The following is a 141583-nucleotide window of genomic DNA, read 5'->3' as shown; positions in this document are numbered from 1 at the left end:
TTGATGTGCAACTAAAATCAATATCATATCATCATAAACCTCCTGCATGTCATGCTGATGTGATGGGAATATCTTCATAACAAAATGGTAATTTGCAAGCATTTAACGTTTAGGCCTACGCCTACACAATTATTGAACTGAAATGTAAACTATCATGGTAAAGATAAGAAAAAGTAAATAAAGAACAATAAAAAAAAGTATTTCATTTGATTGTTTTTGAATTTATTAAAATCGTCTCAATGAGACACTGTGCAAAGTGATTATACATCACAAACAGAAACTTGGAAAAATCTCCAAGACATACTCTAACAGAGTATGGGCTGCCAGGTGGAGTATGGGGATATTGCCTACATTTACTGTCTTTACAATAGACATACCGTATTGTTGAAAATTAACAAGAGTTTTGAGAAAGTTTTTCTTCAGTATAGACATATTCAGGTAATGTATTATGATCTTAAAACAGATACGTTTTTGCTTATCACAGAGAGTGATGATTACAGGTATAATAGGCTACCCAGTTTAGGTAAATCATCCTCACATGAATAATGATGCTGTGGTTTAGGTCCATTATTATCAAATGGATAACTGATAAATGCTTCATATAAGATGCTCAATATTATGTAAATCTTTATCAATACACAAATGTAGTGGAAACATTTGCTTATTCTCTAAGCTTTGACCTTAAAACAGATCATTAGACAATCACAAAAATATTGGTAATTTTAGGTAAAAGTCCTCAAAGAGGACTGTTAAAGTTGAATAAACACATAATCAACGTATTCAACACATATTTCACAAAACATAAAGGTTATGATGTCAATTATATAATACCATCACTCAACAAAAATCTAATTTTCATGGACAATTGTCTTAGAATAATATAATAATAGTATAGGCCATTTAGCAGTACAACTTCTTGAGTACAACTGAAATTAACAGTCTCAATCACAGCAAGACTTTAAAAAACTCCTGAATAAGGAGATAGAGAATATATCTTCCTATTGTCATTATTGTCCATGAAAAATATGACATTAATATAGACCAACATGGTCCATTGTGTTTGTCTCAGAGTGGAACTCCAGTCTGTAAGACTCTACCAGGGCCTCCAGAGGGCGATGTTAACTGGACCCTTCTCTTTACTGATGTTGGCTGGAAGTGGAAGTGGCTCAGCAGTCTTCTCTGGGACAGTGTCTTCAACTCATCCTTGGACAGGACATGCACAATCTGAAGTGCACATCTGGAGTAACCAAGATTGACAGGTGCTGAGTATGAGTAGGAGCTCACTGGCTGGTACTGTTGCCGTCATCTCAGTAAGCATCATCTCCAGGATGTCACTTTTCCAGCTTGGAGTCAGGCTGCTGATTGAGGATCTCTGGACCCAGGAGAGACATGAGCTGCTCAACACTGCTGTTGATACTATCTCCACCACTGGCTTTCTTAGCTGTAAGAAGAGGAGAGTCATTAATAACATTGCTCAGCAATATGGCATTATTGAAATAAATAATAATCAAATCAAATTGAATAATGGTCCTTGAATTTGAATCTTTAGAGTGGATCATAGCGAATGGAGGATCATAGAGAAGACTGCTGAGCCACTTCCAGAGCCTGCAGCCATCCTCTGATAAGAACCGGAGAGTGACCTACCTAAATTGAGCTCCCCAACCTAGCACAACATCAGTAAAGAGAAGAGTCCAGTTAACATCGCCCTCTGGAGGCCCTGGTAGAGTCTTACAGACTGGAGATCCACTCTGAGACAAACACAATGGACCATGTTGGTCTATAGTGGATCATAGTGATTGAAGGTGCCATGGCTTGATCTCTGTGTTGTATAGGTCTCTGTGTAGAGAGAATTTGATTTCTACTGGCTTCATCTCTCCTATCTATAGTCCCAAGTCTGCATATGAATGTTTGGGTTTTGAGATTGTTGGAGTTTTTCATAGTCTGTAGCACTGTGTGAATCTGGGAAAGTGGTGACCCCCACTCAAAGTCAATCTTAAATGAATAATTGTTTATTTGTCAGAGCGCTGGAGAGGTTTTGACTCTATTGACATGTGTACTATGGTGCATTGAGTTGGTTGGAACCTCTCCAGCGCGCTGATAATAAACGATGATTCATTTAAGATTGACTTTGAGTGTCACTATGTAAAAATGTCCACAACAATTTGGCGTCAACAAACATGATGATGGATTCTGCCTGTGGAGCTTTCCAGTGTGGGTCTGCGAGGAAAACCGGTGGCGCATTTTATGAAGCATGAGGGAAATTCCTGTCTGAACATATCACAACGAGGAGCCGCCCAGAACAGACCCTTACTGTGAACTTCCCAGGAGGAGGCTTATCATCCACCAACAATTGAGGGACAGCAACGGATTTCAGTAAGTCAATTTAAATTAATCTGTATTAAAAAAAAAGATTTAAAAAATAAACAAACTATTTAAAAAAACAACAATGCCTGTTAAATCAAAAATAAACTAATTACAATAAATCAAATTGGGAATAGTAAACATTGGGTTTTTCAGTACATTTCTTCTAATCAAGAGAATTTACAGTGCCTTGCGAAAGTATTCGGCCCCCTTGAACTTTGCGACCTTTTGCCACATTTCAGGCTTCAAACATAAAGATATAAAACTGTATTTTTTTGTGAAGAATCAACAACAAGTGGGACACAATCATGAAGTGGAACGACATTTATTGGATATTTCAAACTTTTTTAACAAATCAAAAACTGAAAAACTGGGCGTGCAAAATTATTCAGCCCCCTTAAGTTAATACTTTGTAGCGCCACCTTTTGCTGCGATTACAGCTGTAAGTCGCTTGGGGTATGTCTCTATCAGTTTTGCACATCGAGAGACTGACATTTTTTCCCATTCCTCCTTGCAAAACAGCTCGAGCTCAGTGAGGTTGGATGGAGAGCATTTGTGAACAGCAGTTTTCAGTTCTTTCCACAGATTCTCGATTGGATTCAGGTCTGGACTTTGACTTGGCCATTCTAACACCTGGATATGTTTATTTTTGAACCATTCCATTGCAGATTTTGCTTTATGTTTTGGATCATTGTCTTGTTGGAAGACAAATCTCCGTCCCAGTCTCAGGTCTTTTGCAGACTCCATCAGGTTTTCTTCCAGAATGGTCCTGTATTTTGCTCCATCCATCTTCCAATCAATTTTAACCATCTTCCCTGTCCCTGCAGAAGAAAAGCAGGCCCAAACCATGATGCTGCCGCCACCATGTTTGACAGTGGGGATGGTGTGTTCAGCTGTGTTGCTTTTACGCCAAACATAATGTTTTGCATTGTTGTCAAAAAGTTCAATTTTGGTTTAATCTGACCAGAGCACCTTCTTCCACATGTTTGGTGTGTCTCCCAGGTGGCTTGTGGCAAACTTTAAACAACACTTTTTATGGATATCTTTAAGAAATGGCTTTCTTCTTGCCACTCTTCCATAAAGGCCAGATTTGTGCAATATACGACTGATTGTTGTCCTATGGACAGAGTCTCCCACCTCAGCTGTAGATCTCTGCAGTTCATCCAGAGTGATCATGGGCCTCTTGGCTGCATCTCTGATCAGTCTTCTCCTTGTATGAGCTGAAAGTTTAGAGGGACGGCCAGGTCTTGGTAGATTTGCAGTGGTCTGATACTCCTTCCATTTCAATATTATTGCTTGCACAGTGCTCCTTGGGATGTTTAAAGCTTGGGAAATCTTTTTGTATCCAAATCCGGCTTTAAACTTCTTCACAACAGTATCTCGGACCTGCCTGGTGTGTTCCTTGTTCTTCATGATGCTCTCTGCGCTTTTAACGGACCTCTGAGACTATCACAGTGCAGGTGCATTTATACGGAGACTTGATTGCACACAGGTGGATTGTATTTATCATCATTAGTCATTTAGGTCAACATTGGATCATTCAGAGATCCTCACTGAACTTCTGGAGAGAGTTTGCTGCACTGAAAGTAAAGGGGCTGAATAATTTTGCACGCCCAATTTTTCAGTTTTTGATTTGTTAAAAAAGTTTGAAATATCCAATAAATGTCGTTCCACTTCATGATTGTGTCCCACTTGTTGTTGATTCTTCACAAAAAAATACAGTTTTATATCTTTATGTTTGAAGCCTGAAATGTGGCAAAAGGTCGCAAAGTTCAAGGGGGCCGAATACTTTCGCAAGGCACTGTACATGTGTGCAACCAAATCTCTGACAATAGAAATTTCATTTTTGTACGGCATCCTTTCCAACCTGTGAAAACCCCCACTAAACCCAAATAAACAGAACCCACACCATAAATCAGTATTAACACCACTAACAAATATTAATTAACAGGTGGGTTGTGTGTGGGTTCTGGCGTGTGTTCTCAAAAATCGTAGGGTTAACACAAACAAAATGGCCAGGCCTTGCTTAATTTGGGAGATCCCTTAACAGCTGGATCCGGGTACTTTAACTGCTCTCCCAAGGCACCTGCCTCAGGAAGCCTTTCAAAGGGAGAGATACAGAATCACTGATAAACATGAAATAAAAACTTGGTAGTGGACATTCCATCAGTCCTGGAAGAAAGAAAATAAACACAATCGAGTTTACTGCATCTTGGGCAGGAAATCTTAATAAACCCATGCATGCGTATATAGAATTATACTTCAGACACCTTAATACTTCCGACATATCAGATGACATGGGTTTACTATTCCCAAACACACTCTGTAATCTCCTCATTACCACATGTGCATCGTCAACTGTGCATCTCTTGTCGTTACTTGCTATGCACTATATCTATAGTCATGGTTCTCTTACAGCTACTTGCTACACGTATAAATAACACCCCGTATTAATTTTTTTTTGTTATTTTGTAGTGGCTGCAGACCACATTGACATTTTTTCTATATACCTACAGACAACTGTCAGTGGGGCTTTCCATGGTACCGTTACGCCTCGCTCTAGTTCTCTCATAAATCTAGTGAATAGTCTTCTCTCTTTTATTTATTTATTTATTTAACCTTTATTTAACATGGTAGGCTAGTTGAGAACAGGTTCTCATTTACCTGGCCAAGATAAAGCAAAGCAGTTGGACACAAACAGCAACACAGAGTTACACGTGGAATAAAACAAACATACAGTCAATAATACAGTAGAAAAGGTGTGTGCAAATGAGGTAGGATAAGGGAGATAAGGCAATAAATAGGCCATAGTGGCCAAATAATTACAATATAGCAACTAAACACTGGAGTGATATTTGCACAGAAGATGAGTGTGCAAGTAGACTATGGGTACCTTTCTAAGCGTTACTTTTATTTTTTATGTATTTTTTATTTTTATACAGATTCATTTAAATTGACTTGCTGAAATCAGTTGCCGTCCCTCAATTGTTGGTGGATGATGTGTCTCCTCCTGGGCAGCTCACAGTAAGGGTCTGTTCTGGGCGGGTCTCTTCGTATTTTGGTCAGACGGGGAATTTCCCTCATGTTTCATAAAATGCGCCACCGGTTTTCCTCACAGACCCACACTGGAAAGCTCAGCAGGCAGAATCAATCATGCTGTTCATTGATGCCAAATTGTTGTGGAAATTCTTACACAGTGACACTCAAAGTCAATCTTAAATGAATCATCGTTTATTATCAGCACGCTGGAGAGGTTCCAACCAACTCAATGCACATGTTAATCAGGAGCTCTGCTTGGGCAGTCCCAACAGTTGTCTTATATACGGCTATACACAGACAAGTTATATTTGCATGATTTAGCATAATTAATAAATCATTACTGTTTTGTTTCATTCATGTGACAACCAATAATGGTTCATAACATGTGACAGACGTGTGACATCAACTGGTAGGCCACACTAGCTCACAGAATGGGACCATCAGTCCTGAAGCGCATATTGCATAAAAATTGTCTGTCCTCAGTTGCAACACTCACTACCAAGTATGTACATTCATGTACAGGTATATAGTATAGTTTTATCTAAAAAGGATCACTTTTTTAATGTTTCAACATTTTTATTTTCATGAAATTCACTGAGGTGGATTGTCCTCCCCTTCTTCCTCTGAGGACCCTCCACTGGTATGATGTCCTATTGACTGATGCTTGACTTGATGGCTGACTGTCCAATTGCAGTATGATAAATTGTCATTGTCCATATTTTATATTGCAAATGGACAGTGTCCATTTCCAATATATTTAAGCAGGGATTTCCCATCACCAAATGGACAGGTTGAAATCAACACTGAAAGGCAAACGAACAGCATCACTATGCTAGGCACTATGCACTACTACTGGGCTGTTCCGAGTTAAATGTGGTGCTCCACTTGATCTTAGCTCGCTCAATCTGACTGCTGTGACTGTGCAAACAAGTAGGCCGGAATGAAGCCTGGCTAGTAGCAGCTTCTGGGTCATAAAGATACATGTCATTTTTGACAGGGGTTATCGGGGGGAGGGGGCTATTCTAGCTGCGTGCGGCGGTTCATGTAGTTTGACACATCCACATTTTTCCCATAGGATAACATTGGTTTACAGGTTATTGTCTAACTATGTGCATGCGATTTGCAAAAATGATTTTTGCCACACTTTCAGGGCCACTGATACTCCTCCAGATGTCAATATGATGAGAGTACACGGTCCATTTCATATCTTAACATGGAAGTGTGAACTTGCAATATATCATATGGCCAATGCCAATGTACCACATTGCAATTGGACAGCCATCAAGTCAGCCATCTCATTGCTTAAATCATCATAAACAGTCAAAGGACAGCACATTTGAATGCTATTTGTACAGTACAGTTTCCCAATTGTGGACTTTATTAGTCTAAGCCCTTTAAAACTTCTTATGGAGGTGGTCCCTGCACAGGGATAGCTCAGCGGAAATTTCAGAGCGCCACCTATAGTACTTGAGTAAAGTACTCGATAAAGCTCAAACTTTCATAAAAATACACATGCAAGGTACTGAATTAAAGCTACACTCGTTGTGAATCTAGCCACCAAGTCAGATTTGTAAAATGCTTTTCGGCGAAAGCATGAGAAGCTATTATCTGATAGCATGCACCCCCCAAAATACCAGCACGACACGTAAACAACAGATTTTGCGGTAGCCGGCGCTACCCAAAACGCAGAAATAAAATATAAAACATTCATTACCTTGGACGAGCTTCTTTGTTGGCACTCCTATATGTCCCATAAACATCACAATTGGGTCTTTTTCCCGATTAAATCCGTCATTGTATACCCAAAATGTAATTTGCTGAAGACCAGTCTGATGCTGAGAAAAGACCATTTACAAGACGCAACGTCACTTTTTAAAATTACAAAAGTCGCCTATAAACTTTTACAAATCACTTCAAACGACTTTTCTAAACCAACTTTAGGTATTAATAAACGTTAATGATGTATCAAATTGATCACGGGGCGATCTGTATTCGATAGCAGCAAGTCTGGAAATCATCGTCCATTTTTTCAGGTTCACAACATACTGTGATGCGCTGCAAGAAAGGAGGGGTCTATTCGTGTTGTAACCAAGGATAAATGATTCTGATATTGATAGCAATTGACACCGTGTGGAAGCTGTAGGCGTTTACAGGGGGTTCGCATATATTTTCTCTCGTCTTAAACAATTCATTGAATGGCGGACAAATTTTTTTGTTTTTGGTTTTTGGTAAACAGTTTTACCAGGGATTTTTACTCCTAAACACGTTCTGTTATAGCCACAGACCCGATTTAACCAGTTTTAGAAACTTCAGAGTGTTTTCTATCCACACATACTTATCATATGCATATACTATATTCCTGGCATGAGTAGCAGGACTTTGAAATGTTGCGCGATTTTTAACAAAAAGCTGCGAAAATTCGCATCATCCATAACAGGTTTTAACCGCGTGTTCAATTTGTGATGGCAAATGCCCATTGTAATATATGGACAGTGTACATTAGACATATGATATATTGCCAAAATCTGCAGTGTGAAATGTTGGCACTGACAATATATAATTTGTCTAATGTACACTGTCTGTATCCAACATATTTAAGAAGTGATTTACCATCATATTTCCCTTATCAGTCTACACACAAGACCAAGAGTGTGTAACCAAGGCAAAGAGTGTCATCAAGGCAAAGGGTGCCTACTTTGAAGAATCTCAAATATAACATATATTTTGATTTGTTTAACACTTTTTTGGTTACTACATGATTCCATATGTGTTATTACATAGTGTTGATGTCTTCCCTATTATTCTACAATGTAGAAAATAGTCAAATAAAGAAAAACCCTTGAACGAGTAGGTGTGTCCAAACTTTTGACTGGTACTGCATGTTCCATCCACATTCATCTCTAGTAAAAAGCTTTGTGTGTAACGATGTGCGCTGAGAGTCGCGAAGCAAGTTCAGGGAGTGAGTGTTTTAATAAATTATTGAAACATAATACAAACAAGATACACAAACAACACACAGACAGGAAACGGGGAAGGAACCAAAGGGAGTGACATATATAGGGCACGTAATTAAGGAAGTGATGGAGTCCAGGTGAGGGATGACGTGCAGGTGCATGTAACAATGGTGACAGGTGTGCGCTATAACGAGCAGCCTGGTGACCTAGAGGCCGGAGAGGGAGCACACTTAACATTGTGTTAGTCTATTTCTTTATTGATAAATATTGTACTCATGAGTTTTTTTCCCAAGTGTTGTTGGGAGCTGCTTGTGTAGATATCAATAAGCATTTAACAAGGCACACCTTTGTTTATTGTTTATTTGAAGCTCTCTCAATGTGAAAAGTGTGAGAAGGCTCTGGAGAGCAGTCACAATACATTGTCATTAGCGTCATCAGTCCCACCAGAACTCTTGAGTCTCAGTGGGGGAAGAGGCATACTTCAGGAAGTGATTAAAGCAACAGTTTACAAGCCTGAAAACTGAAAGCCAAGATGGCGTAGCAGTCGGACGTCTGTTTGTCTTGTCCTGTCCCATGTATATATTTTTTTCTTCTTATATATTTTCGTATATATTTTCAATATTTTTTAAAATCTCAATTTACATCTACGGACTGAACATACTCTCGTGCAACCTGCCTCACCCAATCTGGTACGAATCTGCTATTTTTTACACTTTAGAACCGGAACCCCCATCAGAAGCTAGCCAGCTAACTAGCTACTAGCTAATAGTCAGTTAGCCACTGCTAGCGGTCATCACCGTTAAATCGGACATCAGCCAGCCTCAGCCCGGTCAATTCCTGCCAGTCTGCCCAGCACGATATCAATCCAGAGCATATCGGACAGCTTTTCTCTACCACAGCTCTGGAGTCCTACCATAAGTTCCAAACCTTTACACCGGATCATTGCAGCTAGCTAGCTGCTATCCGAGTGGATACTCCTGGCTAACGTCGCTGTCCTGAGGCTAACACCAGTTAGCCTGGAGCTAGCCTCGAGCTAGGCCCATCTCCCGGCTAGCTGAAGAGGTCCATCAGCCAATTCTTGGGCTACAATACCTATTTTTCCAATTGGCTTGGACCCTTTTACTGCTGACACGGAGCCCAGCCGATCCATCACGACTGGTCTGCCGACGTAACCGTCCGAGGGGGTTTCAACAGGATCTTCTGTTGCGACATCCCCCAAAGGCCCATCTGCTAGCCTGCTATCCCCGGCCCGCTATCTATCTGAATCGCCGTGTCTCCAGCTCGCCTGGCTACTCACTGGACCCTATGATCACTCGACTACACATGCCTCTTCCCTAATTTCGATATGCCTTGTCTACTGCTGTTTTGGTTAGTGATAATTGTCTTATTTCACTGTACAGCCTCCAGCCCTGCTCAATATGCTTTAGCTAGCCCTTTTGTTCCACCCCCAACACATGCAGTGACCTCACCTGGCTTAAATGGTGCCCTCTAGAGACAAAACCTCTCTCATCGTCACTCAATGCCTAGGTTTACCTCCACTGTATTCACATCCTACCATACCCTTGTCTGTATATTATGCCTTGAATATATTATGCCAGAAATCTGCTCCTTTTACACTCTGTTCCGAACGCACAAGATGACCAATTCTTATAGCCTTTAACCGTACCCTTATCCTACTCATCCTCTGTTCCTCTGGTAATGTACAGGTTAACCCAGGCCCTGCAGCCCCTAGATCCACTCCCATTCCCCAGGCGCTCTCATTTGTTGACTTCTGTAACCGTAAAAGCCTTGGTTTCATGCATGTTAACATTAGAAGCCTCCTCCCTAAGTTTGTTTTATTAACTGCTTTAGCCAACCCGGATGTCCTAACTTTGTCTGAATCCTGGCTTAGGAAGGCCACCAAAAATCCTGAAATTTCCATCCCTAACTATAACATTTTCCCGACAAGATAGAACTGCCAAAGGGGGCGGAGTTGCAATCTACTGCAGAGATAGCCTGCAGTGTTCTGTCATACTATCCAGGTCTGTGCCCAAACAATTCGAGCTTCTACTTATACTAAAAATTCACCTTTCCAGAAACACGTCTCTCACCACTGTCACTTTTTATAGACCCCTTCAGCCCCAAGCTGTGCCCTGGACACCGTATGTGAATTGATCGCCCCCCATCTATCTTCAGAGTTCGTACTGTTAGGTGACCTAAACTGGGACATGCTTAACTCCACGGCCATCCTACAATCTAAGATAGATGCCCTCAATCTCACACAAATTATCAAGGAACCTACCGGGTACAATCCTAAATCCGTAACCATGGGCACCCTCTTAGATATCATCCTGACCAACTTGCCCTCTAAATACACCTCTGCTGTCTTCAACCAGGATCTCAGCGATCATTGCTTCATTGCCTTTGTGCGTAATGGGTCCACGGTCAAACGACCACCCCTCATCACTGTCAAACGCTCCCTAAAACACTGCAGCGAGCAGGCCTTTCTAATCGACCTGGCCTGGGTATCCTGGAAGGATATTGTTCTCATCCCGTCAGTAGAGGATGCCTGGTTGCTCTTTAAAAGTGCTTTCCTCACCATCTTAAATATCAAATCAAATCAAAGATTATTTGTCACGTGCGCAGAATACAACAGGTATCCTTACAGTGAAATGCTTACTTACAGTCTCAAATCAATAGTGCAAAAAAGGTGTTAGGTGAACAATAGGTAAGTAAAGAAATAAAACAGCGTACTATATACAGTAAGACAGGCTATATAGAGTAAGCATGCCCAATTCAAAAAATGTAGAACTAAGAACAGATATAGCCCTTGGTTCACCCCAGACTTGACTGCCCTTGACCAGCACAAAAACATCCTGTGGTGTTCTGCATTAGCATCGATTAGCCCCCGCTATTTGCAACTTTTCAGGGAACTGAGAAGTCAGGAACCAATATACTCAGTCAGTTAGGAAAGCTAAGGCTAGCATTTTCAAACAGAAATTTGTATCCTGTAGCACCAACTCCAAAAGGTTTTGGGACACTGTAAAGTCCATGGAGAATAAGAGCACCTCCTCCCAGCTGCCCACTGCACTGAGGATAGGAAACATTGTCACCACCGATAAATCTACGATAATCGCTCATTTCAATAAGAATTTTTCTACGACTGGCCATGCTTTCCACCTAGCTACCCCTTCCCCGGCCAACATCTCAGCACCCCTGCAGCAACTTGCCCAAGCCCCCTTCTCCTTCACCCAAATCCAGACAGCTTATGTTCTGAAAGAGCTGCAAATCTGGATCCCTACAAGTCAGCTGGGCTAGACAATCTGGACCCTCTCTTTCTAAAATGATCCGCTGAAATTGTTGCAACCCCTATTACCAGCCTATTCAACCTCTCTTTCGTATCGCCAAAGATTGGAAAGCTACCGCGGTCATCCGCGGTCATCCCCCTCTTCAAAGGGGGAGACACTCTACACCCAAACTGTTATAGATCTACGTATATCCATCCTGCCCTGCCTTTCTAAAATCTTTGAAAGCCAAGTTAACAAACAGATCATAGACCATTTCAAATCCCACCGTACCTTCTCCACTATGCAATCTGGTTTCCGAGCTGGTCATGGGTGCACCTCAGCTACGCTCAAGGTCCTAAACGATATCATAACCGCCATCAATAAAAGACAGTACTGTGCAGCCATCTTCATCGACCTGGCCAAGGCTTTTGACTCTTGTCAATCACCGTATTCTTATTGGCAGACTCAACAGCCTTGGTTTCTCAAATAACTACCTCACCTGGTTCACCAACTACTTCTCAGATAGAGTTCAGTGTGACAAATCGGAGGGCCTGTTGTCCGGACCTCTGGCAGTCTCTATGGGGGTGCCACAGGGTTCAAATCTCGGGCCGACTCTTTTCTCTGTATATATCAATGATGTCGCTCTTGCTGCTGGTGATTCTCTGATCCACCTCTACGCAGATGACACCATTCTGTATACATCTGGCCCTTCTTTGGGCACTGTGCTAACAAACCTCCAAACGAGCTTCAAATCCATACACCACTCCTTTCGAGGCCTCCAACTGCTTTTAAATGCAAGTAAAACTAAGTGCATGCTCTTCAACCGATTGCTGCCCGCACCTTCCTGCCCGACTAGCGTCACTACTCTGGACGGTTCTGACTTAGAAAATGTGGACAACTACAAATACCAAAGTATCTGGTTGGACTGTAAACTCTCCTTCCAGACTCACATTAAGCATCTCCAATCCAAAATTAAATCTAGAATCGGCTTCCTATTTCGCAACAAAGCATCCTTCACTCATGCTGCCACATACCCTCGTAAAACTGACTATCCTACCGATCCTTGACTTCGGCGATGTCATTTACAAAATAGCCTCCAACACTCTACTCAGCAAACTGTATGTAGTCTATCACAGTGCCATCCGTTTTCTCAACAAAGCCACATATACTACCCACCCCTGCGACCTGTATGCTCTCGTTGGCTGGCCCTCACTACATATTCGTGGCCAAACTGGCTCCAAGTCATCTATAAGTCTATGCTAAGTAAAGCCCCGCCTTATCTCAGCTCACTGGTCACCATAGCAACACCCACCCGTAGCACGCACTCCAGCAGGTATATTTCACTGGTCACCCCCAAAGCCAACACTTGGTTTTGCTGCCTTTCCATCCAGTTCTCTGCTGCCAATGACTGGAACGAATTGCCAAAATCACTGAAGCTGGAGTCTTAAATCTCCCTCTCTAACTTTAAGAATCAGCTGTCAGAGCAGTTTACCGATCACTGTACCTGTACACAAACAATCTGTAAATAGCACACCCGACTACCTCATCGCCATATTGTTACTTATCCTCTTGCTCTTTTGCACCCCAGTATCTCTACTTGCACATCATCATCTGCACATCTATCACTCCAGTGGTAATGCTAAATTGTAAATATTTCGCCTCCATGGCCTATTTATTGCCTTACCTCCCTACTCTTCTACATTTGCACACACTGTACATAGATTTTTCTATTGTGTTATTGACTGTACATTTGTTTATGTGTAACTCTGTTGATGTTTTTGTCGCACTGCTTCGCTTTATCTTGGCCAGGTCGCAGTTGAAAATGAGAACTTGTCCTCAACTGGCCTACCTGGTTAAATAAAGGTGAAAATAAATAAATAAATAAAGTTACACTAAAACGGCATGGTTGGTTAGGGTTAGCGGCTCGTAAGTAAGTGTTTCACCGTAAGGTCTACTACACCTGTTGTATTCGGAGCATGTGACTAATAAAATGTGATTTTATTTGATTTGTAGTTATGTTTTGGACATGATAGATACATTTATAAAGCAGTAAAATTATTGAAAAAGAAAATGAATATTCTCTGAATCATTTGAACAGCTCGACATCTAAAATATTTTAAAGTGTTGGCAGTTATAATAGGGGAAATCAAGAAATCGGTTAAAGAGTTATTAAATTCGACTAATTAGGCAATACGAGCAAAATTATTAGGATTTTTTTTATTAGGAAACATTTATGTGTTATTGGAAAGTATTTGAGTCATTCACACATGTGTAAATTGTGATGATGAGTGTGTGCTCTGTCAATGTCATTGATCCCAACATCAGGCAGCAGATCTGGGGGTCACCACTTTCCCAGATTCACACAGCGCTCTGTGAGACACTCTCCATCTCCCCCACCCCTCCACCTGTTCCCCTGAGATGTGATCATTGTCCCCCAGTAATAAGAACACTGAGAATGTGGCAGCTCCAAATTCCTCATTGTCCTCCCAAGCTCACCCATTGGCTACAGACTGTGAGATTCTCCTACAAGCCCAAGACACACACATTCATATGCAGATTTGGGAGTATATATAGGAGAGATGAAACCAGTAGAAATCTGATTATCTCTACACAAAGACCTCTACAACACATAGATCCAGCCACGACACCTTCAATCACTTCAGCAATGATCTACTCTAAGGAGCACCTGACTCTGACCAACAAGGTAAAGTGAGATTCAAATTCAAGGAAATTAAGTTCATTAGACTGATTTTTATGTGTTTCATTAATGTTATATATCAGAATACGATTATTAATGACCCTCCTTCTCTTCTTGCAGCTAAGAAAGCCAGTGCTGATATTACAGAGATCATAACAACAGCAGCATTGAGCAGCTCAAGTCTTCCCTGTTTCCAGAGATCCCCAACCAGCAGCCTGACTCCAAGCTGGAGAAAGCTGACATCCTGGAGATGACAGTTTGCTTCCTGAGAAAACAGCAACAGTATCAACCAGTGAGTTCCTCCTCCTGCTCAGCACCTGTCAATCAGGGTTACTCCAGCTGTGTCCAAGAGATTGTGCACTTCCTGTCCAAGGATGAGGTGACGACAGAGTCCCAGAGAAGACTGCTGAGCCACTTCCAGAGCCTGCAGCCATCCTCTGATAAGAACCGCAGGGAGAGTGACCTGCCTCAGCTCAGCTCTCTAACCCAGCACAGTATCAGCAAAGAAAAGAGTCCAGTGGACAGCGCACTCTGGAGGTCCTGGTAGAGTTCTACAGATTTAAAAGCTCCACTCAGACAAACACAATGGACCATGTTGGTCAAACATTAATGGACAGTAATGTGAATAGGATGAGACAATATTCTCCTGCAGAAAATGTCAGTTTTAATTTGATTGTGTTCATTATTTTTTCAGGAATATGTGAAAAAGCCTTCCTAATGAAAGTTCATATTGATATCATCACTTTTCATTTAACTTGAGTATTATGTCAAGTTATTTTTACTTTGTAAGAGGAAATTCCTCCATCTGCTAAGGATGGTTTATATTGTTGACTGTTCATTATAATCTATTTATTACCCACATTGGGTGAGATAGCAAAGAATGTTTAAATTCTTTAATTGTGCAACATAATCCTCCTGTTAATGAATTTCAGAAAATATATTCTTGTTGATGACTTAAAAATCTTTCATTGATTTGCTGTATATCCAAGCCTGGTTTTTGTGATGAACTACCAATTTGTGTTGGTTTGTATTACAATTTTTTAATTCTCGTATATTGAGATATCTAACATATGTCTGCTTTGTTTTTAAAGCTGCATTTGTCTATGTTTCTTCTATGAATATTTAATATAACCCACACTCTATGATGAGTGCCTGTGTGACTTGAAGCTGTTTTCTCGCAATTGTAGTGATGCTTAATCACAAAGTTTAAGTTCTTAACAATTAAAAAATGTATTCTCTATATGAAAATAAAAACAATCTTGAAATGTGGCTGATTGTCTGTGGTTTATTAAAATCCTATACTTTGCGTTAGAGTCTGAGTACTGGTCATTTGACACCCTAAAGTCTTAGATCCTAGGAAATAAAGATTTGATGGTTTATGTCATGAATGTAAGATTGTCCAATATGTATTTCATATCCCGTGTGAATGAATTTAGATGAGCGTTAAGAGGTATGAGACATGTATCACTAATACCTCTGAAATTATTATCAATTTATGATTATCAATTTTTACAATCAAATACAGTAAAGGCGCCTGCGTACTAGGTAGGTTCAGTTTGCTCCTACCAGAATTCAGCTCGGCGAAGCGAACATCTGTGGCTCACACTCTCTTAAAAGACCTTTGTTTGAACAACGAGAAAAAAGTGGCAATACTACTCTTTGTCTCTCTTGAAATGCCGAAGCAATCACTATACATTCCCTCAAAATAGTCCAAATTAATTTAAGACAAATCAGGAAATCTGTAATTGATTTTGACGTTTTTGTCAAGGTCTTAGTCGAGCAATTTTACATTTAATTAAGATGTTTGGTGCAGTACTTCGGAGATGAAAAAATGTGCATGAAAACTAGTCGCCTCTCAAGTGAAAATATATGCATGAAAACTAGTCGCCTCTCAAGTGAAAATATGTGCATGAAAACTAGTTGTCTATAGTTGAATGACAACAAACACTATTGAATAATTCAGTCCATAGTTCCGGCTCCAACTAGAAGGACTGTTGACCAATCACTGACGAAGGGGCGTAGACTTCAGCTACCGAACTTTAACTTGCTTCAACAAACATTTTATTGATACGCTAACAGACGAAAAAAGCCCATGCGGAAGAGAAGTTCCTGGAAATCGAAATTGCTTCAGTTTTAAGTCTTTTGTAAGAACAATATTTTCCAAAACAAACAGAAACGGCACAACATGTTGGCAAAATATTTGTGCAAAATGTTGCAACTGGGAAGCATGCGACACTCTTAATGCCGTGTTGACGTGCTAGTCGCAACTACAAAACGCGGAAATGTATGACTCGCTAATTGGTTGTAGCATAGCCGTGGGAAGTAGTTTGGGGGGGGGGGGGGCTGGACTAATCTTTTTTCCAGCGCTGATGTATATATCAGTACACTTATACAGGACTATTAAAGGCCCAGTGCACTACTTTTGTAAAATCAATGTTTAAAAAACAGAACAATTATTAATATTTTTTTTTTTTATTATGAATTTTCTGGGGATTTTTTCAGCACCCCTACTTCCCGTGGCTATGGGTTATAGTTAAACACATGCCGCGTTCGACCTGTAAGCATGTCGTACGAGTTCCTACCAGCAAGTGAACAACGGCATTAGTGTGACAGAGCATTTGTCTACGTTGGTGATTGTCAGCAAGCACAGAAGAGTGACTTTAGTTTACAAAAGCAGGAGACACTCATATTACTGAAACTCATACTACGCTCCTATTCAAACAGCGGTGGTGCGCACTAATAGCGTTTCAATCGGTAACGTAACTCGCTCTGAGAGCTTGAAGTAATTGTTCCCTTTGCTCTGCAAGGGCCTCGGCGAGGGGACGGACTAAAGTTATACTGTTACACATGCTTTACACATTTTATATTGAAAAATCTGTTCTGCATTGTTCCATAGATTACAGGTGTTCTGTATCTTGAGTTGGCCAGTATGTTGATGCTAGGTAGATTTTTGGGGTGTCTTGTAAAAATAAAGCTTCTTGATAATCTCGTTTTATCATAGTCAGGTGGGCAGACAGACACAGAGTAGCCTTCTTTGTCTGGGATTGGACTCAACTGCATAGCTAATGGTATGAATAATAAGACACACTTATATTGTTCTTCCATTGAAAGCAAATCATTGAATGGAGAAAGTGTGGGAAACCCAGGAAAACTCACTCACAGAGCCTCTTTGGGACAATAGACTCAGACCCCTACCTACTAGTGTCAAGGGATAGGGAGAGGAATTTTGTTCACATAATTTCCCAAACCAAAGACATTAATAAAAAGTGTCTGGCAAAAATAACTGCATGTCATAGTCTTATTTTTAAATATAGCCTTTTGTTAAAGTTCTTATTCTAATAAATACATCAATAATAATTTCCCATATGGGAAATGCAGGATTTTGAATGAAACTTGTTTATTCTTGTATAGGCTACCAAGAGTATTTCCAAATCATCTATTAGTCCAAATATTTGTATTACCACCTCCTTGATTGAAAAACAAACTTTACCACTAAGGGAATGATGGGCAATGAATTAGCATTTAACAATGCACACTCTATTGGTTCATGGAATCTCTCTCAATGGGCAGAGTGTGGGAAAGCTCTGGAGAGCAGAATCACAGTTCAGTGTCATTAGTGTCATCACCATCATCAGTCCCACCAGCACCTGACTGTCTGGGGAACACTCAGAGACAGTGAGGAATAGGCACACTTATTGTAACGGCAGATTTCCTCTGAGGAGGTGTAGCAAGGATCAGACCAATAAGCAGCGTGGTAGGTGTCCATGTTTTAATAGGGAAAACTGAACATTAACACAAAATAACACCGTAAAATAACACCGTGAACTGTCACCGAAACAGTCCCGTGTTGCACAGAGGCAGGAAACAATCACCCACAAAATACCCAAAGAACATGGCTGCCTAAATATGGTTCCCAATCAGAGACAACGATAAGCACCTGCCTCTAATTGAGAACCAATCTAGGCAACCATAGACTTACATAAACACCTAGAAAGGAACAGCCCCATAAACATACAAAACCCCTAGACAAGACAACATATCACCCATGTCACACCCTGACCTAACCAAAATAACAAGGAAAACAAAGAACACTAAGGTCAGGGTGTGACACAGAGAGGGGAATTAAAAATGATTTGCCTATTTGGTTGAGTATGTTTTTGGAACTATCCTTATGGAAGAAAATCTAACATATAATGTAATATAATTATTTTAAATCCTAATTTGGAATGACATGACATTTTCACTTTAATAAAACCTAGCTATTGCCTAGGAGAAAAAAATCTATATAATCTTAAATGCCTTTTAGAAAACAGAAAGAATTGCAGACATTGACTTGGACTAACTTGGATGCAGAAAGATAAATACGTTCATATATATAAACAGTTGAAGTCGGAAGTTTACATACACTTAGGTTGGAGTCATTAAAACTCATTTTTCAACCACTCCACACATTTCTTGTTAACAAATTATAGTTTGGCAAGTCAGTTAGGACATCTACTTTGTGCACGACACAAGTCATTTTTCCAACAATTGTTTACAGACAGATTATTTTACTGATAATTCACTGTATTACAATTCCAGTGGGTCAGAAGTTTACATACACTAAGTTGACTGTGCCTTTAAACAGCTTGGAAAATTCCAGAAAATTATGTCATGGCTTTAGAAGTTTCTGCTATGCTAATTGACATCATTTGAGTCAATTGGAGGTGTAGCTGTGGATGTATTTCAAGGCCTAACTTCAAACTCAGTGCTTCTTTGCTTGACATCTAGGTAAAATCAAAAGAAATCAGTCAAGACCTCAGAAAACTAATTGCAGACCTCTACAAGTCTAGTTCAATTTCCAAACACCTGAAGGTACCACGTTCATCTGTACAAACAATAGTACGCATGTATAAACACCATCGGACCACGCAGCCGTCATATCGCTCAGGAAGGAGACGCGTTCTGTCTCCTAGAGATGAACGTACTCCGGTGCGAAAAGTGCAAATCAATCCCAGAACAACAGCAAAGGACCTTGAGAAGATTGTGGAGGAAACAGGTACAAAAGTATGAATATCCACAGTAAAACAAGTCCTATATCGACATAACCTGAAAGGCCGCTCAGCAAGGAAGAAGCCACTGCTCCAAAACGGCCATAAAAAAGTCAGACTACGGTTTGCAACTGCACATGTGGACAAAGATCGTACTTTTTGGAGAAATGTCCTCTGGTCTGATGAAACAAAAATATAACTGTTTGGCCATACTGACCATCGTTATGTTTGGAATAAAAAGGGGGAGACTTGCAAGCTGAAGAACACCATCCCAACCGTGAAGAACGGGGATGGCAACATCATGTTGTGGGGGGGGTTGCTGCAGGAGGGACTGGTGCACTTCACAAAATAGATGGCATCATGAGGATGGACATTTTTGTGGATATATTGAAGCAACATCTCAAGACATCAGTCAGGAAGTTAAAGCTTGGTCGCAAATGGGTCTTCCAAATGGACAATGACCCCAAGCATACTTCCAAAGTTGTAGCAAAATGGCTTAAGGACAACAGAGTCAAGGTATTGGAGTGGCCATCACAGAGCCCTGACCTCAATCCTCTAGAAAAATTTGTGGGCAGAACTGAAAAAGCGTGTGTGAGCAAAAAGTACCTACAAACCTGACTCAGTTACACCAGCTCTGTGAGGAGGAATGGGCCAAAATTCACCCAACTTATTGTGGGAAGCTTATGGAAGGCTACCCAAAACGTTTGACCCAAGTTAAACAGTTTAAAGGCAATGCTATCAAATACTAATTGAGTGTATGTTAACTTCTGACCCACTGGGAATGTGATGAAAGAAATAAAAGCTGAAATAAATCATTCTCTCTACTATTATTCTGACATTTTACATTCTTAAAATAAAGTGGTGATCCTAACTGACCTAAAACGGGTCATTTTTACTAGGATTAAATGTCAGGAATTGAGAAAAACTGAGTTTAAATGTATTTGGTAAAGGTATATACAGTATATATATATATTTGTATATATACCTGTACCTATAAGAGTATGTGTTGAATCAGCCAGTATAGGAGTTTCCCTCCAGATTCCAGATGGTCTGTGACGTCAGGCTGTGTCTATAGTACAACACAGAGCCAATAGCCGTCACTAATGGTCCACTGAGCAGATTTTGTAGTGCATTGATCACAGCACACTGGACTCACTGTGGCAAACTCAGCTCTCTACTCACACTGACCAGTAGCTCCAAGACAGAGGACACATCTGCAGCATCTGGACTTTCAAAGCTGGAAGTGTATTCCCTCCAATCTGAATAATAGGAACAGTATTTCAACATAACCTCTCAAATAGTTATGAGAAATGATGCTGAAGTCACACCAATATTTATCTATGTGTTGCTCATATTGCTATTTTCTCTGTCTTCTATAAGAATGTATCTCATTACGCTGATTATGTTGATTTCATAATAATTTGGAAAAAATGTAGCATGAACAATTATGAATTCATCTCAAAAGTGAAGCAAACAATCTAAAATACTATATTTGCACAGAAGTTTGAAACAGCACTTATTTTATTCAAAAAAAACTAATCAAGAGGTCACATTCATAATGCAGTCATCAAATATTTCATTTATTTAACTAGGCTAGTCATTAAGAACAAATTCTTATTAACAATGACAGCCTACCGGGGAACAGTGTGTTAACTGCCTTGTTCAGCTGCAGAACGACAGATTTTTACCTTGTCAGCTCGGGGATTTGATTCAGCAACCTTTCAGTTACAGGCCCAACGCTCTAACCACTAGGCTACCTGCCACCCCCCTATTTAAATATGATATGGTAGGCTAGGAATCCTCCAATGAAATGCATTATTGGAGATGATCGTGGACTTCAGGAAACAGCAGAGGGAGCACCCCCCTATCCACATCGATGGGACCGCAGTGGAGAAGGTGGAAAGCTTCAAGTTCCTCGGCGTACACATCACTGACAAACTGAAATGGTCCACCCACATAGAATGTGTGGTGAAGAACCTCTTCAACCTCAACAGGCTAAAGAAATGTGGCTTAATACCTAAAACCTTCACAAACTTTTACAGATGCACAATTGAGAGCATCCTGTCGGGCTGTATCACCACCTGGTACGGAAACTGCACCGCCCACAACCGCAAAGCTTTCCAGAGGGTGGTGCGGTCTGCCCAACGCATTACCAGGAGAAAACTTCCCGCCCTCCTGGACACCTACAGCACCCGATGCCATAGGAAGGCCTAAAAGATCATCAAGGACATCAACCACCCGAGCAACTGCCTGTTCACCCCGCTATCATCCAGAAGGTGAGGTCAGTACAGGTGTATCAAAGCTGGGACCGAGAGACTGAAAAACAGCTATTGCATCACCCATCTCATATGTATATACTGCATTGTATTCTACACTACACCACTGACTGTTAAAAAGACATCTCCAGCACATCAGAGGCTGCTGCCTATAGACATAGATTAGGAATCACTGGCCACTTTAAGGAAATGAAACATTGGACACTTTAAGGAAATGAAACACTGGACACTTTAAGGAAATGAAACACTGGAAACTTTAATAGTGTCTCTGTATCTTGCATTACTCATCTCATATGTATAAACTGTACTCTATACTATTCTACGGTATCTTAGTCACTTTAATAGTGTGTAAATATTGCATAATCCATCTCATATGTATATACTGTATTCTATACTATGCCACTGTATCTCAGTCCAATGCCACTCTGACATACATATATATATTCTTAATCCATTCCTTACTTAGATGTACATGTATTTTGGGTATATTTTGTGAAACTGTTAGATATTACTTGTTAGATATTACTGCACTGTCGGAGTTTAAAGCATAAGCATTTCGCTACACCCACAATAACATCTGTTAAACATGTGTATGTGACCAATACATTTGATTTGATTAGAAAGCACTGTGCATTTTTATGCAGAATATGTTTGTCAGTCCCAATGTGTACGTTGTGATGATGAGTGTGTGCTCTGTCTGTGTCATTTATCCCAACGTTAAGCAGTAGATCTGGAGGTCACCAGTTTCCCAGATTCCCACAGGGCTCTGTGAGTCACTCTCCATCACCCCCCACATGTTCCCCTGAGACGTGACCATTGTCCACCAGCATTAAGAACCCAAGCACCCCCATTGGCTACAGACTGAGAAACTCCAACAAGCCCAGTACCCACACATTCATATGCAGATTTGGGACTATATATAGGAGAGAAGAAGCCAGTAGAAATCAGATGTTTTCTGCCTTTACAGCACAGAGATCCAGCCATGGCACCTACAATCACTTCAGCTATGATCTACTCTAAGAACCACCTGACTCTGACCAACAAGGTAAACTGAGATTACAATTTTCTTTATGACTTGTTTCTTGAAAATAGATGTCATAATTTTATCTCACCTCTAATACATTCTAGAATAATGTTATTAAAGACTCTCCTTCTTGCAGCTAAGAAAGCCAGTGGTGGAGAAGTTACGCAGAGATCGTATCAACAGCTGCCTTGAGAAGCTCAAGTCTCTCCTGGGTCCAGAGATCCTCAATCAGCAGCTCGACTCCAAGCTGGAGAAAGCAACCATCCTGGAGTTGACAGTTAGCTTCCTGAAACGACAGCAACAGTATCAACCATTGAGCTCCTCCTCCTGCTCAGCACCTGACAATCAGGGTTACTCCAGGTGTGTCCAAGAGATTGTGCACTTCCTGTCCAAGGATGAGGTGACGACAGAGTCCCAGAGAAGACTGCTGAGCCACTTCCAGAGCCTGCAGCCATCCTCTGATAAGAACAGGAGTGAGAGTGACCTGCTTCAGTTGAGCACCCCAGCCCAGCACATCATGAGCAAAGAGAAGGGTCCAGTCAACAGCGCCCTCTGGAGGCCCTGGTAGAGTCCTACAGACTGGAGCTTCATTCTCATGCAGGACATTTCCCAGTCCTTATTACAGAGGAGTTCATCCACATTTTCTGCATTTGCAGGAGTTTATGTTAATTTGTAATGACAAAAGGTATTGAACAATATCAGTATTTGAATCTTCCTCTCTTGATTACAAGAGGATCAATAGCATATTCTGTTTTATATTTCATTTTTATGAAGTGAATATACTGTGTATTGTTCCCTGTGGGAACGTTTTAATAATTTATGAAATAGTGTTCACTGTCTTTCTAGCGGAAAGATTGTGAGTGAACAATGTTCAATCCTATTTGTACTGTTTTGATATCGAAATTGAATATCTTAATGGCAAAACATGCAAACAGTATCAGACGTCATTACATTTATGTAGACGCTGTTATCCAGAGCGACTTACAGTAGTGATTGCATACATTTTCTTCTTTATACTTGTCCCCCGTGGGAATCGAACCCACAATACTGGCGTTGCAAGCACCATGCTACACCAACTAAGCTACACGGAACATTATCGCTTTCCCCTAAAAAAATATATCAGCATTTTAGACAGAATAATACTTCCTCTCGATGGTGAGAGGAGTTAAAACGTGTAGACCTACTGGTTTGTATCGCTATGTGAGTGTATCACAATCCTCGCCTTCTGAGAAGGTATTGTAAAGATTGAAAACATGTTTTCTAAATTAATGTAAATCTTCAAATCAAGTCGATGCGAATAAAAACAATCATCGAAAACAATTAATGTTTGTTTGATTCATTACACTCCGTTGAAATGTGAAATGTCTAAATCTTTCTAATTAAACTGGTTTCCAGATATAGTACAGTAGCCTACGTATATCTAGCTAAACGGCTTTCATATTTCATAACAAAAAAAAATCATACCATACCAACTGCCAAAATGTCAACATGCAAAGGCCTATTTATTTTTCTGCAACAACACGCACACTCATGACACATTGTAGCCTATGTAAGTAAGTGTCCGTGACTTCTAGGCCTTTTAAATTAAGACGACTTGAGACAAAACCAACTCGGTTTAACTTAATGTGTTCTGCTGCTGAACCTGCCTCTCACCAGTGAGAGACAAACATGACAGACACAACTCAAAGTTGCCAACTAACTAGGACTGCCTAAGTATTCAAATGGACTGAGTTCAAGAGATGACGAAATTAGGTAGTTTGATGTGCAATTCATTTCAAATTAAAACATTGATAAGAGACTCAAAATAGAATGTAAAAGTTTTTAAACTTTTTTTTAAAAGTTTTTAAACTAATGACTTTTTCGTCATTAGTCACGTAGGAAACAAATTCATATGCTGCCTTCTCGTGAGTGATTATTAATTAATTAATTTAGCAGTGTATACGTTTTCGTGGAAGTACATTCAAATAATCAGAAGATGTACTTCTGAATCTTGTGAGTTTCAATATGCTGGTAAATGAAACCAGTAAAATTCAGTATTCATTTCAGACAATAATCACCAGTGGTGGAAAAAGCACCCAATTGTCATACTTGAGTAAAAGTAAAGATACCTTAATAGAAAATGACTCAAGTAAATGTGAAAGTCACCAAGTAAAATCCTACTTGAGGAAAAGTCTAAAAGTATTTAGTTTTAAAAATACTTAAGTATTAAACGTAAATGAAATTGCTAAAATATACGTATCGTAAAATAATAAGTATCAAAAGTAAAAGTATAAATAATTTCAAATTCCTTACATAAAGAAAACCAGAAGGCATCATTTTCGAATAAAAAAGGGAAAATGTATGGAGTAAAAAGTACATACTTTTCTTTAGGAATGTACTGAAGTAAAAGTAAAAGTTGTTAAAAATATAAATAGTAAATTACAGATACCCCCAAAAACTACTTCAGTAGTACTTTCAAGTATTTTTACTTAAGTACTTTAGACGATTGCAAATCAAAGATAGGAGGAATAGACAAAGAAAAGTATGTTGGATTTTGTCTGCAGTTTAATTAGCTGACAAAGTTAGACAACAATATTAACAAGAATATAACTCCTCTTTGGATAAGATAAAGATCAAATAAACATTTACCTTTTGTATTTTCATGCACAACAATGCACTGTTCCTTTACAGAAATAAAGGTATGCATGTGAATTTATTTTCTACCGTTATTTGAGGCAGTGTTTCACCTTGAACCAGATCTCAGGGTATTTAGTTAATAATTTCACAGAAAGAGTAAGGCAGTAAACCTCTGCTTATATAAATACATACAATGCATTTCAAATGATTCTGCAACTTTACATTTCATGTAAAACAACAGAATAGGTTCCAGACCAATGTCTAACAGTCTGGTCCAAATGGGACAACTAGCCAATCACCATGGTGGGAATATTTTCCCATTGTAGATATGGCGCTCTGATATATCCAAGCTGAATTTGCACATGAACAGTATATTGTGCTCTGTTCATCATAGGCTCAGTTCATGCCCGCTCCACAGGTTTGTATCTCACGCTGCAGTGGTCATTTGGTCTCAGACCCTAGTCTCAGCCCAATATGTAACCCCTGACCTATAATCTCCCCATCCATGCATCTCTCTCAGTTCATTGTTCGAAGCAGAGTGGTACAATGTCCTCTGGAGTGGGAAAGAGATGCAGCATGTCCCTGGAACATTTGGAATAACTGGTGGGTGACAGCAAGGCCTTCTTCGAAGTGAAAAAATACACAGTCTTTGCCAAAATAGGAGATATAGGAGATGTAGGGATCCTATTCTGGAGATGTTCTATAATAGCTATCTTCAGTTTCTCCACACCACTGCTGCATTTCCTCTCCAACAGAGAGTTTACACCTGAAAAACAAGACAAGACAGTCATGAACACCTCTTCTCTCACACACCGTTTCTATTCATTTTAATACTTCATGACCTAAAGTATTTCAGTGTAATTTAACCTGATCTTAACTAATATGCTGATCCTTCACGTTCATGATGTCCTGAAGAGCGATGTCCATGTAAGCTGGCATTTTCAAATATTGGTCTTGTGTTAGCAACTCGTCAATAAAGTAGAGATGATGGTCTTGGTAGGTCTTGCCCGAGACTTTGTGTTGTTGTAGCTCCTCTGCTGTGTAGTGTTGCTGCGGGTCTTGGGCCAGCTGATGCTCAGTGAGTCGTTGTTAGTGAGCTCTGCATCTCCACTCTCTATTTATGTGCCTACTTCTACACTGTCTCACACTATGCAGCCAATCAGATGGTGGGACAATATTCAGTGGGAATAATAGCTGATTCCTCACAGGACAGGTGGGATGTTGTTCTTTATGCCAAAGAGGTCGGCCACGTTAGTCGCTGGGAAAGTGTCTGTGCCCATGTGTAATCAGAAATATCATTTCCCCATGTTGAGTAGTGATGTACAGTGCCTTGCGAAAGTATTCGGCCCCCTTGAACTTTGCGACCTTTTGCCACATTTCAGGCTTCAAACAAAGATATAAAACTGTATTTTTTTTGTGAAGAATCAACAACAAGTGGGACACAATCATGAAGTGGAACGACATGTATTGGATATTTCAAACTTTTTTAACAAATCAAAAACTGAAAAATTGGGCGTGCAAAATTATTCAGCCCCCTTAAGTTAATACTTTGTAGCGCCACCTTTTGCTGCGATTACAGCTGTAAGTCGCTTGGGGTATGTCTCTATCAGTTTTGCACATTGAGAGACTGAAATTGTTTCCCATTCCTCCTTGCAAAACAGCTCGAGCTCAGTGAGGTTGGATGGAGAGCATTTGTGAACAGCAGTTTTCAGTTCTTTCCACAGATTCTCAATTGGATTCAGGTCTGGACTTTGACTTGGCCATTCTAACACCTGGATATGTTTATTTTTGAACCATTCCATTGTAGATTTTGCTTTATGTTTTGGATCATTGTCTTGTTGGAAGACAAATCTCCGTCCCAGTCTCAGGTCTTTTGCAGACTCCATCAGGTTTTCTTCCAGAATGGTCCTGTATTTGGCTCCATCCATCTTCCAATCAATTTTAACCATCTTCCCTGTCCCTGCTGAAGAAAAGCAGGCCCAAACCATGATGCTGCCACCACCATGTTTGACAGTGGGGATGGTGTGTTCAGCTGTGTTGCTTTTACGCCAAACATAACGTTTTGCATTGTTGCCAAAAAGTTTCATCTGACCAGAGCACCTTCTTCCACATGTTTGGTGTGTCTCCCAGGTGGCTTGTGGCAAACTTTAAACAACACTTTTTATGGATATCTTTAAGAAATGCTTTTCTTCTTGCCACTCTTCCATAAAGGCCAGATTTGTGCAATATACGACTGATTGTTGTCCTATGGACAGAGTCTCCCACCTCAGCTGTAGATCTCTGCAGTTCATCCAGAGTGATCATGAGCCTCTTGGCTGCATCTCTGATCAGTCTTCTCCTTGTATGAGCTGAAAGTTTAGAGGGACGGCCAGGTCTTGGTAGATTTGCAGTGGTCTGATACTCCTTCCATTTCAATATTATCGCTTGCACAGTGCTCCTTGGGATGTTTAAAGCTTGGGAAATCTTTTTGTATCCAAACCCGGCTTTAAACTTCTTCACAACAGTATCTCGGACCTGCCTGGTGTGTTCCTTGTTCTTCATGATGCTCTCTGCGCTTTTAACGGACCTCTGAGACTATCACAGTGCAGGTGCATTTATACGGAGACTTGATTACACACAGGTGGATTGTATTTATCATCATTAGTCATTTAGGTCAACATTGGATCATTCAGAGATCCTCACTGAACTACTGGAGAGAGTTTGCTGCACTGAAAGTAAAGGGGATGAATAATTTTGCACGCCCAATTTTTCAGTTTTTGATTTGTTAAAAAAGTTTGAAATATCCAATAAATGTCGTTCCACTTCATGATTGTGTCCCACTTGTTGTTGATTCTTCACAAAAAAATACAGATGTATATCTTTATGTTTGACGCCTGAAATGTGGCAAAAGGTCGCAAAGTTCAAGGGGGCCGAATACTTTCGCAAGGCACTGTAAATCATTATATTGCAAATATAACAAATATGTTAGGATCACAAGTCTTCCTGTTCATTGCAACACATAGACGCATCAAACAAAACACAACACACGTCTTTATTTATAATATGGCCATTTTACGGGAGAAAAGTTATGATAAAGACAGTGTGCAGCACATAGGTGCTTGGATTACCTGTCTTTAGACTGATAGCCAACCATTAAGTCAAAATCATGACTTTAACCAAGATGCACAGACATTTTGCTACGTGAAGGTTTTGACTACGTAAATAGGCAAAATTATTCCAATATCCTAATGTGTCAATTATATCAAATTTGAACATTTATATAAGATAAATTGAAATACATATTCATCAGCAACGTTGTTTGTTTGTTATTAAAGAAAAAAAGCACATTTCGAAAATGTTGTATTTGTACAAATAGAAATGACTGATCTGTTTGTATTTGGAAGAGTCTCTTTCTGAAGTGATTTATAACTGATCCAGATGGTTTGCCCTGTAAGCCACTCTGTGTCCCTGCATGGGAACAGCCAGTGTGTCTTTGTGAGAGCAGACACACTTCTACAGTGTCTCAGGGCTAGCAGGCTGCAAACAGAAGTCGGAGAAGCCGTGTGTCCCTGTGGCTCCCAACTCCAGAGAAAGGAGAGCGTGTGACTGGGGCATACTCAGCGTTGTGCAGAGAGCCAGCTGTGCTTTGGAGCTCACAGGAGGGAAGTGTGCTGCCTGGGGCTTCTGGGAAACCTGAGTTCTGAATGGCCTCCAATCTGATCAGTTCAATGTCACTGCGTCAAACATCTTTCAGTGAAAGCTACAATATTATGAGTACCAGTATTTTATAATGTGGTGTTTTAATATTTTTTTGTAAGTTGTGATGCTGAGCGTGTGCTCTATCAGTGTTATTGATCCCAACATCAGGCAGCAGATCTGGGGGTCACCACTCTGTGAGTCACTCTCCATCACCGTCCACCCCTCCACCTGTTCCCCTGAGATGTGACCATTGTCCCCCAGTAATAAGAACACTGAGCATGTGCAAGCTCCACATTCCTCATTGTCTTCCCAAGCTCACCCATTGGCTACAGACTGTGAGAATCTCAAACAAGCCCAAAACCCAAACATTCATATGCAGATTTGGGACTATATATAGGAGAGATGAAGCCAGTTGAAATCAGATTATCTCTACACAAAGACCTCTACAACACAGCGATCCAGCCACGACACCTTAAATCACTTCAGCAATGATCTACTCTAAGGAGCACCTGACTCTGACCAACAAGGTAAATTGAGATTCAAATTCAAGGAATTGAATTTTATTAGATTTTTAAAAATGTGTTTCATTAATGTAATATACCAGAATAAGGTTATTAATCACCTTCCTTCTCTTCTTGTAGCTAAGAAAGCCTGTGGTGGAGAAGTTGCGCAGAGATCGTATCAACAGCAGCATTGAGCACCTCAAGTCTCTCCTGGGACCAGAGATCCTCAATCAGCAGTCCAATCCAAGCTGGAAAAAGCAACAGCAATAGTACCAGCCAGTGAACTCCACCTCCTGCTCAGGACCTGTCAATCGAGGTTACTCCACATGTGTCCAAGAGATTGTGCACTTCCTGTCCAAGGATGAGGTGAAGGCACAGTCCCAGAGAAGACTGCTGAGCCACTTCCAGAGCCTGCAGCCATCCTCTAATAAGATCCAGAGGGAGAGTGACCAGCCACAGCTGAGCTCCCTAGCCCAGCGTAGCATCATGTGCATCAGCATGATTACCACCTCTGAGGGTTTAGAGCTTGAGGTAGTCACCTCATACAAGTACTTGGGAGTATGGCTAGACAGTACACTGTCCTTCTCTCAGGACATATCAAAGCTGCAGGCTAAAGTTAAATCTAGACTTGGTCTCCTCTATCGTAATCGCTCCTCTTTCACCCCAGCTGCCAAACTAAATCTGATTCAGATGACCATCCTACCCATGCTAGATTACAAATACATAATTTATAGATCGGCAGGTAAGGGTGCTCTCGAGCGGTTGGATGTTATTTACCATTCGGACAGATTTGCCACCAATGCTCCTTATAGGACACATCACTGCACTCTATAATCCTCTGTAAACTGGTCATCTCTGTATACACGTCACAAGACCCACAGGTTGATGCTTATTTATAAAACCCTCTTAGGCCTCACTCCCCCTATCTGAGATGTCTATCTCCTGCAGCCCTCATCCTCCACATACTACACCCGTTCTGCCAGTCACATTCAGTTAAATGTCCCCAAAGCACACACATCCCTGAGTCACTCGTTTTTTTCAGTTCACTGCAGCTAGCGACTGCAACAAGCTGCAAAAAACACTCATACTGGACAGTTTTATCTAAATCTCTTCATTCTTAGACTCAATCATGGACACTCTTACTGACAGTTGTGGCTGCTTTGCGTGATGTATTGTCTCTACCTTCTTGCCCTTTGTGCTGTTGTCCGTGCCCAATAATGTTTGTATCATGTTTTGTGCTGCTACCATGTTGTGTTGCTACCATGTTGTGTCTACCATGTTGTGTTGCTACCATGTTGTGTGTCTACCATGTTGTGTTGCTACCATGTTGTGTGTCTACCATGTTGTGTGTCTACCATGTTGTGTTGCTACCATGTTGTGTGTCTACCATGTTGTGTTGCTACCATGTTGTGTGTCTACCATGTTGTGTGTCTACCATGTTGTGTTGCTACCATGCTGTGTGTCTACCATGTTGTGTTTTAGTTGACATGCGAAATTGACTATAGAGAGATAATTAATCATAAATGTGAATTCCCCAGGAAGCAAGATAGATCTTTTTTTTTTTTTACTGATGCACCTGTTTTATTTAAATGTATTATTTTTGGGGATAATCAGAATGTGTTACAATTGCATATCAGTTTGTTTAGTTTGGTTATCAGTGATCCCAGGTGTTGGGCCCAAACTGCAGCTGTCATCTTAGTTCTCTGAAAATGTAGGGCATCTATGCCACTCAAACTCAAAAGCTAATGTTATGTGTAATAAGACACACTTCTATTGTTCCTCCATTGAAAGCACTGAATGGAGAAAGTGTGGGAAACCCAGGAAAACTCACTCACAGAGCTCCTTAGGGACAATAGACTGGGACTTTCAGAGGTTAGGGGGGAGACTGGGTCTCTATGGGGAAATCATTGGATCTATTGCTAATGATCCCATAAATGTTCAGTATTTGGGTCTTGGGTATAGGCAGAAGACACCTACAATAAGGCCTAAGTACATAAGTAATGGCATGAAGCCATTTGTATGTGGGACATGGTTGAAATGTGCAATTTTGTTTCTGTACAATACACAAACACACACTCAACTTGAATTGATTCTCTGTAACAGTGAGTCTGTTTCCTACGATCAATATTTAAATAATGAGCTTTACCCCCAGGGGCTCGACGGGAACTGTTTGTTTAAAGCCTCCTTACGTTTATCACCACCCTGATCAACAAGTCCCTCCTGACCATAGAGGTGCCATCGATCTTCAAAACAGCTGCTGTCACCCCTTTACTGAAGAAAACCAACCTCAACCAGGACATCCTATCCAACTACAGGCCTATCTCCAACCTCCCCTTCCAAATCCTCAGAGATTATAACATCAACTGCTAGGCTACCAATACCCAGGTCTACATTAACACCAAACCTGACACCATCTCTGCCTTAGCAATACTCAGCAACTGCCTAGAGGGCGTCAGGCCATGGATGGAAGAGAACTTCCTCCAGTTGAACAGTAGCAAGTCTGAGGCTATGCTTATTGGGACACGCAAGCAGGTCACCAGTGCTGGAAACATCTGCCCTACAATCAATGACCAACCCATCTACCTGTCCTCTGTCATCTCCAACCTAGGAGTCTAGTTTGATCCTTCTCTGTCCTTCGATGCCCACATAAAACAAATATGTAAAACATCATTCCTGGGTTTTACCATCACTCTCCCAGCCAGATGCAGAGAAACTCATCCACGACTTTATCTTCTCTCGGATCGACTACAGCAATGTACCATTTGGGGACCTCCTAGCCAAATTACTACAGAGGCGCCAACTTATCCAGAACAGTGCTGCCAGGGTCCTGACCAGGACCAAGAAGTCAGACCACATCACACCTATCCTGGCCTCCACTGGCTACCGGGCAACTACAGGATCGACTTCAAAAATCTCATGCTTTTATTTAAGGCCCTGAATGGATTGAGCCGCACCTACAACAGTGACCTCATCTCAATCAGTGAGCCAACTTGCAGTCTCCGGTCGAGCCACTTCCTACTGCTTCAAGTCACAACTCCGAACTGTAGAGGACAGAGTCTTCTGCTCCCTTGCCCCTCGCCTATGGAATGCTCTCCCTGATTATCTGAGAGCCGCTCTCTCACTCAGAACTTTTAAAACCTACTTCTACAGACTGTCTTTTTCATAATCATAGGCCCAATCTAAAATATATTTAGCAACTAGCCCACTTTTGCTATTTTACCTGCCTTGATTCTAAATATATGTTGTTTATATTGTATATATAGTGAACAATAATATCAACGCAACATGCAACAATTTTAAAGATGTTACTGAGTTACAACATCCTGATCAATTCCTATAAGGAAATCAGTCAATTGGAATAAATCAATTAAGCTCTAATCTATGGATTTCACATGACTGAGAATACAGATATGCATCTGTTGGTCACAGATACCTTTAAAAAAAGGTAGGGGTGTGGATCAGAAACCAGTCCCTATCTGGTGTGCAGCATGACACATCTCCATCACATAGAGTTGATCAAGATGTTGATTGTGGCCTGTGGAATGTTGTCCCACTCCTCTTCGATGGCTGTGAGAAGTTACTGAATATTGTCGGGAGCTGGAACATGATGTCATACACATCGAACACGTACACGCATCCCAAACATGCTCAATAGGTCTGGTGAGTATGCAGGCCATGAAAAGAACTGGTACATTTTCAGCTTCTATGAATTGTGTACAGATCCTTGTAACATGGGGTAGTGTATTATAATGCTGAAACATGAGGTGATCGCGGAGGATGAATGGCACGACAATAGGGCTCAGGATCTCATCACGGTATCTCTGTGCATTCAATTTGACATTGATAAAATGCGATTGTGTTCATTGTCCATTTGGACACACCTACTCATTCCAAGGTCTTTATTTATTTTTACTATTGTCCACATTGTAGAATAATAGTGAAGACATCAAACTATAAAATAACATATATGGAATCATGTAGTAACCAAACAAGTGTTAAACAAATCTAAATGTATTTTATATTCGAGATTCTTCAAAGCAGGCACCATTTGCCTTTGTTTAACTCTTTCTTGGTTATTACATGATTCCATGTGTTATTTCATAGTTTTAATGTCTTCACTACTATTATACAATGCAGAAAATAGTACAAATGAAGAAAGACCCCTGAATGAGTAGGTGTTCTAAAACTTTTGACCTGTAGTGTGGGTCAAGGACTAGTTAAAGTGTATATTTACCTGGATTTTTTCCTTATTGCAGGCTACAACTTCAACCAGTTTTAGTCTTGAAATCTTTGGTTGTTTACTACACTACTTATTCTGTTTAGCACATGTCCTGACATGTGAATCCTTAAAGAACTATGCTGAATGTGTGTAGACAAAGAAGAGCTCTCCAGTAGGGGTACCAAAACATTCAAGGAACCTTTTCTCAAAAGTGGTGTTACAAGTTTATCAACTTCCAAAGCAGAGATGCTTTCCCATTGTTCCTCAACTGTAGTGTATGATATACCATTTTCTAGTCGCTACTTTTATCCAATTTAAAAAACTACATTTAAAATGTTCCTACATACATCCAGGTGGTTAGTCACATTTATGAATGTGATATTCAATGCTATGGGATATAGGTGTTAAAGCCAAATGCAATATTTTATCAAATATTTTGTAAATCTTTTTTTAGGGTACCTAAAGAGGTCCTAGAATTCAAAATGAAATAGCTAAATGATCCATGGTATGACCATCTTAAAACAATTCCATATGTTAGCATAGTCCCCCCAGACTATGTTTCCCTCCAGAATCTAGATGGTCTGTGACGTCAGGCTCTGTCTATAGTACAACACAGAGCCAATAGCCGTCACTAATTGTCCACTGAGCAGGTTTTGTAGTGCATTGATCACAGCACACAGGAGTCAGTGTGGGAAACTCAGATCAGCTCTCTACTCACACTGGCCAGTACCTCCAAGACCGAGGACACATCTGCAGCTGCTGGACTCCCAATACAGGAAATGTATTCCCTTCCAAAAACGTTATATCCTACTTTGACCTAATATTGTCTAATTGTTTTATTTTTCAGGTTTAAAAGAGGTGAAATACTGAAATCACAAGGAATTACCAAATGGATATTGTTTAGAAATAAAGTAAAATAATGCAAATCATTCATCAAATCAAATTAACAGGTCATAGTTCAAAATCATTTGAAAAAACTGCACTGTATCAAGGAAATAGTAGGCTGTTCTAAAAAATGTAACAATCAAAAGGATTTGGGTAGCACCAAGAGTTTTAATGTACAGGATTTGTGTTCGAGTCATTATTTTATAATGTGGTGTTTTAATGAATTTTTGTCAATTGTGATGATGATCCCAACATCAGGCAGCAGATCTGGGAGTCACCACTTTCCCAGATTCACACAGCGCTCTGTGAGTGACTCTCCATCACCCCCCACCTGTTCCCCTGAGATGTGACCATTGTCCCCTAGCAATAAGAACACTGAGCATGTGGCAGCTCCACATTCCTCGTTGTCCTCCCAAACTCACCCATTGGCTACAGTCTGTGAGATTCTCCTACAAGCCCAAGACACACACATTCATATGCAGATTTGGGAGTGTATATATAGGAGATGAAGCCAGTAGAAATCAGATTATCTCTACAGAGGCCTCTACAGCACAGACATCCATCCATGGCACCTACAATAACGTCAGCTATGATCCTCTCTGAGGAGCACCCGACTCTGACCAATAAGGTAAATTGAAGATTCAAATTCAAGGAAATTAATTTAATTTGATTGATTGTTTGTGTTTAAATAATGTCATATTCCAGAATAAGGTTATTAACTTGCCTCTTATCTTCTTGCAGTGAAGAAAGCCATTGGTGGAGAAGCATAGATCATATCAATAGCAGCCTTTCCTGGGTCCAGAGATCCTCAATCAGCAGCCCGACTCCAAGCTAGAGAAAGCCGGAGATGACAGTTTGCTTCCTGAAACGACAGCAACAGTACCAGCCAGTGAGCTCCTCCTCCTGTTCAGCACTGTCAATCAGGGTTACTCCAGATGTGTCCAAGAGATAGTGCACTTCCTGTCCAAGGATGAGGTGAAGACACAGTCCCAGAGAAGACTGCTGAGCCACTTCCAGAGCCTGCAGACATCCTCTGATAAGAACAGAATGGAAAGTGACCTGCCTCAGCTCAGCTCCCCAACCCAGCACAGCATGAGCAAAGACTAGAGTCCAGTCAACACCGCCCTCTGGAGGCCCTGGTAGAGTCCTACAGAATGGAGCTCAACTTGCAGACAATCACAATGGACCATGTTGGTCTAAAATGTGTCATGGGCAGTAGTGTGGGAAGATATATTCCTCATATTCTGTTTATGCATGAGGTTTTAAACATCTTGTGACTAAGAATTTTTTTTAAATGAAAATTTAATTGAACAATCCATTTTTGTTGTTTTATTTGAAAAATAACCTTTATGTTTTATGAAACGTGTCATGTTGATCATGAAAAAGAATAACTTGAATGGTCCTCCATGAGGATTTTTAACCAAAAATAGGTTTTATATCAACAAACAGTTTGCGATTGTCAATTTGACTCATGTTTTAAGCTCAAACCATATAGGAAAACATTTAGTTACCACTACATTTTTCTCATGATAAGGTAATATTGAAAGGTTATTGAGTATGTATCAGTCTGAGTATTTATCCATCATGAGTATTTACCCCAAAATGCTAGAATTTGCTTTATGTGAATGTTATTCCGATCATTTCAGTGAAGATATTGCAGAGAAATGTGTATTCTCTCAATGCAAAACCTCTTGTTTATTTTAAACAATTATCTTGTCTTTCATAAAGACAGTAAATGTGTTTCCTGTACTCTGTTGGAGTATCATAAGAACTTGGGACAATTATCCAAGACTTGTTGTGATGTTTAATCACGAGTCTATTCACCTTGAGGTGATGTCTCATTGAGTCAATTTGAATAAACAAAAAAAGTTATGAATTGATTGATATCTTGTTCTTCACTTTTTTCCCCCAGTCTGTGCTAGTTACTCATCTCCTCATGCAAGAACAAATTGGCATTTGTGAGTGAAACCTCCTCGTGTGCTCTTAGAGTTGTCCATGGTGCTAAACTAGAATTGCCCACCACTGAACAATGTAGCACAGGAAGCAGTCTTTCTAAACTAAGCTACTAATGCCATTGCCAGCTCAGGCTGATCAATGTTAGCCTCCCTACATAATTATGTTGAAAGTCATTCCACCATTGACAGTGTGTAACTTGAGTCACTGTGATAACAGTGAATGACATTCTACACGATATTACAAATATAATTAAGAAAATAATCAGGAATGTTTAAGTGGTATCAATTACAACATGTAAAAATAATCATTGCTGAACTTGAAATGGAAAATAATATCATGCAACAAAACAGAGTAAAGCCTTCATAAAATGTCAAATAATTTGAGAAGCTTAATCCCTATAAGAATAAAATTGCTTTGAAGTGTATTGGTCATACACTGTAGACAATTTCATGGGTACATTAAAACAAGATATACTTTTGTATACGTAGTGTTATTGGATTCAGCTATTTCAGCCACACTTGTTGCTGAAAGGTGTATTTTAAAATATATATATTTAAAATTTAATTTTAAAAAGCACACAGCCAAGCAATCTCCAATGACAAACACTGAAGAGCTCAATGACTTTCAACATGGCACCATCATAGGATGCCACATTTCCAACAAGTCAGTTTGTCAAATTAAAGCCTTGCTAGAGCTGCCCCGGTCAACTGTAAGTACTGTTATTGTGAGGTGGAAAGGTCTATGAGCAACAACGGCTCAGCCGCAAAGTAGTAGGCCACACAAGCTCACAGAACAGGACCACCAAGTGCTGAAGCTCGTGGTGCATAAAAATCATCTGTCCTCGGTTGCAACACTCACTACCAAGTTCCAAACTGCCTCCGGAAGCAACTTCACCACAATAACTGTTCTTAGGGAGCTTTAGCAAATGGGTTTCCATGGCTGAGCTGAAGAACACAGGCTTAAAATTGCCATGCGCAAAGCCGAGCATCGGCTGAAGTGGTATAAAGCTTGCTGCTATTGGGGACTGGAGCAGTGATGAATCATGCTTCACCATCTGGCAGCCTGACGGACGAATCTGGGTTTGGTGGATGCTAGGAAAAAGCTACCTGCTGAAATCCATAGTGCCAACTGTAAAGTCTGGTGGAGGAGGAATAATGGTCTGGGGATGTTTCTCATGGTTCAGAATAGGCCCCTTAGTTCCAGTGACGCTACAGCATACAATTACATTATAGACAATTCTGTGCTTCCAACTTCGTGGCAACCGTTTGGGGAAGACCCTTTCCTGTTTCAGAATGACAATGCCCTTGTGCACAAAGCGAGATCCATACAGAAATGGTCTGTCAAGATCTGTGTGGAAGTACTTGACTGGACTGCACAGAGCCCTGACCTCAACCCCATCGAACAACTTTGAATTGGAACGCAGACCGCAAGCCAGGCCTAATTGCCCAACATTAGTGCCCGACCTCACTAACGCTCATGGCTGAATGGAGGCTGTTATTGCAGCAAAGGGGGAATTAATGTTCATGATTTTGGAATGATGCTTCAACAAGTAGATGTCCACATACTTTTGGTCATGTAGTGTATGCGCAAATGTTGCACAACTGGCGATAACAATCATGCCACAAAGATAAAATGCATTGGTTGTTAGCCTGAGGCGCAAATCTGATCCAAAATGTTGAGATACTTTCTCCAGTCTTGTGGTTATTGTCAGTATTACAACGGTCTCTACAGAGAGCCTTCGGATCGCGGTGATGATGATCTCGATGTTGACCGCTTGGCAGGGCTTTGCTTGGACGGTGGTGTTCTCTGGAGCACTTAAAACCGTTTGATCTCCCCTCGTTCTGCCGCCTGCAGGGACACGTGAAGGGACAGCTGCCGGAGGGTCTCCTGCAGACACTGGGAGAATCCCTGCGAGTAGCTGGGTGAAACACTCGCAGTGGTTGTCTCCTATAGGAAACTCACTGCCATCTCTAAAATATCGGCTTTCTCCAGTTTGGATGCGGGCTGCCAATATTGCTGGCAGCCGATATTTCTGGCCACACATCTGTCCACTGTGGAAGTGTCCTCAGCTGCTATAGATTAAATTCTCCGCAATTACTTTCCGTATCTAAAGGAAGGAAACAGAACAAGATTAGGCTATTACTCGTGATAAACTTCGATTAGCACAAACGTTCTGAAATTGAGTATTAGCCTATACTTACCTAATTGTTGGATGAACAGAACGAGTTCAACAGAAGTATTACTTTTAGCTAAAGTAGCCATGGCAGTTACCTGGGAGCTGTAGAGTGGCTGTTCTTTAATGAGCTCTTACAAAGCGTATCCGCACAGCTCTTCAGCAACTCAACCTAGATAAGTCTGTTGAGTCTGAGGACTCGGTATTTATATCATGCGCTGCCTACTTAATTGCGGTGACTTTCAACACCTGAGACTTTCCCCCACACTCGACAGGCAACGGTTGAGCCAACGATTTGCAATACAATTTTGGCGACGTATATTTCATGACATCTGCCATGTGAGTCACGCCTTTGGAAAGAACATACGCGTGTGGGTTAATCACACCTTACAGTACATTGGCGCCTTACTATTGAGAAGAAAAAAAATATGTCTTGTTTGACTGGTCTTTGATGTCCACCACATGGTGAAATAGAGGGGAAACATGAGGAGCCAGGCACACTTAACATCAAAAATACATTTTGTATTCATATAACTAATATATCCATGCGTTGCTCCACAGAAGATCGAATGTGTGTTTGCCTCCCACTTCCCGTTCGCCTACCATTGTGTTTCCTGCACCATCTCAGGTAAATCAGTTAAACAGGGAGTCACATTGAGATTAAAAATCTATTTAACAAGAGAATATAATTCAACACACAATAACAAAATAAAAAATGTAATAAAAGCAATCACATTCAGTTACGTAGAGGTCCTCAAATCAATATTTTAAACTGACTGAGTGGCACCAGCACATGTAACTGCAGTGATCTCTGCAAATTGTTCTGGGCAAAAAAACAAAACGCAGATTTTCCCAAATCTGTGTAGACTGAAGGGATCCCTAGTGTTATCCATTAACTTATTAGTATTAACTTAATTAATGAAGTTACATATGAAGACATTTTCTGTAAGATTGCTTAGTAAATAAAGTGAATGCAGCTGTCACGTTCTGACCTTAGTTCCTTTGTTATGTCTTTGTTTTAGTATGGTTGGGTTGGTTGGGTGGGTTTGTCTATGTTCCGTTTTCTGTTTTGTGTATGGTATGGTTCTCAATCAGAGGCAGGTGTCGTTAGTTGTTTCTGATTGAGAATCATACTTAGGTAGCCTTTTCCCACTTGTGTTTCGTGGGTGTTTATTTTCTGTGTCTGTGTGTTCCACATGGAACTGTTTCGGTTGGTTATTTCACGTGTCGTTTATTGTTTTGTTGCATTGTTTTAATAAAGAGCATGAACACGTACCACGCTGCGCATTGGTCCTCCGATCCTTCCTACTCCACAGCTGTTACATCAGCTCTCTTCTTACAGAGAGGCCCATCCCACATTTTTATACAGACTACAATGATGAGCGCTAAAATTGTCCCCTGTGATAAAACGTATTGCGGAATGGTAGACTGCGTCCAATGGTTTTAAAGGTTGCCGCATGCTGGTAAACAATATCACCAAAAATCCAATACAAGGAGAGGCGTTGTTTGAACAATCTCTCTCCTATTTTTAATACTGAGTCATGATTTATTTTGAATTAATTTTTTTTTTTAAATAAACTCTTGTATCTTAGCCAGATTTTCTCTATGCATAAGGTCATCCCCCTCTTCAAAGGGGGGGACACTCTTGACCCAAACTGCTACAGACCTATATCTATCCTACCATGCCTTTCTAAGGTCTTCGAAAGCCAAGTCAACAAACAGATTACCGACCATTTTGAATCTCACCATACCTTCTCTGCTATGCAATCTGGTTTCAGAGCTGGTCATGGGTGCACCTCAGCCACGCTCAAGGTCCTAAACGATATCTTAACCGCCATCGATAAGAAACATTACTGTGCAGCCGTATTCATTGATCTGGCCAAGGCTTTCGACTCTGTCAATCACCACATCCTCATCGGCAGACTCAACAGCCTTGGTTTCTCAAATGATTGCCTCGCCTGGTTCACCAACTACTTCTCTGATAGAGTTCAGTGTGTCAAATCTGAGGGTCTGTTGTCCGGACCTCTGGCAGTCTCTATGGGGGTGCCACAGGGTTCAATTCTTGGACCGACTCTCTTCTCTGTATACATCAATGAGGTCGCTCTTGCTGCTGGTGAGTCTCTGATCCACCTCTACGCAGACGACACCATTCTGTATACTTCCGGCCCTTCTTTGGACACTGTGTTAACAACCCTCCAGGCAAGCTTCAATGCCATACAACTCTCCTTCCGTGGCCTCCAACTGCTCTTAAATACAATTAAAACTAAATGCATGCTCTTCAACCGATCACTACCTGCACCTACCCGCCTGTCCAACATCACTACTCTGGACGGCTCTGACTTAGAATACGTGGACAACTACAAATACTTAGGTGTCTGGTTAGACTGTAAACTCTCCTTCCAGACCCATATCAAACATCTCCAATCCAAAGTTAAATCTAGAATTGGCTTCCTATTTCGCAACAAAGCATCCTTCACTCATGCTGCCAAACATACCCTTGTAAAACTGACCATCCTACCAATCCTCGACTTTGGCGATGTAATTTACAAAATAGCCTCCAATACCCTACTCAACAAACTGGATGCAGTCTATCACAGTGCAATCCGTTTTGTCACCAAAGCCCCATACACTACCCACCATTGCGACCTGTACGCTCTCGTTGGCTGGCCCTCGCTTCATACTCGTCGCCAAACCCACTGGCTCCATGTCATCTACAAGACCCTGCTAGGTAAAGTCCCCCCTTATCTCAGCTCGCTGGTCACCATAGCATCTCCCACCTGTAGCACACGCTCCAGCAGGTATATCTCTCTAGTCACCCCCAAAACCAATTCTTTCTTTGGCCGCCTCTCTTTCCAGTTCTCTGCTGCCAATGACTGGAACGAACTACAAAAATCTCTGAAACTGGAAACACTTATCTCCCTCACTAGCTTTAAGCACCAACTGTCAGAGCAGCTCACAGATTACTGCACCTGTACATAGCCCACATATAATTTAGCCCTATCAACTACCTCTTTCCCAACTGTATTTAATTTATTTATTTATTTTGCTCCTTTGCACCCCATTATTTTTATTTCTACTTTGCACATTCTTCCATTGCAAAACTACCATTCCAGTGTTTTACTTGCTATATTGTATTTACCTTGCCACCAAGGCCTTTTTTTGCCTTTACCTCCCTTCTCACCTCATTTGCTCACATTGTATATAGACTTGTTTATACTTTATTATTGACTGTATGTTTGTTTTACTCCATGTGTAACTCTGTGTTGTTGTATCTGTCGAACTGCTTTGCTTTATCTTGGCCAGGTCGCAATTGTAAATGAGAACTTGTTCTCAACTTGCCTACCTGGTTAAATAAAGGTAAAATAAATAAAAAATAAGGACAACTTGTCATCACTCAAGACATCCAGGAACTTATATTGGGTTCCATTTTTATCACAAATATGCAGGTCATCAGGGTCAACATTTCATGACCTAGAGAACAGCATGAGCTTGGTTTTAGGTGATTTCTGAATTGAATCAAAGTCATGCTGAAGTTCACGAATGTTTCCTATGTCATTAATATACAAGGTGAACAATAAATGGACCAAAAATCAAACTCTGAGGAGCACCATTTTGAATCTCAAGAAATTCAGATTTAACCCCATCTGTCAAGATGGCCTGAGTTCTGTTGCAAAGATATCTGAAACCATAAACAGGCTGTATATCCCAGACCTATCCTTGATAACTTCTTCAGCAAAACAGAATGATCAGCATCATACGTCTTTGACAGGTCAATAAACAACATAGCACAGCTCTTTTTAGAAACCAAGGCTTGGACAAGATCATTAACTAACGTGGTTGCTGTGGTAGTACTATGCCCAGACCTAAACCCTGATTGATAATTGTATTTTTAATGTAAACCAGATAAAGAGGAACAAAGTTGTAAATTAACCAATGATTCAAGAATCTTAGCTAAACAATGTCTTGAAATGAGGCGATTATCAGGTAGGAAGGTAAGACCAAATCAAATCAAATTGTATTTGTCACATACACATGGTTAGCAGATGTTAATGTGAGTGTAGCAAAATGCTTGTGCTTCTAGTTCCGACAATGCAGTAATAACCAACGAGAAATCTAACTAACAATTCCGAAACTACTACCTTATACACACAAGTGTAAAGGGATAAAGAATATGTACATAAAGAAATATGAATGAGTGATGGTACAGTCCGGCATAGGCAAGATTTTATTTAAAAAAAAAAAAATGTATTTTACCTTTATTTAACCAGGTAGGCAAGTTGAGAACAAGTTCTCATTTACAATTGCGACCTGGCCAAGATAAAGCAAAGCAGTTCGACAGATACAACAACGCAGAGTTACACATGGAGTAAAACAAACATACAGTCAATAATAAAGTATAAACAAGTCTATATACAATGTGAGCAAATTAGGTGAGAAGGGAGGTAAAGGCAAAAAAGGCCTTGGTGGCAAGGTAAATACAATATAGCAAGTAAAACACTGGAATGGTAGTTTTGCAATGGAAGAATGTGCAAAGTAGAAATACAAATAATGGGGTGCAAAGGAGCAAAATAAATAAATAAATTAAATACAGTTGGGAAAGAGGTAGTTGATAGGGCTAAATTATAGGTGGGCTATGTACAGGTGCAGTAATCTGTGAGCTGCTCTGACAGTTGGTGCTTAAAGCTAGTGAGGGAGATAAGTGTTTCCAGTTTCAGAGATTTTTGTAGTTCGTTCCAGTCATTGGCAGCAGAGAACTGGAAAGAGAGGCGGCCAAAGAAAGAATTGGTTTTGGGGGTGACTAGAGAGATATACCTGCTGGAGCGTGTGCTACAGGTGGGAGATGCTATGGTGACCAGCGAGCTGAGATAAGGGGGGACTTTACCTAGCAGGGTCTTGTAGATGACATGGAGCCAGTGGGTTTGGCGACGAGTATGAAGCGAGGGCCAGCCAACGAGAGCGTACAGGTCGCAATGGTGGGTAGTATATGGGGCTTTGGTGACAAAACGGATTGCACTGTGATAGACTGCATCCAATTTGTTGAGTAGGGTATTGGAGGCTATTTTGTAAATTACATCGCCAAAGTCGAGGATTGGTAGGATGGTCAGTTTTACAAGGGTATGCTTGGCAGCATGAGTGAAGGATGCTTTGTTGCGAAATAGGAAGCCAATTCTAGATTTAACTTTGTATTGGAGATGTTTGATATGGGTCTGGAAGGAGAGTTTACAGTCTAACCAGACATCTAAGTATTTGTAGTTGTCCACGTATTCTAAGTCAGAGCCGCCAGAGTAGTGATGTTGGACAGGCGGGTAGGTGCAGGTAGCGATCGGTTGAAGAGCATGCATTTAGTTTTACTTGTATTTAAGAGCAATTGGAGGCCACGGAAGGAGAGTTGAATGGCATTGAAGCTTGCCTGGAGGGTTGTTAACACAGTGTCCAAAGAAGGGCCGGAAGTATACAGAATGGTGTCGTCTGCGTAGAGGTGGATCAGAGACTCACCAGCAGCAAGAGCGACCTCATTGATGTATACAGAGAAGAGAGTCGGTCCAAGAATTGAACCCTGTGGCACCCCCATAGAGACTGCCAGAGGTCCGGACAACAGACCCTCCGATTTGACACACTGAACTCTATCAGAGAAGTAGTTGGTGAACCAGGCGAGGCAATCATTTGAGAAACCAAGGCTGTTGAGTCTGCCGATGAGGATGTGGTGATTGACAGAGTCGAAAGCCTTGGCCAGATCAATGAATACGGCTGCACAGTAATGTTTCTTATCGATGGCGGTTAAGATATCGTTTAGGACCTTGAGCGTGGCTGAGGTGCACCCATGAACAGCTCTGAAACCAGATTGCATAGCAGAGAAGGTATGGTGAGATTCAAAATGGTCGGTAATCTGTTTGTTGACTTGGCTTTCGAAGACCTTAGAAAGGCATGGTAGGATAGATATAGGTCTGTAGCAGTTTGGGTCAAGAGTGTCCCCCCCTTTGAAGAGGGGGATGACCGCAGCTGCTTTCCAATCTTTGGGAATCTCAGACGACACGAAAGAGAGGTTGAACAGGCTAGTAATAGGGGTGGCAACAATTTCGGCAGATAATTTTAGAAAGAAAGGGTCCAGATTGTCTAGCCCGGCTGATTTGTAGGGGTCCAGATTTTGCAGCTCTTTCAGAACATCAGCTGAATGGATTTGGGAGAAGGAGAAATGGGGAAGGCTTGGGCGAGTTGCTGTTGGGGGTGCAGTGCTGTTGACAGGGGTAGGAGTAGCCAGGTGGAAAGCATGGCCAGCAGTAGAAAATTGCTTATTGAAATTTTCAATTATGGTGGATTTATCAGTGGTGACAGTGTTTCCTATCTTCAGTGCAGTGGGCAGCTGGGAGGAGGTGTTCTTATTCTCCATGGACTTTACAGTGTCCCAGAACTTTTTTGAGTTAGTGTTGCAAGAAGCAAATTTCTGCTTGAAAAAGCTAGCCTTGGCTTTTCTAACTGCCTGTGTATAATGGTTTCTAGCTTCCCTGAACAGCTGCATATCACGGGGGCTGTTCGATGCTAATGCAGAACGCCATAGGATGTTTTTGTGTTAGTTAAGGGCAGTCAGGTCTGGAGAGAACCAAGTGCTATATCTGTTCCTGGTTCTATATTTCTTGAATGGGGCATGTTTATTTAAGATGATTAGGAAGGCATTTTAAAAAAATATCCAGGCATCCTCTAATGACGGGATGAGGTCAATATCCTTCCAGGATACCCCGGCCAGGTCGATTAGAAAGGCCTGCTCGCTGAAGTGTTTCAGGGAGCGTTTTACAGTGATGAGAGGAGGTCGTTTGACCGCTGACCCATTACGGATGCAGGCAATGAGGCAGTGATCGCTGAGATCTTGGTTGAAGACAGCAGAGGTGTATTTAGAGGGGAAGTTGGTTAGGATGATATCTATGAGGGTGCCCGTGTTTAAGGCTTTGGGGAGGTACCTGGTAGGTTCATTGATAATTTGTGTGAGATTGAGGGCATCAAGTTTAGATTGTAGGATGGCTGGGGTGTTAAGCATGTTCCAGTTTAGGTCGCCTAGCAGCACGAGCTCTGAAGATAGATGGGGGGCAATCAGTTCACATATGGTGTCCAGAGCACAGCTGGGGGCAGAGGGTGGTCTATAGCAGGCGGCAACGGTGAGAGACTTGTTTTTAGAGAGGTGGATTTTTAAAAGTAGAAGTTCAAATTGTTTGGGTACAGACCTGGATAGTAGGACAGAACTCTGCAGGCTATCTTTGCAGTAGATTGCAACACCGCCCCCTTTGGCAGTTCTATCTTGTCTGAAAATGTTGTAGTTTGGAATTAAAATGTCAGAATTTTTGGTGGTCTTCCTAAGCCAGGATTCAGACACAGCTAGAACATCCGGGTTGGCAGAGTGTGCTAAAGCAGTGAATAGAACAAACTTAGGGAGGAGGCTTCTAATGTTAACATGCATGAAACCAAGGCTATTACGGTTACAGAAGTCGTCAAAAGAGAGCGCCTGGGGAATAGGAGTGGAGCTAGGCACTGCAGGGCCTGGATTCACCTCTACATCGCCAGAGGAACATAGGAGGAGTAGAATAAGGGTGCGACTAAAAGCAATAAGAATTGGTCGTCTAGAACGTCTGGAACAGAGAGTAAAAGGAGGTTTCTGGGGGCGATAAAATAGCATCAAGGTATAATGTACAGACAAAGGTAAGGTAGGATGTGAATACAGTGGAGGTAAACCTAGGTATTGAGTGATGAAGAGAGAGATATTGTCTCTAGAAACATCATTGAAACCAGGAGATGTCATTGCATGTGTGGGTGGTGGAACTAATAGGTTGGATAAGGTATAGTGAGCAGGACTAGAGGCTCTACAGTGAAATAAGCCAATAAACACTAACCAGAACAGCAATGGACAAGACATATTGACATTAAGGAGAGGCATGCTTAGTCGAGTGATCAAAAGGGTCCAGTGAGTGGAGAGGTTGGTTGAGGGTCACGGCGATTTAGACAGCTAGCCAAGCCAACCAGTAGCAAGCTAGCATAGGATGGAGTCTGTTGTTAGCCACCTCTTGCGTTCGGTCAGTAGATTAGTGAGGTTCCGTGAGGTAGAGGGGATTAATCCAAATCACACAACAACAACAAAAATAAGAACAATAGATATAGTTATAGAGGCCCGAGAAGAAAACATAATAATAATAAAAATAAATAAATTGTCCGATTGTCTATTCAGATAGCAGCCGGTAAGACAGCTAACGGTTAGCGGGCCGCAGATGGGCGTTCAGGTAACGTCGCGACAGAGGAGCCAGCCGGATCTCCTTCAGGTAGATAACGTCGGCAGTCCAGTTGTGAAGGCCCGGTGGGGCTCCGCGTAGGCAGTGAAACGGGTCCGGATAGGTGACTGCAGCCCAGGAGTGAATGATGGAACTCAGGAGTGATTGACGGAGCTGGCTAGCACCGGAACAATCGATGTTTGCTCCGGAATCGACGAAAGCCGACTGTCACACGGATAGCAGCTAGCTAGCTGTGAGATCCGGGTATGAATGTCCAGAGAGCAGTTGAAATCCAGGGACATGGAGAGAAAAATTGGTCCGGTATGTTCCGTTCCGAGCCGCGCTGCGCCGTACAAACTGGCGATAGATTTTCGAGCTAAAGGATAGCTGATGACCACAAACCGTGGTTAGCTGAATACTAACGATTTGCCAGTAAAGAAGCTAACTAGCTTCTGATTAGCTTCTGGATTAGCTTCTGGGCTAGCTCCTGGCTAGCTTCTGGCTAGTTTCTGGCTAGCTTCTTGGTGTTTCTGGCTAGCTTCTTGGAGGATTACAGATCTGAGGTAAATAATATTTTTTTATAAATATAAATTGGTGAGGCTGGTTGCAGGAGAGTGTTTAGAAGATGAGTTGATGGAAAATAAAAATAAAATGTATGTGAAAAAAGTTGTAAATATATATATATACAGGACACGACAAGACGAGGACAAAAGACGTCTGAACTGCTATGCGATCTTGGAGAAGAGCCAGTAGAAGAGATACAGTAGATGGTATCGAGTACAGTATATACATATGAGATGAGTATGTAAACAAAGTGGCATAGTTTAAAGTGGCTAGTGATACATGTATTACATAAAGATGCAGTAGATGATATAGAGTACAGTATATATGTATACATATGAGATAAATAATGTAGGGTATGTAAGCATTATATTAAGTAGCATTGTTTAAAGTGGCTAGTGATATATTTTACATCAATTCCCATTATTAAAGTGGCTGGAGTTGAGTTAGTGTGTTGGCAGCAGCCACTCAATGTTAGTGGTGGCTGTTTAACAGTCTGATGGCCTTGAGATAGAAGCTGTTTTTCAGTCTCTCGGTTCCAGCTTTGATGCACCTGTACTGACCTCACCTTCTGGATGATAGCGGGGTGAACAGGCAGTGGCTCGGTTGGTTGTTGTCCTTGATGATCTTTATGGCCTTCCTGTGACATCGGGTGGTGTAGGTGTCCTGGAGGGCAGGTAGTTTGCCCCCGGTGATGCGTTTTGCAGACCTCACTACCCTCTGGAGAGCCTTATGGTTGTGGGCGGAGCAGTTGCCGTACCAGGCGGTGATACAGCCCGACAGGATGCTCTCAATTGTGCATCTGTAGAAGTTTGTGAGTGCTTTTGGTGACAAGCCAAATTTCTTCAGCCTCCTGAGGTTGAAGAGGCGCTGCTGCGCCTTCTTCACAATGCTGTCTGTGTGGGTGGACCAATTCAGTTTGTCTGTGATGTGTACGCCGAGGAACTTAAAACTTACTACCCTCTCCACTACTGTCCCGTCGATGTGGATAGGGGGGTGTTCCCTCTGCTGTTTCCTGAAGTCCACAATCATCTCCTTAGTTTTGTTGACGTTGAGTGTGAGGTTATTTTCCTGACACCACACTCCGAGGGCCCTCACCTCCTCCCTGTAGGCCGTCTCGTCGTTGTTGGTAATTAAGCCTACCACTGTTGTGTCGTCCGCAAACTTGATGATTGAGTTGGAGGCGTGCGTGGCCACGCATTCGTGGGTGAACAGGGAGTACAGGAGAGGGCTCAGAACGCACCCTTGTGGGGCCCCAGTGTTGAGGATCAGCGGGGTGGAGATGTTGTTACCTACCCTCACCACCTGGGGGCGGCCCGTCAGGTAGTCCAGTACCCAGTTGCACAGGGCGGGGTCGAGACCCAGGGTCTCGAGCTTGATGATGAGTTTGGAGGGTACTATGGTGTTAAATGCTGACCCAGATGCAGACCACGTCAAAATAACGATAGTTTTAATGATCCAAATGACAGGCAGAGGTCAGTAAACCAGAGGTGAGGCAACCGTACCGGACGTGCATGTTCATGAATTGTTTATGGTTCATTGAACAAGCATGGGAAACAGTGTTTAAACCCTTTACAATGAAGATCTGTGAAGTTATTTGGATTTTTACTAATTATCTTTGAAAGACAAAGTCCTGAAAAAGGGACGTATCTTTTTTTATGAGTTTATATATATTCCGAATGGTGACATATGTGCGATCGGTTTTCTATCGCTCATTTGCATGTCATGTCAATGATATTATGTCACTGTGTGGGACTGTGGGTCAATTAACCTTGTCGGAGTGGGAGCCCTGATTCAAGTTTGTGAGCTAGGCGGGCTAGGCCTGGGAAGGCCTCCCACTCAGAAGTATGAGATGGGGAGGGGGCGGGTGTAGGTTGACCTCAAGTCTCCCCACTGGAAGCCAGAGGTAGGGGGAGCGAGGGAATCTATATAATATATAATTGCACAGTACTAATGCAATGCAATTAGTTGTGCAATTCAGTTTGTGTGTTTCTTGTTTGAAGTGCAATAGTGTAATAATCAGGTTCTCTTCTTTATAAGTGTGTCATTATATTTGTGTATTTGTGTGATATCTGGTGCAATTTAGTTTTATTTGTGTGTTTTTTGTTAGCAATGGTAATAGTGTAATAATTGTATCTTTTTCATTTGTATTTACATACTACAATTTCTTTCTATTTGTCTTTGTTACTTCTTTTTGATATTTATGAGTCTTATTTTTGTATAGTTTTTATATTTATATAAATTTAAATGTTCCAAATGTCTGAATAAAATGTACAGTTATTGCAGAATGGGTATTTTGGGGGTTTTGTCGGGGGGAGGGCTGAAGGGGGGGGTTCACCCTGTGAGCCATACAAGCTAGAACCGCCACTGCTTTCAGATACAACATGTGGAACTCTCACAGTGACCAAAGAGGAGATGGTAAAAACGGACTTACATGTAATGCTATTATTGTCCTCACATCAATTTAGTTGACCAAGAGCCTTTCCAATGTTTGATGACAACAGCCGGGAGCCATTTTCACCCAGGTTAATTGCGCCTTCCACAAAGTAGCCAGGCCTATTCCAGAAGGACTCAAAGTTGTTGACAAAGGACACACCCAAGTCCTTGGTCAGACGCATTAACGACTGGTGAAGAGACCAAAGACGACTAAAACACTCAGGATAACTGGGATTATAGAGATGATGAAACATAATACATGACAGCCATCTGGATTTCTTTATCCAACATTATTTTCCAGTTTGTTTATGCGTTAATTAAAAAAAAGAAGAATATATATATATAATTTAATTTAAAAAATCATAATCATCTCTGTAGTGTTATTATTCTGTGCATATCTGCCTTGTGAAGTGTGCTGTGTCTTATCTTTTTTTAAATGTATTTGATTTCATCTTTATTTAGGCAGGTAGACTAGTTGAGAACAAGTTCTCATTTACAACTGCGACCTGGCAAAGATAAAGCAAAGCACTGCAACAACAACAAAAACAACACAGTTAGTGCAGAATGGGATAAACAAAGGTACAGTCAATAACACAATATAAAAATATATATACAGTGTGTGCAAATGGAGTAAGGAGGTAAGGCAATAAATAGGCCATGGTAGCGAAGTAATTACAATTTAGCAAATTATCACTGGAGCGATAGATGTGCAGATGATGATGTGCAAGTAGAGATACTGGTGCGCAAAAGAGCAAAAAAGTAAATAAAAACAATATGCGGATGAGGTAGGAAGTTGGATGGGCTATTAACAGATGGGCTACGTACAGCTGCAACAATCGGTAAACTGCTCAGATAGCTGATGCTTAAAGTTAGTGAGGGAGATATAAGTCTACAACTTCAGCAATTTTTGCTATTCGTTCCAATCATTGGCAGCACAGAACTGGAAGGAAAGAAAGGGTCCCTTATCAAGACTACCATTTTGACCCAGTCCCCATCTGCAGAAGCCTGATCGAGAATGTTCCCAGGTAATACAAGTGTAACACCTGCTTGTTCAGTCTGTGCCTCCGATATCTGCACTACCATTCCTTTGTTGGCCAGTTAACCATGAGATAACTGATGCCTCTCCCATTGTTGTGTTTGCCTCGCCCACTGACCTCAGAGTGTGGGAAAGCTAATCAAGCCTGGGACTCATGGTTTTGTAATGATAATGTCCTTCTATAAATAGGGGAGTGGGCTCCTCTCTCAGCTCACAACTCACTCATCTTCCTCAGAGAAGCACACACACTCTCTCTCTACCCGAATGGCTCCTACCTACATCAGCGACTCTGCCAACACCATGCTCTCTGCTAAAGACAAGCATAAAATAAATATTATTTATAACACATGTTTGTGTCATTGTTTACTATTGAATCATTTTCTTCATGATTTGAACTTTAAGGACATAGAACTAACCTAATGCCCTCTTCTCTTCATGAGCTAAGGAAACCAGTTGTGGAGAAGATGTGTAGAGACCGCATCAACACCTGCATAGAGCAGCTCAAGACCCTGCTGGAGAGGGAGTTCCACAAACAGGACCCCAACACCAAGCTGGAGAAGGCTGACATCCTGGAGATGACGGTGGGGTTCCTGACGCAGAAGCTGCAGCCTCAGAGCCCAGTCCCCCAGAGGGCCCACAGTGAGGGCTACTCCCAGTGCTGGAGGGAGACCCTACACTTCCTGTCTTCCAGCTCCATGAAGGACATGATGCTTCAGAATCTCCAGAGAGCTGGCCAGGACGTCTGCCCCTCCTCGCCACTCTCTTCCCATCAACACCACTGCCAGGGCCCAGTGAAGCAGGCCACCAGTGGTCACAAAACAGTGTGGAGGCCCTGGTAGAGACAAACTATTTAACAAACTGGATGAGGGTTTACCGTCTTTCATGCTGTAAGAACTCTCTATTTCCAATAGTAATATCTACTTAGGTCCTTTATGAAGGATAGCGAACGTCATATGACAAGCGTTATAGTTTGTTGTCTCCTTTATGGAGCTGTCTGTAAAAAATATTTTTTCTGTCATGTGGCATATGACTCCTATGGAGTCGACTCAAGTATTGATTTGTGTGTGATTCTGTGATGAATATAGAATCAATAGCATTCAAAATGCTAAATATTTATTGGAGATGAATTCTCATGTATAAGTGTTCTTAAAGGGAAATCAGATTGTGTTACCTTTTGTAAAGGAACTGATTGTACATAATGCATATTGAAACATTTGTATTTGACATTTTTACAGTGGATGTGCATAGACTTTGTATTTGACATTTTTACAGTGGATGTGCATAGACTTTGTATTTGACATTTTTACAGTGGATGTGCATAGACTTTGTATTTGACATTTTTACAGTGGATGTGCATAGACTTTGTATTTGAAATTTTTACAGTGGATGTGCATAGACTTTGTATTTGACATTTTTACAGTGGATGTGCATAGACTTTGTATTTGACATTTTTACAGTGGATGTGCATAGACTTTGTATTTTACATTTTTACAGTGGATGTGCATAGACTTTGTATTTGACATTTTTACAGTGGATGTGCATAGACTTTGTATTTGACATTTTTACAGTGGATGTGCATAGATTTTGTATTTGACATTTTTACAGTGGATGTGCATAGACTTTGTATTTGACATTTTTACAGTGGATGTGCATAGACTTTGTATTTGACATTTTTACAGTGGATGAGCATAGACTTTGTATTTGACATTTTTACAGTGGATGTGCATAGACTTTGTATTTGACATTTTTACAGTGGATGTGCATAGACTTTGTATTTGACATTTTTACAGTGGATGTGCATAGACTTTGTATTTGACATTTTTACAGTGGATGTGCATAGACTTTGTATTTGACATTTTTACAGTGGATGTGCATAGACTTTGTATTTGACATTTTTACAGTGGACGTGCATAGACTTTGTATTTGACATTTTTACAGTGGATGTGCATAGACTTTGTATTTGACATTTTTACAGTGGATGTGCATAGACTTTGTATTTGACATTTTTACAGTGGATGTGCATAAACTTTGTATTTGACATTTTTACAGTGGATGTGCATAGACTTTGTATTTGACATTTTTACAGTGGATGTGCATAGACTTTGTATTTTGACATTGTTGGTGTTTAACCTAAACTGGATGCACAAGTGGATATCAAACCAAAATTAACAATGATATTGACAATGCATATTGGCAGGCTGTTTTAACAAAAGCGCAGTCTTTAGTTTGTAGCTCTAAATTATAGTTAATGTGTTTTATTATTTATTAATTTGCATGTGTTGACAATATGTTGACATTGCTGGTATGACACCCCGAATAAGAGAGCATTAAATGCATAATCATATAATAATATATTGTCGCGACTTCCATCAAGTCGGTCCCTCTCCTTGTTCGGGTGGCGTTCGGCGGACAACGTCACCTGCCTTCTAGCCATCACCGATCCACTTTTCATTTTCCATTTGTTTAGTCTTTGTTTTCTACACACCTAGTTTCAATTCCCCTCATTACATGTTCATTATTTAACCCTCTGGTTTCCCCCATGTTTGTGTGCGTGTTTGTTTTATTGTTAGGCTGTATCTGATGGCTGGTATTATTGTTACCGGGTTTTGTTGTTACACCCGTTTATTCGTGGTACCGGTATTTTTTCCTGCACCATAGTAGTGTTTTTTTACTGTTGTTTTCTTGAATTAAATACCTTGTCCACGCATCTCAGTTCTCCTGCGCCTGACTCCTTTCACCAGTTACCCACAGCCTTGACATATATGGACGATGCATTCGGAAAGTATTCAGACCCCTTCACTTTTTCCCTCATCAATCTACACACAATAACCCATAATGATTAAGCAAAAACATGTTTTTAGACATTTTTTCAAATGTATCAAGTAAAAAACGGAAATATAACATTTACATAAGTATTCAGACCTTTTTCTCAGTACTTTGTTGAAGCATCTTTGGCAGCGATTACAGCCTCAAGTCTTCTTGGGTGTGACGCTACAAGCTTGGCACACCTGTATTTGGGAAGATTCTCCCATTCTTCTCTGCAGATCCTCTCAAGCTCTGTCAGGTTGAATGGGGAGTGGCACTGAACAGCTATGTTCAGGTCTCTCAAGAGATGTTTGATTGGGTTCAAGTCTGGGCTCCTGCGTTGTCTTGGCTGTGTGCTTAGGGCCGCTGTCCTATTGGAAGGTGAACCTTCGCCCCAGTCTGAGGTCTTGAATGCTCTGGAGCAGGTTTTTATCAACCATCTCTCTGTACTTTGCTCCGTTCATCTTTGAAAAACATCCCCACAGCATGATTGCTTCACTGTAGGGATGCTGCCAGGTTTCCTCTGGACGTGACACTTGGCATTCAGGCCAAAGAGTTCAATCTTGGTTTCATCAGACCAGAGAATCTTGTTTCTCATGGTCTGATAGTTCTTTAGGTGCCTTTTGGCAAACTCCAAGCGGGTTGGCATGTGCCTTTTACTAAGGAATGGTTTCCATCTGGCCACTCTACCATAAAGGCCTGATTGGTGGAGTGCTGCAGAGATGGTTGTCCTTCTGGAAGGTTCTCCCATCTCCACAGAGGAACTCTAGAGCTCTGTCAGAGTGACCATCGGGTTCTTGGTCACCTTTCTGACCAAGGCCCTTCTCCCCCGATTGCTCAGGTTGGCCAGGCGGCCAGCTCTAGGAAGAGTCTTAGTGGTTCCAAACTTCTTCCATTTAAGAATGATGGAGGCTACTGTGTTCTTGTGGTCTTTAAATGCTGCAGGAATTTGTTGGTACTCTTCCCCAGATCTGTGCCTCTACAAAATCCTGTCTCGAAGCTCTACGGTCAATTAATTCGACCTAATGGCTTGGTTTTGCACTAACATGCACTGTCAACTGTGGGACCCTATATAGACAGGTGTGTGCCTTTCCAAATCATGTCCAATCAATTGCATTTACCACAGGTGGACTCCAATCAAGTTGTCGAAACATCTCAAGGATGATCAATGGAAACAGGATGCACCTAAGCTCAATTTCGAGTCTCATAGCAAAGGGTCTGAATAGTTATGTAAGTAAGGTATTTCTGTTGTTTTTTGTAATACATGTGAAAACATTTTTAAAAACCAGTTTTCACTTTGTCATTATGGTGTATTGTGTGTAGATTGATGAGAAAAAATATATATTTAATCAGTTTTAGAATAAGACTGTAACGTAACAAAATGTGGAAAAAGTGAAGGGGTCTGAATACGTTCTGAATGCACTGTATATACAAGCATGATTCGAAAGAGAACGTGTGTGTGTGTGTGTGTGTGTGTGTGTGTGTGTGTGTGTGTGTGTGTGTGTGTGTGTGTGTGTGTGTGTGTGTGTGTGTGTGTGTGTGTGTGTGTGTGTGTCCAACGTGCCTCTCTTGGGGTTTGTATGTTAAGCCCTAGGCTAACGTTGGGCAGTCAACTCCGTCAGCTCTGGTTTCATCAAACAGCTGGTGATCCAGGGCGCAGCCTACCTGCCTGCCGGGCTGTGTAACTGTGTGGCACGTCTCTCCTGTGTGGGGCCTACCTCTCCTCGGCTTTCCCACAAACCCGTTTCATTATCCCCTTTCATTGAAGGGACAAAGGAAGTGTGCCGCCCTAAATTATCCTCTCGGCATGAATGTGAGAATCCTGATCCCCCTTCAACTTCCTGCAACTCCCCTTCAAACCAGCTTATTCATTTAATCATCATGTCCTTCTAAAACATTAAACACAAGTGATTATCGTATTTAAAAATATATACATTGGTTGTACAAATTTCAAATTTCACAATTCATGAAACTAGCATGCATTTATGTTTCGATTTAATTAATTCATCAATTTTATTCAAACTAGTATGAATTTAAACATATATTATATTTTTTTGCTTAATATATTACACCTGCATTTATTAACCTGTTCTGTAATCTATCGGTGTGTACAAAATAAAGTCTGAATTCACTTATATGACTAGAGAATTTATTTACATAGTGACACAACAGTGCTGTGAAGGGTAAGCCTCGCTTTGAAGACATTGTGAATGTTAGTATGTATATGACAGGATGCACCTGTGCCTGTAGCCAGGCCTTGCTGTGTTTCGCCGTGGGAAACCTATCTTATCTGCCAACTCAAGCAGGTGTCAGTCTGGAGGGCAAGTCTGCTCCCAGGTGATAGATTAAAGTCTACACACCTTGAGCACACACACACCATCTCTCACCCACACCCAAACTACCACCATTGCACACTCCCTCTTCTAGCCTCACTGACTGCTTCTCCACCCATAGCCCAGGCACGGGATCTCTCTCACTCTTTGTCATGCACGTACGCGCACACACTCAATCACATTGACACTCACACATTAAGTCATTGATGTTATCTATTGTCCCAATCAGGGCTGTTAATGGTTGAGGAGTGTGGGAAAGCATGGTGAGCTCCAGACCTACACAGTCAGATGCAGACCCTGTGGTACACCGAGTAAGCCACTCCCTGGATCATTGACCTCTACAAACTATTCAAGACAAGCAGTTCCATCACCAACAGATACTGTATGTCTCATGACAAATAAACATGTTACAATGCTTTTATATTTTTATTCAGATCTCTCAATTATTCAAATAACTGTACATTACTTCCAATTAATTTAACCTTTGTTTAACTAGGCAAGTCAGTCAAGAACAAATTCTTATTTTCAATGACGGCCTAGGAATAGTTTAGTGGCAGAACAACAGATTTTACCTTGTCAGCTCGGGGATTTGATCTTGCAACCTTTCGGTTACTAGTCTAACACTCTAACCACTAGGCTACCTGCCACCCCAATACGTTGTCTCGAATATGTTCATGTAAATGTCCAGATAAACTATATGCAAGATTTCCAGGTTGGTGTCGAGATGTGGATCACTATATTCTGCCAGGCAGCTATTTTTAACACTTACATTTGAAAATAGGTGCCCCACACAGCAATGCAGAAGTCTCCAAGAGCTTCAATGTAATGGGCTAGATAGGGAATTCCATTACAGTAATTGCGACCATACAACTTAGGTTTAAGAGCATTAAATGGGTAACTTAGTGAAAGATTATAATTTATGTATTTTTTTAACATATGATCCCTCCTTTATTTTTTCACCAATCAGAAGTGAGGCTGTTCTCTGCCCAGGAGTAGATACATTCCACTGATAAACACGATAATACATCCTCATGTGCTGATGTGTACAGATACCTGCACTTCTAACTACAGTATTTACCAGTACACTGCCTGTTTTCATTATCTGTCATTTCCTGTTCATTTCCACTTCAGTTCAATTTGTTACATTCCATCTTCCCTCTACATTGATTTTTATACATTATGTCCCATTATCCCCCAGTTAATTACAGCTCCTTTAGAAACACACAAACACAGTATGGTTACTTTCCAAAACATTCATTGGAATCCTTTTTGGATGCATGTTCACTTTATCAAGTGAGAATAAAAGACACACAGTGTCAACAATACATTTCACAGCACAACAGTGCCTTTGGTGGAACCACAATGTCCCAAAAAGCCTTTACAAAAGGCATATCAAAGCATTTGTAAATACCCTTCAATAGGTCAGTACATACAATATCGTTAACGCAAGATTTCAGTTGGCTAAGCAACCATAAATGTAAATATATAACCTTAACAATCCTCTTCAAAGAAAATGAAAGGACTAAAGGACACATTGGTGCATCAAGTGAGCACAACATGCATACACATATAAAATATTAAACATATTCTTCAATATAAAGTGATACAGATATGTTTTTCAGCTTCTTCTCTGAGAGAGAATAATAATCACATCAGTAGAAATCATTTCATATATAACAAGAAAATAAAATAATATCATTTCAATATTTCAATATAACATCCAGTTTGTGAGATAGAGAGTCTCCAAGTAGTGGTTCTACCAGGGCCTCCACACTGTTTTGTGACCACTGGTGGCCTGCTTCACTGGGCCCTGGCAGTGGTGTTGATGTTGGGAGGAGAGTGGCGAGGAGGGGCAGACGTCCTGGCCAGCTCTCTGGTGGTTCTGAAGCATCATGTCCTTCATGGAGCTGGAAGACAGGAAGTGCAGGGTCTCCCTCCAGCACTGGGAGTAGCCGTCACCGTGGGCCCTCTGGGGGACTGGGCTCTGAGGCTGCAGCTTCTGCGTCAGGAACCCCACCGTCATCTCCAGGATGTCAGCCTTCTCCAGCTTGGTGTTGGGGTCCTGTTTGTGGAACTCCCTCTCCAGCAGGGTCTTGAGCTGCTCTATGCAGGTGTTGATGCGGTCTCTACACATCTTCTCCCCAACTGGTTTCCTTAGCTGATGAAGAGAAGAGGGCATTAGGTTAGTTCTATGTCCTTAAAGTTCAAATCATGAAGAAAATGATTCAATAGTAAACAATGACACAAACATATGTTATAAATAATATTTACTTCATGCTTGTCTTCAGCAGAGAGCATGGTGTTGGCAGAGTCGCTTGTGTAGGTGGGAGCCATTCTGGTAAAGAGAGAGAGAGAGTGTGTGCTTCTCTGAGGAAGTTGAGTTGTGAGCTGAGAGAGGAGCCCACTCCCCTATTTATAGGAGGACATTATCATTACAAAACCATGAGTCCCAGGCTGGATTAGCTTTCCCACACTCTGAGGTCAGTGGGCGAGGCAAACACAACAATGGGAGAGGCATCAGTTATCTCATGGTTAACTGGCCAACAAAGGAATGGTACTGCAGATAACAGAGGCACAGACTGAACACAAGCAGAGTGTCACACTCTTATTACCTGGGAACATTCTCTATAAGACCTTTACAGATGGGGACTGAGTCAGACAGTAGACTTGATAAGGGACCCTCAAGGCATATAAACTCAGCAAAAAAAGAAATGTCCCTTTTTCAGGACCCTGTCTTTCAAAGATAATTCGTAAAAATCCAAATAACTTCACAGATCTTCATTGTAAAAGTTTTAAACACTGTTTCCCATGCTTGTTCAATGAACCATAAACAATTAATGAACATGCACCTGTGGAACGGTCGTTAAAACACTAACAGCTTACAGACGGTAGGCAATTAAGGTCACAGTTATAAAAACTTAGGACACTAAAGAGGCCTTTCTACTGACTCTGAAAAAAAACAATAGAAAGGTGCCCAGGAGGCATGAGGACTGCAGATGTGGCCAGGGCAATAAATTGCAATGTCCGTACTGTGAGACGCCTAAGACAGCACTACAGGGAGATAGGACAGACAGCTGATCGTCCTCGCAGTGGCAGACCACGTGTAACAACACCTGCACAGGATTGGTACATCCGAACATCACATCTGCGGGACAGGTACAGGGTGGCAACAACAGCTGCCGGAGTTACACCAGGAACGCATAATCCCTCCAACAGTGCTATGACTGTCCGCAATAGGCTGAGAGAGGCTGGACTGAGGGCTTGTAGGCCTGTTGTAAGGTAGGTCCTCACCAGACATCACCAACAACAACATCGGCTATGGGTACAAACCCACCGTCGCTGGACTAGACAGGACTGGCAAGAAGTGCTCTTCACTGACGAGTCGCGGTTTTGTCTCACCAGGGGTGATGGTCGGATTTGTGTTTATCGTCGAAGGAATGAGCATTACACCGAGGCCTGTACTCTGGAGCGGGATCAATTTGGAGGTGGAGGGTCCATCATGGTCTGGGGCGGTGTGTCACAGCATAATCGGACTGAGCTTGTTGTCATTGCAGACAATCTCAACGCTGTGAGTTACAGAGAAGACATCCTCCTCCCTCATGTGGTACCCTTCCTGCAGGCTCATCCTGACATGACCCTCCAGCATGACAATGCCACCCTACTGCTCGTTCTGTGAGTGATTTCCTGCAAGACAGGAATGTCAGTGTTCTGCCATGGCCAGTGAAGAGCCCGGATCTCAATCCCATTGAGCACGTCTGGGACCTGTTGGATCGGAGGTTGAGGGTTAGGTTCAATCCCCCCCAGAAATGTCTGGGAACTTGCAAGTGCCTTGGTGGAAGAGTGGGGTAACATCTCACAGCAAGAACTGGCAAGTCTGGTGCAGTCGATGAGGAGGAGATGCACTACAGTACTTAATGCAACTGGTGGCCACCCCAGATACTGACTGTTACTTTTGATTTTGACCCCCTTTGTTCAGAGACACATTATTCCGTTTCTGTTAGTCACATGTCTGTGGAACTTGTTCAGTTTATGTCTCAGTTGTTGAATCTTGTTATGTTCATACAAATATTTACACATGCTAAGTTTGCTGAAAATAAATGCAGTTGACAGTGAGAGGATGTTTCTTTTTTTGCTGAGTTAAGATATTGCCCACTTCACATTGCAGAAATTAATGTTAACCTATTAAGGAGACAATTACTATCTATCAGAACACATAGTGGTAATTGAAATCAACATGAACTCAAATAGATCAAATTGAATGTACTGCAATATTGTGTTAATACTGTAATTGTGCTATATCAATTAAATAATGTATCTCCCCTGACATAACGGATTTACCATTTACATCTTCTCTGTCTTTCACATGTACAAACAGAAAGCATGAGAAAGGTACACCAGAGGGGGGAGAGAGAGAGAGGGAGAGGGAGAGAAACATTCCCATTGTTGATGCCAATTAATACAATTATTCAGCGCCCTCTGGGAAGGCACACTTCTATTGTTGGACACCTCGCCCCCCTGCACTCAGCCCCCACAGAAAATATCTAATACATGAGAGTGTGGGAAAGCAGGACAGGATCCTACTCACACATCCTCCGATCATTAGAGCACACCCCACTGCTCCTCCATCCACCGCCCCTTCGCCCCCCTCTAGGGACACCCTTTCAACATGCTGCCCAGATCAGAGGCACCACTGAGCCAGGGTGTGCGCGTGTTACCCTCTAACACCCTCGTTCACATGCCCTGGCCTGTGTGTGTGCACACTTACCTCCCACTGATTACACCTCTCCTCTTTTAATCTCCTCTGGCCTCACATACATGGAACCTGCAGTCAAACATCTGCTCCCACTGAAGCCTCCAAACAGTACAATACAGTGAACATCACGTAGGTTAGCGTTTTTCGTCATGGAGGCAACTCTGCAGTGGTCACTAGCTAGCACAGTCATAAAGTAATACAATCTTAACCACACTGTTTAACCTAATGCCTAACCCCAACCTAAAATGTATGTTTTTGTTTCCATTAATTTTTACAATATAGACAATGTTGACTTTGCAGCTGGCCTATCTAAGGAGGAATCACTCAGTTCTGCCTTCAGGACAAGATTCATGACAATACAAATCAACCTACAAACATCACACATCATTTCAGAGGCTATTACTAAATAGTGTTTCTCCTATCACTCCTGAATAGTCAATAGAATTTGTATATGTCTACATACTTCAATAACTTACTAGACACTTGACTCAAATGGTTGTTCTAAAATAAATTGACAAAAAGTTTTAGTTTTTGGTCAATGCTTGATGTGCTTTATAAATAGCCATGCTAATATGTGTGTAAAGAGACAGATGGCAAGGGTCTTTTGGAGGGAAATCCTCTCTGGTCCGTCTTTTCCATTTTAAAGATGGGGCGGCAGGTAGCCTAGTGGTTAGAGCGTTGGGCCAGTAACTGAAAGGTTGCTGGTCCCTGGTAGGCTGTCATTATAAAAATAGTTTATTCTTAACTGACTTGCCTAGTTAAATAAAGGTTGAAAAAAATAAAATAATTTATGACACATTTCTAAGTGAGACATGACTATGCAGATGAAAACCCATCATTTGAGTATGAACACATTCCAATGTGTACATTCCATCTATTTACGAAGAAAAAGTGATAGCTTCATTATGAGCCCCTCCACACACACACACACACACACACACACACACACACACACACACACACACACACACACACACACACACACACACACACACACACACACACACACACACACACACACACACACACACACACACACACACACACACACACACACACACACACACACACAAACATGCACACACGCCAAACAGTCTCCATGGCTTTGAATCCAGATGCCTCTGTGTTCAGCCAAAGCCCTCTCCCTCTCCAGTGAGGAATGTGTGAGAGCTCAGACCTGCCCCTCTTTCCCACACTTAAGCCCCCATTCAGGGCTGCGGCCACCACTGATCCATACACCCTCATTATGCCTGGACCTCAATAGACCATCTGGACCTCTGCTGGGGGAGCCCAGGCCTCTCACAAACTCCACACACCTAGAGGAAGTAACAGGTAGATCATACTGGAATAAAAATAAGACTTGTGACTGCTATCATGATGTGAAGCCAATGAAATGTTAGCTGTTTGTTATTTGTTGGAATAAACACATGAACATAAAGTAAATACACAATCCAATGATACCTTCAAAATATTGAACCTGTACACTCCTGGTCAAGTTAATGGAAATAACCTTCTGTGGTACATTGCAGAGCTAGAGGATGATGTATTATGTGTGCGTGTGTTAATACCTCTTATAACTGGCCACCAACACACTGCCCCAGTGACAATACTAAAAGAGGCCTTGATTAAGACAGAAGGCGTACATTTGACAATAGCACAATTTCCCGCTTCAAGTGGCTTTGTCCGCTGCACGCCTTTACTGTGAATTTCATGTCCATGGAATGCCATAGACCGGCGCACACATCAAGGGGGATTTCTCTGGTATAAAGAGAGGTCAGGCATTTCCCAGGTTCCCTGTGTGGTTCAAGTCACAAGGATACCCCCCTACTTGATGAGGCGCGTGACGCCAAGCACCTGCCCCTCTCTTTGTGAGAGAGCTGTGCCCTCGTAGGGGCACCCAGAGTCAAAGCCTGGTTCAGCAAAACAGCCAGGAATGCATTATGCTCTTTTACATGGCCCAGTTCGGCGGGAGAGAAAGAGGGCTACATCTGGGAGACACAAGGCTGGTTAAGACAATCTCACAATCTCCAGTAATCCTGAAGATAGAAAAATACACAGAAACAGGGTGAATAAAAAACATGGCTGGAGGGCTGTCCATTTCATTTTTATAGAAGATCTAAGAGGATTCAGCGGCACCCAACTATTTTTGAAGTAGACAGGCTATTGATTCAGCATGTTGTTTTCTAGCTACATTATATTATACAGTATAGGCATACACACACACTTAAGGCCATGATACATTGGCAATTTTTTAGGCAATGTTGCTGAGCAATGTTGCCAGCAATTGTTGCTGCACACTTTTCCCATTGAAAATAAACAAGTCTTTATTATCTGGGGAATTTTGTGGACGTTAACAATACCAATGAAAATTGCATTGAAATTCTAACATTCCACAGTTGTTGCCCAACCGGACTGATGCCCTAAGAGCCACTTTAAAGCGAATTTATGCTTGATCCAAAAATGGCGGAGCCTCCGGAGGCATACAGAAGCCAAAATGACCTCCGTACTGCATTGCTGTGCGCCACCCAAATTTTGTAAAAATAGCTCCACATTTACATGATTGGTTGATGGTAGGTGAGGGCAAGGGGTCCTGTATAAACACAAACTCACTTCCTTGACAACTTCCTTCACAGCAACTCTGCTCAACAGTTCTGTGCTGCTCCTCGAAGTGCAAGAAGTATGAATGCCCTGACTTCTGCAGAGGCCATATCCCCGTAAACGCTGTACGGCTAATTCAGACATCAGATTGACCATGCAGCATCTTTTATGTTTGATCTGAAAATGTGATCAGACATTGGATGGTGTGACGCAACTGTGGAGGTTCTGGATCCATGCAGAGGCCAAATTGAGCTCTGTACTGCATAGCCGTACGCCTCCTAAATGTTGTAACAGTGCTTGCTGTTTGGGGTTTTAGGCTGGGTTTCTGTATAGCACTTTGTGATATCGGCTGATGATAAAAGGGCTTTATAAATACATTTGATTGATATAGCTCGGCTTAAACATTCATTGGTTGATGGTAGGTGGGGGCGGGAGGTCCTGTATAAACATAAATTCACTTCCTTGACAACTTCCTTCACAACAGCTCTGCTCAACAGTTCTGAGAAAGAAGTATGAATGCCCTTACGTCAGCAAAGGCTGTACACTACAGTTCTTGTGCTGACGTTGCCTCCAGAGCCAGTTTGGAACTTTACTATTCTGTGAGCTTGTGTGGCCTACCACTTTGCGACTGAGCCATTATTGTTCCTAGAAGTTTCCACTTCACAATAACAGCACTTGTTGGAAAGGTGGCATCCTACTGTTTGAAGGTGCCACGTTGAATGTCACTGAGCTCTTCAGTAAGGCCATCCAGTGTTTGTCTATGGAGTGTGCTCGATTTTATACACTTATCTGCAATGGATGTGGCTGAAATAGCCAAATCCACTAATTTGAAGGTGTGTCTACATAATTTTGTATTTATTTATTTTATCTTTATTTAACTAGGCAAGTCAGTTAAGAACAAATTCTTATTTACAATGACAGCATACCCAGGCCAAACCTTCCCCTAACCTGGATGATGCTGGGCCAATTGTGCGCCGCCCTATGGGACTCCCGATCATGGCCGGTTGTGATACAGCCCGGGATCGAACCAGATGCACTACGATGCAGTGCCTTAGATGAAAAAGATGCATATAAATGCATATAAACCCTGGATTGCCATGCTATGTATTGGCCACTGAGAGGCTTTGAAGCCACCTGTCGGCCATATTGACATTCCAGTAGGGGCAGTCCTCCATAGAAATTAATGGAATTTTACAGTGTTTCAACTAAATGTTTCAGGGGCAAAATTAAATGTATTAAAATATGTTTTGTTGTTGTGGGGACAGTAACACAAGTAATTATACTTTAAGGAAAATGTTTATAGACAGACAGACAGACAGACAGACAGACAGATGACATAATATAATTTAAAAGTATACATGAAGTTGTCTGTAACATAATAAATGTGACAAAAATGAATGTAGACATTAATAAATGCATTTCTATAACTTCCCAAATATGTTTTTACAATGGTGGGGGAGTGCCAAGATGGCGGCACGGTGGCTTCAACGCAGTGCACCCAAATAGTATTCTAGTGGATTTATAAATCATTTGGGGGAAACAGGTCTTGTTAAGTTCACCCGAGCTGACAGAGGTTTCCCGCGCACAGAAGCCAGCTGCTCCTCTCTTCAAAAACTAATCCTGTAGACTGTGTTGTTCCAACTTTCCCACAGCACACTTTCAACAGAGCAACAATGGAAGTGTGCCTTTCTGAATACCGCATTACTCACGGTCCTCAATGAGGCATCTAATTCCCAAGGGGCCATATGGAAAAATATTATGTTGATACATTGTTGACCGATTGCTGAAAAAAAATTAACTAAGAGAAAATAGTAGTTTACAAAGGTTCACATAAGCTATCAGACTGTTTCTGTATATCCTATATCGAAAAAAATATCCTTACAGTGACAACAGACATATAATAATAGTAAAAATAATAACAATTTATTTTAATTTTATTTCACCTTTATTTAACCAGGTAGGCAAGTTGAGAACAAGTTCTCATTTACAATTGCGACCTGGCCAAGATAAAGCAAAGCAGTTCGACACATACAACAACACAGAGTTACACATGGAATAAAACAAACATACAGTCAATAATACAGTAGAAAAATTAGTCTATATACGATCTGAGCAAATGAGGTGAGATAAGGGAGGTAAAGGCAAAAAAAAAGGCCATGGTGGAGAAGTAAATACAATATAGCAATATAACAACAACAACAATAAGATGAAGAACAATAATAATAATAATAGTTTTAGAATAACATAATTATAAGCCTATATTTATTATAATACTGTTGTAAATATTTTTATTGTAATATAATAGTAGGCCTTATAAGAGTTGCTATTAGAATCCTAATAATATGCGCATTTGAAATATGTTGTAAGGTTGAATGAATTCATCAAAATAACTGATTTATCAAAAAAAAATGCGCGAAAAAGCAGTAAGGTCCCTTGATACTGAATAATCTTCTGGGTGACCATTCACTTATTCAGGACTTGTTTTCCCGCCTTTTGGTCTGAGTCTTTCATGAGAATGATGCAGCATCTTGGAATGCAGTTGCAAGCAACAGAGTCAACTACTTCACAGCACTCTTTTATTGCACGCTCCACCTGTTCCCTTGGGACACGCTCATTGTCCTGAGGCAATAGACAGTCAATTTAGCATGAAGTAATTGAAGCCTCTTCATTGTACTGTCTGCGTTCCTGATTGGCCAGCAAGTGTGTGAAACTCCTGTCAAACTGAGACCCACACGGGTTTACAGTGTGATGAGTGTATAAATACAGAAGCCCTGTCGAGATGGACAAACCACAGTTCTAACATCCGACGACTATCTACCAAGAACAAACAACTGACCGACAGCAATGGCTCCTGTCAATATTTGCGACATGGTGATGACCACGAAAGATAAAATCAAAGTAAGTACAAATAGGCTACCTCTATCTTCATCAATTTAATACGTTATGTTTGAATTTTAACATGATTTTAAAAATACAATTAAACTAATCAGATCCTTTATTTTCTCCAGCTTAGAAAACCAGTGGTGGAAAAGATGCGCCGAGACCGCATTAACAGCAGCATCGAACAGCTCAAGACACTCCTCAAAACCGAACTTAAAGCACACCAACCCAACTCGAAACTGGAAAAGGCTGACATTCTCGAGACAGCTGTGGTTTACCTGAAAGACAACAGCATGCGCTCTGCTGCTTCATTCAACGTAGCGTCACCTGTCCAAAGCTACGCGGAGGGATTCACCCGCTGCCTGGAGGAGACGCTGCGCTTCCTCTCAGCGAAAAACCAGCCGACTGGCTCACAACAGAAGCTTCTTAATCACTTCCATCGCGCTCAGAAACTCGGTGATAGAGTCGTGCTGAGTGCAAACCGCGCAACGGTCCCTCACAACAGCAGCACTCCGAAACGTGTCACCCCAGGTGGAAGAGGGCCCATGTGGAGACCCTGGTGATGCTCATAGCCTATCTGGAGACTTTCAGTAATTAAACTTTCGATGTCAAAACCAGATAATATTTTGGTCTAGCACGACCCTCCCTGTATGCTCTCTTCTTGTTGGAAATTATTCTTCCCTATACAATTTTATCTTTTGTTCGCAAAATATACAATTATTGTTATTCTTCTGTGTAGAATATCCTCTATTGTGCATGTATTATTAACTTTACAATTGCGAAGTAAAATGTTTTTACATATTGTAAAATATATTATTATAATATATTGGTGTATCTATTTCTGGGAAAATACCTCAGCCCTATGTTGCTGAATTGTAATTTGTCCTGAAACAAACTGTGATTGGAACATTGTCTATCACATTGATGTGGCAATATTCCCAATAAATAAATGAAATGACAATTTATGTATGAATCTCTAACTATTGTATAGTCTAACCATGCTTTGTAGACACAACACTTAGGCTACAACTCAGCAGAGCACATACAATAAAGTGACACCTGAGGGCCAGGTATGTGATTTGACGTCATGGAATGAAAAGACAATGTTACATTATTACAAAATGATCTACCAATAGGCCTACACAATTATTTAGACCTAGTAATACTTTAGATAATGACTTGGGTAAATGAAGCCATGCAAATCTATAGGTGGTCTCCGCATTTTCTACTGAAAATCCTAATCTTATATTGTGTAAAGCTCATTCTTTTTAAGAGCTGAGGGCATTAATTACTCCCCGGTAATTTCGTGGTTTTTGTTTGCAGTGGTCTATTTTTCTAATATAACCCGACCAGAAGAACCTCTAAATGTGTTGTCACTCCAGAAGCGACAGAAGGTTGCTTTTGGGCGGGAGAATGAAGGCATTAATGACTCGAGTCTGTTGAGTAAACATTTTCAAATTGAATGGTACAGCTGCTGTTTAGAACACAAAAGCTAGCACAGCCGCCTCCGGAAAGCCCTACCTAAACCTGCAACCTGAGCTTCTTTCCCACAGCCGCCTCCGGAAAGCCCTACCTAACCTGCAACCTGAGCTTCTTTCCCACAGCCGCCTCCGGAAAGCCCTACCTAACCTGCAACCTGAGCTTCTTTCCCACAGTCGCACCATTCAGAACTGTCAATTAGAAGTGTGTGTCGAATTTCGCTCCAACATTCTCAATCCCACACATGGCATTTTATTGCTGGTATGAGGCCATAAGGTAAAAAAAGGAATCTGATAAAAATCTCCATGTGAATATGGCATAAACCTGAAATGTACAACAATACCATAAACAGTTGGATATGACCAGTGAATATTAATAGGCCTACTGATCATTGAAGGGAAGAATGGACATCATATAATTCAAAGGGTGATGGGGATTTATTTGAAGCATCACACATTGAGCTCTCCCAATTGTGCTGCATAACAGACATAATGTTATTCCATAAATCTGCATAACAATGCCTTCCACTGCAGTATGTATCACAAATTAGATCAGCCCCTGGAATACTTGGCGTAATTTTGTAATGACACCATAAAGTACCCAGGATTTGTCCTGAATAATTTTGACATGATTATACTTCAGACTTCTTTCAATATGAATAGTAGGTCAACACTTCATTTGTAGTCCAGTACAGATGGTTTGGAAATGTTCAACTAATGAGTTGCAAATGTGCTTTGTGAAGAGCTTAAAACATTTGGTTTGTTTAGATGATGGATACGATCCGTTTCTTTCTATTTCCCTCTAGGTAATCAGCACCACTGCCTACACCTGCACAATGGCTCTGGTTGTCTGATCTCATTAGAATTCATAAACAGTGGAATAAGTTGTGATGAGAAAGTTGAGTATAAAAAGAGAGCAGGTTCTGTAGGCCTATACACTGAATGTACAAAACATTAGGAACACCTTACTAATATTGAGTTGCACCCCTCCCCCTTTGCCCTCAGAAAAGACCCAATTCGTTAGGGCACGAATGGACTCTACAAGGTGTTGAAAGCATTCCACAGGGATACTGGCCCATGTTGACTCCAATGCTTCCCACTGTTGTGTCAAGTTGGCTGGATGTCTTTTGGTTGGTGGACCATTCTTGATAGACATGTGAAACTGTTGAGCATGAAAAACCCAGCAGTGTTGCAGTTCTTGACCTAAACCGGTGCGCTTGGCACCTACCATCATACCCGGTTCAAAGGTACTTCAATATGTTGTTTTTCCCATTCCCATTCTGATTGGCACACATACAGTACACAATCCATTTGTCAAGGCTTAAAGATCAATCTTTAACCTGTCTACCTCCCTTCATCTACACTGATTGAAGGGTTGGTCTATGGTTAGTCTATGTCATGAAAAGAGCAGGTGTCCTTAATGTTTTGGTGTGGCAGGCAGGCAGTTCCCATGTCTACACTTACAGCACTGACGCTTGGCCTTGTGTGTAGAAGTGTGTCTCTAACACTTTGAACAATGGGAGTGTATGCCAGAGGACCAGTAATGAGGTCTCCTCACATCTGACTTTGATATGACAGGAGTGTGACACTAAAGACACCACAGTGGGTGTGACAAGGTAGTGTGCTGGGACACACTCCAACAACAGGCAGTAAAAACCTCAGATTTGTACTTTGACACCTCAGTGTGGAACAGTGTGCCCATTTCCCACTGGTCACATTCATTTCAACTCGTCAAATTGGTTAAAGAAACTGAAGGAACACCAACTTAAAAATGTGTCAGTCTCATTAACAACAAGAAATGGTCAAGCAAGCCACATTCAGAAACAAAAAGACATTAAAAACAAGTTTAATATCATTTCTGAAATTATGAAAATGTATAATAATGCTAATTCAATTAAGGTAAATCCCTAATATTGCCAATACAGGCACATTAGAAGACAAATAATTTATATTAACATTTAACAGAAAACACATTTATGAAAATATATCCTCAACTTTTGTTTTAAAAGCAAGATGACATGAAATTGAGATTTAGACTGAGCAATCATATGCAGTTGAAGCATTTTTTTTTTTTTTAAATGGACAAACACTCAGTAAAATTTGAAATCAACAGTTAGTGTGCTGTTACTGAAATAAACCTGATTAGATGGCAAAGCAGGGTTTAAGTAAAAAGGCAATGGCACCCTCATAGCCAGATACTGTAGGCCAAGCCATAGCTCAAGTGTAACAAGTGCATCACCTTCCTATCAGAGACAGTCAGGCAGGGGGTTGAGTATTACAGTGTGATAACACAGCAAACCAAAACACAGTGAGGAAAACCACATTATTGCAGTTTCGATACACACAACCATGTTTACTGAATATAGGTTAAGAAGGATGGTTAGTAAGGACTTTTTTTGGTAAAAGCCATCCTCTTTTTTACAATCATAGGGAACAGAAAACCTAAAATGATAAACATTGGGTTGATACTTGTACCGTAGCAGTCATGAAATATTATTGAAACGTTGGGTTATTGTTTTTGTCATGGCAGATGGTCAGCTAATACTTATAATATATAGTTAGTTTTGTATAATACAAATACAGCAGGACATGTGGAAAACTTAACAGCCTCAGGACCAGTCAGTACTGAGATGGTCAGAAACGGAGGCTCAGATACAGCAGTCATTTAATTAAAAACAGAAGACTGATTAATTAGAACTAATAGTAAATCTCTGTAGAATCTATGGTAGACCAAAAAGTTTAACTACAGTACCAGTCAAAAGTTTGGACACAAGTACTCATTCAAGGCTTTTTCTTTATCATCACTTTTCTACATTGTAGAATAACAGAAGACATCATTACTATGAAATAACACATATGGAATCATGTAGAAACCAAAAGTGTAAAACAAATCAAAATATATTTTTCACCTGGAATGCATTCCAATTAACAGGTGTGCGTTAAAAGTTCATTTGTGGAATTTCTTTCCTTCTTAATGTGTTTGAGCCAATCAGTTGTGTTGTGACAAGGTAGGGGTGGTACACAGAAGATAGCCCTATTTGGTACAAGACCAAGTCCATATTATGGCAAGAACAGCTCAAATAACCAAAGAGAAACAACAGTCCATTTTTACTTCAAGGTCAGTCAATCTGGAAAATTTCAATAACTTTCAATAAAGTACAGTCACAATAACCACCAAGCGATATGATGAAACAGGCTCTCATGAGGACTGCCACAGGAAAGGAAGACCCAGAGTTACTTCTGCTGCAGAGGATAAGTTCATTAGAGTTAACAGCCTCAGAAATTGCAGCCCAAATAAATGCTTCACAGAGTTCAAGTAACAGGCATATTTCAACATCAGGCCTTCATGGCCGAATTGCTGCTAAGAAACCACTACTAAGGGACACCAATAAGAAGAAGAGACTTGCGTGGGCCAAGAAACCCAAGCAATGGACATTAGAACGGTGGATATCTGTCCTCTGGTCTGATGAGTCCAAATTTGAGATTTTTGGTTCTACCCACCTTGTCTTTGTGAGACGCAGAGTAGGTGAACGGATGATCTCCTCGTGTGTGGTTCCCACCGTGAAGCATGGAGGTGGTGTGATAGTGCTTTGCTCAGTGATTTATTTAGAATTCAAGGCACACTTAATCAGCGTGGCTACCACAGCATTCTGCAGTGATACGCCATGCTATCTGGTTTGCGATTAGTGGAACTATCATTTGTTTTTTAACAGGACAATGACCCAAAACACACATCCGGGCTGTGTAAGGGCTATTTGACCAAGAAGGAGAGTGATGGTGCTGCATCAGATGACTAGGCGCCACAATCACCCAACCTCAACCCAATTGAGATGGTTTGGGATGAGTTGGACCGCAGAGTGAAGGAAGAGCAGCCAACAAGTGCTCAGCACATGTTTGAACTCCTTCAAGACTGTTGAAAAATCATTCCTCATGAAGCTGGTTGAGAGAATGCCAAGAGTGTGTAAAGCGGTCATCAAGCCAAAGGGTGGCTATTTTGAATGACTTAAAATATATTTGACTTTGTTAAACATTTTTTTGCTTACTACATGATTCCATGTGTGTTATTTCATAGTGTTGAAGTCTTCACTATTATTCTACAATGTATAAAATAGTTTTAAAAAATGAATAAAAACCCTTGAATGAGTAGGTGTGTCCAAACTTTTGACTGGTACTGTCTGTGGATCCATGGGACGTTTCATAGTGCCATTCTTCTGTACAGCTAGCAGGCCATCTGATCTGGCTCAGCTCCTGCTGATCTCATGAAGTGCCAGAGAGGGGCGCCTTTGCTCCCCCTTTTAATTTAGAACAGCTAATAGAGCATTTCTCCAACTCGGTCCTCGGGACCTCAAGGGGTGCATGTTTTGGTTTTTGCCGTAACACTACACAGTTGATTTCAAATAATCAAAGCTTGATTAGTTGATTATTTGAATCAACGGTGTAGTGCTAGGACAAAAACGTGCAGCCCTTGGGGTCCCAAGGACCAGGTTGGGGAAACCCTGAGCTAAAAATTACATTTGTACTTGTGTCTAGCTTCAGTGCAGGCTTGTATGGGCTAAAAAGGACTAAAACTTGGACGAGTAAGGAGAGGGTTTCCCCTCTTCATTTCATTGTCAGTCTTGACTGGAGAAAGGGATAGGACAAAAATCAGACAGATTCCTCTACAAAGCTAGGATTGGATGAGGGCCAAATGGTTAGGGAGGGGGTACAGTACTGTCTTTTTAACCCATGTATGGGTACTTCCATTCTCTGAGCGGGACGTGGGTGGCCTTGACCACCTGTGGGGATGTCCATCGCAGGACGTAGTGAGGACCACCAGGTTTGTCATTGGTACCTATGCAGACAAGAATGTTCACGTTTTAGCTGTTATAAGTGCTTATATTCATCCTATTTCGTATTAATAAAAATGATGTCGGCAGAAGGCATTATGTCAGACACAGAGAGCTCATCAGGAGTCATGAAAAGTCCTGCTTCATAGAACTGTTGACAGTCAAATGAATATCAAAGCTTTGGAGTGGTGTGTGGGTCATTTTACCTGAAGCTCTGGCGCCACCAAATGGCTGCTGGGCGACAATCGAGCCGGTGGACTTGTCATTCACGTAGTAATTTCCTGCAGCGTTCCTCAAGGCCTTAGCTGCCTCATCTACAACATTCCTGGAACAAATATGATTAAAGGATTAGGACGTTTTCTTGACAAGTGTCAATTTCTGTGTAAAGTCAAATCTATTAACAATGAGCAGATCATAGTAGGCGTGGTTGGCATCCATAATAAATTATCTGAAAAGTTACAGGGATAACTATATTACGTTCAGTCTTCATGGAGCAAGCAACCCTTTCACAGTAAAATGATGCCACACCATAAAAAAACAGGGAGTGTTCTAACTTACTTGTCAAGAGCGAAGACCGCTCCTGTCAGGGCGTATGGTGATGTGTTGTCTATAAGGTTTAGAACCTCCTTGTAGTTGTTCTCAGGGTAAACATAGACAGACAGAACTGGGCCAAAGATTTCCTACAGGACGTTCATCAAGAACAGAGTTATAAGAAAGTTAGTTATACATTCCTATATTAATTGACCTACCTTAATTATGAATTACCTTAATTAAAAACGAAAAGGTGAAATTTCTTGAGTCAATAATTATTCAACCTCTTATGGCATACCTAACTATGTTCAGGAGTAAAAATGTGCTTAACTAGTCACATTATACAGCTGAATTCAGAAGTTTACATTACACTTTAGCCAAATACATTTAAAAACTCAGTAGAGAGAATGATTTATTTCAGCTTTTATTTCTTTCATCATATTCCCAGTGGGTCAGAAGTTTACATACACTCAATTAGTATTTGGTAACATTGCCTTTTAATTGTTTAACTTGGGTAAAATGTTTCGAGTAGCCTTCCACAAGCTTCCCACAATAAGTTGGGTGAATTTCGGCCCCCAGAGCTGGTAACTGAGTCAGGTATGTAGGCCTCCTTGCTCGCACTCACTTTTTCAGTTCTGCCCACAAATTTTCTATAGGATTGAGGTCAGGGCTTTGTGATGGCCATTTTGCCACAACTTTGGAAGTATGCTTGGGGTCACTGTCCATTTGGAATACCCATTTGCGACCAAGCTTTAAGTTCCTGACTGATTTCTTGAGATGTTGCTTCAATATATCCACATACATTTCTTTCCTCATATTTTGTGAAGTGCACCAGTCCCTCCTGCAGCAAAGCACCCCCACAACATGATGCAACCACCCCCACGCTTCACAGTTGAGATGGTGTTCTTCTGCTTGCAAGCCTCCCCTTTTTCCTCCAAACATAACAATGGGCATTATGGTACAGTTCTATTTTTGACCAGAGGATATTTCTCCAAAAAGTACGATCTTTGTCCCCATGTGCAATTGTAAACCATAGTCTGGCTTTTTTATGGCGTTTTTGGAGCAGTGGCTTCTGCCTTGCTGTGTGGCCTTTTAGGTTATGTTGATATAGGACTCGTTTTACTGTGGATATAGATACTTTAGTATCCGTTTCCTCCAGCATCGTCACAATGTCCTTTGCTGTTGTTCTGGGATTGATTTGCACTTTTCTCACCAAAGTACTTCACCTCTAGAAGACGGAACGCGTCTCCTTCCTGAGCGGTATGAAGGCTGCTTGGTCCCATGGTGTTTATACTTGCGTACTATTGTTTGTACAGATGAGCGCGGTAACGTCAGGCATTTGGAAATTGCTCCCAAGGATGTACCAGACATGTGGAGGTATACCATTTTTTTTCCTGAGGCCTTGGCTGAATTATTTTGATTCTCCCGTGATGTCAAGCAAAGAGGCACTAAGTTTGAAGGTAAGCATTGAAATGCATCCAATTGACTTAAATTATGTCAATTAGCCTATGATAATTTCCTGGAATTTTCCAAGCTGTTTAAAGGCACAGTCAACTTAGTGTATGTAAACTTATGACCCACTGGAATTGTGATACAGTGAATTATAAGTGAAATAATCTGTCTAAACAATTGTTGGAAAAAATGACTTGTGTCCTGCACAAAGTAGATGTCCTAACCAACTTGCAGAAACTATAGTTTATTAACAAGAAATTTGTGGAGTGGTTGAAAAATGAGTTTTAATTATTTTTTTGAATGACTACCTCATCTCTGCACCCCACACATACAGATAATTGTAAGGTTCCTCAGTCGAGCAGTGAATTTCAAACCGATTCAACCACAAAGACCATGGAGGTTGTTCTTATGCCTTGCAAAGAAGGGCACCTATTGGTAGATAGGTAAAAATGATTGAATATCCCTTTGAGCATGGTGACGTTATTAATTAATGGGCAAATGTTGCACAATCCAGGTGTGGAAAGCTCTTAGAGACATACCCAGAAAGACTCACAGCTGTAATCACTGTCAAAGTTGCTTCTACAAAGTATTGATTTAGGTGTGCAAATACTTCTGTCAATTAGATATTCCTGTATTTCATTTTCAATCAATTGGCAACATTCTTTTAAAATAATGACTTTTTCATTATGGGGTATTGTGTCTAGATGGGTGAGAGAAAAAAACTATTTAATCAATTTTGAATTCAGGCTGTACCAACAAAATGTGGAAAAGGTCAAGGGGTATGAATACCTTCTGAAGGCATTGTACATGTATATAAATTAATCCAAGCACTTAGCCCTCAGCCTGACTGCTGGCCTCAGTTAAAATTGATAAAATAATCCTGCTCCTTTTCTCCATAAGACAGCAATATCTATTAGACAAGGATAATTGAACAAGTCAGTCATTTTCAGCAATTCATACCCAACTGAGTCTGTCAAGTAATTCTGACATGTTTGGTATGTTTGTCTGGTATAACTCTGGCAGGTTGGTTCAAAAAAGGGAGAACACATGGTTCTCAGATGTTTATTCTGAGATCTTTCAACTGGAAATGTTATGTAGTAGGTATGTGTGGTAGGCCAGTCAGTCAGCACACAGTCAGGCCACAGTTACACATCCCACCCCTTGGGGAAAGTGGCACTCTGGGACATTCAACGAAGCTCCGGTATGCGTAAGAAGTCTGTGGTGTGTGCACAGGTGGGGGGATTACCAAGCTAATCAGCTAAACGAGGGTTATCTACCGACCAACAGAGCTTTTGGATCTTCCATTTGACATGCCCTTTTGGAGTTTTTAAATCACCAACTTTACATCAACGACCCCCTTGTGCTGGCCCGACCAGTCACGCTGGAACTGTCCACCCAGATCCCCAGTAAGCAAACACTCTGTTCCCAGGCACAACCACACCCAACCCGGACCGCACATTCATACTTTCACAGTAATGCACCTGCCTAGTCAGGTTACAGAACAATTAGGCAAGCGTAGGGCCCCTACACACAACAAGTATAGTATCACAGTAGGTTGTCTAATCGGGTCCATAACAGTCACATTATGAAGTTCCATAGGCTAACAGTGATGGGGAATGAAGTGATCTACAATATCAAGTCTTACCTCGGCCATGATGGCTTCCTGTGGGTCTGTGCTCTCAATGATGGTCGGCTCCACAAAGTAACCCTTCTTGTCATCACAGTGGCCCCCAGCAATTATGTTCAATTTAGGGGATGACTTGGCATGGTCCAACCACTTCTTAATCCGAGCAAAGGACTAAAAGAAGAATAAATAATTTTGAAAATATAAACATTAATCTTGTTCAGAAGTAATAAAGCTGGTTCTAGTCAAGCATCCAGTGTGGTGAAAATGTCACAGTACTGTACCTTGTCATCAATCACAGCAGAGAAGAATGTACTCCAGTCCTCCACAGGCTAGACAGGGGAGACAGAAAGACACTTAACAACAACCTGACATCGAATGAACACTTACAGTACAAACTTCAACGGTTTTAAAGAACTGCTACAGCAGAACAACTCAACTGGCTGTATCTATTCCCACCAAAATAACCCTAGTGCCAGTCACTGATGAATCTGACAGTCCTCAGAGCTAAGATCAGTTGCACACTCACGTCTCCAACTTTGAGCTGCTTGTGGATGTCCAGGAGCCCCTGTTTGATCTGGGGCCACAGGGAGTCTGGTACATACATCCTGGAGCAGGCTGAGCACTTCTGCCCTCCGTACTCAAACGCAGAGCGGATGGTCCCAGTCACCACACTCCGCACATCCGCAGACTTATGCACAAAGTGGAAGTTCTTACCGCCACATTCTGAAAGACATGACAGATGAGAACGTCAGTGAAGCAATGTGTAAAGAGTGATATAGGTTAGGGATGTGACAAATGGACAATTTAAACGGATAATAAAACCATAATTATAGGCCTTCCGAGTGGCGCAGAGGTCTAAGGCACTGCATCGCAGTGGTCAAAGGCACTGCATCACAGTGGTCTAAGGCACTGCATCGCAGTGGTCGAAGGCACTGCATCACAGTGGTCGAAGGCACTGCATCACAGTGGTCGAAGGCACTGCATCACAGTGGTCGAAGGCACTGCATCACAGTGGTCGAAGGCACTGCATCACAGTGGTCGAAGGCACTGCATCACAGTGGTCGAAGGCACTGCATCACAGTGGTCGAAGGCACTGCATCACAGTGGTCGAAGGCACTGCATCACAGTGGTCTAAGGCACTGCATCGCAGTGTTGCGGCGTCACTACAGCCTGGTGTTCGATCCTAGTTTGTGTCACAAACGGCCATGACCGGGAGTCCCATAGGGCGGCGCACTATTCGCCGGGGGGGGGGGGGGAATTACTTTGCTCATTGCGCTCTAGTGACTCCTTGTGGCAGGCCGGGCACCTGCAGGTTGACTTTGGTTGTCCGTTGAACAGTGTTTCCTCCGACACATAGGTGCAGCTGGCTTCTGGGTTAAGCGAGCTGGTGTTAAGTGCGGCTTGGCAGGTCATGTTTCGGACAACACATGACTTGACCTTCGCCTCCTAAGGTTCAGAATTTTTGGAACGGAGGAGAGTGATTAGTTGCCGTAGTTCCGAGAACACAAACACTTGCATCTTTCATAGCGAGCTAGCGAGGGGTGAAGAGAAAGAGGACAGGCACAGTATAGGCAGCTCGACTACCAGGCAAACGGAGTCAGAATCGTGCACTTGGCCTAACTATTGGCAATCAAAAGCTGTATCTCACAATGGAATGTTGTATCACAATATCAAGGCTTGCAATGTCTCTGAAATTAAGTAAAGCAGGGCCTATCATCAATGAATTGGCTAAGAACAAAAAACATTTAACGATCCCAATTTTGATGAAGTGTTTTAACATTCACACCCCAACATAGGCATAAGAATAAAGATGATATTCCCATGTAATGTTCAATGTACAGCTAATGAAACAGCTAGTGTGTTGCGGTGTATGGGCTGTACAGCTAGCGCCTGGTGGTGTACAGCTAGCGCCTGGCGGTGTACAGCTAGCGCCTGGCGGTGTACAGCTAGCGCCTGGCGGTGTACAGCTAGCGCCTGGCGGTGTACGGCTAGTGCCTGGCAGTGTACGGCTAGTGCCTGGCAGTGTACGGGGCTGTACAGCTAGTGCCTGGCGGTGTACGGGCTGTACAGGTAGTGTGTGGCGGTGTTGCTCCAACCCACCTCCTCCCACCCGAGGGAAGTTCTTGTAGATATCCAGGTTCTGGGCCACTTGTTTCCACAGGCGCTTGAAGGTACTGAAAAAGATGAATGGGTTGTTAAGAAAATACAGGGGTTATCACACATTATGTGAAACTGGTCTAAATGAAAAGTGGCAGACAGTTTCAGGTTAATATACATAAACGTATACAGACGGACACATACGGGACACTGCCGGTAAAGTTGATGCCAGCCAGATGTTCAGAGGAAGTGATGGTGTCTCCAAACACTGGTCCGTCGGCTGGCACAAACTGGATGATGTTGGGGGGTAACCCTGACTCCCGCAGAACATTGTATACGGCGTAGCTAGCTGACATGGCTGTGTCGCTAGGCTTCCACAGAACTACATTACCCTGACAAACACAGAGCCAGGGCAAACAAAGAAAGTCCAGTTCAATTCAGACTATAACCAACAAGACACACAAGGAACTTAATGTGAAGTAAATGACAACTATAAGGAAATGTTTGTATTGTTGTTAGTAGGAGGGGACTTACCATGAGAGCAGGTGTACCCGCTAGGTTTCCACCAATTGCAGTGAAGTTAAATGGGGCGACAGCAGCTACAAAACCCTATAGTTAAAGGGGAAATAAAAGTGTTGACATAAAAAGTCCTGGAATATAAGAGTTCCAGAAATCAATCCTAACATATCCCCAAGTATACAGGTTGTCTGTGACTGACTACTATTCAATTGAACAGATAATGCTAGGACCAGTGAGTGCTCACCTCCAGTCCACGGTAGAGCATGGTGTTGGTGCTACCATCACTGTCCAGGGGCTGCTGGCTCTCCAGTTCAACAGCGTGCTTCGCATTGAACCGGAAGAAGTCTATTAGCTCTGCAGCCGCATCAATCTCTGCCTGCACCACAGTTTTACCCTAGAAAAAATATGAAATAGAAAGCAGAGGGGATGAATATCACTCAATTCAAACAGAGCCTTGGTGATATTCAACAATACCACAAATATACAGTAAGACTATGAAAACCCCATGTAGGCTAAATAGTTCACTGTACCTGGCCTATCATGGTCTTGGCCAGAATCTCAGCTCTCTTAGGTCCACTGATGATGTCGGCAGCCTTAAAGAGGACCTGGGCTCGGTCCTGGATGGGTTTCAGGTCCCATTCTCTCCTCGCCGCCACAGAGGCTAAGATAGCTTTGTTGAGCAGGTCCTGTATCAATCATACCGAGGTAACACCATCCAGTCATGTCATGTAAATCTTGGAAAATGTCTGACACATAAAAACAGAAGAATTGTACTCTTAGTTTACCTTGTCAGCATAGCAAAACTTGGCCAGTTTGTGTGAGTGGTTGAAGGGCTTTGAAAATAAAATTACAATCAGTTATAATACCTTCAGGAAATAAAATGTAAAAAGAGTGTGGTACTGGTCTTTATCAAAAGGTAGAAATAACAGGCAGGCCTCCAGCAAAGTAGCATGTTAGTTTATGATAGCCAATGGATCTTATCAGAAACCGAAGAAAACACACAGCTGATAAACTGTAAATGACTAATACCGTTGGGTTAACTTGACAGGCCTTGAATGCTTCGGTTTGGATTAGACAGTATGCTGTGTATCTGAGCAGCAGTGTGAGTGAGAAGTGAGCGCTTCAGTCTCCAGGCTCCCATATTTGCAGGCAGCATGGAGCAATAGTTTGCTCAGATTAGGGACATGCTGTTGACTCTACTCACTGATAGCTGGTATCTGATGTCTTTGGTCCACACATGTTCATCCCCAACCACACAGGGAATCTCCTCTGTCTTCCCCTTCAGGTCATCCAGGGCCTATCACACACACACACTATTATTGTGTCTCACCTTTTAGAGAGATGACCTGGTTGTAGGTCACGAAGGGCATATACTGAATGGTGCAGGTGGATGTTGCTTGAGAGTGTGTGCATGTATGATTGTGTGTGTACCTTCTGCAGCTCGGCCCTCTCTGGACTGCCCTCGTTGAATCCCAGGATGGGCTCATTCTTCACCTCAACAGCTGCACAGGGGAAGGTCCTGAAACTGCACACAAGCAGACACACATGCTAGGACCAATGCACATCAAGTGAAGACAGACATATGCATGCAGTAGATATTTCCACATAGTATCAGATTTCTGGATGGAATGTGTCTCATCCTGAAAAATGTGTTCATCAATGTGTTATAGCCCTATACTTGAGGTAGCCTACTGGCCATTCATTCTCTTAACCCTTTATACAGCTTTGTTTTAATATGTTGATGGATAGGAATGAATGCCATTCAAGTTTATTTTGAGGCAAGTCCAAATCCTCACATTGTATAAACCAGGCACAATGCTTTGGACCTGAATAAGGCTTTACTGTCAGCTGGAATAAGTCATTTACTAGAGGTAATTTCACATCAGTTATTCTGGCCGAGACTCCCTATAGCAGCAAGCAAACAATTGCAATAAGGCTTTTTTTCTTATTTATACACTCCTCTCTGTGAGTCAGGGTGAAGTGTCAATTTAAAAGTTATGTGGAAAAGTTACAACACCGCCAAACTAAACAGTCAGTGAAGGTCAGAGTTTCAAACCGGGGAGACAGGGGCTGGTATTCAAATATTTAAAATTAAACTTAAATTCCTCTGCCCTGACAAACAGATGCACACATATGAACTCAATGAAAGTATTAGCCTTCCCATATTTACACAGATAATTATCTGCCAATGGGTGATCTGGTGTACAAAAGACAACCTTTATAAATGTTTATTGATCTTCACCACCATAGACCTCGAACGAGACTCAAGATTCCTATAATGTTTTAATTGGGGTTACTGCATAAACAAACATGAGTAGAAATTCATGCAGCTGGCTTGCCCATATCAAGGTGTCTTGAGTCCATTTCTTGCAGAACACCAGTCCCACTTCAGGCTTTTAACTAACCACATGTTTTAGCTCAAGTCATGTCACAATGCTGCTTGTTGAATGAATGTGCACTTCTGTGAACTGTTACCTTCACGCACGCGCCTTGGAATGTTAACCAGAAGAAACAAAATAATGAAGAACTTATTTAAACTCATTTAGCTCGCGTTGAAAGGGTCTGGTGGCTGGCAAGGAAAACATTTCTTAAATCATTACATAACACATTCAGCATTATTGCCTTTAATTTGCAGTTTATTTGTAATTGTCCTAATTGGCCAATTGTAGTGTGGAAAAAAACGTTCTGGTTAAGCAACAATCATAAGTCAGAAATCGACTATCAACTACCGGAATAATGCAAATGACATTAGGTTACGAAAAGTCAAAGCTAAGGTAAGTTGGTCTCGTGTATGTTCATGTGAAATTACATACCCCCTCCAAGAATGACACAATGCTGATCTCACACGCAGCATGTTTCAATGGAAAATATGTAGAGAGAAAGGGCAATCTAATAATAACACACTACTGCCAGCGATATAATGTATCAAGAACTGATAAGATACATCGAAACTGTCTGATATCTTGAGAATGTAGCCTACTGGTTACTTGTATCGCGAGTTTAGAGGATTCAGGCCGTACCAATATCCGATAGGGAGCCCACCATCGTTATTACCATCATTGCGTCTAAATTGTCACAGTATGTGATAGTGTTGCATCAGAAGAATAATTTAAATGATTTACTCTTAAGATTTAGACTGTGAAGCTGTTTTAAAATCCTACTTGTTCATATTTCAAAGAAACAAGTTTTGTAAACACACCTTTAATTTCCATAATGAAACTTACTGGAGGCAAGGAGGGGCGAGTCTGTGAATAGCCATTTAGCGCTAAGGAGAAGACATCCCTAGCCAATCAGAGTAGCGCTGTCATGTCTGAATCGAGAAATTCTATTTCTGACTGATCAAATGTGTAGTGTACATCGTTTCTCTTTATGAAGTTTATGATGTCCTTCGTCTTTTGCACAATTACGGATTTTCCCACTTAACCTGATTGATTTTAATTGTGACAAATGTAGGAACTGTTAGAGGATGTGTAGTCAACTGTTCCCCTACCTGTTTAGCTAAAAAAAAAATGCCCACAGATAAAATGGCGTCATATCACGTGATATCTACCATAACTTTCATTGGACTGATCATGTCAACATCTAACTTTCAAAATCTTAGCTAGCAAGCTAGATATACATCATCTTGAATCACTTTGACAATCTACTGGCAAATCATTTTCAAGCCTAGTCATATGAAGAGAAATTATAGATAAAACTTGGACATAAACATTACACAACAATTTGGAAATTTCAATAATAACTGGTTTGGAAGGAAGCAGTGGCTAACTGCAAGTGTTGCAAAGCAATCCATATTGTGCTTTCCCTGCTATTCGGTGGAGGGTGTGTGCTTCAAGTCAGGGTATAAGGGTCTCTTTTCCTAGTTTAAATGGATAAACATTCACAGGCAACACCATGGGCTAGAAAAGGTTGAATACATTCGCCATGCTATCAATCCAGCATAACTTCTGCTGTGTTAAAAACAACTTGGAAATCTCAGACTTCAGTGAGTTAAAGACAAGTGGGAACTCAGACTGGAAAAATACGTTTTGAACGGTCATCCAACTCGGGAGCTCGGGCCTCTTTCTAGAGCTCCGACCTGAAGATCACCGACATGTTTCAATCTTGTTTTTTTCCGGGTTCCCTGTTGTTTTGAAAGCACGATAAATCCAGAGAATGCCAGACTTTGATGAAAAGGTTCATGACAAAATGTGCCCACAAGAAGGACCGCTGTACCACCTTCCTGTTCAAGTGAGCACAGCACAACGAGTCCAAAAATGTATTATATGCTGCTGCATTAATTATGTAATATGCCAGGGAGGTATGTACAGTTGAAGTCGGAAAGTTTATACACCTTAGCCAAATACATTTTCAAAAAATCTTGAGTCAATAATTATTCAACCACTGTTATGGCATACCTAAATATGTTCAGGAGTACAAATGGGCTTAACTAGTCATATAATACAGTTGAATTCAGAAGTTTACATACACTTTTTTACATTTAATCCTAGTAAAAAATCCCTGTTTTAGGTCAGTTAGGACCACTTTATTTTAAGAATGTGAAATGTCAGAAGAGAGTGATTTATTTCAGCAGAATTTGACACACTCAATTAGTATTTGATAGCATTGCTTTTAAAATTGTTTAACTTGGGTCAAACGTTTCGGGTAGCCTTCCACAAGCTTCCCACAATAAATTGGGTGAATAATTTTCTATGGGATTGAGGTCAGGGCTTTGTAACGGCCACTCCAATACCTTGATTGTTTTCCTTAAGCCATTTTGCCACAACTTCGGAAGTATGCTTGGGGTCATTGTCCATTTGGAAGACCCATTTGCGTCCAAGCTTTAACTTCCTGATGTCTTGAGATGTTGCTTCAATATATCCACATACATTTCTTTACTCATGATGACATCTATTTTGTGAAGTGCACCAGTCCCTCTTGCAGCAAAGTACCCCCACAACATGATGCAACCACCCCTGTGCTTCACGGTTGGGATGGTGTTCTTCTGCTTGCAAGCCTCCCCCTTTTTTCCTCCAGACAGTCATTATGGCCAAACAGTTCGGTTTTTGTTTCATCAGACCAGAGGACATTTCTCCAAAAAGTACAATCTTTGCAAACCGTAGTCTGGCTTTTTTATGGCGGTTTTGGAGCAGTGGCTTTTTCCTTGCTGTGGGGCCTTTCAGCTTATGTCGATATAGGACTCGTTGTTACAGTGGATATAGATACTTTTGTACCCGTTTCCTCCAGCATCTTCACAAGGTCCTTTGCTGCTGTTCTGGGATTGATTTGCACTTTCACACCGGAGTACGTTCATCTCTAGGAGACCGAACGCGTCTCCTTCCTGAGCGGTATGATGGCTGCGTGGTCCCATGGTGTTTATAGTTGCGTACTATTGTTTGTACAGATGAAAGTGGTAACTTAAGGCATTTGGAAATTGTTCCCAAGGATGAACCAGACATGAGGTCTACCATTTTTTTCCCCTGATGTCTTGGCTGATTTCTTTTGATTTTCCCATGATGTCAAGCAAAGAGGCACTGAGTTTGAAGGTAGGCCTTGAAATACATCCACAAGTACACCTCCAATTGACTCAAATTATGTCAATTAGCCTATCAGAATCTTCTAAAGCCTTGACATAATTTTCTGGAATTTTCCAAGCTGTTTAAAGACACAGTCAACTTAGTGTATGTGAACTTCTGACCTACTGGAATTGTGATAGTTAATTATAAGTGAAATAATCTGTCTGTCAACAATTTTTGGAAAAATTACTTGTGTCATGCACAAAGTATATGTCCTAACCAACTTGCCAAAGCTATAGTTTGTTAACAAGAAATTTGTGGAGTGGTTGAAAAATGAGTTTTAATGACTCCAACCTAAGTGTATGTAAACTTCCGACTTCAACTGTATACTGTAGCTAAGAAATAAATAAGTGTATGTTGTGTAGTAAGGTGTTAGTAGCCCATGTGCCTCACCCTAATAATTTCATCCCTTTCCCCCTCATAACTTAGGCTACTGTTCTGACTTGATGGTGCACATGTAGCCTATACTAGCCTGTTTTAGAGAAATCATCATTGAATATTGTACGAGATTTCATTTACTGCTTATATGCCCCCTTTATTCATCCTACAGTTCTGACTTGGTATACAGGGAAAATACTGGAAAAACAATATAGGTTCTGAATTCTGTCGCTCTACATTTAAAAAATGCTGAACAAAAGTTTTAGCTTTCTCAAAATTACAGATTGCATCTCAATTGTCAGTAGAAACCACATTTGTTTAAGCAGGTCAGCCATATCAGCTATGTTTTTTAAAAAGGCAGTAAATGATGCTGAATGAACTGTTTTGCTGCCAGACAAGGATCTGCTGATTAGCCAAATGTAGCAGTTTGAAGGATTCACTCCATGGTGCTGAAAAGAAAGCACTCCTGTTGAAACAGCTTTATGTAGGCCCTAACCGCTTGTGGGCACCATTTGTCACCATTATAGTGCAATTAATGTATTGTTTAGTGTTGTGTAGTGGCTTTGCTGGCATGCATCTAAAAAATACATGCCAGCATGGGTGCATGACGTGGGTGCAATTACATGCACATCAAACATTGTAATATGTATAATTAAACATGATAGGCTACATCTCCAAAGGAGAACAAAGACTCAAGCTAAAGGCAATCCCCCATTTTATTTCATTTCCCCGCCAACACCAATAACAGTGTACATTCTTTTTTTTAACAACAGTATATCCTAAATCCCCATGAATGCAAAGTTTTACTGATAGATGACATAAAAATAACATTGTACTTTACAATGCACAGAGGTATGCATTGAAATAAGATGCAGGGACAGAAATGTGAGTTAGAAACAGCAGGCTTGAAATAGCATCATCATAATGTGATGTGTCTAAAAAAAAAATACACTGACAATGGTCATAGTAAAGACAGTACTTTCCTCAATGGCTACTTTGACTGGGGATTCTGACCTACTGCTATCTCTACAATACTCTATAACCACCCACTACAGGCCAGCTCTGTATGTTATGGTGACAAAGCAATATAAAATACATATCAGCAATGGCTAATGTAACACTTTAGACCCTTGCACTACATTAATAAAACCCACTCATATAAAACACCCATGAACCATTTAAACCCAACCACTGCAGGTTCCCATTTAGGCTCAATGAGCCAGACTTTCTAGATGATCATAGTCCTGTAAGGGTAGGCTACATACTAGTTCAATTAAACATTTACAATTTGTGTTTGCTTGCTGGACAGAGAAAAATGTGTCAGGTACACATCAGATGTGTTCTAACTCACGGCGTGAGATTTTTTTTGCACCAGTTCTGATAGTTAGGTTGGACTGTACTCAGAAGACTGCCCCTGGATAATAATGACCACACATTTATCAAAGAAAGGGAGATACCTAGTCAGTTGTACAACTGAATGCATTCAACTGAAATCTGTCTTCTGCATTTAACACAACCCGTCTGAATCAGAGAGGTGCGTGTGGCTGCCATAATCAACATGTCTACAATCTGTTCAATGGGAAATACCCTACATTACTAAAAGTATGTGGACACCTGCTCGTCGAACATCTCATTCCAAAAATCATGGGCATTAATATGGAGTTGGTCCCCCCTTTGCTGCTATAACAGCCTCCACTTCTGGGAAGGCTTTCCACTAGATGTTGGAACATTGCTGCGGGGACTTGCTTCCATTCAGCCAGAAGGGCATTAGTGTGGCCGGACACTGATGTTGGGCAATCAGGCCTGGCTCGCAGTCGGCGTTCCAGTGCATCCCAAAGTTGTTTGATGGGATTGAGGTCAGGGCTCTGTGCATGCCGGTCAAGTTCTTCCCCACCAATCTCGACAAACCATTTCTGTAAGGTCCTCGCTTTGTGCACGGGGCATTGTCATGCTGAAACAGGAAAGGGCCTTCCCCAAATTGTTGCCACAAAGTTGTAAGCACAGAATCGTCTAGAACACTATGCTATAGTGTTAAGATGTCTCTTCACTGGAACTAAGGGGCCTATCCCGAACCATTAAAAACAACCCCAGACTATTATTCCTCCTCCACCAAACTTTACAGTTGGCACTATGCATTGGGGTAGGTAGCATTCTCCTGGCATCTGCAAAACTCAGATTTGTTGGTTGGCCTGCCAGACAGTGAAGCGTGATTCATCACTCCAGAGAACACGTTTCCACTGCTCCAGAGTCCAATGGCGGCAAGCTTAAACCACTCTAGCCGACGCTTGGCATTGCGCATGGTGATCTTAGGCTTCCATGCGGATGCTCGGCTATGGAAACCCATTTCATGAAGCTCCCGACAAACCGTTATTGTGCTGACATTGCTTCCAGAGGCAGTTTGGTAGTAAGTTGGTAGTAAGTGTTGCAACCAAGGAAGGACAATTTTTACACGCAGTCCCGATCTGTGAGCTTGTGTGGCCTACCGCTTCGCGACTGAGCCGTTGTTGCTCCTAGACATTTCCACTTCACAATAACAGCACTTAAAGTTGACCGGTGCAGCTCTAGCAGGGCAGAAATTTGACGAACTGACTTGTTGGAAAGGTGCCACCCTATGACGATGATGTTGAAATTCACTGAGCTCTTCAGTAAGGCCATTCTACTGCCAATGTTTGTCTATGGAGATTGAATGGCTGTGTGCTCGATTGTATACACCTGTCAGCAACAGGTGTGCATGAAATAGCCAAATCTACTTATTGGAAGGGGTGTCCACATACTTTTGTGTATGTGGTGTATGTTATCTGATTTGTTCTCTTTGTAGAAATGACATCCTGAGACATCATGAGAAATAAGGGCATAGGCCTAATGGTTACCAGCCTACACTGTATGGTGCAACAAAGGACGAACAAAAACATGGCTTACGTCATGCTGGTTTTAAATCTTATACAATGTATTTTGATGGTTAGCTGGGAATAAGGCCTCTCCCTGAATGTTATGTGTATGTGTCTGGATATTTTACTATGGTTTAGGAAATAATACACACTAGACTGATTGGGCCTGTCTTTTTGTGTCAGATGAAATAGTTAAGAGTCCTGACCATTTTGACCATCTATGATGTTAACGGAATATGATACAGAGAATATTTCATATCTGCCTCAACACTCACAATTCAATCTGTATAATGCAATTTCATGGACTATAGGCCCATTTAAAGCTACAGGAATTGATTTTGAGAATTGCAACACTATTGTACTGCAACTATGATGTGCCTCTAGTTCAAATGTAAAACAATTCAGAGAAACAACCAAATGCAATAGCCCCTCTTCCCCACAGAGACAATGCAATGACAAATGTAATTATTAAAACCCTCATCATACAAATAGCACTTTTGTCCTTCATTCTGCAAACTAACAACATTTCATAAACCAATTGAAAAATAACTTGCAGAAAACCTCTCCCAATCCTTGTGCGTTCATCAATTTTGTTAATTGATTAGTTCAATGAAAATCATTAGACTGAATGTAATACAACAAAATTAATTACGTATAGCGCGTTATGAACAGAAAGGCATCTAGGGTATACGATCACATGCCAACAGCCCTCTTATCACAGGAGGCTGCTGAGGGGAGAACGGCTCATTGAATGGCATCAAACACCTGGAAATCATCTGTTTGATGAATTATCCCATTCCACCTATTCCGCTCCAGTCATTACAATAAGCCAGTTCTCCCCAATTAAGGTGCCACCAACCTCCTTTGTCTCTTATGTATGTACAAACTATTCTAAGCCCAATCCAGGGCACATGACAATGGGACAACGGAATATGATAGGCTGGACAGAAGGGGGGGAGTTTTTGTGAGACGCCATCTGAGGTTAGTCACCCAGATTGGCAAAAATATAACCTAAATATGGCATTGTACAGTGTATAAGTTAGGAATTGTATTAGCAACCAATGTACATGGTGTTGCCAGTTTCCGTGATTGTTTTGTGTAATATATCTTCCATACCCTCTCTCTGAGAGGACAAACAGATGACCAATAACTCTCAACAGACCTTTGGACTTACCAAAGAGTAGCCCAAGGGACAATCAAGAACTTAGTTCTACCAATCATAACATATACATTTTAGGGGAAATTACAACATTTGGCTGAAGCTTAGTATGATAGTGATCAGCAAAAGGCATTACAAATCAAAAACAGCATATTTGCTGGCGCCTTGTTCCATATTATTTTCGATCATCTTTTCCATGTTTACAGACATTAAATTAACATGGGTAGGGAGGGAAGGGGTATGACTTCGACAAAGACAACTAGGGGTCACTGTTCCAACATTTCCCTTTTTGAGACAATTCTGCACCTTCCACTTCGGAGAACACACATGAGCACTCTGAATGACAACTAGAAAACACCTGCCCAGCTTAAAAAGGCTAATCATAAGGGAAAAGAAGGGTAGGGAAGGTCATCCTGAAATAAGGCTAGCTAAATTGCATAGAGCTTGAACAATGCATTATGCAGCAAAGGGCTGTGCTCCGTTCCCCAGTAAACACTGGTAACCATGGAGAGTCCAGTCAGGCTGTTTTGTTTGTATTGACTGTGGTGAGAACATTTCTATACCCAATTGTGCATGTGCATGTACTGTATGTGAATAATCCATCTACATCCATGGGGCACATGCAAGTAGAAAATTGTGTGATTGCTCTTGATTTGTGATTATTAAAAGAACTCAGGCATATATTCTCACTGGTGAATACTGTTGTGTATGTTGTTCCCTGTTGACCAAATGGACTGTCCACCTCAGTCCAACAGATTGACGATGGTGACAGTGCAACTGTTTCGAATATACTAATAGTGAGCCAGTACGACTGGTTTGATAAGGTTGACTGTTTTGCTGGATGTTCTTGTGGAGCTCTGATTAGGTTGAAGAAACCAGCAAGGCAGCACTGAGGAAGAGAGCACAGCTGACACTATATTGTATGTGCCACCTCTGCCTTATAATACTTGTGAAGCAAAGGAACACCGTCCCCCTCCATCCCTATGAGAACAGAGACAATAAGCACCAGTTGGGAGAGTGGGACAGACCCTTAGGACCATCAGGACTCCCAGCCAACAGTGCCAAACGGGCCAACCCCCAAGCAGGGTGGAGCTCTGTGAGCAGCTATACGTCAGTGAGTGGAGGAGTGAGGGGCGGTGCCAGGCAGGACAGCCATCAGCTGATTGGCACCTCAGCCTCTCCGTCCTTGTCCAATAGTTCTTCCTGGATCTCGTCAGTATTCCCTGAGTCGCTGCTGGCCACCGAGCTGACAGAGGGAGAGTTCCTGCCCCCTTTGATCATCCTCCTGCACGTCTCCATCTGCACATCCAGACCACGCTTCATGCTACACATCTCCATGTACTCATGCAGGTGTCTGTTCATGTCACTCTTCGCTGTGGCTAGCTCCATCTGAGTGAGGGAGAGAGAGATGATAGAGAGGAGATGAGGAGAAAGGAAGCCAGAGAAATAGAAAGGGAAAGAGTAAGGAGGACAGAAGAGAGGGTAGGGAGGGAGGAGAGAGAGAGAGACATCAGTGACATTGAGCTGGGACAGGTGCCAGCCCTGCCAGGGACTGAGTCACTCTGGCCAGATGAATGGTCACCGGGGTCACAAATCAAAACCAAACAGCAAGAGGGACAAAACAACCAACAAATCAAAAGGCAGTCGTTGTCCTCCCATGTCCTGTTACTTGACAGGTGTTTCTGTTAGATACAATAGATCTCTAACAGGCAGATACATCTCAGGGGATTTCATTCTCCTCTATTTTTGTTACTGTACCTCTGTTTCTGTCACATTCTCACTCTCAGACACACACGCAGGCACACACAGCCTGTTAACCTCAATCGCGCCAATGGTCTCCTGGTACTCCTGCTCTCTGGTCTTGAATAGTGATTCTGTCTCATCTATGAGGCTGCCCAGGCTTCCATCCTGAGAGACCTGGGAAGAAGCAAAGAGGATTAGCTAAAACACTCTCATTCACCATTTGGATATTGCATTTCATTTCTCAACATAACAATGGGCAGAATTTGACCTCCAAGTCAAAATGAAAAAACGTTATTTTACTGAAAACATTTGTGTTTGCCGAATATGAATGGATGGGAAGTATGGGAGATAACCGACTCCTCAATGCCCTCCTGTACCCTTGACCATTAGTATATCAGTAGGTAGTGGTAATTTAACTGTTTTAGATTTTTCCTGTACATAAGTATCCTTGACATTTGCTGTGTGGTGTCTAATCCGACTCACAGGCTCCTCTGTGTTGCTGTTGGCTGCGCTGGTGGCTGTGCAGTTTGATGCGGTGATGGCACTGGGTTGTATGTTATAGTTGGTGAAGTCCTCCCATAGCAACAGGGTCTCGTCATTCTCTTCCCACGTCAGGCTGTCACAGTCGTCATCAATGTCAAACGTCTCCCTCCTGGCAACACAATTATCATCTGAACAATGTCTGTGTGGCACAGAGACAGGAAGGAAAAGAGAGGGAAGGAGGAGAAACAACAGGCAACACAAGAGGTCTTAGAGAAGAGAAGACATGCAGGAAAACAGAATACACACAGTGTTTGAGAAAGACTTGAGACGGTGACAAGTTTTAGTGGAACACAAATTATACTTTTATTATTGACACTGATATTCAAAACTACATTTTAGGCATACATTTACACAATGAAGACATTCTGTAATGTAATGTTCTCATCTAGCTTTTGGTGGCCCTACTGAAAACAAAATGAATGTCGCACTCTGCATTAACACTAGATGGGAGTAAAGGACAACATTATATAAATACAATGCACCACTGGGGTGTGTGTCACAGGAGGTTGGTGGCACCTTAATTGGGGAGAACTGGCTCATGGTAATGACTGGAGCAGAATCAGTCGAATGGCTTCCAGGTGTTTGATGCCATTCCATATCCTCCGTTCCGGCCATTACTATGAGCCGTTCTCCACTCAGCAGCCTCCTGTGATGTGTGTGCGCACGTGTGGAGGGGGTCATAACGAAGCCAGCTCGTCTTTCTGGATGGCTGTAATGAGTGTGCGTGTGAAGGCTGACTCACAGTTGGTTGAGCATTCGTTTCATTTCATCAGTGATGTTAAGAGGGACCTCCTCCTCCTCTGAGGTACTGGTGCTGGGGTCTGCATCCATCTCAGAGCTGTCCTCATCAGACACAGGCCTGCGCTCCTTCCTGCAGCACGCCATGGCGCCCTGGAACACACACACCCCCAACCAGGTTACTCACTCAGTGCATCAATGCAGGACAGAATTTGGGGCAATTTGTCTATTCTGATATTAATAATTTAGGCAGTACCATACACCACCTAAAAAGCCTCTGGTCTGATTCTGGCTGGATTAATATTTTGGCTTTGGCCAGCAATGTCGGCGCAATGGAAAGTCAAAGCTTCCGTTCACCACTGAGCAGTGACTGTGTGTATTTGGTATGGTGGAAGGGTCAGTGAGCATTGTGTTTGTGGCTGTGTGTGTCTGCCTACGTAGAAGAGAGTGTAGCAGCAGTAAACTGTTAGCTATTGTAGACTGAGGCCTAACGTACAGATAGATACACACCCTCTCTGGGAGTGACCTGGCCGGGCTGACATTGAACATCTTGGACATGTCCTCTGAGTTGCGCTGCTGAGCCACGTCACACAGTTTGGCGGTGATGTCGATGCGCCGGCAGATGTCCATGTCCACCCGCATGGCTTTCTCTTGGATCTTAGAGTCCAGGTCAGACATTTGCTGGAAAGGAAGGAGAGGTGTCTGTTGTTGGCTGTGAAACATTGAATCATCCACCCAAAACCTCCACTTACTGTACTCAACAAATGTCTAAAGGCATTTCAAAGCCATCAGACTGATATGAATAACATAAGTCACATGCTGAGTTCATATCTGTGTGACTGACCATTTGCAGCAGTATTAAAGTCAATTGAATACACTGTGGTTAAGATTGCAGACCCAGCAGAAACCCACATCCAGTCAGTCTGGGTCAATAACACATCATGCAACATCTCTGTGAAGGTCCAAAGGAAACATCCTACACTCCAAGGTGAATTTGATCACTGCTACATCTCATGCTTCTTTTTTTCACTCAATAACTTGCAATTACTCTAAAATGCTAGTTATGACCAAACAATTCTATACTTTACCGTCTACAATACTCACAACACTGTTTCACAGTAGTGTAGTAAGGGAAAAGCTAGTATTTTGATTCTAGGGTGAAGGGAAGTGGGGAGGCAGGAATAGAGGCATCTCTTACTTTCATATCCAGATCCCTCCTGACATATTGGGAACTCAGACGTCGACCGCCCTTAATAGTGAGCAACGACAAAGTACACCTATTCAAAGGACACGTCCCAAATCACAGTGTTTATTCACTATCCTGGAGGTCTATCAGGTCACACTGTGTGTTACCTCATATGTACTGCATATATCCTTCTCTGACTACAGATATGTGTCATGAGGCAGCTGCTATTACCCACAATGCCACTAACTGACATGGCCAGTTAAACACAGAAGTAAATAAGAGAGGGAGCCAAGCTAGAATGGTTTCAACGGAAATCCAAACAACTCCTTGCTAATTCTGTTTATTCATTCCTGACCAAACAAAAGCGAAGGCTTGGCCAGCTGCAACATATTACAGCCGTTACACTAGAGGCAAGCTCCATGGGAAAAAAATACAGTCCTGCTTATCTACTGTGTGTTTATGAACACTTGTTATCGGAGCATTCAATGAATACCTGTCTGAAAGGCCCTCTTGCAATTGCGGCAGAATATGTTTGGACTGCGGGGTAAAAATCCAAAAAAGGAGGGGTGTGAATCTGCTAGCCTGTCCTGGAGCCCAGTCTCGGAGAGTGTTCAGTATGATGAATGAAGCCCTAAGGACCTCTACAGTATGACTGACAACATCTATCATCACCTATAAAGAACAATACTACTGTCAATACAACCAATGCTGTTGTATTGTTGAGAATATAATTGGCATCATTTGAACAGGAATATGACTGTGGTATCTGTCAGTCTGTGACAGTGCTGCAGTGGAGTGTGAAGGGAAGGTGTGTATGTTATACTTACATCGCTCACGAGACTCTTAAAGACCACCAGCTCAGCCTTCAGCCTGTCCACCTTCTCCTTCAGTTCATCCTGGATCTCCTCTGACTCCTGAGCACTCTGAACACACCACACACACAAACAGTTGAAGTCAAAAGTTTACATACACCTTAGCCAAATACATTTAAACTCAGTTTTTCACAAATCATGACATTTAATCCAAGTAAAAAGTAAAAATTCCCTATCCTAGGTCAGTTAGGATCACCACTTTATTTTAAGAATGTGAAATGTCAGAATATTAGCAGAGAATGATTTAGTTCAGCTTTTATTTCTTTCATCACATTCCCAGTTGGTCAGAAGTTTACATACACTCAATTAGTATTTGGTAACATTGCCTTTAAATAGTTTAACTTGGGTAAAATGTTTCGAGTAGCTCAGGTTTGTAGGCCTCCTTGCTCGCACACACTTTCAGTTCTGCCCACAAATCTTCTATAGGATTGAGGTCAGGGCTTTGTGATGGCCACTCCAATACCCTGACTTTGTTGCCCTTAAGCCATTTTGGACTTTGGAATTATGCTTGGGGTCATTGTCCATTTGGAAGACACATTTGCGACCAAGCTTTAACTTCCTGACTGATGTCTTGAGATGTTGCTTCAATATATCCACATAAATGTATTTATTTTGTAACACATTATGCTGCCACCCGCTTGCTTCACGATTGGAATGGTGTTCTTCGGCTTGCAGGCATCCCCCTTTTTCCTCCAAACATAACGATGGTCATTATGGCCAAACAGTTCCATTTTTGTTTCATCAGACCAGAGGACATTTCTCCAAAAAGTACGATCTTTGTCCCCCATGTGCAGTTGCAAACCGTAGTCTGACTATTATATGGCAGTTTTGGAGCAGTGGCTTCTTCCTTGTTGAGCGGCCTTTCAGCTTATGTTGATATAGGACTCGTACCTGTTTCCTCCAGCATCTTCACAAGGTCCTTTGCTGTTGTTCTGGGATTGATTTGCACTTTTCGCACCAAAGTACGTTCATCTCTAGGAGACAGAACGTGTCTCCTTCCTGAGCGGTATGACAGCTGCGTTGTCCCATGGTGTTCATACGTGTGTACTATTGTTTGTACAGATGAACGTGGTACCTTCAGGCATTTGGAAATTGCTCCCAAGGATGAACCAGACTTATGGAGGTCTACACATTTCTTTCTGGGGTCTTGGCTGATTTCTTTTGATTTCCCCATGATGTCAAGCGAAGAGGCACTGAGTTTGAAGGTAGGCTTTGAAATACATCCACAGGTACACCTCCAATTGACTCAAATTATGTCAATTTGCGTATGAGAAACTTCTAAAGCCGTGACATTTTCTGGAATATTCCAAGCTGTTTAAAGGCACAGTCAACTTAGTGTATGTCAACTTCTGACCCACTGGAATTGTGATACAGTGAAATAATCTGCCTGTAAACAATTGTTGGAAAAATTACTTGTCATGCACAATGTAGATGTCCTAACCGACTTGCCAAAACTATAGTTTGTTTACAAGAAATTTGTGGAGTGTTTTAAAGTTTTAATGACTCCAACCTAACTGTATGTAAACTTCTGACTTCAAATGTTTTTACACAATTCAAACACATGCCCCAAGCACATACAATCAAACACATGCAGCAAAAACTAACACACATTCTTATTTACCATATTCGAGACAGCATGATATTGAATATGGCCCCAATCTATATTTTTACATTATTCAGTGGAATAACTTTAAGTGATAAAGATGGATTAAGGACATTACTGTAGATGCCGAGGGGGACTACATACAGAGTTAATCCCACTACATAATCAACTGATATCCTTTATCAAATGACTATCAGAGAGCAGATTTCCTGTTTCACTTCCATGCTAAACAACATCTGCCTGTGTGAGCTCAGAGAGGTAAGAGCCCCCCCAGGGAATTATTTTTACTTCCAGCATTCTGCTGAGCCATAATCCAACACAAACACAAACACAGATGCTGCCGTTGATCGATGTGTCCTCGATGGTTGTGCAGAAAGATGGGGTTGCTACTATACTAGCACCTGCAGAGGTGTTTGATGTGGCATAGGGAGCATAGTGCCTGGCTCGGACCATGATACTATAAACTCAAATCAAATTGTATTAGTCACATGCACCGAATACAACAGGTGTAGTAGACCTTACAGTGAAATGCTTACTTACGAGCCTCGAACCAACAATGCAGTTGAAAAAAAAATATGAGTGAGAATAAGAAATAAAAGTAACAAGTAAATAAAGAGCAGCAGTAAAATAACAATAGTGAGACTATACACAGGGGGGTACCGGTACAGAGTCAATGTGAGGGGGCACCGGTTAGTTGAGGCAACATGTCAAAGGAAGGCCCTAGGAATTGTCAAAGATTCCAGCCACCCTAGTCATAGACTGTTCTCTCTGCTACCCCCCTTTTACACCGCTGCTAGGTCGAGTTAATAAAGTGCCTATGCATAGATGACAACAGAGTAGCAGCAGTGTAACAGGGGGGTAGCAGAGGGAACAGTCTATGACTAGGGTGGGTGTAATCTTTGACAATTCCTAGGGCCTTCCTTTGACACCACCTGGTGCAGAGGTTCTGGATGGCAGGAAGCTTGGCCCCAGTGATGTACTGGGCCATTCGCACTACCCTCTGTAGTGTCTTGCGGTTGGAGGCCGAGCAGTTGCCATACCAGGTAGTGATGCAACCATGCTCTCGATGGTGCAGCTGTAGAACATTTTGAGGATCTGAGGACCCATGCCACATTTTTACAGTCTTCTGAGGGGGAGTAGGTTTTGTCGTACCCTCTTCACGACTGCCTTGGTGTGCTTGGACTATGTTAGTTTGTTGGGGATGTGGACACCAAGGAACTTGAAGCTCTCAACCTGCTCCACTACAGCCCTGTCGATGGGAATGGGGGCGTGCTCGGTCTTCTTTTTCCTGTAGTCCACAATCATCTCCTTAGTCTTGATCACGTTGAGGGAGAGATGGTTGTCCTGGCACCACACGACCAGGTCTATGACCTCCTCGTCGTTGTCGGTGATCAGGCCTACCACTGTTGTGTCAGGCCTACCACTGTTGTAGTCAATGAATAACATTCTCATATAGGTGTTCCTTTTGTCCAGGTGGGAAAGGGCAGTGTGGAGTGCAATAGAGATTGCATCATCTGTGGATCTGTTAGAGTGGTATGCAAATTGGAGTGGGTCTAGAGTTTCTGGGATAATGGCGTTGATGTGAGCCATGACCAGCCTTTCAAAGCACTTCATGGCTACAGACTTGAGTGCTACAGGTCAGTAGTCATTTAGGCAGGTTACCTTAGTTTTCTTGGGCACAGGGACTATGGTGGTCTGCTCAAAACATGTTGGTATTACAGACTCGGACAGGGAGAGGTTGAAAATATCAGTGAAGACACTTGCCAGTTGGTCAAAGCATGCTCACACGTCTTGGAAATCCGGCTAGCCCTGCGGCCTTGTGAATGTTGACCTGTTTAAAGGTACATATTCCAGTCTGTGCTAGCAAAACAGTCCTGTATCTTAGCATCTGCTTCATCTGACCACTTTTTTATTGATCGAGTCACTGGTGCTTCCTGCTTTAATTTTTGCTTGTAAGCAGGAATCAGGAGGATAGAATTATGGTCAGATTTGCCAAATGGAGGGCGAGGGAGAGCTTTGTATGCGTCTCTGTGTGTGGAGTAAAGGTGGTCCAGAGTTTTTTCCCCCCTCTGGTTGCACATTTAACATGCTGATAGAAATTTGGAAGACGGATTTAAGTTTCACTGCGTTAAAGTCCCCGGCTACTAGGACCATGTCATGAGATACTCTGCCTCAGGTGAGCAAAACCTTGAGCCTTCCTTAGATATCGTGCAACCAGCTGTTATTTACAAAAACACATAGTCGCCACCCCTTGTTTTACCAGACGCCGTTGTTCTGTCCTGTCGATACAGCGTATAACCAACCAGCTGTATTTTGATAATGTCGTTGTTCAGCCACGACTCTGAAGCATAAGATATTACAGTTTTGAATATCCCGTTGGTAGTTTAATCTTCCGCGTAGGTCATTATTTTATTTTCCAAAGATTGCACGTTTGCTAACAGAATGGAAGGAAGTGGGGGTTTATTCGATCGCCTATGAATTCTCAGAAGGCAGCCCGCCCTCTGGCCCCTTTTTCTCTGCCTTCTCTTCACTCAAATGACGGGGAACTGGGCCTGTTCACGGGAAAGCAGTATATCATTCACATCGGGCTCGTCGGACTCATTAAAGGAAAAAAAAGGATTCTGCCAGTCTGTTGTGAGTAATCGCTATTCTGATGCCCAGAAGTAATTTTCGGTCTCAAGAGACGGTAGCAGCAACATTAAGTACAAAACAAGTAAAAAATGTTACAAACACAAAGAAACAACAACAAAAAAGACCCACAATTGGTTAGGAATACATAAAACGTCAGCCTTGTTCTCCGGCGCCATGTTATCCACTGATGTAACGCATTAGTCCCCATCGTTACATCTACAGAGACACAGGGAATAGTGGTGAGACACTGACATTCAGGTCTGCTATGTGAGCCATCTAGGCTGTTTGTAGGTTTTCTTTTCTGACATCTCCCTAGCTAGCTAACTGTCTCTGGCCCAATTCAGTTGACAGACACCTGCTCAAGGACATTATGGGTAAAAAGACCATAAGAAAGGAAGGATGGGGACAGGTAAGCAATTCAGCAGGAAATATATATTTTCAAGCACCTTCATGTCTGTCTCTATGTCTTCTTTACGACAATGACCCCTTGAGAGGCACTATACTGTAGCTAGGAATAAAGTAGAATTGGATGTTGAGATTAGAGTGAATACATTTAATAGTGAAGGTGAATTGACCAAATGGTAAGTTGATGTAATGGTGGTGAATTGTTGTAATGGTGAAGGTAAATTGATGGTTAATGTCTACTCACCTCCTGCATGGATTCCACCATGGACTCCATATGCTCTCGTCTGTTCAGCTCCTCTTCCCATCTACAACACAGAACACACGGATGGTCAGTTACCTGCATTTACATGGCTATGCTTATACATGAGTATTATAGACCTTTGAGGTATATTTTAGTTATATTAGTGTGACATACACTATATATACAAAAGTATGTGGACACCCCTTTAAATGAATGGATTCAGCCATTTCTGCCACACCCGTTGCTGATAGGTGTATTAAATTCAGCACACAGCCATGCAATCTCCATAGACAAACATTGGCAGTAGAGCTCAGTGACTTTCAACATGGTACCTTCATACGATACCATCTTTCCAACGAGTCAGTTTGTCAAATTTCTGCCCTGCTAGAGCTGCCCCGATCAACTGTACGTGGAAACGTCTAGGAGCAACAACGGCTCAGCCGCAAAGTGGTAGGCCACACAAGCTCACAGAACGAGACCATCTGTCCTCGGCTGCAACACTTACTACAGAGTTCCAAACTGCCTCTGGAAGCAACATCAGCACAAGAACTGCTGCACACAAGCCTAAGATCACCATGCACAATGCCAAGGGATGGCTGGAGTGGTGTAAAGCTCGCCACCATTGGACTCTGGAGGAGTGGAAACAAGTTCTCTGCAGTGATGAATCACACTTCACCATCTGGAAGTCCGGTGGATGAATCTGGGTTTCGCGGATGCCAGGAGAACGCTACCTGCCAGAATGCATAGTGCCAACTGTAAAGTTTGGTGAAGGAGGAATAATGGTCTGGGGCTGTTAATGGTTTGGGATAGGCCCCTTAGTTCCAGTGAAGGGAAATCTTAATGCTATAGCATCAAATTACATTCTTGACGATTCTGTGCTTCCAACTTTGTGGCAACAGTTTGGGGAAGGTCCTTTCCTGTTTCAGCAAGACATTAAATAGTTTGTTGAGATCAGTGTGGAAGAACTTGACTGGCCTGCACAGAGCCCTGACCTCAACCCCACCGAACACCTTTGGGATGAATTAGAACGCCAACTGCGAGCCAGGCCTAATTGCCCAACATCAGCGCCCGACCTCACTAATGCTCATGGCTGAATGGAAGCAAGTCCCTGCAGCAATGGTCCAACATCATATTAATGCCCATGATTTTGGAATGAAATGTTTGATGAGCAGGTGTCCACATACTTTTGGTCATGTAGTTTATTTGTACCACGTCTCACTCACTCAAATGCGAGGGGCTGAAGCTCATTGACTAGAACTGTAGGTAAAATAGTGCTTTTTATACTAGAGATTGAGGTTAAATCAATGATTATGCAGTGCATTTGGAAAGTATTCAGACGCCTTGACTTTTTCCACATTTTGTTACATTACAGCCTTTTTGTAAAATGGATTAAAGTTGTTTTATTTACTTCAATCTACACACAATGCCCCAAAATGACAATGCAAAATCAGGTTTTTGGAAATGTATAAAAAAAAGAGTCTTCTTGGGTATGATGCCACATGCTTGGCACACCTTTTTATGGGGAGTTTCTCCCATTCTTCTCTGCAGAACCTCTCAAGCTCTGTCAGGTTGGATGGGGAGCATCACTGCACAGCTATTTTCAGGTCTCTTCAGAGATGTTCGATCGGGTTGAAGTTCGGGCTCTGGCTGGGCCACTCAAGGATATTCAGAGACTTGTCCCGAAGCCACTCCTGTGTTGTCTTAGCTGTGTGCTTAGGGTCATTGTCCTGTTGAAAGGTGAACCTCTCCCTCCAGTCTGATGTCCTGGGCGCTCTGGAGCAGGTTTTCATCAAGGATCTCTCTGTACTTTACTCCGTTCATCGTTCCCTTGATCCTGACTAGTCTCCCAGTCCTTGTCACTGAAAAACATCCCCTCCAGACATGACGCTTGGCATTCAGGCCAAGATAATCTTATTTATAATGGTCTGGGAGTCCTTTAGGTGCCATCTGGCAAACTCAAAGTGGGGTGTCATGTGCCTTTTACTGAGTGGCTTCTGTCTGTCCACTACCATAAAGGCCTGATTGGTGGAGTGCTGCAGAGATGGTTGTCCTTCTGGAAGGTTCTCCCATCTCCACAGAAGAACTCTGGAGCTCTGTCAGAGTGACCATCGGGTTCTTGGTCACCTCCCTGATTCTTCTCCCCCGATTACTCAGTTTGCCCAGGCAGCCAACTCTAGGAAGTGGTTCCAAACTTCTTCCATTTAAGAATGATGGAGGCCACTGTGCTCTTGGGGAACTTCAATGCTGCAAACAGTTTTTGTTACCCTTCAAGATCTGTGCCTCAACACAATTGTCTTGGAGCTCTACGGACAATTCCTTCAACCTCATGGCTTGGTTTTTGCTCTGACATGCACTGTCAACTATGGGACCTTATATAGACAGGTGTGTGACTTTCCAAATGTATTTATTTAACTAGGCAAGTCAGTTAAGAACAAATTCCTATTTACAATGACGGCCTACCCGGCCAAACCCAAACCCGGATGACGCTGGGCCAATTGTGCGCCTCTATGGGACTCCCAATCAAGGTCGGGTGTGATACAGCCTGGAATCGAACCAGGGTCTGTAGTGACTACTCTTGCACTGAGATGCAATGCCTTAGACCGCTGCGCCACTCTCGAAATCATATCCAATCAATTGAAAGGTGGACTACAATCAAGGTGGACTACAGGTGGACAGGTGGACTACAATCAAGTTGTAGAAACATCTCAAGGATGATCAATGTTAACAGGATGCACCGGAGCTCAATTTCCAGTCTCATAGCAAAGGGTCTGAATACTTATGTAAATAAGGTATTATGGTTTTTATTTTTTTACAAAATTTGCACAAAAAAAATTGAAAAACCTGTTTTCGCTTTGTCATTATGGGGTATTGTGTATAGATTGATTGATGAGGGGGAAAGTAATTTAATCAATTTTAAAATAAGGCTGTAATGTAACAAAATGTGGAAAAAGTTAAGGGTTCTGAAGACACTATGAACTACACAGACACGTTCAGCCCAAAGCGGGAGGTTTAAAAAATATACTTTCTTAGTCGACAAAGTACCCGGCACATGTCTTTAAAAAGGCATCTACCAGAGCCTCATCATTACATGGAATTCAGTGGCTAACATCAAATGGAATAAACATTCCTTCCATCCACATCACACAAGGGGAATAACTAAGCACATGCTACAGCTTGGGCAAGAACCTGGAAATTAATGTCAACGTATGTGATCTCTAAAGAGATTATCATTGGAATAAGTATTTAAAAATATTTAACAGCCAGAAAAGGAATGTTGTTACTCAAGAAAACCTTCAGAGTTATTATTTGTATAAACCAGGGAATGGGCCACATTGATGGGGGTGGGGGCCACAACAAATCTGAACTAGGGGCTGCAGTGGCTCGCGGGTCTACACATGCAGTTAAAGACAAGGGTTGGCTCTTGGGGGCCCCCCCAAGTTGGCTCTTGGGGGCCCCCCCCAAGTAAAATTTTGTTGCAGTTTCACAGCTAATTTCCTGCAATTCTACACATTTTGCCAGATAGCTTGACTTGCTAGAAAGTTATAGAAACAAGTTGAGGAAAAAGTAACTAAACCAAACATGTTTTATTATCAACTGAAACATGTTTCCCGTCTTGAATGAAAAGCTCACATTTTGCAATCTCCCAAAATAAATGTGTTCTCTGACGAGAGACCAGGCTCTCCTCCATCTTGTCTTGTGAAACTATCCTATGCTCTCCATCCAGTAGCGGAACGTGATTGCATGAAGTTGACATCCGGCATAATCAAATACGTCACGATTTAAAATGGGGCATAACAGGTTGAAATTGCCATTGAACGTGCATTTGACACTTGTGCTGCCTTAACGGCAGCCGAAAATAGAGACTCCAATGTGACTCTAAACCACTTTATGGGCTATCTAACCAATGGGGGGGGGGGGGGGGGGGGGGGGATGTGAACAAAACACCACAGAAATGCTGGCACATTTTTTTTTCGGGCCATGCCCTCAACATAGCAACGGGACCTGAGACAAAAATACTCAAGTAACAATCACTCCACCACGGAGTTGAAGACATCTTTCAGAGCTCATCTTTTGCTCTAAAAAGCAATTTTTCTCGAATTCACCATTGAATGTAGCATAAACAAAATATGTCACTAGAGCGTAGGCCTACTTCTATCGAACAAACCTAGATTTGTTGATTTTCAGGAGCCACTGAATGTTGTCGACACGGTCTAATTAGCTTGAGAGAAGTATCCCTGGCTGGGCGGTCTCCAGCTCACACTGTGATTGAAGTGTTGTTCTTAAAATGCTGGCACTGCTACTTTACTGTGTCCAAGCACCCTGCCTGCCGCGGTAGGACTCCAAAGGTCATTGGAGTTCACAACTGCAACACATCCTCCCGCGGCAGATTGTTTTCCTCTGTCTGTCACAGCATCTGCATGTGCTCTGCGTCACTTACAATTTAGGTACAGTTGTGTGCCACTTCCCGAATGGGCACTATGTCATTTCCTTCACACTGTGTGGGAAACTGGAGCCTCCAACATAAATCTGTGTTCTCCATTTAAATTCATTCCATCTCTGCCAAGCAGCAGAGGAAATGGTCCTGTGGCAGAGTTGCTCCATCACTTCCAGGTTATGGAAAGATTCTCTGAATCACAGTAGTCATTAGCTCTGTACTGAGTGGAAACTAAGGCATCCAAATAAACATTCTACCATAACTCTTCCAAACAGAGAGGACAGACACTACAACATGGGAGAGGTATTCTGTCTTCTGCCATAACCCCGCTCCAAAAGGACTGTTGGATGAGTTTTGCCTTTAGCTGGAGTCTGTGAAACAACCTGGAGTCTCCTTACAAGGACAAAGACAGCAGGAGACTATTAGCCTGACTGTGTCATCCCATAGACATCTGTCTGTGTAAGACCAGATGCCTGTCCTCCAGTCAGGCTGCTGTAACACAACCAGAGTACAGTCTGGACTCATACGTTGATATCTACAGACATGATTTATGAATTTCTACTCACATCTGATGTATAACAATGTAAAGGCTACAAACGATTTCATTTGTATAGCCAAAAATTTTAAAAAATCCATTAAAACAAATGTCTGACACTGTAGTATGGTTCTAAACAAGCCTAAAATAATGCAGCTCAGGGCAGACCGAGCTGGAGATTCTCCTATCATTTTTCTCTGCAGAACAATAGAATTCCAGCAAGACCAGACCTGCCAACGTGCACTCCCTCCCAGTGTGGTGTGCCTAGGCAGCTTCATTAGCACGCGAGCTGTCTAAACCTTTATTCATCACTCTGCCTGAGGACACATGGAATCATAACCATTACCCAGCAAGCACGGTTTCTCCATCTGATGATATATTCTTGTTTTTAGTGTTTTTTTTATTATTATTTAAAAATTACATTTTTAGGGCGCATAGAAGTTGTTGTCGTTAAGTCTAGACATGTTCAATTTTCAGGTATTGGAGTAACAAAGTTACATGGTCAGATCTATGATGGCCGCTCTGCATTGATGAAGGAAAAATGCCCAAGGGATAAGGTGCTCTTTGCCAACTCATTCATTCTCCTCCAAGTAACATCTTTATAAGGCCAGATCCAAGTAACTGATCATCCTTTTTCCAGTAAAGCTCTGGCCTCTCATCATTACTGAGAACAGTACACAGGCACTCTGGAATTCAGAAGGACAGACCATTCATGTGTCTGTTCTCAGTGAATCACCTCTACACCCTGTAAACCACAATTATGTGGTTAACCATTCACTCTGAGAAATCAGTCTTCCACATTCATAAGGACTATATTTTCATGTGCATACAGTTCTGGGATAACAGTGCATTCCATGTGTCCTCTATCATGAATGTCATGTAAAACATAGTACTTTTTTTTTGCTGATGCAGGGACATTGGCTGGTTGTCCTTTCCTCCGGGTTCTCAAAGGACATAGTGTTGGAATGGTTGGGGGACAATGGTAGAAACTACAGAATCAATTACAATACCAAAAACAACAAAATTATTTTTCTATATATATATGATAGTGAAAATCTGATAAACTGCACATTGTTTTATAATTTGTCATTATTGACCACTGTTAGAAATAGATCACCATAATTATCCTCAATACTGCCCATATGAGAAGTGCTAGTGTTGAAGGATCAATATGTCTGTACCGTCAAGGAATAAGATGCCTATCATCACCCTCCCTGACACAGACAGGACCAGGATGAACCTGGTGACAACACAGATAAATCACACCAACCACCAAGGCTGATTAATCCTATGGAGCTCCATCCATGTCTCTATACAGTATATCGCCCGCTCCGTGACATCATCCCACATCCTCTCCATGCAATTATATCTATCGCATTGAGGGGACTTCAGCCATAATTTACCTCCAGCATAGATTCATATCAACAAAAGGAGCGGGCAGAGAGCTCGCAGGGAGGGCAGAAGATGGGGTGCAGAGGGGTTTGACACAGGGGTTAAGATGGAAAATCCTGAAAAAAGGTGAGTTGGTTGTTTGAGTCAGAGGCTGTCTGTTGGGAGATGAAGATATATCTGAGGGGGTCATTGATTGTATGTCATCGGGCTGGCCCTGTGATCTATCATTTTCACAGAGTCAGGGACATATGTAGGGTACTAATGAGCAGTTGTGGTGTGGGTAGAGCAGCAGGCATATGGTTGGTTGTTCGGTCAGCAGGGTCTCCCCCTAGAGGCTGCAGGCTGGGTGGAGGGTGGGGGTCTGCTAGGTGGAGGTCTGCTTGTGCTGAATAGCCAACAACCCCTCAAGGTCAGACCTCATTCGATTTGCCCTGATCTCATTCCCTGCTCCCTGCCTGACTCCATCCCCCTCCTCCCATCCCCCTTCTCCTCGTAGCCATCTCGTGTCCAGGGAGACCATGCCACTGCCTCCATACATCTGATACACAGAACTACTGTACCATCATGCCTTATGCCACCATGTAGTGTACACTGTAGCCTATAAACAGCTGGTGGGGTCATCATTCAATAAATGCTGGTGACCTGTTCCACACTCAGTCTTAAATATAGCACACCTCTCTCAGACAGGCCACAGTCACAGCCAAAACTAAAAACATGAGGGTTGCTATGTGATGGTATTTGTCCCCAGGCCACCATTTCATTGGCCTGCTGGGAGTAACAGGATGTATTATTCTGAATGAGAAACTAACATAACTATTGTGATAAAAGAGAGGAGCACTCACTGTAATGATTTCTTCTCAACTATGTTTTATACAACCTGACATTTCCAGTCCATAAATTACTCCAGAATTATAGAGAGCATCAGCTCAGATACAATAATACATATTGCAATAAAATAACTGAAAAAAAACTATCAGATCTATACTGATGGTGATTTGGTGCAGTTTTGTATATTGTGAATGAATATTGATCCCCATTGGAAAACTGGGTTAGATATGTACATGGTTCAATACTGGTCGATTGAGAAGTGGTTGAGTTCTGAATGGCACCGTAAGTACTATATGACTCAGCAGATTCCTCTGCTGCCGACCCTTACTGGGGAGGAAGACCACAGCCATAAATACTACACTTCAAATAGAACATGCTGAACCAGCTTGAACCTCCAATGTTCACTACACACATATCAATGACATTGAAAAGGACAAGCGGCTAGGAGGGTGAAGCCTGACATGACTCTAGAGTAACCTTATGTACACAGAAATGTACACATTTTCTGTATTTCTAAGATGCTAAAAACTGTGGAGCAGCATGCCGTGTGTGTCCATCATGCCTGTCTTACGCTTTGTATGTTAAGCCCCAGGCTAATGTTGTGGAGGCGTGCGTGTTCGTTCGTGCATGCCTGTGTAGATGTAAAAGCCACAGACAGTATAGTGCTTATTTATGCAACTTTAGAGGGGACTGGATTAGATAGGTTTAACATTGAGGGGAGGAGGTTAAACATATTGGAAAATCTACGCTGTGAGTTTGATTCATGTATTGTCTTTACACGTAGGGTATTATTGCTCCTTAAAATGGGGACGGGCAGCAACTGTAGCTAGTTACTTGTATCTGAGGAGTCAGTTGCATGTAGTTACCGGCTTGAAACTAGAGGTCGACCGACTATGATTTTTCAACGCCGATACCAATACTGATTATTGGAGGACCAAAAAAAGACGATGCCGATTAAATCAGACGATTTTTATATAAATATCTGTAATAATGACAATTACAACAATTCTGAATCAACACTTTTATTTTAACTATAAAATCAATTTAGTCTCAAATAAATAATGAAACATGTTCAATTTGGTTTAAATAATGCAACAAAAAAAAAAGTGTTGGAGGAGAAAGTAAAAGTGCAATATGTTCCATGTAAAAAAAGCTAACGTTCATGTTCCTTGCTCAGAACATGAGAACATATGAAAGCTGGTGGTTAATTTTAACATGAGTCTTCAATATTCCCAGGTAAGAAGTAGGTTGAAGTTATTATAGGAATTATAGGACTATTTCTCTCTATACCATTTGTATTTCATATACCTTTTGAATATTGGATGTTCTTATAGGCACTATAGTATTGCCAGCCTAATCTCGGGAGTTGATAGGCTGGAAGTCAAAAACAGCACAATGCTTGAAGCACAGCGAAGATCGGCTGGCAAATGCAGGAATGTGCTGTTTGAATGAATGCTTACGAGCCTGCTGCTGCCTACCACCGCTCAGACTGCTCTATCAAATCATATAATATAATAACACACAGAAATACGAGCCTTTGGTCATTAATATGGTCAAATCCAGAAACTATCAATTCGAAAACAATCAGTGAAATACGGAACCGTTCTGTATTTTATCTAACGGGTAGCATCCCTAAGTCTAAATATTGCGGTTACATTGCACAACCTTCAATGTTATGTCATAACTATGTACAATTCTGGCAAATTAATTACGGTCTTTGTTAGGAAGAAATGGTCTTCACACAGTTTGCAACGAGCCAGGCGGCCCAAACTGCTGCATATACCCTGACTCTGCTTGCACAGAACGCAAGAGAAGTGACACAATTTCCCTAGTTAATATAAATTCATGTTAGCAGGCAATATTAACTAAATATGCAGGATTAAAAATATACTTGTGTATTGATTTTAAAAGAATGGCATTGATGTTTATGGTTAGGTAGACATTGGTGCAACGACAGTGCTTTTTTCGCGAATGTGCTTGTCAAATCACCCGTTTGGCGAAGTAGGCTGTGATTCGATGCTAAATTAACAGGCACCACATCGATTATATGCAACGCAGGACAAGCTAGATAAACTAGTAATATCATCAACCATGTGTAGTTAACAGGTGATTATGTTAAGATTGATTGTTTTTTATAAAGATAAGTTTAACGCTAGCTAGCAACTTACCTTGGCTCCTTGCTGCACTCGCGTAACAGGTAGTCAGCCTGCCACGCAGTCTCCTCGTGGAGTGCAATGTAATCGGCCATAATCGGTGTCCAAAAATGCAGATTACCGACTGTTATGACAACTTGAAATCGGCCCTAATTAATCGGCCATTCAGATTAATCGGTCGACCTCTACTTGAAACCAGATCAAACACACAGGGCTTAAAGGAATAGAACTTTCAAAATACAGATAGTGTCACAGTATAATGAGTTTTGCAAAACGATTCACACTGCAACACTCTGTATTTTGAAAGTGCTAGATCTTGAAAGCTTGATTGCTGACATGCAAAACATTTTGGGACTGTATCAACAGTGGATTAATGAAACAAATAGCAAAATATACTTTGTGAGTGGTATTTTCCTTTAAGCAATGCCAGGAGATCATCATTAAGAAAAACCAGGGTCGCTGATATATGTATTCTAAATCGTAGTATAATGAAACTTCCTTTTCCATGCATCCCAGCACTAAGAAACCATTAAAAGGCAGGTTTGACAACACACAACAGGCTCTGGGTACACTTAGGATACAGAGAAGGGCCTTGGTAGTCTGTGGTAAATAGTGATCTTACATAATTCTCGATTCAAATCAAATTGCATTTGTCACATGCGCTGAATACAACAGGTGTAGACTTTACAGTGAAATGCTTACTTACAAGCCCTTAACTAACAATGCTTTAAAGAAGTGTTAAGTAAAAAATGTAAGATAAAAATAAATAATTAAAGAGCAGCAGTAAAATAACAATAGAGAGACTATATACAGGGGGTACTGGTACAGAGTCAATGTGCAGGGGCACCGGTTAGTCGAGGTAATATGTACATGTAGGTAGAGTTATTAAGGTGACTATGCATAGATAATAAACAGAGAGTTGCGGCAGAGTAAGAGGGGTCTGGGTAGCCCGTTGATTAGCTGTTCAGGACTCTTATGGCTTAAGGGTAGAAGCTGTTAAGAAGCCTTTTGGACCTAGACTTGGCGCCCCGGTACTGCTTGCCCGTGCGGTAGCAGAGAACAGTCCATGACTAGGGTGGCTGGAGTCTGACCATTTTTAGGGCCTTCCTCTGATTCCGTCAGCTATTTGCTAATGAACCCACAAAGTGTAACTTTGAATTCATCAAAGTCTAGCTCAACAAAATACATTGTATAGACACCATAGGACATACCCTGGAGAGGGTGTAGTGCCGGATGGGTTGGAGCCACATTGTAACAGTCCTAATCCCATGGCCTTTCCTGGCCAACACCATGCATCGCCACACACCACTCAACTATCCACACAATAGCAGTGTGTGCTAGGCTTGTCTACAGTTTCTGCACTGTGTAAACGCATTATCACTAAGCCACACAGCCAGCCATGATGGCCCTTCTTTACCCCCAAGGGTGTATACTGTCTGTCTATTGGCTCTTCCACGGGGGGGACACCCAGTGAGAAGACTGGCAGTGCTCTGGTTCACTGCCTCATGTGCCTGCCAGACAGGTAATCTCACATACAATACAGGGCACAGCGTGACAGGTGTGAGCAAAGAACAGCCTCAGAGGAAAAACACATAATTACTCTATAGTGCACAGGTAATCGTTTTTAATTAACAGTAACAATTTTAGACTGCTGACATTTTATGTAACCAGGTAAAGACATTAAATATGGGTGTGCAGGGACTTGTCACATTGGCACTGGCTGCCATTTTGAAAACACCATAAACTGATACAAGATGCAGGAGACAATGTTACAAAGCATCCACACCTAATGCTTTGTTTTTCTCCTGAGTCTGCGGATTCTAAGGCTGGGCCACAAGGTTGAGACCCACTGCTATAACGCTAACTCACAGAGAGACACTGAATAATAATAGACTTCTACAAGGCACACAGAATAGATGATTGTTTTTCTCTTCTACAATCCATAAGGAACATACGGTTTTCTACAACTGGTTTAGCAGTTTTGTGTGATGTCTCTGTCTCTCCCCAACAGTCACAGGCTGGCCATTTCATTGTATCGTACACCAAAGATTATGTGTCATTTCATTAATTTAAAAAAAACAAGTTAAATGTTACTTTCATCCCAGGAAAGGACATCAACATTTCCAGCACGTTGATGCAATGTGTTATTTATGAGGGGCTTGAGGGTATGCTGACAGAAAATATTTTTATTTTTTTACTGAGGTCTGCAAAACCAACTCACCCTGCAGCCCACCCAACCAACCTCAGTTGAGTACAATTGAGCACACTCCTGCTCTGTACTGATGTTTCCACTATATAGATCTCACTTCCTGCATGGCCACCTTGGAGCCCAACATATTGGCTGTCGTCTCCTGGCTATTGACTCAAGAGATATAGAGGGCCATTAAACTGCATGAAAGCAAGAGCTGGGAAAAAGTCTAACATAGTTCATGGTGGAAAATTAGCACGTCCTTTTGAAATTCTATCTTAATTTAATAATGGTGCATTTCAATGGGATTTTCCAGGAGTATTATGAAATATACTTTTAGGCCATCATTGTAAATAAGAATTTGTTCTTAACTTACTTGCCTAGTTAAAATAAAGGTTAAATTAAAAAAAATATTATATATATATATATATATATATACACACATACACAGTGCCTTGCGAAAGTATTCGTCCCCCTTGAACTTTGCAACCTTTTGCCACATTTCAGGCTTCAAACATAAAGATATAAAACTGTATTTTTTTGTGAAGAATCAACAACAAGTGGGACACAATCATGAGGTGGAACGACATTTATTGGATATTTCAAACTTTTTTAACAAATCAAAAACTGAAAAATTGGGCGTGCAAAATTATTCAGCCCCCTTAAGTTAATACTTTGTAGCGCCACCTTTTGCTGCGATTACAGCTGTAAGTCGCTTGGGGTGTCTCTATCAGTTTTGCACATCAAGAGACTGACATTTTTTCCCATTCCTCCTTGCAAAACAGCTCGAGCTCAGTGAGGTTGGATGGAAAGCATTTGTGAACAGCAGTTTTCAGTTCTTTCCACAGATTCTCGATTGGATTCAGGTCTGGACTTTGACTTGGCCATTCTAACACCTGGATATGTTTATTTTTGAACCATTCCATTGTAGATTTTGCTTTATGTTTTGGATCATTGTCTTGTTGGAAGACAATTCTCCATCCCAGTCTCAACCTGATGGAGTCTGCAAAAGACCTTTCTTCCAGAATGGTCCTGTATTTGGCTCCATCCATCTTCCCATCAATTTTAACCATCTTCCCTGTCCCTGCTGAAGAAAAAGCAGGCCCAAACCATGATGCTGCCACCACCATGTTTGACAGTGGGGATGGTGTGTTCAGCTGTGTTGCTTTTACGCCAAACATAACATTTTGCATTGTTGCCAAAAAGTTCAATTTTGGTTTCATCTGACCAGAGCACCTTCTTCCACATGTTTGGTGTGTCTTCCAGGTGGCTTGTGGCAAACTTTAAACAACACTTTTTATGGATATCTTTAAGAAATGGCTTTCTTCTTGCCACTCTTCCATAAAGGCCAGATTTGTGCAATATACGACTGATTGTTGTCCTATGGACAGAGTCTCCCACCTCAGCTGTAGATCTCTGCAGTTCATCCAGAGTGATCATGGGCCTCTTGGCTGCATCTCTGATCAGTCTTCTCCTTGTATGAGCTGAAAGTTTAGAGGGACGGCCAGGTCTTGGTAGATTTGCAGTGGTCTGATACTCATTCCATTTCAATATTATCACTTGCACAGTGCTCCTTGGAATGTTTAAAGCTTGGGAAATCTTTTTGTATCCAAATCCGGCTTTAAACTTCTTCACAACAGTATCTCGGACCTGCCTGGTGTGTTCCTTGTTCTTCATGATGCTCTCTGCGCTTTTAACGGACCTCTGAGACTATCACAGTGCAGGTGCATTTATACGGAGACTTGATTACACACAGGTGGATTGTATTTATCATCATTAGTCATTTAGGCCAACATTGGATCATTCAGAGATCCTCACTGAACTTCTGGAGAGAGTTTGCTGCACTGAAAGTAAAGGGGCTGAATAATTTTGCACGCCCAATTTTTCTGTTTTTGATTTGTTAAAAAAGTTTGAAATATCCAATAAATGTCGTTCCACTTCATGATTGTGTCCCACTTGTTGTTGATTCTTCAAAAAAAAATACAGTTTTATATCTTTATGTTTGAAGCCTGAAATGTGGCAAAAGGTCGCAAAGTTCAAGGGGGCCGAATACTTTCGCAAGGCACTGTATGTATGTATGTATATACACACACACACACACACACACACACACACACACACATACACATACACACATACACACATACACACATACACACATACACACATACACACATACACACATACACACATACACACATACACACATACACACATACACACATACACACATACATACATACATACATACATACATACATACATACATACATACACACACATCATCACTGAGACACACGCCCATGGCATGCTCAGGCCTGGTTTGGGTGGATAGACTCATTAGTGAAGACCTTTGGCACAAATCCTCCTTAAACCAGGGTGTGTACAGTATAAACCACAGGAAAGCCATGTATCTGCATTCCATTATCCCTGTGTAAATACCCCAAGGCACATCCCTTTTATCATCCAAGTACACACACCTGTAGAAAGTGTAGAATAAATCAGAACTCCCATGAAAGCATGACAGCTGTATTTACAGGAAGTCAGCTTCCCCCCCATTATCATCCCGCTTTCAATTCCCCTCACTCTCATCATGATCCATCATGGTTGTTTAAAAGGTAGGCTTAAAGGTACAGTAGGTCAAAACCGACAGCATCCTAATTCAATATACAGTAGGTTACAAAGATCACAGTGATAATACGATGAAAGACTGACAATAAATTGATTGGTAGTTTAGAATGGTTCGTGGCACGGCAATGCCTGCCCACAAAATTATAACTTACAGCAAACTATATCTGAATGATTACTAAAGAGCAAGGCACCAATAATAAACATATAGATACTCATTGCATACAGTACATGTGTATACTGTCTATCTCTCTGTTTGGGAGAGCGCTATAGAAAGCATGTCTACATCACCATGATGACCAGCCCTTGCATGGTGAGCCACTTAAATAGACATAATGAAAACGCTGCCACTGAAGGTTCATGTGCCCTCCATCCCACTGCATTAAGTGTATCTTAACTGTTACTGTGTCTCTAAGACAGATATGTCTAGCCTGGGCTAATGTAACGGTATATGTAAGAGATAGCTCTAATATCCCTGTCTGAGCTCACTCACCCATAAAGACACAAAATACGCTGACCCATATCGATCCCTAATCGCCAGCACACCATCACAAAAAGGCTATTCTACCCCAAGCCCAGGGTGTGTAAGTGATTGAGCCTGTCTCTTTGTGTACTAAGTCTTGTAGCTCCTTAGCTGTCAAGCAAGAGACTGTTTCTTCTGTGTTAATAAGATCTTGAAATACAGCAGAGATAGACTGTGTCTGTATACAGTGTCTGTTTCACTAACATGCACAGATAGATACCCAAGTCCTCTGTACATCCATTGTACAGCAGTAGAATGCCCCTCCTGATGTGTGTCTACCACTGAATGTCCCTATCCGCTAGACTAGTCCATAGCCTCCTGCTATAGCGGTTAACAGTGGCTAGAAAAGACAGGTGCATTCCTGCACTTTCATTCATGGCAGTGTGCCACCGCGCTCAGCTACATCGATGCCCATGAATAATCAGGAACATGGTGCACTCACTGAAAAAGCAGACACACAGAGGCAAATGAGGAAGAACGATTCCATCACGTGACTACCCACCCAGAGTTTCCCCCAGAATCAATATGGAGACACCACAGTTCCTTGTCTCCTTCACACCAATGCACTCTTATCATTGACCTTACTGTTAGCCTGCAGCCTCATGAAATGAAGCAGCTTAACATCAACTGTACTGAGGATAACAGAGCTTCTAATGACATACAGTAGATACCTGTGACAACATCCTGACCTTGATAAGTCTGATATCACTATGTTGACCTCCACAAGAGAGAGAGAGAGACGGAGAGAGAGACAGAGAATCACCGGGAGCTGTGTGCTCTCAGAAATGAGTTCCCTCTGCCTGTGTATCAGCAGGGGGTAGAAAGAGGGGCTATCAGCAGGGGCTGAGTGCCAGGATGCAGTGCATTCTGGGACAGATTGACTGCTGTGTACAGGGAAAGTTCTAGCTGAACAGCAGATCTAGATTACATATTGCAGACCACAACAGTGGGAAAAGGTGTGCATACACACAGCAGAAATATGTTTATATTTGGGGAATCATCATGTATCATTAGAAACTGGATATAGACAAGAGAAATGGTTATACAGTTCCAACCTGCAACCTGAGGTCATCATGCTCTGTAATTACCCATATTAGGTTGTTCACGTGGGCAGGTCTTTATCCTCCTGTTGGGGAGGCAGCTAAATCCGACCCAACAAGCCCAATTAGTCCTTTCATCTTCTGAGCAGCAGCAGAGAGATCAAAGCACAGAGAAAGTGTCTCCTCAGGATTCTCATCTCATTGATCCACACTCGGCGATGCAGCTAAATTCAGCTGCCTTCAATTATTAATGCTGGAAGAAACTGTCCCGAGGAGCTATGCTGCATGCCTGCACTGCATGGGGTTTGGTTTGGAACAGGTCCTTTTCAAAGGGCATCCGGGAAGGCAGTGGATCGTCTCCAGTGGCATGGCCAAACAGTTAGGAAGAGCGGACCGAGGATCACTGGTTCAAATCCCAACTGAGGCATAGTTTACTGTTGATGTGTCTGAGGGCTATGCTGTGTCTGAACTGCTGAAGTAAGAAGTGTGTAACAGAGGTGATTCAGTGAACTATGGTCACATGATGAGTAACCTTGCCTGAGAATGGAAGACTTGTGTTAGCTCGCAAAGCTTATGCCTACTGGAAGGATTAGCTCACAGGCCTAACACGACATTGAGTTGGTCAGATGTCACAGGTTTGAAATCTGGGTAGTCATAATTTCAGTTATTGCAAATAGAAATTGTGTAACATCCCACTGCAGGATGCTTTGAGACTGAATCAGTTTATTGCCCATTTACAACTAAGACTCCATTTTTTTATTCTTTCTTTCACGTTTGGTTTGAAGTTACCACACACACACAGCCTGTGTGAAGCCTGCACGCCATTCACCAAAAAACTCACAAACAATGTCGTATTGTGTCACCACCACACTAGAAGGATAATACATTACAGCAAAAAAAAATGCATACTTCCGCAGCAGACAAACACACACACACACACACACACACACACACACACACACACTTTATTGCCACAATAAACTGTCAATAAAAAGAAGGGACAAGGAGGACATTGCTTTTCTCCTTCTCTCTCTCCATCTCTCTCGTGTGAGTGATTGGGATGGAGCTCAAATACCATTTTCATGATAGAAAGAACTACATCTCTAAGTCTGTGTGTTTCTCTCATACTCAACCATCGCTTTGGTATTAAATATGGATGACTTTCACCTTGGTTTACATGATCATTAAATCAGCCAACATGGTAAAATGATAGTGTCATATAAATTCTATGGCTACAGTAATGGAGAGAAATAAACACATACTGTATAGGGGTGAAGGAAAGGTTACCAAGCTGTCTTCAGCCACACTGCTTTGATTTTATCATGAAGTTTATCCTGAATAAGTCCTTGAGAAAAACCACCACACACACACACACACAACTGTCCTGAAAACCGTCTGATCTTTATCACAGTGATATACAGCACGACTCCTGCTGAATCTCAAGGAGAGGCAATCTGAACTGGGGCACTGGCAATGACCCTGGTCGCCCATCTTTCTATTGTCATTTGTCAACATGAAAGACATGTAACCTTCTTGTCCACATATTCCAGCATGTGGATATCTCACTGACTTACTGAACCCATCACCCATCCATGACACGATGTTGTGTGTGTGTGTACGTGCGTGCCTGCATGGTTAGAGCGTTGGACTAGTAACCGAAAGGTTGCAAGATCGAATCCCCAAGCTGACAAGGTAAAAATCTGTCATGCTGCCCCTGAACAAGGCAGTTAACCCACTGTTCCTAGGCCATCATTGTAAATAAGAATTTGTTCTTAACTGACTTGCCTAGTTAAATAAAGGTAAATAAAATAATAAAAATGTGTGTTTACATCCCCCAAAATAATTATTGCTTGTATATCTATGTCATGCTCTGACTGTTAAAAGTTTGTTATAAAATCAGATAACAGGTAACCCAAATCTGGCATTAAACTTTGCGTCCAAGAAATAATAGAGACTGTTGCACAACTGCAAAACAATAAACATTGTGCAACTGAGCAATAAGAAATGTACTGTTCCCTGGGGGGAACCATATGTAAACATGTAATAACAAATCCTGTCATGACATGTTTAGCATATTTAATTCATTACTTCTTGCCATGTCTCTAGACACTGTATCAGATACGTCCATCTAAAGTTTTCCAAATCTGGTTGACAAAAACTAATTCTGGTCCAAACATCTCATGGTGTGTCCACACATATAAAGCTTTAAGAAATCAGCACACTGGGTTGAAGGTCAGTGGTAGCAGTTCAGCTGAACCTTGGGTATAGCAGGAAGCTTGTATACTGCATTTCTACACAATTTAAAAACTCTAAAAGACTATTTGGAGAACAGCAAAAACAAACAAAAATGACCCCAGCCATTAATTATCACCGTAATATTATAGTGAACAAAAAAATACATGCAATGGTCCTCATGGTCCTAAAGCCAGCCATTTAATAGGCTAAACAGCCGTTGCACAGAGCTCGTAAACTTGTAGTCCTAAACCCGGAAATGAGTTACCTCTGGTTTGTTCTGCCATTGCTATGGGGAAAATTAATGGGGAAAGAATAGGGTTTTGGGATAAACACCAAACATAAGGTTTGAGGTTAACACAGGCTGAGGAGATCTTGTATGGTTTGTTCTATGAAATAATATCAGTCAGTTAACATGACCTTTATGAATTATGAAACCTTTGTGCTTTATGTGCTTTTTTTCCTTTTACATAAATGCTTCAAAATGCATATCTCATAGAACAAAACTTAAGATCTCCTAAGCCTGTGTTTACTACAGACCTTATTTTCTGCATTTATCCAAAAACCCTACAAAACCTCCATTCATTTTCCCATAGACGTTGTTCAATGAACCATGGCGGAGTTAGACACCATTACTATTGCTCCCTATTTTAAACAGGATTGCGCTCTATTTAAATATTTTTTTTGCCTACTTAAAATGTTTGGTCTTGAGCTAGGGTAGAGTGAATGTTTGGTCTTGAGCTAGGGTAGAGTGAATGTTTGGTCTTGAGCTAGGGTAGAGTGAATGTTTGGTCTTGAGCTAGGGTAGAGTGAATGTTTGGTCTTGAGCTAGGGTAGAGTGAATGTTTGGTCTTGAGCTAGGGTAGAGTGAATGTGTGTGCGTTTTTTATTTCCTCACAGTCCCCGTTGTTCCATGGGTTGTTTTTGAATACATTTTTTAAAAGGTTATTTTGCTGTTTGCTTGAGTAATTGAAGATGGCAGCGTTCTATGCGATCATAGCTCTGTATAAAACTATGCGTTGCCGTGAATTTGTTTTGGACTTGGGGACTGTGAAGAGACCCCTGGTGGCCTGTCTTGTGGGGTATGTATGGATGTCTGAGCTGAATGTTATTTGATTATGCAGACAATCTGGAATTTTTGTCACAGTAATAGTATAGTATATTAACTGCTTCTCTACAGTATAGTAACCAGGAAAGTATGTCATGCATGTAGTCACTGACCCATGAAATGACATCACCAATGTCTGGTTTTCTGCATGAGATTTTCCAGTTGAGAATGTAAGTCTTATTTACAAGTTATAACAGGGTTATAACAGTTAGTAAGCTGTAGGCCAGTCTTTTGACAGACTATCCTACTCAGTTGAGTTGTTATCATGCCTGAATGTTCCGTCCATTCAATAAGGAACAGCAGGAAATGCAATCTTGCCTTTCAGAATGAATTGCTATTTTATTTGAGGGCTATTAGCTGAAGTGCATTTATGAATATCAATAGTGTCTGAAGCCTAGCAGTTAAATGTATGACTCTACGAGTGGTTTTGACAGGGGCATATCTGGCCCCTCAACTGACAGCTACTGACTCCCTGATTTAGCAATGGAAGCATTAGGCATGGCCTTTTTTACCTTAACTGCAGAAATGTCTAAAGTACAAGGAGCTGGTATTTCCAAATCATAATGTGAGCAGGGCTTTGCAAGATTGTTCCATGCCTTGTCGGTCATTTGCAGCAGAGTTTCAAATGGGCTACTTACTATTTAAATCACCATCCAAAGTAAGATTGCTAAACACAGTTCATGACTTCATCAGTTTGAGTCCGTATGGGGGCATGGAAGCGAGTCTGTCCCATAGCCAAACTCTTGGTTCAGTTAGGGTCTTACGGAATTCTTCCCTGGTTGAATCATGGGGCAACAGAGGTGGTTGACAGGGTCCCTGCAGTAGCCAGCCAGTAGTGACCTGGGCCAGGGATGCTACAGGGAATCCTCTGGGACAGTGGTAATCAACCTTTTATGAGGCGAGATCTACCGCTCAGATAAAAACATTTAAACAACTTAAATGTAAAACATTATAACCTAATAAAAACAGTTCTGTAGGAATGAGGTTTGTGCAGTAGGCAGGCAGAATGCATTATCACAGCATATTGGATATTATGGATAGCATATTATATTTCAAAACTCAAGCTTGGATAACAAAATAGATCAGTTCAGGGCCTGAAACTAATTTGTTGGTCCACCAGCCAATGTGAAATACCAGCCACTCAGAATTTTTACCAGCCAAAATATTTTTACATCATAATTACACCAAAAACAAAAAATGGATGACCATGCTTTGTAATGTTTCTAAAATAATACATTGATTACTAGTAAGAAGTGATGTGATATACTCAGGGGCGCAACTTTCACAGGGGACGGGGACAATGGGGACAATAGTGACCCCCCCACCATTCTGAAATTGCATTTTTGTTCCCCCCAGTTTTATCATTGCACTGTGATACAAAACACGGCACCGGTGTGCTTTAGGACCATGCCGGCTGGATTTAGGACGGCACACACACCACAGAGCATGCAGACAGGCTGTGTGAAGGCAAAGCAGCTGAAAGGCTGGTGTATAGGGCCAGCACAGGAGAGATGAACAGAGGCAGCTGCTGTCTGTGTTGCAAGCAGAGCAGAAACTGGCTACTCTTTACCTGACTGATCTCAATGGCAAGTTAACTGCTGTTTGACAGAAAAAAAAGAAAAAATAATAAATAAATATATATATTCCCAGTGATGAGCTAATAGTGTAACTGACATGTTATGTTAGGTAATGTTTCATCCCCTCTCGACTGAAGTGAATGAACTACTACCAACTAGTTAGCTAGCTAGTAGCTAGCACAGCCAGTTCAGTGTTAGCTAGCTATCTGTCAGGTAGCAGTATCTAACATCTGTCGTGTATATGGAAATGTTTTGTAGCCTTTGATTTGTCCCGTTTCAACAGAAGTAAATTTGATGATGTACCATTAGTTAGAGCTAGCCAAAAGTTGGCTAACGTTAACCATTTAGCTCACTAACTTTTGCTATTATTTTTGCCTCAATCACACTAGACCTGAATCAACCGATGAAACCAGCGGCCAAGCGATTGAAGACTGATATTCTGATGTTTTTTCAGCGCGATACAAGTTTTATTAGTCAGGAAAACAATGTAACGTTATTGATCTGTCAGTTTCCCCATCTTATTTTCTACTTTTCACACTGACACGGTATAAACAGCTCTACAGGCTTCACTGTGATGGTGCACAGTCAGTACACAACACTATGCTCATCATGTCTTAGCAGGATCAGATGGTGACATTCCATCTTGAGTCGATGGGTAGGCTAAAGTCTGGGATCTGGGAATAATTTATTTCAATTACTGAATCATTGATTTTATTCTTGGATAATATAATGCATAACTGTACACCAAGGTAATTCTTTGTTATGCCTCATTTGAGCAGAATCAGATGGTGACCTGGGTCTCATCAGGGTTAGGCAGCCAGAGAAGACTAGTGTATCGGTACAGATGTGAACTTACACAGATACAACACTTTATTCTCTCAGTGCAGCAAACACTGGACAAGCAAGAAGCTTCAAAGATCAAACTATTTTAGGGCAGTCTGACAACCTTCTAAAGTTGATTTCCAAACAGTATCAAGGGTTAATAGAGGCTTTTCCCAATGACACAAAAAAATGCCAAACAAAATTGATGAATGGATCCAGATATGTTAGAATTCCCAGGCATGTTCATATAAGCACAGACATAAATTACTGCAGTTTAAAACCATCCATAGAACTTACACTATATGCCAGTGAAAAAAAATATAATGCACCCAGAAATTGTATTATTCTGCTGGAGGTGTAAAACACAAATTTGCATATGTTATGGTCTTGTGAAGGCTGGCTGAATTATGGCAACAAGTATGTTCTTTTATCTCAGCATGTCTGCAGATTCTCCCTTCTCCCCGTAAAAAAAAATAAAATGCTGATCCTGGAGACTTATCAAGTTAATAGAGCTCTACAGTACTATTAGGCCTATGATATGAATTATATGGAGGACGTACTGTTTCTGTGTATTAATGTGTAGGAGTATGTGTTTTTATGAAACTTTTGCTTTCCAAACCTTTCCCATGAGAAATTTAAAAAAAGATTTGAAGGAAGTTGTGTTGGGAGAGTGTTGAGTTATTGACTAGACTGGTGGGGGTCGGACATGCAGACTGCACGGTCTGGCTGGGCGGACTGGCTGAAATTTGATATTGAGGATGTCTTAATAAAGTCAATCAAAAGTTAAGTCTTTGTATTTTATTTGTAAGAGTTGTTCATTTTGTTAGGTTATTGGTTAAAGTTGCAACACAATATAGATTATTGAATTATCATTGATCTAGTTCAGTCTTATTAATTAAGCATATTTAATAATGATCTCTTACCTAGCTTGATGACTGTGGGCATTTTTGCTTAATTTTTGTTGTTCTAAATAGAGACAGCTAGAAGGGCCATGGGGCCATGCCTCCCCACCCCCCACTTCTAAAACCAGTGGCGCCCCCTGGGTATATTGCTCAATTAAATTTCATTTTTGTGAGACAAATGTTCAGCAGCCCCTTTAAGGGCAGGTGGTTACCGTGGCAACAAGGGCACTCGAGCCGCTGGAGACGTCAGTTAGCCTACAGTGTGACTGCCTGTGAGATATGATAATCTGACTAGCAGCCGATGTCTTGGCTGAAGCATACACTCAAACATTTCAAAACAACCTTCCACCTGATGGCGAAACTCGAGGACCACCACATCTGCCTCAAGCACAAATTCATGTTCCTATGACCAGAGAAAGTGAAATATTCCTCGATATTAAAATATACACAACGAGCTGCTAATAATACATTTGACTACTCATTCATTGCAACGCAAGTGGAAGTTGGGAGTAGACGTTTTATGTTTTTTAATCGTGTTGAATAAAAATTGTTGATAGTGCTGAATATATATATTTTTTTACATTAACTCAACTCTGCTGTATTCTTTGACAGTCTCTCTCTGGTCATTGTTTTAAAAGTTATGAAATCTCTCGTAGGCTAGTATCAAACTTGTAGACACTGATTTGAGCTCTCCGATTGGCCAGCGCAGTAGGCACACTCGATTTAGCCACAGATCTCCTGGTCCACTGGGTAGGCGGATTTTGTCCTTTCTGACAAAATAAATGGTTCAAAATTGGAACACTTTGCCTACCCGCTGCGCAGGGCTTCTGAATCAAGTGCACCTACCGCCAACAGTGCAACACGAATATTGATCAGAGTTACCTTGTCCTATGGATATCTACAGTTATAAAATTGGCAAGGTGGTGTAAGCCTACACGAAACACAGACCTTATTTTAAGTGAATCTAAAAATATCCTATGGAATAAATGAATGAAGGAACCACTTTTCAGATTTAGAAGGTGTCATGGGAATTATGACTCGCACTTTGGTAGTCAATTCTTACCATGTCCATTATTAAAATAGAATTTCCTGCATATAGAAATTACAGTTTGTTTTCAACATTCATCACAGGTAACTTAAACTCTATTTTTATTCAAACAGTTGAGAGTATTTGTCTCCTAAGCAGACTGTTCAGTATCATTGTCATTTCAGAGCTGTGTGTGTGTTTTACAGATGGCAGAGAAAAGCAGAGCACCAGTGTGGGACTATTACATGGAATTGGCACCAGGGAAAGCAAGGTGTCTTATTTGTGATAAAGATGTAAGCATGGGGTCAGTAACGGCTAAATAAAAAAATACCACCAACCTGTGGAATCACCTTAAGAACACCCATCCAAAAGCCCATATGTAATATATTAAGTAAAAATAAAAGTGTACATTGATAGATTATATATATATATATATATATATATATATATATATATATATATATATATATATATATATATATATATATATATATATATATATATATATATATATACATATACATATACATTTCAAAAAACGTCCGATTAATCGGTATCGGCTTTTTTTGTGCTCCAATAATCGGTATCGCCGTTGAAAAATCATAATCGGACGACCTCTAATTAAGACAGTGTAATCAGGTTTGAAATTGCAATGACAGTGTAATTCAAATGCAGTGCAAAGTTGAAGAAAATGCTACCAAAGTTCTACCAACACATTGACTGTAGTACTCGCTCTGGAAAAACATTGGACCACTGCTACTCAACTTTTCAAAAAGCCTTCCCTTTGGCAAATCCATTTTGCTTCTCCCTTCCTATAGACAGAAACTCAAACAGGAAGTACCCGTGCTAAGGTCTATTCAACGCTGGTCTGACCAATCGGAATCCATGCTTCAAGATTGTTTTGATCATGCGGACTGAGATATGTTCCAGGTAGCCTCTGAGAATAACATTTACGAATACACGGATACGGTGACTGAGTTCATCAGGAAGTGTATAGGAGATGTTGTACCCACTGTGACTATTAAAACCTACCCAAACCAGAAACAGTAGATAGATGCCAGCATTCACGCAAAACTGAAAGTGCAAACCACCACATATAACCATGGCAAGGTGACTGGGAATATGGCCGAATACAAACAGTGTAGTTATTCCCTCCGAAAGGCAATCAAACAGGCAAAATGTCAGTACAGAGACAAAGTGGAGTCACAATTCAATGGCTCAGACACGAAGCATATGTTTTTAAAATATTTTTTCTATTTAACTAGGCAACGAATTCTTATTTATGTGGTAGGTTCTACAGACAATCACAGACTACAAAGGGAAAATCAGCCACGTTGTGGACACCGGCATCTTGCTTCGGGACAAGCTAAACACCTTCTTTGTCCGTTTTGAGGAGAACACAATACCACCGACGCGGCCCTCTACCAAGGACTGTGGGCTCTCCTTCTCCATGGCCGACGTGAGTAATACATTTAAGCGTGCTAACCCTTACAAGGCTGCCGGCCCAGACGGCATCCATAGCCGCGTCCTCAGAGCATGCACAGACCAGCTGGCTGGAGTGTTTACGGACATATTCAATCTCTCCCTACCCCAGTCTGCTGTCCCCACTTACTTCAAGATGTCCACCATTGTTCCAATATCCAAGAAAGCAAAGGTAACTGAAGTAAATAGCAATAGTCCAGTAGCACTCACTTCTGTCATCATGAAGTGCTTGAAAGTCTAGTTAAGGATCATATCAACTCTACCTTACCTGACACCCTAGACTCACTTCAATTTGCTTACAACCCCAATAGATCCACAGACGATGCAATCGCTGTATGCCCTATCCCATCTGGACAAGAGGAATACTTGTATGTAAGAATGCTGTTCATTGACTATAGCTAAGCATTCAACACCATAGTACCCTCCAAGCACCCTCCAAGCTCATCATTAAGCTTGGGGCCCTGGGTCTGATCCCCACCCTGTGCAACTGGGTCCTAGACTTCATGATGGGCCACCCCCAGGTGGTGAAGGTAAGAAACAACACCTCCACTTTGACTGCGTGGACATGCACGCCTCCAACTCAATTATCAAGTTTGCAGAAGACACAACAGTAGTAGGCCTGATTACCAACAATGACGAGACAGCCTACAGGGAGGAGGTGAGGGCCCTGGGAGAGTGGTGCCAGGAAAATAACCTCTCACTCAACATCAACAAAACAAAGAAGCTGATCGTGGACTTCAGGAAACAGCAGAGGGAGCACGCCCCTATCCACATCGACGGGACAGCAGTGGAGAAGGTGGCCAGCTTCAAGGTCCTTGGTGTACACATCACTGACAATCTGAAATGGTCCACCCACACAGACAGTGTGGTGAAGAAGGCGCAACAGCGCCTCTTCAATCTCAGGAGGCTGAGGAAATTTGGCTTGGCTCCTAAAACCCTCACAAACTTTTACAAATGCACAATTGAGAGCATCCTGTCGGGCTATATCACAGCCTGGTACGGCAACTGCACTGCCCGCAACCGCAGGGCTCTCCAGAGGGTGGTGTGGTCTGGCCAGACTACCTTGTCCTCCAGGACGGTCAAAAAGATCATCAACCACCAGAGCCACGGCCTGTTCACCCGCTATCATCCAGAAGGCGAGGTCAGTACAGGTGCATCAAAGCTGGGACCGAGAGACTGAAAAACAGCTGCTATCTCAAGGTCATCAGACTGTTAAATAGCCATCACTAGCCGGCTTCCACCAATTTACAACACCCTGCACCCTAGAGGCTGCTGCCCTATATGCATCGACTTGGAATCACTGGCCACTTGAATAATGTTTACGTTCTGCTTTACTCATCTCATATCTATATACTGTATTCTATTCTACTGTATTTTAGTCAATGCCACACCGACATTGCTCAATCTAATATTATATATTTATATAATTCTTAATTCCATTATTTTACATTTGTGTGTATTGTCATGAATTGTTATATACTACTGCACTGTTGGAGCTAGGAACACAAGCATTTCGCTACATCCGCAATAACATCTGCTAAATATGTGTATGCGACCAATAAAATGTGATTTTTCCCACCATTTTCCATCAGACATACCCTCCTAGTTTCAGCATCCTGGCTACATGTATTACTGTACCAACGTGAGACACTGCAAACAACCTGTATTGTATAATCTCTGGCGGCTTTTAGCTATATTCTTTCTTATTTCTATCATCCCACCATGATAACACCACCTTCGGGCCTAGAAGCCACAGAACTGCTCATTGGTCAGTGAAGGTTTCAAACAATGGTTCATCTCTACTATTCCATAAGATTGAATGTAACCAGCCTATACTTGACACAGTGTCAAACAACAAAACACCCAGCAGGAACAGATGAATGACGGCTCTCGGGTACCTAACTTTGGTCCCAGGGAGGTACAGAGTGCACGGTTTTGTTCCAGCCCAGCAGTCACAAACCTGATTCAGCCAATCATGGAGGATGATTAGTTCATTATTTCAAACGGGTGTGTTAGTACTGGGTTGGGGAAAACGCCTGCCGACCTAGTAGAGTGAAAATTAAACAATTATGTAAAAAGTTAACAAATCTGCCTGGAGTTACAACTAAACTTAAGTCTAGAGGGTATCGCGCAATCGCATGGTTTTGGCAAGCGTTACAATACCCTTGCTGCTTGGCTACCAAAATATGCAATGAATCAGAGTTGCAGTTTCTTTATATTAAGCTACCAATGACGCATTTCATTAATTCCTATCTGGCGACAAATAATCAGCATATATTATTACCATCCAATTAGAATGAAATGCAGCAATAAAGTGTAGACTGATGCTGCTGCTCCAGTCAGGCCTAAAACTGCTGCAATGGGAAATGCGCACTGATGTCACTGTCTGAATGCAGTAGTTTGTTGGTACTTACCTTCTCCTGTATTCGTCTCTCTCTCGCTTGACTTTAGCCAAAACATTATACAGAGCTCTTATTTCTGGTGTGATGGTATCGATTTGGACCCCAACACCGTCCGGGTGATTCCAGGACACACCGGGCCCCTGGAGAGTCTCATAGCGCTCGCCGTGTCTCCTCACGTGGGTGAAACTCCAAATGGTACCAGGTAGTCGGGATTCAGTAGAGTCGGTTTGGACAGCTACTTCACGTGTGTATACTTGGTATCGTTGTTGCTCCAAGGCTTGCTGCAGTTGGTTCTCTAATAATTTGTTTCTCCGCTCTAGTTCATGAACCTTAGCAAGAAAACAGCGAAACCGCAGGTTCAGGGTCTTCAGTACATGGATATTGGACCCCAAATCATTTCGCAGAGCACTGGTTACCGCGCCCGACCCAGAAGTGGACATACGACTGACAGGAACTGTATCGATCATAGCAGCAGGCGAAGTATCAAAAAAAGAGTTCATCATACTGGTATACATAAAACTGATAACCGCTGGTTTTAATGCTTGGTTTGCTAAAATAATTTAACAACCAAGCCGATCCTATTTCTGCATATCCTCCAAAAGGCCAGTTCCCCACGGAGTTTCTTATGATGTGGCTCTTTGAAATGAGATTGACAGCGCAGTTGAAGGTGATGCAACCATCGCTTTCCTCAAACCTCCAGAAAACACATGTTCCTATTGGTGCGAAGAAAAACACAATGGTATCCACAAACAGATCTTATCCGCTCAACCGGCAACGCTCCATCCTCCTCTGCTATACGCAGGAATATGAGACACCGTGCCTTTGATTTGTCAGATGCTGAATGCTCTCAGTTACTCCCTTTCCCATTCTCTCTACACTACTCTCTCTCTTTCTCTTCCCTCCTATTCACGTATCTCTCCGAACTCTGGTACCGCGGTGTGATAACACTATGCTTCTAGTCTATAGCCCTGCCTCGTCGAGGAGCCGCTGGATCATGTTTCAAGCTGCTCAACTGGGCAACTTATGCATCGCCCCTCCCATTCTCCGTCACGCCCCCTCACGAGCAAAAACAAACTCACGCGCTTACAGTACAAAAATAAACCATAAAGCCCGAAGTGCAGAAAATTAGGGAAAATACAGTTCCCTAAAATGTAATGATGGACAAATTATCCATATAATTAGACTAGGCTACCGTTTTTGTTCAAGGTAGCCTAGTCTAATTGTAGGGATAATTTGTCCTTCGTTACATTTTGGGGAACTGTATGTTCCCTCATATTTCTGCATTTGGGGCTTCAGAGCTCCCAGTCAACCTCTGCACAAAACACAAATTGTTCAACCTTAAAATGAAGCAAAACAATATCACTTTAAAAAAAAGATGACAGTGTGATAGATGGCCATCAAATGATCAAATCCATAAAGTTTGGTGTATTTGAGAGCACTAGCTGTTCCGGATGACTGTGTGATCTGCTTTCCATAGACAATGTGAGTAAGACCTTTAATTAAACAGGTTAATATTCGCAGACCGTATACCAGGACTCTAATATTTGCAGACAGAGTACAGATCACAGATCTCTAATGCACTCGACACTGCCCTCACCCACCTGGACAATAACAATACCTATGTAAGAATTACAGTGCCTTGCGAAAGTCTTCGGCCCCCTTGAACTTTGCGACCTTTTGCCACATTTCAGGCTTCAAACATAAAGATATAAAACTGTATTTTTTTGTGAAGAATCAACAACAAGTGGGACACAATCATGAAGTGGAACGACATTTATTGGATATTTCAAACTTTTTTAACAAATCAAAAACTGAAAAATTGGGCGTGCAAAATTAGGGCCCAAAAAATTGTCAAAGACTCCAACCACCCAAGCCATAGACTGTTCTCTCTGCAACCCCATGGCAAGCGATACCAGTGCACCAAGTCTGGAATCAACAGGACTCTGAACAGCTTCTACCCTCAAGCCATAAGACTGCTATGCAAGGCTGCTAAATACAATGAGCTCCAAAAGTATTGGGACAGTGACCATTTTTGCTGTTGTTTTGGCTCTGTACTCCAGCACTTTGGATTTGAAGTGGTACAATGATTATGAGGTTAAAGTGCAGACTGTCAGCTTTAATTTGAGGCTATTTTCATCCATATTGGGTGAACCATTTAAAGTTTACAACATTTTTATACATAGCCCCCCATTTTAGTGGACCAAAATTATTGGGACAAATTCACTGGTTGTGTTTCAGATGATTTGGTGGCTAAAATAAATTAATGGTAAATAATGTATCGTATTTTGGAGTCATTTTTATTGTTTTATTGTCAGAAATTAATATTTCTAATTAATGTGGATGCTACCATGATTATGGATTGTGCTGAATGAATCGCGAATAATGATGAGTGAGAAAGTTACAGATGCATAAATATCATAAACCAAATATCATACCCCCACTTGGCCTTAAATTGTACCAATTTGTTTTTCTCAGTTGCCCATGCTATTTCCTTTTAAATAATAAATCATTGAATTTATCGTTTGTGTTAATCATGGCAGATTGATTGATTTCCAAGTTTTTGGTATACGTTTTTTCAAGATGAGTGATGAGAAGAGAACCGTCAAGCCCATTGGGTATATCACTACACCCCAAATGCCAGGTCTTGGATATGCAGACACACACACTAACACACACACACACTTTAACACTCACCACGTGTGCTGCTACTGCTCCACATGCTGCTGCTACAGCTGTTTATCATCTATACTGTATACAGTTATGGGCGGCAGGTAGACTAGTGGTTAGAGTGTTAGACGGTTAGAGCGTTGGGCGGTTAGAGTGTTGGACTAGTAACCGAAAGGTTGCAAAATTGAATCCCCAAGCTGACAAGTTAAAAATCTCTAATTTTGCCCCTGAACAAGGCAGTTAACCCACTGTTCCTAGGCCATCATTGACAATGAGAATTTGTTCTAAACTGACTTGCCTAGTTAAATAAAGGTAAAATAAAAAAAAATACAAATAAAACTGTTGCCTAGTCACTTTACCCCTAGCTATATGCACATAGCTACCTTAATTACCTCGTACCCCTGCATATCGACTCGGTACTACTGTTGTTCTCCCTGTTTATAACCATTTTATTCTTACTCGTTATTGTTATTCGTTATTCACTGTGGATTTCTTCCTAGTGTCACTATTTATATTTTGTATCTTTATCTTTAACTCTGCATTGTTGGAAAAGGACCCGTGAGTAAGCATTTCACTGTTAGTCTACCCCTGTTGTTTTACGAAGCGTGACAAATACAATTTTATTGGATTTTGATTTTACATGTATTTTTATATAGAAGGAATCTATAACTTACTACACCCATCATATACTATTTCCCCTTGTGTGAAAGAACAATACATGACGGAGAGGGAATGCATTGTGATATTTTAAAGCTTCCCTTGAACATGATTCCCATCTATAGAGGGTCAAAGTCTGCCAAATATATGTGTGAGACAAAGACAGCAGCCTTTATTCATCTTTTCACAGTATAATGATGATTACAACTGAATATTGAATCATCTGAGTAAAACAGAAAGCTGACATCCGGATCTTCCAAAAACATTTAATCTTTTGTCTGGACTGGTAGCCCACTCAAGCACCAAAACGTTATTATAAGACATAAAAGTAAAAAAAATTAAGGGATATTTCACTCAAATTACAAAATTACCAATTTGATTTCCTTACCCTTTAAGCAGTCTATGCACAAGGTATGACAGCAATCCATGCTGGCACTGTTTTCACATGCTAATGTTTTAGTATTTGTGGCACATATCCCATTCAAATCATGGGACTGAGAACAACATTTTTCGCACATCATGCTCAAAACATCTATAAGTGACTTTTTTGATCTTCACAATCAATTTAGATACTTTCAGATGATTTTGACATGATGCGCAAAAAATGATATATCGGTCCCATAACTTGAATGTGATTTGTACCACAAATGCTAATACATTATCAAATCTATTTTTATTTGCCATTTGCCACATGCTTCGTAGCCAACAAGTGTAGACTAACAGTGATATGCTTCCCAACAACGCAGAGAGAAAAATAGAAAAATAATAGAAAGATAAAAACACAAGGAATAAATAGACAATGAGTAACAATAACTTGAGTATATACACAGGGTACCAGTACAGAGTCGATGTGCAGGGGTACGAGATAATTGAGGTAGATATGTGCATACAGTAAGGGGTAAAATGACAACAGGATACAGTAGATAATAAACAGTAGCAGCTGCGTATGTGATGAGTCACACAGCCCATCGATGTGGATGGGGGTTTGCTCGGCTCTCTGTAGTCCACGATCAGCTTCTTTGTCTTGCTGACGTTAAGGGTGAGGTTGTTGTCCTGGCACCACACTACCAGGTCACTGACCCCTTCCCTATAGACTGTGTCATCGTCGCCGGTGATCAGGCCTATCACCATCATGTCATCAGCAAACTTAATGATTGTGTTGGAGTCGTGAGCAGTGAACAGTCATGGGTGAACAGGGAGAACAGGAGTGGACTGAGCACGCTCCCCTGAGGGGCCCCTGTGTTGAGGTCAGCATGGCGGATGTGTTGTTGCCTACCCTCACCAACTGGGAGCGGCCCGTCAGGATGTCCAATATGCAATTGCAGAGGGAGGTTTTCAGTTCCAGAGTTGTGAGCTTGGTGATAAGCTTGGAGGGGACTGTGCTGTTGCATGCTGAGCTATAGTAAATGAACAACATTCACACTTAGGTGTAATATAGGATATGTCCATAAATTCATATTCATTATGATCTAAAAGTGAAAAACTGGTCCTGACCTGGATCAGCACTCCTACCCTGAGACGCTTTGTGGATATGGCTGTAATTTGTCTATGTGGGATTTCACCTCTTGCTACTGCATTTCTCACTTCAGGTTCACAGATAACGTAACACATAAACTCCTCTGGCATAGAAAATTATTACACAAACCGGGCAGGCAACACCCACATAGATGGTTCTATCACTGTATCCATTTTTTGTTAAAGCAGTACACATTGATTAACTATCCTACATTGAATCACATTTCAGAGATGCACATGCCACAGACATCTCACTCAAGGGACACTGCTGTCAATTTTGCTGTTATTGCAGCACGTTAATTATGCAAAGATGTAGCTACATTATTGACACTCAACAGAAAACTCCATAGAATAAAGAAGGAAATCATTATTTCTGTCACACAATACTGTTCTAATGGCTTTATTATGATTGCCTTGTTAATACACTTATTTGTACACTCTTATGTTTGCAGGGTTCCATCTGCTGGGGGAAATGAGACATGTCTGTAAAGCACATTTTTCTACACGTTTAATACAGATGATTAAATAATGTATTCCTATTATTAAACTCAATATCGCATTTAAATTCAATGATGCGACAGAAAATTATCTCATAAAATGCAAGTGAATCGTGAATTATTGTCAGGCATATTTTGGACAGCTATGTTCAGTAGACAGAAACACGTGGAGTCCTTTTCCTCCCTAGGTCTTGTTCTACAACGCGATAACCATGCCAAAGTCAAAGAGGGACAAGAAAAGTAGGTTTTTATGTCAGATTCATCCAGTAGATGAAGAGTATATTAAGTATAGTTTGGATTAATGCATTACTTGAGGTAGCAGTTCACTACTATAGCATTTGCAGGGGATGTATTGCATCAAGAGGTGAAAGAGGAGCCCGCTAGCTAGCTAACTACATACTCTAACCATCTAGCACCATAAGCTAATAGCAAGCAGGTTATGTTTGCAAATATAGCTATTGCTGAACATTTTTTGTTGTCCTGTAGGTATTAACCCTTATTGTGTGCCTTTTTCACTTCTCAGTTTCACTAACAAAAACAGCCAAGAAGGGTCTGGAAACAAAACAGAACTTAATAGAAGAGGTAACTATTTCTGACCATTCAATCCTAGTTAGCTTGTTGTTTCCTGCCTGACAATGATATCCAGCTAAAACTCTTTGGCTAATAGTCTGTATCTGTATGTCCGTGGCCTTATAGTTGCGGAAATGTGTGGATATGTACAAGCACCTGTTCATCTTCTCTGTGGCAAACATGAGGAACAACAAATTGAAAGACATCAGGACAGCCTGGAAACACAGTCGGTAAGAACACTCAACACACTAGTCTATGCAGCCTGGTTCTCATTATTAAGACACGTTATGTGTATAAATACATGTAGCTGACTAGCCAGTTTGACTAAGGTTTTTCTTCACTTTCAGATTCTTTTTTGGAAAAAACAAAGTGATGATGATCGCTATAGGTAAAGGATCAACAAGCGAGTACAAAGACAATTTGCACAAGGTATGTCAAATCTGTGATAAAGTGAGGATCAAATTGCACAATGACACTGCAAGGGGTTCAATTAATGTCAGCCTGCTTATTTTGTAGGTCAGCAGGTTTCTGAGAGGAGAAGTGGGTGTGTTATTCACAAATAAAACCAAAGAAGAGGTACAAGAGTAAGTAGATCAATATTTTGCATTTCCATTAGATGTACAATCATTAGCTTGAGTCCTTTTTTGCAACGATCCATTGCTGAGGCTGATTCCTTGTCCTCTGGTAGTTTCATAAGTTTTTCTCTTGATAAATGTTCTTCAGGTATTTCAGCCAGTTCAAAGAGATGGATTTTGCACGAGCAGGAAACAAGGCAGGGATGGCCTTAACACTTGATGAAGGACCCCTGGAACAGTTCCCTCACTCCATGGAGCCACAGCTGAGACAGTTGGGACTCCCCACAGCACTCAAGAAAGGTGAGAACCTTTCATTACAGACTTAAGAAAGCGATGTCCCTAACCTCCATCTAGTGACCTGTTTTGTTTGTTTCAAATGAACTTTTTATGCTTCTGATATAAACTTCTGATCTAACCTGAGGTTTTCTTTTGATTCATTCCCAAGGAGAAGGAATACATGTTGCAATTATTGGCTTATACCCCATTGTTTTGTCGTAGGAGTGGTGACGCTACTGAAAGACCATGAAGTGTGCAAAGAGGGAGACACACTAACCCCTGAACAGGCCCGTATTCTGGTGAGTTCTAAAGCGTCCCCCAGTCTACACCTGATAGGCCTGAGACATTTTGCAAGTCCAGTTGCTAGATGGTCCCATAAATGTCTTATCTAATCAAATTAACTTATTTTCCATAACATAGAAACTCTTTGGGATTGAGATGGCTGAATTCAGAGTGCAGATCCAGTGCATGTGGAACTCTGAAACGAGCGACTTTGAGAAGCTAGCTGAGGAAGAGGCCATGCAGGATAACGATGAGGAAGAAGGGAATTCATCTGGATAGAGCAATGGACTTCTCAGACTTGTTTTTAATACCGTGCCTTTTTTTTTAGGTCAAAACAAACTACTTTAAAGTGTTTCCTAATTGCAATGTTACCCATGGAATTGTGTATATACATTTGTGCTTTATACATTTTTTTTGGTCCACTCAAATACAGCAGTACAAACTTACAGTATGCTGGGTTGTGTCCTATAAAACATCCCACAAAAGAAAGTTGGAATTGTTAATGCGAAGTATATCTTTAAGCTAGGCTGTAAAATCGCAACGCCGTGGCAGATATCATTAAGGAAAAAAATACTGTCCCAATTGCTCCACAGTTTATTAAAGTCAAGACAGCCACCAGAAAAAGTTTCCTGAACCCAACTACCCTCAATTTACATGAAGTGATATAATAGGACCAAAATCATAATCGCCACTTTTCTTAATTTCATTAAAGCATCAATCTGATAACCAAACTGACTTATTTATAAAAAACCTACATCTCACTGTACATGTTAATTAGCTAACTGTATACGGCACATTTGGTAAAAAGGCAACAGTCAGTGGATATAGTCGATCAGATGTGGGCTCTAGACTAGCCAGGGTTGTTGAGGAGCCATCTAGCGGAAGTAATTGGGGCACTCGTGGGCCACCAGGTCCCAGGCATGTTTGAATGCCTCCACCACACGCTCATCCAGCGGCCCATCCTCAGAGGCAGAAAGGTTTTGATCTAGCTGCTCCATACTGGACATCCCAATGATTACACCATCTCCCAAATCACCCTGGAACAGTGGAGACAAAGCCCAGGTATAAGAGGACCCACCAATTAACACTATATACACCACACTTTTTTTATTCAATTTATGAAGATTGTTTAAATAGTACTGCTGACATTGAGTGAAATGTTCCTTTTCACATTGTAAAGATGTTTTATTTTATTTGTAATCATTGACTTATTACAGGCAGCCCAATTCTGATCTTTTGCCCAATTCTGGCAAAAGAGCTGATCTGATTAGTGGAATTAGTAGTCAATTACTGGAAAAGGGTCTGAATTAGGCTGCCTGTGTAAATACAGCCAAAGTGACCTAGCTGATGGTGAGTTGTCCCTGTTCATTATTGAATGTGGTCGGTTACCTTGAGGTGGGAGTGGTGGTACATCCAGCGTAGAGCAGCAGACGTCATGGAGGGTTTGTTTGAGCCATACGCTGTCTCCATGGCCTTCTGAACAAGGTCTATTGCCTGGAAGTGGCTCTCCTTCCAGTACCTGACACACAACACAAATCCAAATGTAATGTTTAATTGTATCTAGTGTAAAGCTAATCTGGACAAATCATGTTAATGTAACTACTGTGACCATATAGTTTTTCAATACCATTTTATTCTGTTCTCACCTGTCTCTGTAAGCACCAGCCCAGTTATTACCAAAGAAACGTCCTGAAGGCTGAGAACCTTCTTTGTCCTGATAATGGTACTTCCCTGTGAGAAGGCCCCCTGGTTGCACAGAAGAACAGCGTGAATGTTATGTGTTCTCACACTAGACATTGAGATTTTTATGATCCTCAAAATCTTGCCATTTTAGAGGCGTTATAAAAGAAACGTCCTCACACTGTCAACTGCGTTTATTTTCAGCAAACTTAACATGTGTATATTTGTATGAACATAAGATTCAACAACAGACATAAATTGAACAAGTTCCACAGATGTAACAGAAATGGAATGTGTCCCTGAACAAAGGGGGGTCAAAATCAAAAGTAACAGTCAGTATCTGGTGTGGCCACCAGATACATTAAGTACTGCTGTGCATCTCATGGACTGCACCAGATTTGCCAGTTCTTCCACCAAGGCACCTGCAAGTTCCCGGACATTTCTGGGGGGAATGGCCCTCGCCCTCCGATCCAACAGGTCCCAGATGTGCTCAATGGGATTGAGATCCGGGCTCTTTGCTGGCCATGGCAGAACACTGACATTCCTGTCTTGCAGGAAATCACGCACAGAATGAGCAGTATGGCTGGTGGCATTGTCATGCTGGAGGGTCATGTCAGGATGAGCCTGCAGGAAGGGTACCACATGAGGGAGGAGGATGTCTTCCCTGTAACGCACAGCGTTGAGATTTCATGCAATGACAACAAGCTCAGTTCGATGATGCTGTGACAAACCGCCCCAGACCATGATGGGCCCTCCACCGCCCATTTGATCCCGCTCCAGAGTACAGGCCTCGGTATAACGCTCATTCCTTCGACGATAAACGCAAATCCGACCATCATCCCTGGTGAGACAAAACCATGACTCGTCAGTGAAGCACTTTTTGCCAGTCCCTGGTCCAGCAATGGTGGGTTTGTGCCCATAGGCGACAGTGTTGCCGGTGAGGACCTGCCTTACAACAGGTCTACAAGCCCTCAGTTCAGCCTATTGTGGACAGTCTGAGCACTGATGGAGGGATTGTGCGTTCCTGGTGTAACTCGGGCAGTTGTTGCCATCCTGTACCTGTCCCGCAGATGTGATGTTCGGCTGTACCGATCCTGTGCAGGTGTTGTTACACGTGGTCTGCCACTGCGACGACAATCAACGGTCCGTCCTGTCTCCCTGTAGCCCTGTCTTAGGCATCTCACATTATGGACATTGCAATTTATTGCCATGGCCACATCAGCAGTCCTCATGCCTCCTTGCAGCATGCCTAAGGCACATTCAAGCAGATGACCAGGGACCCTGGGCATCTTTCTTTTGTTTTTTTTCAGAGTCAGTAGAAAGGCCTCTTTTTAGTGTTCGAAGTTTTCATAAGTGTGACCTTAATTGCCTACAGTCTGTAAGCTGTTAGTGTCTTAACGACAGTTCCACAGGTGCATGTTCATTAATTGTTTATGGTTCATAGAACAAGCATGGGAAACAGTGTTTAAACCCTTTACAATGAGTCCTGAAAAGGGGACGTTTCTTTTTTTTTTTGCTGAGTTTAGATGCACAGTACCTGCCAGAGGGTTGTATGCATAGAATCTGATGCTGTAGTATCTCAGACATGGTAGCAGTTCTGTCTCCACCTGTCGTGTGGTGGCATTGTACATTCCCTACAGAAAGGCACAGTTATTTGGTATTTTATTAGGATCCACATTAGCTGTTGCAAAATCAGCAGCTACTCTTCCTGGTGTCCACATGAAACATGACATAATTCAGAACATTAATAGACAAGAACAGCTCAAGGATAGAACTACTTTTTTTCAAGGCACACGTAGCCTGCATATCAATACATACAAACTATCTAGGTCAAATAGGGGAGAGGTGTTGCTTGATCTGTTTTTTGAAACCAGGTTTGCTGTTTATTTGAGCAATATGAGATGGAACGAAGTTCCATGCAATAATGGCTCTACAATACTACGCTTTTTTTATTTGTTCTGGATTTGGGGACTGTGAAAAGACCCCTGGTGGTGTGTCTGGTGGGGTAAGTGTGTGTGTCAGAGCTGTGTGTAAGTTCACTATGCAAACAATTTGGGATTTTCAACAACATTTCTTATGAAAAGAAGTCATGCAGTCAGTCTCCTAGATACTTAGCCAAGAGAGACAGGTATACATAGTATATATATCATCCCTCTGAATACAATGACGAGCAAGACGTGCCACTCTGTTCTGGGTCAGCTGCAGCTTAACTAGGTCTTTTCTTGCAGCACTGGAGCACAAGACTGAACAATAATCATGATTAGACTAAACTTGCTTTTTGGAGTGTGGTGTCAAAAAAGAAAAGGATAAACAACATTTAGAAGTGAGTTACTATTTAATAATATGATGTATTTTGAATGAAGGCAGTGTGGTATGTGACAGATGCAGACTTCCCGTGTGTTACCTGATAAACAGTGGGAAGAATCCAGTTGTTGTGTCGGCAGATGGTAAAGATTTCAGCCACTTCCCATGCAGCATAGTTTGATAAGCCAAGCTCCTTAAATTTCCCCTGAAAACCAACATAGCAATAAATGACATGTCTACAAAAGAGCCAGGTGGTGTGAAATATGCTTCAGGTGCCTGTATAACGGGGTGGGTGTGAGGAGAGTTGCCCTCCGGATCAGTACCTCTTTGTAGAGCTCATGGCAGGCCTGCAGTGTGTCCTGGATGGGGTTCTGATGGTCTGGAGCATGGAGGTAGAAGAGGTCCACACACTGTGTACGCAGTCTCTTCAGAGAAGTGTCCAGCTGAGAACGCACACTCTCTGGTTTCAGGGTCTTTCCTTCCCAGGGGTTGGCCTTGGTGGCAATGCTCACTGTAGATTCAGGCAATAAACACACACATGGCTGATAAGATCCAATCGGGTCATAGAACATGTGTAAGAAGTCATACTGGTAATGTAGCAGTGGTTTGTAACATTGCAGTTTGTTATCTGGGCACACTTTATGCACCAGTATGATTGAACTGTTAATGCACTCACCGATGTAACTACAGTTACTGTTACTACTAGTATGCATGGAATCTGGTGAAATAAAAACACTTGCAGCAGTGGTACAACATAGCATACTCAGATTATAATGTTACTTTTGTTTACAATGTTAGTATACTAGACAGTAGGCTATTAAAGCTGTATTCGTTACCCGTTTTGGGTAGATTCATTCCCCCAATGATAGTTTCTGCCTGTCCGTCTGTGTACATGAAGGCAGTGTCCAAATCATTGTGGCCGCGCTCCAAGTAGGCTTTCACCATTTTTGTGCTTGTCTCCGCGTCAGCACGCTCCCCAAACGCCATCGATCCCAGTAGTGAAATCGGGCGTTTCAATTGTGTTGATCCGGTCGAAGACATGTTGCGATGATGATAAACAATCAACGGTAAATACTTGGATCCTGAAGCGAGTCTTTGGTGAAATACACACAAGCCTACTCTTCCTCCCAAAAGCATAATAAACCGCGTTGTGTCAGCTGAGCACAGGGCAAATGACGCGCAAGCTGACAGTAGGGGAGTGTGTTAAAGTTGCAAAACGCTTTCGTGTACGTAAAATGGGAACCCGACTGTCACAAACAGTCGGGTTCCCATTGGAGCAGGAAGTACAGTGAAGAGTTCAGTTACCTCCATTCGACAATGATTTCCAGGTTCGGAGTCTTTCTATCAATAATTTGAATTCCTACACTAGGAACAGCGTGGTCCCTAATGCAGTTCTCATTTCAACCAGATGATGTCAGCAAACTACAACAGATTCCACTGAAGTATAATTCAGAACTCCATCAATGACTTGAATAGATTTTTTCCCTAAATACTGTAGCGACCTTAACCCAACACCTAGCGACCTCGTCAAGCAGTTCGGACCTCTTGGCGAAAGGTGATGGACAGTCGCTGGATCCGGGTCGTGTCCGGGTCGGGGCTACCCCTTAAATTCGCTACACTGGTGTCAGAAGTGGGATGGGTCCAGTGACTGTCAAGCTAACACCTTAACCGTTACGTCAGGAGGTCCGAACCTCTTGCCAAGATTGCTAGGTGTTGCGATAAGGTCGCTACATTACCCCCCTCCTTCAGAGAGGAGTGTACACGTGAGGGACTTGTTATAGAGAAGAGTGGGGACACGCTTTGCAGAAGGACAATGATCCGCCCCTTTTCCCCAAAAATGTTCTCCTAAAATGACATACCCAAATCTATACTGCCTGTTGCTCAGGACCTGAAGCAAGTATATGCATATTCTTGATACCATTTGAAAGGAAACACTTTAAAGTTTGTGGAAATGTCAAAGGAATGTAGGAGAATATAACACATTAGATCTGGTAAAAGATAGTACAAAGAAAAAAACAACTGTTAAAATTTTTTTTTTACCGTCATCTTTGAAATGCAAGAGAAAGGCCATAATGTATTCTTCCAATCCAGGCAATTTCGATTTTGGCCACTAGATGGCAGCAGTGCATGTGCAAAGTTTTAGACTGATCCAATGAACCATTGTATTTCGGTTCAAAATATTGTTTCAAGACTACCCAAATGTGCCTAATTGGTTTATTAATAACTTTTCAAGTTCAAAACTGTGCACTCTCCTCAAACAATAGCATGGTATTATTTCACTGTAATAGCTATTGTAAATTGGACTGTGCAGCTAGATTGACAAGAATTTAAGCTTTCTGACAATATCAGATGTCTATGTAGTGGGAAATTGTCTTGTCACTTACCACCTCATGCTAATCGCATTAGCCTACGTTAGCTCAACCATCCCGAGGACGGGACACCGATCCTGAAGAACCAACACCTAGCGACCTTGTCAAGAGGTTTGGACCTCTTGGCTTAACGGTTAAGGTGTTAGTTTGACAGTTGCTGGACCCGGGTTTGAGTCCCGGTCAGGGCTACCCCCCCCCCCCCCCCAAATTTGCTACAGTACCAACATAGCTTATATAACATAGGTAACAAGGCTACATGACAAGCATCAATTTCAACCAATGTGTTACTGTTTAACAGATTTTAATACTATCTATAAACTAATCATTAAACGCGTATAAACTACTTATAGGTCTAATATTAATAAATATTTTATAAAGTAGGCCTATAACTATCCTGTGTTACAGCTTTGCCTTTATTAGGGAAACACATCTTGTACCCCTCACATACTTTCCCACATTCATCTCATGAGCCTTCGCTCCTAGCTTATAAACCTGTCATTTGAATGGGCTACACTGTTTACTAAATACATCACATAGTCCTCTAATGTTGATGTCAATGTGAGGACTTCAGCATGTTTGCAGAGTCATGGCCTATGCCTATGGAATACTATATGCCATTATGTCACTTCCTTGTCAACAGAAGTCAGCACTAACAGTACGTAACTATTCGGCCTATAAGAGCACCGTATCAAGACGAGGGATAATCCCACATATACACATTTATTTTCTCCAAGCTCTCACTGAGATAGATGGAAACACAATGACTAAAACAGTAAGTTCTAATAATCTTGTTATATTCATATTTCATTTGGTAGGCTATTTCAAATTAAAATACCCCTGCAAAAATGCCAATTATGTCAGGAGAAAGTCTTCAAATTATGTGTAGGCCTAACTATTGCAGAACAATCCATGGTCCCCGTGTGTGTAACCATTTCACCCATTGCAGTGGTAATTAGACCATGGCTGGTATTGACCCTCTGGGCCTTTGGTCATTAGATTAGATGGAGAGCAGCAGTAACTTTGACCCATCTGACCACAGGCAGCATCAGCTGTGCCCTGCACACTGACCTGTGCAGCTTGACCACCCACAGTCTTCCTCCATAACTCACATAAGTGGCATATCTCCCCCTTCTCTCTCTGCTCTATTGCAACTATAGGTTCCTCTTTGGGTAGGATTAGGCAGCAGTGGATACTAATAACACATTGTCCCTGAATTGGAAACTGCTCTGTTCTGATATGTCATGAAGATGTGTGTGAAGTGTGATGTTGTATGTCTGAAATTATTTGTTGATCTACCTGCTGCCAAATATAGGCATACAATATAGGCATAATTGTATTGTAGCCTAAGGGGCCCTCACATCAATTCACAAGGCTTTCGACTCTGTCAATCACTGTATTCTTATCGGCAGACTCAACAGCCTTGGTTTCTCTAATGACTGCCTCGCCTGGTTCACTAAATACTTCTCAGATAGAGTTCAGTGTGTCAAATCGGAGGGCCTGTTGTCCGGACCTTTGGCAGTCTTTATGGGGGTGCCACAGGGTTCAATTCTCGGGCTGACTCTTTTCTCTGTATATATCAATGATGTTGCTCTTGCTGCGGGTGATTCTTTGATCCACCTCTATGCAGACGACACCATTCTGTATACATCTGGTCCTTCTTTGGACACTGTGTTAACAAACCTCCATACGAGCTTCAAAGCCATACAACACTCCTTCTGATGCCTCCAACTGCTCTTAAATGCTAGTAAAATGAAATGCATGCTCTTCAACTAATCGCTGCCCGCACCCGCCCGCCCGACCAGCATCACTACTCTGGACGGTACTGACTTAGAATATGTGGACAACTATAAATACCTAGGTGTCTGGCTAGACTGTAGACTATCCTTCCAGACTCACATTAAGCATCTCCAATCCAAAGTTAAATCTAGAATCGGCTTCCTATTTCGCAACAAAGCATCCTTCACTCATGCTGCCAAATTTATCCTCATAAAACTGACTATCCTACCGATCCTTGACTTCAGCGATGTCATTTACAAATTAGCCTCCAATGCTCTACTCAGCAAATTGGATGCAGTCTATCGCAGTGCCGTCCGTTTTGTCACCAAAGCCCCATATA

The 141583-nt window shown here is 41.7% G+C and overlaps 8 protein-coding genes, 1 long non-coding RNA gene and 2 pseudogenes across 14 annotated transcripts; 6 read left to right on the top strand and 5 right to left on the bottom strand.

Annotated features, from left to right (window-relative positions):
• The first annotated feature begins 14196 nt into the window (after positions 1–14196).
• Positions 14197–15586, top strand: LOC110494432 (transcription factor HES-5-like; annotated as a pseudogene). The gene is made up of 2 exons (XR_016488004.1): positions 14197–14324; positions 14439–15586. The product of XR_016488004.1 is annotated as a transcription factor HES-5-like (transcript).
• A 4044-nt stretch (positions 15587–19630) lies between these two features.
• On the top strand, positions 19631–23968 carry LOC110494431 (transcription factor HES-5). The gene is made up of 2 exons (XM_021569455.3): positions 19631–22669; positions 22785–23968. Exons 1-2 carry the CDS (start codon positions 22607–22609, stop codon positions 23214–23216), a joined length of 495 nt encoding a protein of 164 aa, XP_021425130.2. The 5' UTR covers positions 19631–22606; the 3' UTR covers positions 23217–23968.
• Positions 23969–35007: 11039 nt separating this feature from the next.
• On the top strand, positions 35008–35786 carry LOC149976074 (transcription factor HES-5-like; annotated as a pseudogene). Its single transcript, XR_016487660.1, has 2 exons — positions 35008–35177; positions 35291–35786. The product of XR_016487660.1 is annotated as a transcription factor HES-5-like (transcript).
• A 1244-nt stretch (positions 35787–37030) lies between these two features.
• LOC149976073 (uncharacterized) lies at positions 37031–38917 on the bottom strand. Its single transcript, XR_016487661.1, has 2 exons — positions 38707–38917; positions 37031–38612 (listed from the first exon to the last, which is right to left on the bottom strand). It is a non-coding gene; the product is annotated as an uncharacterized LOC149976073 (long non-coding RNA).
• Positions 38918–51215: 12298 nt separating this feature from the next.
• LOC110494430 (transcription factor HES-5) lies at positions 51216–52911 on the top strand. The gene is made up of 2 exons (XM_090205855.1): positions 51216–51285; positions 51399–52911. Exons 1-2 carry the CDS (start codon positions 51225–51227, stop codon positions 51797–51799), a joined length of 462 nt encoding a protein of 153 aa, XP_090061981.1. The 5' UTR covers positions 51216–51224; the 3' UTR covers positions 51800–52911.
• A 4108-nt stretch (positions 52912–57019) lies between these two features.
• On the bottom strand, positions 57020–58480 carry LOC110494429 (transcription factor HES-5-like). 2 transcript variants are annotated; one of them, XM_090204310.1, is made up of 2 exons: positions 58370–58480; positions 57020–58251 (listed from the first exon to the last, which is right to left on the bottom strand). In XM_090204310.1, exons 1-2 carry the CDS (start codon positions 58372–58374, stop codon positions 57855–57857), a joined length of 402 nt encoding a protein of 133 aa, XP_090060436.1. In that variant the 5' UTR covers positions 58375–58480; the 3' UTR covers positions 57020–57854. The 2 variants fall into 2 exon arrangements, with proteins under 2 accessions (XP_090060436.1, XP_090060435.1); XM_090204309.1 differs by having other exon boundaries at positions 57020–58256; positions 58370–58479.
• Positions 58481–66234: 7754 nt separating this feature from the next.
• On the top strand, positions 66235–67294 carry LOC110494428 (transcription factor HES-5-like). The gene is made up of 2 exons (XM_021569452.3): positions 66235–66347; positions 66458–67294. Exons 1-2 carry the CDS (start codon positions 66294–66296, stop codon positions 66890–66892), a joined length of 489 nt encoding a protein of 162 aa, XP_021425127.2. The 5' UTR covers positions 66235–66293; the 3' UTR covers positions 66893–67294.
• A 2343-nt stretch (positions 67295–69637) lies between these two features.
• Positions 69638–81926, bottom strand: aldh4a1 (aldehyde dehydrogenase 4 family, member A1). The gene is made up of 15 exons (XM_021569451.3): positions 81673–81926; positions 80291–80384; positions 80064–80156; positions 79645–79692; positions 79390–79545; positions 79104–79253; positions 78875–78949; positions 78545–78732; positions 78344–78417; positions 76770–76966; positions 76525–76572; positions 76262–76414; positions 73192–73313; positions 72840–72958; positions 69638–72638 (listed from the first exon to the last, which is right to left on the bottom strand). Exons 1-15 carry the CDS (start codon positions 81711–81713, stop codon positions 72526–72528), a joined length of 1671 nt encoding a protein of 556 aa, XP_021425126.3. The 5' UTR covers positions 81714–81926; the 3' UTR covers positions 69638–72525.
• A 3564-nt stretch (positions 81927–85490) lies between these two features.
• Positions 85491–127073, bottom strand: iffo2b (intermediate filament family orphan 2b). Of its 3 annotated transcripts, XM_021569446.3 has the most exons (9): positions 126088–127071; positions 98805–98865; positions 93877–93972; positions 93062–93112; positions 92374–92544; positions 91868–92016; positions 91066–91264; positions 90658–90756; positions 85496–90228 (listed from the first exon to the last, which is right to left on the bottom strand). In XM_021569446.3, the coding sequence occupies exons 1-9, from the start codon at positions 126588–126590 to the stop codon at positions 89995–89997; spliced, it is 1563 nt and encodes a 520-aa protein (XP_021425121.3). In that variant the 5' UTR covers positions 126591–127071; the 3' UTR covers positions 85496–89994. The 3 variants fall into 3 exon arrangements, with proteins under 3 accessions (XP_021425123.3, XP_021425124.3, XP_021425121.3); XM_021569448.3 differs by lacking the exon at positions 93062–93112 and having other exon boundaries at positions 85491–90228; positions 126088–127073; XM_021569449.3 differs by lacking the exon at positions 93062–93112 and having other exon boundaries at positions 85491–90228; positions 91066–91234.
• A 4305-nt stretch (positions 127074–131378) lies between these two features.
• Positions 131379–133845, top strand: LOC110494425 (mRNA turnover protein 4 homolog). The gene is made up of 8 exons (XM_021569445.3): positions 131379–131651; positions 131935–131993; positions 132108–132211; positions 132329–132410; positions 132498–132565; positions 132705–132856; positions 133055–133131; positions 133253–133845. Exons 1-8 carry the CDS (start codon positions 131624–131626, stop codon positions 133391–133393), a joined length of 711 nt encoding a protein of 236 aa, XP_021425120.3. The 5' UTR covers positions 131379–131623; the 3' UTR covers positions 133394–133845.
• akr7a3 (aldo-keto reductase family 7, member A3 (aflatoxin aldehyde reductase)) lies at positions 133693–138253 on the bottom strand. The gene is made up of 7 exons (XM_021569444.3): positions 137935–138253; positions 137422–137609; positions 137199–137303; positions 136332–136428; positions 134761–134860; positions 134504–134633; positions 133693–134151 (listed from the first exon to the last, which is right to left on the bottom strand). The coding sequence occupies exons 1-7, from the start codon at positions 138233–138235 to the stop codon at positions 133990–133992; spliced, it is 1083 nt and encodes a 360-aa protein (XP_021425119.2). The 5' UTR covers positions 138236–138253; the 3' UTR covers positions 133693–133989.
• Positions 138254–141583: the final 3330 nt, after the last annotated feature.

The sequence above is a fragment of the Oncorhynchus mykiss genome, chromosome 17 (assembly GCF_057628025.1).
Source record: "Oncorhynchus mykiss isolate SJ-2025 chromosome 17, ASM5762802v1, whole genome shotgun sequence".
NCBI classification, from domain to species: Eukaryota; Metazoa; Chordata; class Actinopteri; order Salmoniformes; family Salmonidae; genus Oncorhynchus; species Oncorhynchus mykiss.
This window is presented reverse-complemented; position numbering and strand designations above follow the sequence as displayed.

What these genes read in the sequence shown, in the direction of transcription:
- LOC110494425 (XM_021569445.3), top strand. Translation starts at nt 131,624, where the DNA reads ATGCCAAAGTCAAAGAGGGACAAGAAAA. An exon ending in ACAAAGACAATTTGCACAAG is followed by an intron (nt 132,411 to 132,497) that starts GTATGTCAAATC and finishes CTTATTTTGTAG; the next exon opens with GTCAGCAGGTTTCTGAGAGG. An exon ending in CTGAACAGGCCCGTATTCTG is followed by an intron (nt 133,132 to 133,252) that starts GTGAGTTCTAAA and finishes TCCATAACATAG; the next exon opens with AAACTCTTTGGGATTGAGAT.
- akr7a3 (XM_021569444.3), bottom strand. Translation starts at nt 138,235, where the DNA reads ATGCTTTTGGGAGGAAGAGTAGGCTTGTGTGTATTTCACCAAAGACTC. An exon ending in TGCATACAACCCTCTGGCAG is followed by an intron (nt 134,861 to 136,331) that starts GTACTGTGCATC and finishes CTGTGCAACCAG; the next exon opens with GGGGCCTTCTCACAGGGAAG. An exon ending in ACCACCACTCCCACCTCAAG is followed by an intron (nt 134,152 to 134,503) that starts GTAACCGACCAC and finishes CCACTGTTCCAG; the next exon opens with GGTGATTTGGGAGATGGTGT.
- iffo2b (XM_021569446.3), bottom strand. Translation starts at nt 126,590, where the DNA reads ATGTATACCAGTATGATGAACTCTTTTTTTGATACTTCGCCTGCTGCT. An exon ending in AGAGACGAATACAGGAGAAG is followed by an intron (nt 98,866 to 126,087) that starts GTAAGTACCAAC and finishes TCTGTGTTGTAG; the next exon opens with ATGGGAAGAGGAGCTGAACA. An exon ending in AGACCATTGGCGCGATTGAG is followed by an intron (nt 90,229 to 90,657) that starts GTTAACAGGCTG and finishes TCCCTCACTCAG; the next exon opens with ATGGAGCTAGCCACAGCGAA.
- LOC110494431 (XM_021569455.3), top strand. Translation starts at nt 22,607, where the DNA reads ATGGCACCTACAATCACTTCAGCTATGATCTACTCTAAGAACCACCTG. An exon ending in ACCTGACTCTGACCAACAAG is followed by an intron (nt 22,670 to 22,784) that starts GTAAACTGAGAT and finishes TCCTTCTTGCAG; the next exon opens with CTAAGAAAGCCAGTGGTGGA.
- LOC110494430 (XM_090205855.1), top strand. Translation starts at nt 51,225, where the DNA reads ATGGCTCCTACCTACATCAGCGACTCTGCCAACACCATGCTCTCTGCT. An exon ending in CTCTGCTAAAGACAAGCATA is followed by an intron (nt 51,286 to 51,398) that starts AAATAAATATTA and finishes CTTCTCTTCATG; the next exon opens with AGCTAAGGAAACCAGTTGTG.
- LOC110494429 (XM_090204309.1), bottom strand. Translation starts at nt 58,432, where the DNA reads ATGGCTCCCACCTACACAAGCGACTCTGCCAACACCATGCTCTCTGCT. An exon ending in CTGCTGAAGACAAGCATGAA is followed by an intron (nt 58,257 to 58,369) that starts GTAAATATTATT and finishes TCTCTTCATCAG; the next exon opens with CTAAGGAAACCAGTTGGGGA.
- LOC110494428 (XM_021569452.3), top strand. Translation starts at nt 66,294, where the DNA reads ATGGCTCCTGTCAATATTTGCGACATGGTGATGACCACGAAAGATAAA. An exon ending in CCACGAAAGATAAAATCAAA is followed by an intron (nt 66,348 to 66,457) that starts GTAAGTACAAAT and finishes TATTTTCTCCAG; the next exon opens with CTTAGAAAACCAGTGGTGGA.
- aldh4a1 (XM_021569451.3), bottom strand. Translation starts at nt 81,713, where the DNA reads ATGCTGCGTGTGAGATCAGCATTGTGTCATTCTTGGAGGGG. An exon ending in CTTCCCTCGGGTGGGAGGAG is followed by an intron (nt 76,967 to 78,343) that starts GTGGGTTGGAGC and finishes CATGTCTTTCAG; the next exon opens with AATGTGGCGGTAAGAACTTC. An exon ending in GCGGTCTTCGCTCTTGACAA is followed by an intron (nt 72,959 to 73,191) that starts GTAAGTTAGAAC and finishes TATTTGTTCCAG; the next exon opens with GAATGTTGTAGATGAGGCAG.